Source organism: Denticeps clupeoides, chromosome 14 (assembly GCF_900700375.1).
Source record: "Denticeps clupeoides chromosome 14, fDenClu1.1, whole genome shotgun sequence".
Classification (NCBI taxonomy): domain Eukaryota; kingdom Metazoa; phylum Chordata; class Actinopteri; order Clupeiformes; family Denticipitidae; genus Denticeps; species Denticeps clupeoides.
In genome coordinates, this window is record NC_041720.1 from 15,020,907 (window position 1) to 15,165,085 (window position 144,179).

The following is a 144,179-nucleotide window of genomic DNA, read 5'->3' on the forward strand; positions in this document are numbered from 1 at the left end:
AACCCGCAATTGGAAGGCTGCCGGTTCGAATCCCGAACTGCAAAGGTGCCACTGAGCAAGGTGCCGTCCCCACCCGCTGTCATGGCTGCCCGCTGCTCACCAAGGGCGATGGGTTGAAAGCAGAGGACACGTTTCCTGGTGTCACCGTGTGCTGTGCTGCAGTCAGACAGGAGCGTCATCAATAAATGATACCAAATCTGCAGCTTTCCAGGACGGCTCAAAATCCGGCCAAACATTTACCAACGGCTTCCACCGTTTCACAAGCCGCTGGCAGCGCAACGCCGCTTCCTCCTCGCTGGCCGCCGGCCCGAGCCCCGAGCGGAATGGCCGGGGTCCATCTGCACGGCGGGCCGCTGGTGAAACCTCACGCTGTGCAGACAGTCCCAACTGTATTTACTGTATTGTAACACTTTTAAGTCGAATCTGTCCTGCGTGAAACAGACAGTAAACAAACAGTAAATTCCACCATATTGCGGAAATGACTTGTTACGTAAGCAGATAAAATGGCCACATGGCCTTGTACGGTTCACCTTTTATTAGTAACCGGCATGCCGGACAGTGCTGCAGTATGGTCGGACCATACAGGCCTTCAAAAAGCATGGGGACAAGTAGAGGGGAAGACAGAGGACAATGATTCAAGAGGGCCACACTGGGCATGCTCCCCATGCAGACCTGGACAGGTGCATCATGGGAGACTGCAGCAGCACTGCAGCAGCGACTGCAGCAGCCCCACCTTCCAACGCTGCCTCTCTCTCCGGCAACCCTGGTCTCCCACCGTCCACACCAGCGGAGGGAAAGGACAGAACATGGAGCACAGTGGTGGCGAGAGGGAGAGGAAGAGACGGGTTCTTTCAGCTAAATCATTCACCACTCGGGACTCCCACGAACCCGCGGCTCCGTCGAATATCCTTCAGCATGTCGAAAAGCCACGTGTGTTCCAGCGGATTACAGATTTATTACGAAAAAAGAGGCTGTGTGTGCGAGTGTGTGAGAGAGAATTACGTAACCAGGCGAAGCCGTAGTGACGGGGATGGGGGAGGGGGACCTCGACAGGGGAAAACAGCAGAAGATGCATAAACAGAGGAATGCACTGGAATATCACAATATCGTGAAATTTGCCTGCAAAATTTTCCCCAATTTTATCTCTGGAAAAAAAAAACATGAATTATGGTCTGTCGTTGGTTTTCACAACATGGAAATGTTCAGGGTCTGAAAAGCATCTTCATTTATGCTATGAACATAAATGGTCTCTTTTTTTTTGCATTAAATGTCTGAGATGCACGGGTAGCTAAATCGGAAAAGGGCGGGGCCAGGCTGGCGTCGTGCTGTGCGCGAGCGTGGAAGGAATCTGAGATAAGAGAACACGGAGAGGAAGGATGGCCCACCGGCGTCGCCATCGTTAATTCAGTAGCCGTTCGGCGCTTCCAACAGGCGTGTAGATGGAGAACATTGGTCTATGTGCTTCGCGTCCTTCGCCACTGGAGCTTTTGAAATTCAGGAGGGTTCCGGGGCGGGGGTAATAACGCAGCCGGTTGCTAGGTCACGGCCAGTGACATGAACAACCTTGTCCAGCGCTTTGGTTCTGCGACTGAGGGAATACAGGGGAGTGGGTTGAGCGCAGCGGGCAGATCAGGGGGCCACAACAGATGATCGTGACATGCTGGAGACCCTCCCCCAAAGCAATCTTCAGTCTACGCAGCCTCTAAATTCACATGCAGAGTACAAGAAAAGGCAGAGTAGGCGTGTAGTATAAGTGAAGATGGCTCTTCAAGATGGAGTATTCAGCAGTCCCTCCAAGATTTCGTGATGTCATGGCTGTAATTATTAAGGCAAATTCAACCTGGAACTGTGAATTCTTGGTTGTTGTCTTGCCAACTTTTGCAACTTTTTAAGAAATGTGAGCAATAATGTCAGTGCATTACATCACATTGGATCAAACCATGGTGTGATATTTCACATCTTAAGTAATACTGTATATAGGACACTGTTTTAAATCTGCTATGCGTGTTGCTAATGTCAAAGATGGAAATAAAAACTTGAAATAAGATCAAAACTGTCACAATGGCACCATTGCCACCTATCTCCAGTCCAAGCCACGGCCCCTCATGATTCCCACGGTATTTAAGGACCTCCTGTATTTCCTTGCCTGGTTGTCACTCTGTGCGTGAGTGTGTATGCGCTTGTTTTTCCTGACTTCATGGCAGCGTATTGGTCCAAGTCTGGGTTCTTCCTAGACAGTGTTCAGTATCTGAGTGGCTGTGACGCCAGTATCCGTGTTTAAAACTGTCTGTCGTTCCTTGCAGGTTGGTGTTTCCATTGACCTCCTGGTGCCGAGGTCTGTTCTTGGTGTCTGGTAACCCAGTCTTTGCCATTTCTTACCTTCTTACTTCCTTTGGGACCGTGTGCTTTGTGTCCACCTTTCCCATTCCCCATCACCCATTTCCCTTATCCCGAAGTACTTCCCCTCAGTTTCCCTGTTCCTTGGTCATCCTTGCATATGTTGTCCGTAAACCCTGTAACCCCCATCTGAACCTAGATTCTGACCTTGTACCCCATGTTGTGACAAACACAATCTGTAATGATGTTTGCGCATGTGACGTATTGATGGGGTTTAAATCATCCAGGACGCTGCCATGAGATCAGGCATTTGAGGCCACAACAATCCCCCAGAGATGCCTTCAAAACCCTGGTGGGACCCATTAAGAGCCAATAGATGAGTTGTGAGTTGTGCAGTGTAGATATTTCTGATTGGTCAGATGCAGGAAATGCATGGATAGAACCTGACTCAGTCATGTATCGTAATGAACTAATCTTGCTAAAATGGCTCATCCTCACCTGTGTAGCTCACAGAGAAATAGGGCAGATGCGGTTGTCAGCTGAAGGGTAATAGCATGTCTGTCTCTGACATCATTGATCCATAAGAATCTAATAAAATTAGTTATTGGTTGGTTTACAAAAGAAAATATAACATGTGCATGTCTTAATTTTTTTCCAAATTATGTCTAATAGAGAAAAAAAGTCCAAACAAACAAGCCAATATCAATTGGCAGTCAAATACAATAATTTTAACAAGTGTTTTAATTAGTCTTGACAAAAGGGTTGTCTTATTTTAATCCAATATAGAGCTTTCTCCTTCATCTGTATCTAGAGGTTATATTGACCAGTGTTAAAAGCCAAAAGACATTTTTAGACATTTAGAAACACAGCTACTGGATACTGTGGCATTAGATGTCCATTAGATATTTGCTGGTTCCCTCCGTCCACTCTAGGAAGCTCCATGTTCCCTAAAAATATTTCAATGGAATTATTTTATTAGATCAGACAGGATGATCTGATTATCAATGGTGAGAGTTTGGAAAACAACGTGGACACTTTCAGTTTGTTGCCAATTTTGACCCCATGTCCTTGTCTTGTCCTCGGAGTCCCAGTACTGGTGAAGGTCCAATGAGGTCACATCCGGCTGCTCAGACGCACCTTATAACCGCCCTGCTGTCATGCAGATTGGTGCCAGATTCTGCTGAGTCTTCAGTTGCACCTGATCGTGACCATGACCAGCAGTGCGGATCACAGAGACCTACTATGGCAGTGAGAAAAAGCACAAAAATTAAATGTAAACATTTTTTTGTAATTTTCTAAAGTACAGTACCAGTCAAAAGCTTCAATACACCTAATCTGTGGAGGTTATGGAGACGGTGATGGAGTCTACTTTGAAATAACTCTCACTGAAAAAAAAAACCTGAAGTAGTATGAAAGTTATTTGGAGTCTACAGTCTTGAGCTACTAAAAATTGTTTTGTAACCTGAACATGGGTATATGGGGGAAATCAAAGAAGATGACAGAGGATGGGGTGGAGGATGGCCCAGGATCTTGGTGCAGTAGGGTGTTTTATTTGAAGGGAAGGGGGGGGGTATGTCCCCACTGACAAAAATGAATTCTGGATATTACAAACCCTGAGAAAGTGGGATTGGCATGGACTTTTTAAAAATATGTTCTTCATCTGACTTGGAGGTGAGTACCAGGAGTGGGACTCGAACCCACGAGAACCCACGTCCATTGGCTCTTAAGTCCGACGCCTTAACCACTTTAATGCACCAATAATCTATTAAAAAAATTTTTAATTCAACCTGGCTTTAAGTATATTGTATCTTATAATACAAGAAGAAAGTCCAGCTAATGTGTTAAACAATTGCGGAGAACAGTTTGAACCCACAAGAGCTCACATCTACTGGACCTTAAGTCCCATGTCTTAACTGTTCAGCCATCCTGGTCTTATCTTCCTTTTACACCAGCACATGTATTATTTAAAATGTCTGTTAAAGGAATGTAAGTTTTTTTTTTTTATTATTTGTTTATTAGAATTAGAGCATAGGCAATAACAATATTCTCAAAAGGTTACAAAAGAAAACAGCTCAAACTCTCAAACATAGACCCCAATAAAAAAAACAACCAAACAGAAGAAAAAACAAACGAACAAATAAATAAATAAATAAAACACAAGATAAAATTATATATATATATTGATACATACATACATACACATTCAGATATTACAAAGGAATGTAAGTTGAATCATTATTTACCTTAGAAAGCTCCAGGTAATGGAATAAATTGCTAAACTAATGACGCTTTGTCTTTAATAAATGCCTTCAGATCTCTCCAAAGGGTCCTTGGTTACAACTTCAATCAGAGAAGAATAAATAGGCTTAGGGGGAACTTGCAATGATGTGACAGAGAAAGTGACAGCAAATTAATGGATGTAGGCTCAGAAGCATCCTGCTTAACCTCGCACTGCTGTAGAGGAACAAATGCAAGCTAAACCTACAGTACTATATGTCATGCACTTCTGTTTCCGCATTATATTACTTATCATTACTAGGGCTGCCACACGTCCCTTAAAATTGTCTGACATTTGACAATTAGATTGTGCATTCAGGCTTTTAATCCATATCAATACTTTGCATGAAAATGCAGATGGGTGGAGTCTAAAGCGATAGTGACTGGAGACCTGCAGGAGCTGAGCTGATCTCCTGGAGGAGGGTGGTGCTAGTGATACTTTGACCAGCGCGAGAGGGCAGGAAGCCGATTCACTAGCACCCATGGAAAACACTACAAATTGAAATACTTAAGGCCATGGTGTAAATGATGGCTCTCCAACACTTGAAAAGCATCAGCATAGCCTCCGAGTGTAGGACCCTCAAAAATCAGATGCCCTTATCCAGACGCCCTTATCCAGAGCGACTTACAATCAGTAGATACAGGGACAGTCCCCCCCTGGAGCAACTTAGGGTTAAGTGTCTTGCTCATAGGCACAATGGTAGTAAGTGGGATTTGAACCCGGGTCTTCTGGTTCATAGGCGAGTGTCTTACCCACTAGGCTACTACTATCACCCTTTCTAATGCTTTTCAGTTTTTGGTGTGCTGAGGAGTGTGTGAGACGTGTGCAAGTTTTCATGGGAGGGGGTCACGGGGACACATTCATTCAGGACAGGGCATTACGCCATAGCACACATTTTTTTGTTCCCACATAACAATGGAGCCCATTTGTTGTTCATACAGTGGCCTGCCGTTCAAATGCAAATGAGTTCTCATGAATGAAGTTCAGCGTGCTGGAGGAGAAACGCGAACCGTTTTCAGTTCTGTGATCTCTGTGAGAGTGGACTGCAGGCCACATGGCTGTGGTGGCCTAGTGCTTACGGAAGCGGCCCCATCATCAGAAGGTTGAGGTGCCACCGAAGCACCGTCCCCACACACTGCTCCCCAGGCGCTGGGTGATGGTTAAAAGCAGAGGATACATTTCGTTGTGTCACCATGTGCTGTGCTGCAGTGTATCACAATGACAATCTGACTTCACTTTCACATGCAAGTTACAGTCCATCTCCACTTAGAATTAGAGAGCAGAAACCAATTAGAGAGGCAGTGACGGGACATAAAAATCCCACGCACAGGGCGAAAAATAGCACCATCGCTGCAGAGGGCCGCAAGGCTCGAGGAACTGGGTGGCAGATGTATGAGGGTGACTTTGGGATGCAATAAAAGACAGCGAGAGAGAGAGACGAACTAAGAGTACGGCCCCTTCAGAGTCACAGCTTCTTTAGTTTGAATCGAAGGTCCACGTTTTAATGGATGCGGTTCAGTTAATCGTAGCAATTACAGGAAAATCAGAAAAAAAAATGTCATTGCCGAAAAAAATCAATACGCTGCACCACTGGAGCCATGGGTGAAACCAACATAATAATGATCTGTATTTATTTAAATACAGATACTGGTTTTCAGCAGTGGGTTCTTAGCACATAGAAAATTAGTAACATAAATTATAATAACTGACATGACCTTCCCAACCCGTGTTCGGTTAGACCTGCACAACAAATATAACACACGCAAAATCTGGGCTCATTTCTATATATGTGTACAGATATCACTCATTCTAACATAAATTAGGAGGTATTTTTTTTAACTTTCTCATTGATCTGGTTGGTAAATACATTTTAAAGCACCATTTAAAACACTGTGAAATGGGTTAGAGCAGGTTTGTTTCAGGCCAGGTGATTTTTTCACAGACCCCACTGTGAGAACCACGGGTGAACTGAATAGTAGGGGTGCCTTTAGGCTGTTTTTTTTCCAAAAGGGACATCACGCTGTTTCAGAATCAGACAATTTGATTAATCTCGAAGGAAATTGCTTATGCTACAACTGCACAGCAAGAAAGACTTATAATGTACATTTTAATGTATGTACAAAACATACAAGTGCACATAGAGACAGACATACATTTATGAGTATAAATAAAAAATAAAAATAAGCACTAAAAATAAGTGACTGGCTCAAGCAGTATTGCACATTATGTAAGCGTTAAAAGTTAAGAGTCAATAAGTGAGTTATGGCATTATTGTTTGAGTATACAGGGAGTGCAGAATTATTAGGCAAATGAGTATTTTGTCCACATCATCCTCTTCATGCATGTTGTCTTTCTCCAAGCTGTATAGGCTCGAAAGCCTACTACCAATTAAGCATATTAGGTGATGTGCATCTCTGTAATGAGAAGGGGTGTGGTCTAATGACATCAACACCCTATAGCAGGTGTGCATAATTATTAGGCAACTTCCTTTCCTTTGGCAAAATGGGTCAAAAGAAGGACTCAGGCTCAGAAAAGTCAAAAATAGTGAGATATCTTGCAGAGGAATGCAGCACTCTTAAAATTGCAAAGCTTCTGAAGCGTGATCATCGAACAATCAAGCGTTTCATTCAAAATAGTCAACAGGGTCGCAAGAAGCATGTGGAAAAACCAAGGCGCAAAATAACTGCCCATGAACTGAGAAAAGTCAAGCGTGCAGCTGCCAAGATGCCACTTGCCACCAGTTTGGCCATATTTCAGAGCTGCAACATCACTGGAGTGCCCAAAAGCACAAGGTGTGCAATACTCAGAGACATGGCCAAGGTAAGAAAGGCTGAAAGACGACCACCACTGAACAAGACACACAAGCTGAAACGTCAAGACTGGGCCAAGAAATATCTCAAGACTGATTTTTCTAAGGTTTTATGGACTGATGAAATGAGAGTGAGTCTTGATGGGCCAGATGGATGGGCCCGTGGCTGGATTGGTAAAGGGCAGAGAGCTCCAGTTCGACTCAGACGCCAGCAAGGTGGAGGTGGAGTACTGGTTTGGGCTGGTATCATCAAAGATGAGCTTGTGGGGCCTTTTTTCGGGTTGAGGATGGAGTCAAGCTCAACTCCCAGTCCTACTGCCAGTTTCTGGAAGACACCTTCTTCAAGCAGTGGTACAGGAAGTCTGCATCCTTCAAGAAAAACATGATTTTCATGCAGGACAATGCTCCATCACACGTGTCCAAGTACTCCACAGTGTGGCTGGCAAGAAAGGGTATAAAAGAAGAAAAACGAATGACAGGGAAAACAGTACACCTCTCTGAACAGTGTCTGGGAGGCTGTGGTTGCTGCTGCACGCAATGTTGATGGTGAACAGATGAAAACACTGACAGAATCCATGGATGGCAGGCTTTTGAGTGTCCTTGCAAAGAAAGGTGGCTATATTGGTCGCTGATTTGTTGTTGTTTTGTTTTTGAATGTGAGAAATGTATATTTGTGAATGTGGAGATGTTATATTGGTTTCACTGGTAAAAATAAATAATTGAAATGGGTATATATATATTTGTTTTTTGTTAAGTTGCCTAATAATTATGCACAGTAATAGTCACCTGCACACACAGACATCCCCCTAAAATAGTCCAAAATAAAAACAAACTAAAAACTACTTCCAAAAACATTCAGCTTTGATATTAATGAGTTTTTTGGGTTCATTGAGAACATGGTTGTTGTTCAATAATAAAATTATTCCTCAAAAATACAACTTGCCTAATAATTCTGCACTCCCTGTAGCTGTCCAATGAACTGCTGGTATGTTGATGCTTAGTCATGTATTTTTATTGATATAGAAAGTGGCTTGATATAATACTGTTTATTTCATATATTTTCAAATCTGAATGTTCTTTTTGAAGGGAAAAATTTCAGAAAACGCTGGGGATATTTTTCCCTTCCTCCTAATGGTCTAATTTTACAAATCTGTAAAAATTGTTCTGAGATCAGCAAGAGGCTGGGATTTTTTTTGTAATCACACAGCATCACAGAGTGAACCAGCTATGCCCTGGTGAAGCACCATCTGCTGCAACCGCTCACCCCCAACACACCACTGAGCTTCCGCAGCGCCGCGTCTCCAGACCCCTGAGGCAGGCGCAAATTACATAACACAATTACATTTTACATTGCTGTCATTTTATGTGACGATAATGATATGATTGCTGCATTGTTTTGGTCATCATTACGAATGCTTTAAGTGCTTCGGCATGCAATTCTACTAACGAGGCAGATCCTCGAGGCGGCTGAGCCACAGCACGTCCATGTCCCGCACTCTGTGAGCCCCTCAGTCAGGGAGAAGCATGGAGGAGGTGGTAAAAGCTCCCTCCCTGCACTTGCACGCCATTGGCCACAGCACTTACAGGGGATGACCTGCAGGTCAGATGCCAAGTTCCCGGGGACCAATCGAAATGCAACGCCACATTCAGACTTCCCCCCACTCAACCCTGTGGCGCAGCGTGGCGTTTAAAGCTGTGTGAATGTGTGTAAGAGAGAGTCGCCGTTACGTAATAGCATAAGTGTGTGTGTGTGTCCCCTGAGCTGAACACTCAGTACTAAGCTTATGAATGCAAGTCTGGACTTTGTATGTGTGTATGTATGCTATTTTATTGCCGTTTAAACACATGTTGTATTATAAACATTATAGGTTGTAATGGCAAAATGATTAGACCTCATCCATCTTGGTGTTCATTCCTGCCTTACACCCATAGATCCTAGCAAACTGGGATATTCTGACACGTAGAAAATGACAGATTAACTAGTCAATCAAAATTCTTGAATTAATGTTCTGATAATGTATCTGCATGTCTGAATAGGTCCCAGGCTGCCTATCAATGAGACCAAATATGTTACATACAACATTTATTGTGCATCACGAGCAATAAAATGGAGGTGGAAAGAGGAAGATGGGAGCAGTTGTGCTAAACTTGCATTCCCAGAATGAGCAAGTTGGGTAAAGTCATCTTCTGCGTGTCCAAAATAATCACACAAACAACAAAAATGGCTGGGTGGGATGTTGTTTTCTCCTCTCCAAGATACAGACCCTTCCAAGCCCCTAGCATGACATCTATTACAGCACCATAAAAATTGGGCCCAATTTGTGCATCCAGAATACAAATGGATTTCTAGTTGCCATCATCCAACTAGAGGTGCAGTAAAAGTAAAAGTGACATCAACCTCCCGTTCTTCCTTAAGAAATGTCTCCATAACGTCACCTGCTAATCACCCTGCGGCAAAGTAGAGGGGGGGTTAGGTGGAGTGGAGTGGGCTTAGTAATCACGGCTCTGATGAAGGGCCCTTCCTCACCAACTTGGCAATACACAGACCCACCTCCAGTTCAGTACTCAGAAATTCACACGCAGTGACTGAACATGATTACCTTCTCTTTCACGCTCAAACACACACACACACACACACACACACACGCACACACACACACACATTCCAACTTTGAGAAGTATTTATCACTCCCTCACCCTGTCTTCCTGCTGTCCTACTGTCACTTCTTCAGCTGTCAGGAGGTGGGCGGACTGGAGAGTTATTTTTCAGGATAATTGAATTCTCCTAAAAAAAAGCTTCATTCCACCTCACAATCATGCATAATGCAATGCCAACTATTAAATTAATAGCCCAAATTATTGAGAAAATGTAAGATGAAACCAGCTACCATGTGTTTTTAGGCAATGTACCTCCATTTCAATACAAAAAACATGGCTTATTTCATTAAATCTTTGCATGATAACTTCAGAATTCTGCTTGTGTATTAACATCAGTAATGATGGATAAACGTCGGCATTGGACAATGAGGTAATGTTCAAATCCTAAAATTTGATAGGGTCCTAAACAATGTAAAAAATACTGAAAAGAGCTACACTGCCATCCTAGTGGTCCTTTTTGGTGACAGATGATGCTCCACAGGCCCCTCTAGGCCACCTTTCTTATCCAAATGTTAGCACATAAGATCATTTTCTCCCACACCAACTACAGGATAAGCAGACTTCCCTGTCTGTAATGCAAATAATACTACAAATAGAGCATGGCTGGCGTCAAAAACCAATCGTAACCATGCCCATTAATGAGACAAGTAGGATTGTTCCATGAGAGGGATGGAATTATAAAACAGTGCTCCTCAGGGAAATCTCCTGCAGGGCTCAGCTGCCTGACAAGCAGACCTCGTATCCAGTTCACCTCTTAAAAACCCAAAAGCGGTGTCCTGAAATAGCTCTGTCACTCTACGTTACTTCCTGGGAATAACGTTCGTATGAACAGGACTGTTGTCGGGTGACCCGTTTAATTAAACTCACTGTTGGGTGGGTTTATCCTGGTGTTGGCGCCAGGAGAGGGTAGACATGCCAAATATGGATGCTGGTTCTTACTCATTGCTCAACGCTGACTTTGTTTCAGAAGGGTGTGAGACATAATATCTTACACGGTGTGTCTGGAAAGTATTCACAGCGCACCACTTTTTCAAATTGAGTTCAGTTGCATCCTGTTTTCCCCGATGATGTTTCTGCAGCTTAGTTGGAGTTCACAGTTGATTGGACCTGATTTGGAAAGACATACTTCTGTCTATATAAGGTCCCACAGTTGATGTCAGAGTTCATGTCAGAGCACAAACCAAGTATCAAGTCAAAGGAATTGCCTGTGGACCTCAGAGATAGGCCCAAATCTGGGGAAGAAAATTTTCTGCTGAGTTGAAGGTCTCAATGAGCACAGTGATCTCCATCATCCATAAGTGGAAGAAGTTTAAAACCACAAGGACTCTTCCTGGAGCTGGCTGGCCACCTAAACTGAGTGATCAGGGGTGACCAAGAACCTGAAATTTACTGTCAGTGCTCCGGAGGTCCTCTGTGGACAGAGGAGAACCTTCAAGAAGGACAACCATCTCTGCAGAAATCCACCAATCAGGTCTGTATGGTAGAGTGGCCAGACGGAAAACACTCCTTAGTAAAAGGCTCATGGCAGCTCACCTGGAGTTTGCCAAAAGGCACCTGAAGGACTCTCAAAACTCAGAGAAATTCAATTCTCTGGTCTGATGAGATAAAGGTTGAATCCTTTGTGTGAATGGCAGGCGTCACGTTTGGAGGAAACCAGGCACCGCTCATCACCAGGGGCCAGTACAATCCCTACAGTGAAGCATGGTTGTGGCAGCATCATGCTGTTGGGGATGTTTCTCAGCTGCAGGAACTGGGAGACAAGTCAGGATAGGGGGAAAGACAACTGCAGCAATGTACAGAGACGTTGTGGATGAAAACCGGCTCCAGAGCGCTCTTGACTGGGCCAATGGTTTATCTCTCAGCAGGACAACGACCCTAATCACACATCCAAGATATCAAAGGAGTGTCTTCAGAACAACTCTGTGAATGTCCCTAAGTGGCGCAGCCAGAACCCAGACTTGAATCCGATTAAAAAAAAAAAAAACGCTTCCCATTTAACCTGATGGGTATACACACACACATATATATATATATGCGTGTGTGTGTGTGTGTGTGTGTGTGTGTGTGTGTGTGTGTATATATATATATATATATATATATGTGTGTGTGTATGTATATATATATATATACATACACACACACACACACATATATATATATATATATATATATATGTGTGTGTGTGTGTGTGTGTGTGTGTGTGTGTGTGTGTATGTGTATATATATATATATATATAATTTGCACCTTAGTTTTTTTTCTCAATTGGCATCTGGCAAGATTCTTATCAATCTCAATCCTGTTTACCTTTTTAAAACAGACAATTAGCTTACGTTTGATTCACTGTATGACTGAGGCGATGGTGTGTGTAAGTTGTAATGATTTTTGTAGAAAATGTAGCTAACGTTCTTCATTTCTTTCTTTTGTGGGGAGTCTGTCTATGGGGTGTCTGCATTTCAAGACTCTGCATGCACTGTTGTACTGACAATAAACCTCTCTTGAATCTTAATTTTAACAGAACAGCCTCTGATCTCTGAATCCTCTGAATGGATTTTTATGTTATATGCATTTTATGCAAAAATGTAATGGCTGATAACAGATTGCTGTTTTTTTTTTTAATCAAAGCATTGGTCCAGATAGATGGATCCTTACACACATACTCTTTTGCTCTTTAGCACACCATAAGAGCATTGACAAGAGTAATAAGGAAAATTTTAATAGCAGCTCTTTCTTCTTCACTTCTATTCATATACAGTAATTGAGAAGATGTTCTAGGTTTGGCATACAACATACAGCAGGATTTATTAGCTGCATGAACAGTGCAGGTAATATACACCCCTTGGTGTTATTTCTGTTTCTTCCATTTACTGGTAAGACCACTCAAGGGTCCAAAGGTTCAGCTGAGTCTTTTAAAAAATGGACAAAGGCCAGTTCAGAGGGTTTTTCTCGGACTCATTAAAATTACAGTACAGTCAGGTCCAGCTCCGTCATCTGCATTCTTGCCCGACCGCTTGAGTGCCGTCCTCTGAGATTAGAGGAAACTCTCGATTTCAGACATGACACCAAGCTCTGCCAGCATGGCCTCAGCTCCAGCTCGTATTTGTGCTTCTATCCTCCGTCACATTGAAAATGGACGCCAGCATTGCACGACTCACCAAGGTCTCTTGCTCGTTTTATCGACATGATGAAGAACATTGCTGTCTAGCTATCCTTTGTTGGGGTAACACGTACATGCTCTACAGGGCAGATAAGTCACAATTTCTGATGAGAATTGGCACCAATCCTTCACAAAGGGGTGACGATTGCATCCATTTAGCACAAACCGAACATTCCGGATCTGTGTGTCAGAAACAAGGGAGTGCCTGGTGACCCTGTTCCTTGGTTTCATTACCGGATCCATAGGTGGAGGCATGGCTAGTAGAAGGCTGCACGAAGGGCATCACGCCTTTATTCAACCACGCTCTGTCCTCCTCTGTTCAATATAACTCCAAAAAGGGTGAGGGTCCATCATATGCAAAAGATGATGACTGTTTTTATAACCACCAGTACGCCGTGAAATCATTCAGAGGGAAACATGGTACATGTCTAAGGGTTATAATAGGAATTGATGTCCATATCATAAAATACATTTCCGTCTAAGATTAAAATGTTACATAACAAGGGAATGGCAGTGTTGCCTTCAATCCCATTGGTGTTGGAATTTCAACCGACATAAAATGTTGTTCTACATCCAAAATTGGACCAGTGGGAAACTCTAAAAGCCAAGAAAAGGAGGCCGAGGCCCACACTGAACAAGCTTGACTCAAGTGTTGCGAATACTGCCTTCACACAGGGACTGGACAACACACATCCGTGCCCCAGGCAACCTGTATTCCCGCGGCGAAGATGGGACACCTTGACAGGAGCCTAAAGCTCCGGACACCTCAGCTCTGAGGATCAGGGAGGCACCAACCGCACAGCCACAATAATGTGATCAGTGGGGTGTAGCCCATGGGGCTTCCTGTGTTGCATTTTCTGATACGACACCTTTATACATTTTTATACATTTATTTTCAGTTGTTTGACTTAGCCTACATGGTACGTTTGGTAGAACATAGTTTGTAAATCTGAATGAAATAATTTGCTTCCAGTTATTTTATTCATGATATTTGTGAGCATTATAGACTGAGCACACTGAAGTACCCAGGAAGCAACGTCCACATCCACCGTACAGCGTGCTGCGGAAATCTGATTCGCTTTGAAAGTCTTTTTTTCTGCATCAGGGCGAACGTCAGCACCGGTGTGACCCCCGATAAAAAGGCCGTTGATTCATTATAGTGGCATCACTGGCTCTGACCTCTTGAGTAAAAGGTCAGTCCTGATCCACACCTAATCCTTACAAAGTTGAGAACATGCTGAACTGCAGACATAACCCTCTAACTGGGGGGACAACCTGCTGTTTCATCCCTAAATTGAAACATTAGCGAATTGGAACGTTCCAATGTTCCTGTAAATTGAGTTAATGGAAGAGGGGAAAAAAGGGTTTGGTGTCAAGAGACGTCTCTTGTACCCGGTTCAGAGACTTTTATAGCACTGAGATCTGCATCAAATGAATTGAAATAGGCGGCCTGGGGGGCAAATGATCATGGCGATTTGGAAATGACCGTGAAAACCTCTCAAAGAGCTCACTAATTTGATCGTGTACACGTCAGGCATGCTAGGCAACTGAGTAAGTGCCACTACATTACTCAGCACAAATTTGTAGTGGCTTTCTGATGCCGTACTATAACGTAAAGTCATTTCACCACACTTTGCAGACATTATATTAGGACTGGACTGTGGGTCCTTTTTCTTACAGTTATCAGACATCATCTCCACTTTTTGAAAACCCATTCTGGAACTCAGAAACGATGCAATAATCACTTCACCCTGAAAATGGGTGGGGTGATTATTACCACATGGGTGGTAGTAGCCAAGTAGGTAACACGCTCGCCTAAGAACCAGAACACCCAGGTTCAAACCCCACTTACTACCATTGTGTCCCTGAGCAGGACACTTAACCCCTGAGGGGGACTGTCCCTGTAAATACTGATTGTACGTTGCTATGGATAAGGGCGTCTGATAAATGCTGTAAATGTAAATGTAAAAAGCAATAGATAAAAAATCATGTGACCGTGATCACTCCTCAAGACCACTGCACTGGGACCAACTGTTACCAAAAACAGGATATTAAAATATATAAAATTCATTCACAATATTCCAGTTGGGCAGTGGTGGCCTGGCAGGTAAGGAAATGGACCCGTGATTAGAAAGGCTGCCGGTTCGAATCCCGAGCCGCCAAGGTGATCACTGCTTGGGTAAAATGCAGAGGACGCTTGTAATGTCACGGTGTGCTGTGCTTGCTGTGTTTCACAATGACAATCACTCCACCTTCACTTCAAGAGGTCTTGAGAGGAGAACGATATCCATCAAGAGAACCATCACACCCCCCGGAACCCTAAAGGAATGGACATCATGTCTGTCATGTCTGATGTCGCGCTAATTTAATTTAATAATATTTTAATAATAATTTACAGATCACCCGCGTAATAATATCCGGGTCCAGATCTCCACCCAGATCTGATTTTTTTTTTTGTCGCTCATCTGTCAGGTGAAAATGAAGGAGGCGAACAAAACAGACTAAAACAAAAAAAAAAAATGAATCATGTGACCGTGGCGTCGCGATGCGCGATTGCGTTCGATTCCCTCGCCAATAGAATGAATGGACTCAAATAGCAGCCAATCAGCGGCGAGCTCGCCGCGCGTATAAAAGCGCAGGAAAGCCGCTTAATTCCGGACACCATTATCACGGTCTGTGTGTTCGTCTGTGGTCTTAATAAAGGAAAAAAAAAAAGATATATATTTATATTTTTTGGTGGGACTTTCTTTCCTTCCCCCTCCCAAAGAAAAGCGTCGCAAGGTAGGACACGTTCGTAAAAAAAAATAAAATGCCGTGATGACAAGATTTTATTTTTCATTTTTTTTTAACCCCCGATTATTAACGTTTCGTTGCCACCGGTCCTGACGACCGGACCGTTGGAACAAAGACGCGGAATTTTAAAGAGAATCGCCGGCGACGTCGACGATTTTATTATTTTATGATTCATCATTATTTTTTCCCGTAGCGTGTTATTTTACAAAAAAAACCCCCCAAAAAACCTGCGTTTGACGGAGCTGTAAAAATAACGAGCGGCGGGAGGTGATGCGCGTCGCCGCCGCCGACGACCTTGCGGTGCGTCCCGGGCGCCGGGGCGGTGCGCAGATTCCGGCTTCTCTGGTCAACGCTGACGGCGAATTTATCGCGTGCCTTTTATTTAACAAATGCAATTTTAATTTCGTAAATGTGTTTTTTAATTTTAATTTTTTTTTTCTTTTTAGGAGAACGCAGCCATGCCTTTCGGTAACACCCACAACCAGCTGAAGATGAACTACAGCGCGGAGCAGGAGTTCCCGGACCTCAGCAAGCACAACAACCACATGGCCAAGGTGCTGACCCCCGACATGTACGCCGGCCTGCGGGACAAGCAGACCCCCAGCGGCTTCACCCTGGATGACGTCATCCAGACCGGGGTCGACAACCCAGGTGAGGAGCAGCGCCCCCTCCCGTCCACTCGGTCGTGGTGAAACGCCCTTCCCGGATTCGAACCGGCGACCTTGCGATTGCGGCTCCGCTTCCTGGCCCTCAGTGGCGTAGCAGGGCTGGTCAAGGTCACCTCGCGTCCCCGGGCAGCAATATGGGCACAGAACGCATGATTCGTGTGATAATATATATGAAGATCTTGTGAGATGAAATGGTCTTCGGTGGCGCCCCTGACCCCTGACCCCACCTCTCCTTGCAGGTCACCCCTTCATCATGACTGTAGGCTGCGTTGCCGGAGACGAGGAGACCTACGACGTCTTCAAGGACCTGCTGGACCCGGTCATCGAGGATCGCCACGGGGGGTACAAGCCCACAGACAAACACAAGACAGACCTGAACTCCGACAACCTCCAGGTATGGCTCCGGACCGCCCCTGTGCCGGCGATCGGCCCGCCCCGCCCCGCCCCGGTAACTACATGTATACCTTTCAAAATCTGTGAAGGGCGGGGACGACCTGGATCCCAACTACGTCCTGAGCTCCAGGGTGCGAACCGGCAGGAGCATCCGTGGGTTCTGCCTGCCCCCCCACTGCAGCCGCGGGGAGAGACGCGGCATCGAGAACCTGTCCATCGAGGGTAAGTGGAGCTACGAGACCCGGGTTTGAATAATGTAATTCATAACAATTAATAATAGTAATAAATGAGCCTTCCTCCGCTCAGCCTTGAGCAGCCTTGACGGAGACCTGAAAGGAAAATATTACGCCTTGAGGAACATGACGGACGAGGAGCAGCAGCAGCTCATCGACGACCACTTCCTGTTCGACAAGCCCGTGTCCCCGCTGCTGCTGGCTTCTGGGATGGCCCGCGACTGGCCGGACGCCCGGGGGATCTGGTGAGTCTCTTCCCTCGTCGTGGAGGTCGCCTGGAGGTCTTTTTTTTTTTTTTTTTTTTTTTTTAAAAATGCGCGTTTGTTGCGCGCTTGCAGGCACAACGACAACAAGACCTTCCTGGTCTGGGTGAACGAGGAGGACCATTTGCGCGTCATCTCCATGCAGAAGGGCGGAAACATGCGGGAGGTCTTCACCCGCTTCTGCGAGGGCCTTACGAAGGTGCGACCGCGTCTTGCGTCTCAAGGCCTCGGGGTTTTTTTAATGGTTACAATAAACCTCACGTCTCTGCTTCTCCCCGTCCTGTCCCCAGATTGAGGGTCTTTTTAAAGAGAAGGGCCACGAGTTTATGTGGAACGAGCACCTTGGCTACGTTCTCACCTGCCCCTCCAACCTGGGCACTGGCCTGCGTGCAGGCGTCCACGTCAAACTGCCCAACCTCAGCAAGCACGAGAGCTTTGGGGAGGTTCTCAAGAGGTTGAGGCTGCAGAAACGCGGCACAGGTAGCTAACCGCACTGGTCCCCGAGGGTTCTGCTCCCCCTTTCCGGGCTTTCCAGGCTAAACCATCTTTTTGCTTGCGCAGGCGGCGTGGACACTGCCGCAGTGGGTGGGGTCTTTGACATCTCCAACGCCGACCGCCTGGGCTTCTCCGAGGTGGAGCTGGTGCAGATGGTGGTCGACGGCGTCCAGCTGCTCGTGGACATGGAGAAACGCCTGGAGGGAGGCCAGTCGATCAGTGACCTCATGCCCGAACAGAAGTGAACACTGTAACAGCGCCCCCAACCCCCCCCCCCCCCCCCCATCTCCCCCCCACTTGCCCTTCACCCAACTTGACCCGACCCCCCCATTCCCCCACCTCCAGTATCTGCTCCAAATCCAGTAATCTTTAACTACGTCAAGGAGTACACTCTGCCCAAGCATTAGTGGCACTTAAGTTAGGTGAGTCTTCCATCAGTGTGATGAAGGATTTTGTATATCGAACATCTCGCAGTGTTGAGGATGGATCTTAACACCTGAAATAAAATCTGTTTGGCCCATGGACTTTGTCTCCGGTATTATTTTCGTGGTCTAGAGTACAGCTGCGTTCAACCTTACAAAATTGGAGAATTTTTTTTTTTTTTTTTTTGGGGGGGAGAAAGTCCACCATTTTGATTCAGTTTTTCCCATCATCCACAAGAAGCGCATTACGAACGTTCTCTCGTATCCTGTAACTGCTGAAATGCAAACATAATTGCAGCCTTTTTAATTGCAAATTTAACTTGTGGAGCTGCAATAGTTGAGTTAAGCACTTAATTTTATTTAATCTTTTTTTTTTTTATTTTATTTTTTTTTATAAATGGTGCAGTCCCCATATTTTTGATGGTTGATCTCGTTTTTGTAATTTAATTTTTTATTTTTTTTTGCTTAGTCTTCCTCTTTTCATTTTGATAGGTCTTTGTAACATTCACTGGACTTGATTAATAGGCCATTATTAACTTTTAAATTTCTGTGCATGTCGTGAGTAACATATATGCAAAATGTAGTTTTTAATTAAGTTACAAAAATGTTTTCAATTTTTTTTCCTTGTGATTTTCTGCAACATTTCACATGCAACTGTTTAATCGTTTATCAAGAACTGCAAAATGAAACAGGCATGAGAAATGCTCCGGTTTCAACAGGAGAAAAAAAAACACATATGCATTGGACTGTAAAGAATAGGTTGAGGACTCTGGAAACGTCCGCTCTAGACTGTCATCTTGTGGCTCCGATTGGTATGAGACAGTTGGGCCACCAGGCTCACTTTGGGGGAAATTCACCTGTTCCATACGCTTAACTACACGCCGTGACAAGATTATTCTCAGATCCACCACCAGTTTCCAACCATGGCCTCCGTTTCATGAAATACAAATTATTGTGAAAGAGTCTGGTCCTTATATATTCGAGTCACTTCTTCCCTTAGTCTCCTATTAACATACTAATGGCAAAAAAAGGTAAAAATAAATGGAAAATAAAAAAGTAAATATATAAACTGCAGTATATAAAGGTTACAAGCACTTCAATAAGACAGACCAGGCGCTTTTAGGGTATTTTAATGAAGACACTGATTAACCTTATCTGTGATGAGTTACATTAATTCCATCGTTTCTGACTCATAGCCAGACTTAGAAAAAAAATAAAATAAACAGGAAGTATATCAATATGTTGCTGTTTCAAAACTAAGGTACATTATTTACATTCCAAAAAGGAAAAAAAAAGTAGTAAAAAAAAAAATACTAAAAATGAGACAAAACCTGGAGTGAATACTGAATCCTGACGAATGGCAAGGTGTGAACACTGTTCCAAAACTGACCCATGATGGGGACAAAAAAGAAAAACTAAAATTTCAAACGACGAGGAAGTAAAATTTCCTCATCAATACAAGTTCTCTTATAACAACAAATTATTTAGCAAAATCATTAGTCTCAAGTCCCACAAGACATTGCAACAACCCCCTTCTGAGTGTGTGTGTGTGTGTGTGTGTATGTGCAAGTATGTGCATTCGCCAGCCTGATGCTCGTGGTGGCTTTCACCCCATGCCGCTCCCAGAAGCCAGGTCCGCTACGACACTACACGCAGGCCGCAGCCTGACCGCTGCCTTCATGACTCAATAAGGAAGAGCTACTGAGTTGCGGTGACTGGCTTGTTTGTGTGTGCAGGTCCCATAGGAACAGGAACCTTAAGAAATGATGCCGGGATGGGTGGGGAAAATAAAGATGGAAAAAAAAAATAAAATAAAACCAACGTTGACGTGTGCAAACGGCTTCAATTGGCCAGTCTGCAGCCGGTAGCCATTCCGTGCTGGTACTTCCTGCACGTGGGGGTCCGTCGCCGACTGGTCGGCAGGAGCACTCGGTTCCGGGCGGGCGCGGTGGAACAGGATCTGTGAGATGGCAGGGTGGAGTGATGGCTATATAGGCAAGGGGTGGGGGTGAGTTACTAATGCAGTAGTGCACGGTTCAAAGGGGGGGGGGCAGTATTCCTCTCAACACAGCATTAGTGACCAACTGCTGCATCAATAATAATAATAATGATAATCATAATAATAATAATGCTCCAAAGACGCAGGAAATTATTGCCTAAGGCATAAGTCTATACATTATTTTCAGTACATACTTTGTAAGTGTTTGAGGAGAGCTAGTCTGTATCTGCTACTTTTTGAAAGAAACAAAATGTACAGCTTCAATATGCTATTTTTGTGTGACTTTTTTTCTTTTTTTAAATTCACATTTTGTTTAATTTTTATTGAGGCCGTTTGGAATTTCCCCGTTTTACAGCTTTAACTCGTTGGCGATTTTGGAGGCGATGTTCTTGAACGCGATGGACGTCCCCGATATCCGCTTGAAGCGCACGCCATTGAGCGAGAGGCGGGGCAGCTTGCACACCTCCATCTCCCACTGGACCAGGCTCTCGGCGTGGCCGTCGCCGTGGACGCAGAGCAGCAGGAAGCGTTCGCGCTGCTCGTAGTCGCAGTTGTTGGCGTCCAGCACCTTGCGGATTTCGCGCATCATGTCTGCCGGCTCCATGGATGACGTGGTCTTCATGCTCCAGGTGAAGCGCAGGGAGCGTGGCTTGGTGTCCTTGTTGTCCTCCTTCTGCTCCCCGGATACGTTACGACTGTCAAGAGAGGTAAAAAGGAGACGTCAGGGAGGCTTTGCGAAACATGTGACGAGTCAGTCTGTCTCTGTGTGTCAATGGTTGACCACCCCCCAGTCCTCAGGAACCCCAAATTCTAATTAGGCTGACAATTGTGTAATTGACCAAGTTAACAAACAAACAGTGCAGTTCTTGTTGATCCACTGACGTAGTTATGGTCTCATATTTTGTTCATTTTATCTTCTGTCATCGTTCTACATTAATGTTCATCCCCGTTGGTGCACTGCATACGCGCAAAGCAACGTCATTTCATGAAAACTCGATTAATCGACAATGGTGCATGACGGTGCATAAATATGCATTCATAGAATGATAATGTAACAGGATGAAGGTGAACACCGCTAAAGCATCACGTCTCTCTGTGTCTCTCTACCTTGCTATGGACCATGCTGAAGGTTGAAGATGCCAAGGTGCTTCATGCACCCAGTGAACGTCAGTTCTGCATGCAGGAGGAATATTAGGGAGTCTACAGATATTACCACCATAATGCAATGGCCCCTGGCTTTATTAGGGCATTGGATTCGGGCAACAATGACAAGATATAAATGTATTCAATGTCACCACAAGGGGTCACTACACTACATGAAAATTGAACGTATTTACCAGTCTCTAAGGTATAACAATATACAACAATACATTCATATGATGGATCAGCACTATGGCTCATTAAAATTTAATCTACAGTGACTGGCTTGTGTGTTCCTGCATGATACAGGGCTTGAGTGAAAATGAAACTGGGGGGTTTACTCGTCTCACCTTAAACCCTCACATCTCCCATTTCTCTCAAACTCTGCCGGTGCTCTTAGAGACGAAGTAAGCAGGAAAGAGGGGAATCAAGACAGAAACAAGTGCTTAAACCTCAGAGGAAAACATGAGGAAGGGGAGATGGGTTTCAAGTAGCTTCAAGGCTCTTGGTGAAAAAAGAAAGAAAGAAGAGAATTAGCAGTTAATGACGTAGGTAGAAAATGAACATGTCTGGACTGCTGCCTTGAAATGAAGTGAAAGCAAGAGCAGTAGTGTTGGGACAGAAGTCACTCTCTCTAGATGCAAATGGTCCTGTCCAAACATCTCGTGCTGAATCAGCCGGTCCCGTTTCTTTTACATGGCGAGGAACACAGCAAAGGGAAAGAAAAGAGGACTTCATGTGGATTGAGCTCAACTGATTACAGATGCAAAAGGTGGCAACTGAAATGGAACAAAAGTTCAAAAGAAATATGAAAAAGACACAAATTACATCCCTTGTTTAAAGGGAACAGTGGACTTCAAAGGACTGAAGACAGACTGAAATCAAGACACAAACTGCCAGTGGAAAGTTTGGATGCACCTACTCATTTATGAGTCTTGCATTGAGTTCTGTAATAAACAAAACGTTCAAGATTTGTCTCTCTCCAAATCAGGGAGCTTTAACACACACACACACACACACACACACACACACACACACACACACACACACACACACACACACACACACACACACACACACACACAAACTGACCGTGCACCAGTCACTCTGGGCAGCATTAGTCTGCCAACTACCTCACTTTGCCACTTTGTCACTTTTACACTAACTAGCTCTGTTGCACTACATGGTTTGCACTCTCCACCATGTGCCCTTATTTGTATATTGTGTTAAAATTGTATTTATACCTTTGTATTTAATGTTACTGTTTGTATTTAATGTTACTGTTTGTATTTAATGTTACTTGTATGCACCATGGGTCTGAGAGTAACGAAATTTCAATGCTCTGCATGTCCTGTACATGTGGCAGAATTGACAATAAAGCTGACTTTGACTTTTGACTTTGACGATGGGGATGGTTTCCAACAGTCCTGGAGGTTTATGCTGAACACTTTCGTAACCCAGTAGAAAGAGTCCCTCGTTTCATTTAGGGATTGTGCAAGTGTCTTTTTTTTAGTTCTTATCAGTTCATGGTAAACTATGATTTTTTAAAGTTATTTGATGGAGACTATAGACTATAACACACTGACTGAGAAGAGAAATCTGAACTGGACCCAGCACTGTTGCATCTCGTTTGACCAGGAGAAAACAACTCAACGTGAGAAGAAGGAAAAAGAGAGAGAGTTTATCATCATTGGAAATTGTTACGAGTGAAATATTAAGTTATGGTTTAAATTTTTTTGTGGGTTTTTTTTTTTATAGTGAATTCCGGCTGTTAGTTTGTACATTTATTTTCTTATTCGGCATTTAAATATAATAGTAAGTTCAACTATAGAATCCCTGTATGGAGACGACCATCAGTCAAATTCAAGCGATCCATCAAATCTGTCAAGCGACATCTCTTGATTTCAGTCACATGAGTAACATCTGAAAATCCCATTAGGGTTAGATTAAGTAACACATTTCTAAGGACACATGGACAAACCCAAAAACTGAACAAGACACATAGCTCTTGCATGCGGGACAGCCCTGTTGAAGACACAGTTGTAGCTGGAGGTGTAAGAGTAGGGGGACATGGACAGTGGACGGCTCAACGGCCTGTTTTTTTTTTTTTTTTTTTGTCCGTGTTCTTCAGGATACAGGGTGTTGGCGGTTCAGATGTAGAACGTTTAAAAAGAAAAAGAATGGACCTCAGCAAGGTGAGGCATCTTCTGTCCAGGCCTGACACTGACAGAGATAAGGTTTCAGCAGGACCTCGCTCAGGACAGGGAACCAGGAGAAAAGCGACTAGCGGGACTGGACAAAGGGGAAGAGCAAACAGGGAGTAGAATCTCTGGATCCTCCAGAGCTACTAAACAGTAGGTGCTGGCAGCCAAACGGTAAGGTATTTGCCAAAAAGAAAGGTGTCTCGGTACCTGGTGTCTCCCATCTTGTTATGAGCCACCCCTCAATCACCACAGCGGTCGGTGGCCAAATTTAGCGCCCAGTACGGTGGCCTGAGTGGCACAACCAGAAGTTTGTTACCTCAAGCACAGTCAGACATAAGACACCTACAAGACCCTGGAACTGCACGTTACTGAAGACTCTTGCGAGGGACAAAACTCCTGCAGTCCAGTATTCAACAATTCTGTGCCTCTAATATCATTATTCCCCAATTTATTAAACCGATAAAATAGGCAGCGGCCAGGACGGCACTGGATAGGGACGGCCGGATCATAGTCGGCCATCTGACTGATTCTGATTCATAGAAGGCTCCTCAAATACCCCTCTCTGGATAAGAAAGTAATCTCAATTCACCTCGGTCCAGACTGACTCCTCACGATGATGTCACTCTGATAGGATCTCCAAATACCAGTAGGTCACATGACCAGTTGGATCAGAGATGAACAAATTAACAGTCAAAACCAGTGCAGTTCTCTCACTCCCTCTGGAGTGTAACCGTAGACAGAACACAAGGCTCTTGGGTTAGAACACCACCACCGATTGGAAAAGGGTGAAAAATGTCATGTGACTGCGTCCTACAGGATCTTGTCTTCAAGCTGTGAAGAAAGCCGAACTTGTAGGTCCAATTCTGATCAAGGCGCGGGATAAATGAAAGGTTAAAAGTCAGGAACCTGATTGACAACATCCTCAGGCCGCGTTCTATGAGCAACATGTTTCCAAAAAGAAAAAAAAGAATGTGAATCAGAAATTCTAACATAATGTAAAATATATTTCTCACTGTTACCAGTCAGAATGACAAGTCTCAAAATATCTACCCTAATAAAAATCTTGAGAAATGTCTAAACTTCCATCAGCCCCTCACTCTCTCGGTACTTGACTTCCCCTACTGACCCCTTCAGAAAATAATCTTACTATAACGTGCTGCAAATAAAACAGTGGCCCATCAATGACATTAAAGAGATCACAACAGATACCTCTGATATACTACTGATATCACTACTGATACCTCTGATATACTACTGATATACTACTGATACCTCTGTATCTTGCATCGGCAAAGACCGATGAAAGATATATTATGGCGGTACTGGAGATCCTATAAAAATGATTACTTCATGTGATAAAATTAAACCATATTTAGCCACACTATAAGGGAGAAGGTAATATCTGATCACTGTGAAAACTCGGACTTGTTGGAAATGTGCCGACCATGTCGGCCAACCAACTGGCATCAGACGCATCCACTGTAAACGATGAGTCCAATTTTCCTAATATCTGTAGGTGACACTGGAAGAAGGCGGAGACAGGGCATGCCAGTCAGGATGTTAAATGAGGGATGAAATTAAATGTTGACCACATTTGCTGCTTGAACAAAGAATCAACACATATTCTATTGACAAAGAGACTGATCAGTAAGCGTGGCTACAGACTTTACTGACCAACCACTATCTGGCCTGTTAATAAAGTGATACAAGTGAAAGTGAAGTAATTGTCACTTGTGATACACAGCAGCACAGCACACAGTGAAATTTGTCCTCTGCATTGGGCAGCCATGACAGGCGCCCGGGGAGCAGTGTGTGGGGATTGGGATTCGAACCGGCAACCTTCTGATTACGGGTCCGCTTCCTTAACCGCTAGGCCACCACTGCCCCATAATACTGGGTACTGAGGATCAGGATGTAGAATCCCTGCAGCAGCTGAATGGGGAATTAAAGGGCATAATTTTTGCCATAAATAAGACTCGTCGGGAAGAGTCTTGGCAGACGTACCTGCGCGTGAGTTTGGACGTGAGCTTGGTGAAGAGGTTGGTGGAGCCGCGGCTGCGGGACTGCGAGAGCGGGGTGGCGTCGTGCGACAGGGTGGGCGAGGCTGGCGGCCCGTTGTAGGTGGCGGTGCGGCGCTCGCGAAGCTGCCCGCCGTGGAAGGTGCTGCGGCTGGCCGTGTTCCGCGGGAAGCGCAGCCGGTCGGGTGGCGTGGCGCTGCTGATGCTGTGGGTGGAGGTGCCGGGGTTCCTCTGTCCCGCAGCTACCGCTGCCGTACTAGAGGGGAAGCGACGGAACGCAGAGAGATGGTTTTTTAGACTTTCACTTTGACGATTTCTTGTCGTTGGACAGTGTGGCCATCAGTGCTGTAAGGCCCTTTTCAGGGGGTCTTCTCCTACAGATTCCCCCACTGCAGCCTGTCTTACCTCAAACCGGAGGCAACTCTTTAGAGGGGGAAAGAAACATTAGCTCGCACACAGGGGTTAAAACGCTTTTATCATTTTTAATTTTTGTTAATCCCGAAGAATGGCTTTGGCATTAGCAGGTAAAGACACTACGGGCAGGTTAGCGCTCATGTCCAGAGGGGAAGTGCAGGATTTGGTTTTTTTCTATAAAATGGCGTCTCGGTTTAGTTGGCTCGACTGGCCAGTCGGGATGATTCAACAAAAAAAAAAAAAAACTGGGAAGTGGGACATGGATGAGAATCAGATGAGGCCGCAGGCAGCTACTGGCAGGTATGATGGAGAAGTGATGATTGTATTAAAGACTATGGAGGTGTAAAGATGGATGGCGCACTGAAGTTAGAAAAGGAAAAGAGCGTAAGGGGAGCGAGAGGAGGAAAAGAGAGGAAAAAAAAAAAAGCAGACAGACGCCGGGGCTCCTTGCTTTGCAGCCCCTTACTTGGCCCTGAAGATGTCGGTGGTGGCGGCGGAGGCGGCGCCGATGGCCTGTGGCTGAGCGGAGCGGCAGGAGTGGCCGGAGGCCGACAGGGACAGGGCCTTCTGGTGGCGGAGGCGGACTGAAGCGGACGAGGCGGCCAGCATGGTGCCAGCGTATGCAGAGGGGCTTGTGGCACAAGCAGACATTTCGCTCAGACTGGCGCGACACCCGCCACAGGACAGGAAGAGCGAGCAGAAGATAGTGTCAATTACACAATCAGGCAAAGCAAAGTGAAACACTGACAGATAAACAGTAGGTGGCAGTGTTTGTTTCGTTAACGAGACACCAATGAGAAAGAAGAATCAAGTTTGTGTCTGTCAAAATGTTTAAGTAGTGCATCCATCATTCTTTGGACTGGTTGAGGGAAGTGCGGATAGAATTTCCTAAATCTACCTTTCTTGGACCGACACACGTTAACGCCGCCATGCATTACAAACAGCGCGTAAATACGCTACAAAGATGTAGTCACAAGGTAGCGGCTTTACAATATTTCTGGGGGCTGTTGCATCATATCTCGGCTGAGGTTTTCACTTGTATTCACACAACGTTACTAAAACAAATTAACATTCTAATCAAAAGACGACAACCTAATCTGGCTCAGAGTATGGACTCCCCCACCGTTCTCGTGTGGTGCAGTTAATGTCTGGGTGGGACACTGCAGTGGTGGTGTGGAGGTGACTGGGTCTGTACTAAATTGTTATTATTTATGTATTGTTTTTATTTTCTTCCTTATTGGGGTTTGGATGGGGTGGGGGGGATCGTTTGAGATGTTTTTTGCAACTCTTTGAAAATATTTCAAAGTACAGTCATACACGGTATGATATGCGGTGAAATGCTTGTGCGACTGCTGTTGACCTCAATGTTACAACATAAATTATATGTAACGAGTAGAGTTATTAGCACAAGTTATTTCTCATGCTCCAGTAATCTCAATAAACTGTTTGAAAAAAAAAAAAAAAAAGACAGACATCATTAACACTGGTAGGCACCGCCTACGTTTGTGTGTATGTAATGGCGGGTCTTTAAGTCTTAAGAGCCTTTAAGCCAGCATGCGGTGAAGGGAGTAGGCCGTAACCCCACCCGGTCTTGAATCCAGGTCACCAGGGTACCAGGGCATCAAGGGTGGTGCTTCAAAGAGTTCATTTGCACCCAGGGTGACTTTGATGTTTCCCCACAACAACTGGACTTTCGTGTTCCCTTTAAACAAACGCACTTCCCCAAACTCACCAGTAGGTGGAGTACAGCGTGGCTTTAAAACAAATATTGCCGTTCTAAGGATTGACAGGAAAATTGACGTGACCGGTGCTACTTTTGGAGTCGGGTTAAAAGTGGGACAAGCAGATGCCTAATAAAGCGAGATACTGGGGAAACTGGGTGCTCCTATTCCTAATATCACACAGCACACAACGTGCCGACCTACAACTTCATCACAGACCTCCGATGGGGAGTCAATGGTCAGTTGAGAAAGATTGGGGCAGAAAGGATGATCGCATGTCCCCGGGCGCGAGAACACCATGTCTTGAGACCTGAGTTAAGGACAAGCCGTAGGAGTCCTCTTTTTATTTATTTTTTTTTACACCAAGCCTGTGAGGGAACGTTTAACTATAACACCATCTTTAAAGACAAGATGAATTTTACATGGCAGCATACTGTGCACCCAAAGGCAGTTCAACCAAATGCTGGCATGAATTTGAACAGCATGAGAGACAGAGGGGGTGAGAGAGAAAGGAAAAGGAAACAGAGAGAGAGTGTTCCTGTTGACATATTGCATCTTGTGAGGAACACATGGGAGTTTTATGTGGACTGTTTGTTTTAAACAGTCACCCAGGGGCGGGCATATTAACCGTGGGTAACCAGAGAATGATTCTGGTGGATTATTGTGTGTGTGTGTGTGTGTGAGTGTGTGTGAGTGTGTGTGTGTTTTTGGTGAACTGCAACAGACCTGTTCTCTTTTCCATTCTGGATGACAGAGTGGCGGTCATTGGCATTCCGTTCACTGCACACGTACGTGTTCCTCCTGGTCATGCCCCCAGGAACGTTACTCTGCACGAAAAAAATGCTTCTTTTTACAATATAATTTCTATAATATGGTGTTTTCATGCCATAAAAGACAACACTAGAATGCAGTACTCACATTCTTCACTCAAGTACAGGTACGTGTGTTAAAAAAATACTGTGTTGAGACAAATTAAAACGAAAAAGTATTTTCCAGAGCCTGTACTTTACTTACTAAAGTAAAAAAGTACCCATTTAAAAGCCAAAACAGCCATTTTTAGATTAAATCTAACTTAATGTAATGAAAGATTATTACATTCGTCAAGGAATATAAACTTGTCATGTGCAAAGATGGCTTCTCCAATGTGGGTTTTAAAGATTATTTCAATTATGTAAAATAAGCTAAAAAAAATACTATAATGATGGCCAAAACTATAAAAATTCATTTAAATAGTGTTACTCACTCCAGGGGTGGTGGAGCCCTTTTTGCGGTCCGGAATGTCGGCCTTGTTGGGGTTGTTGGCGTTACCCAGCATGGGGCTGGGGGGGGCCATGCCGCGACTGCCAGACGAGCTGGACTTTCGTGGCTGCATGGCCCCCTCCTCTTTGAGGTCATTATCGGCTGCAGTGGTCTGGCTCCTCTTGGGGTAGCCCACGGAGGGAATGGACGGGCCAGCTGAGCAAGTGGCAGAGAGAAGCAGACATGAATGACGGGATGGTGTGAGGACTCTTAGCTTAATATTGTTGCTGTGGTTGTTTGGGGCCGATCAGATGAGGGGAGGAGCCAAGGCCACCTCGTCACCTCTGGCTAGTATAAGAAAGCTGTGGAGTGCCCTGGAGGAGCTTGGAGAATTGCTGTTGAGCAAGTGTTTTTTTTTTTTTTTTTGGAAGGCTGTATAGCAGGAGTTGTTGCTGAGTTTGTGACTGGGTTTGAAGTGAAAGTGAAGTGATTGTCATTGTGAAACACTGCACTGAACACAGTGACACAGTGAAATGTGTCCTCTGCATTTTACCTGTGAAAGTCGCTCGGGGAGCAGTGTCCGTTTCCTTAGCCGCTAGGCCACCATTGCCCCTGGTTTGTGTTATTGTAAGACTCTGCCTAGTAGATTTACTCCTCTGTTGTAAATATGCTCCCACTTGCATGTGTAGTGTCCTCCTGTTAGTGATTGGTTATTGCCTGTGTTATATTGGGCATTGGAGACAGCAGGCTGTGTTTTGTCACTCGTTCACTGTAAATAATAAACTGCACCCTTGATTGTTGTTGTATGCGTGCTGAGTTCCCAGGTTCCCTAAACCCTCTCATTTCAGTCACATGTCCCTTAACCCCTAGACAGGAACGTGACAACTCTTTGGTGTCAAATCTGCAAAAAAGATAAATAAATAATAGGCAAGCACCATGCGAGTCTGAACTCACCTTGGTCGCTGTATCGACGCTGTTTCTGATTGGAGGAGATGCTACGCTGGACTTTGAGGTGAGATGGTGACTGGCCATTGTTGTGCTCACTATTGGGCCTTGCTTTGGCCAGAGAGAGGTTACTGCTAGAACTAGAGTCACTGGCCTCCAGCTGAGAAAATATAATGCACACAAACATTAATAATTTTAGGGACTATTGTTACAATTGCTGAATTTAAATGAAAGGAGAGCAAATATTATTTTTAAAAGTGAACAAGCATGTTTAAATGTGGAATGTGGAAAATTTACATTCCCTCACACCATATTAAATCATTTTCATTTCACTATTCTTCTGTTCATTTTGATTAATTAAATAATAATTCAAAAAAAGATTTACATGAACTCTCCATCACAATACATGGTGCGAGCCTGCAAACTGGTTAGTGTGACTTATTTTTTATTAAAAGCCTGTCTCTAATACTACTAATAATAAAAAAAAAAACAAATCAACGATTATGGTATATAACTTTGTGAATGTTCAATTAGAACTGACTGGGTATTGTTCAATTTTGTTTCCTCTTCAATCCAAGCAAAACATACATTTTATTAATTTAAGTCAAAGGAACTAGTTATACTCACACTTGCAAACACTTGGTCGTCTAGGTGAAAGTAGTGAGCTGCATAAGGACTGTAGGTGTGTGTGTGTGTGTGTGTGTGTGTGTAAAATGGCTCTCACCTCAGTAGACTTCCTGCCTAACAGCAGATATGTAGCCGTTATCTCATCGTACTTCATGCGTGTGAGTGATTCGTTGATCTCTTCACGAGAATAGCCCATGCCCACCATGATGTCTGTAAGAAGGAGAGAAATAGCTTTCTCCATGTTGCAATCATGAGTGATCATCAGGGATGTATTATGTCTCATTATGCCACTCTCTTTCCTGTTCAGGATTCCGTAAATAATAATTTGCAGATGTCAGTTCGTGAGAGATGCTTTATCGTTTCTCAGCCTCTTACCTGTCCTGTTCAGCCAAAGCTAACGATGAACAAATCATTTAAATATAAATTTCTCTTAAATAGCAAACACAATGAAGTTGTGAATCTCCTTGCTCAAAACTATTTGAAAGATAATATTATTTTATTAAAAGTCAGGGCTTAAATTATGTTCTGCCAAATTAGAGCTACAGGTGAGTGTGTAAAGCATATGAATAAGTGGTCATTGTCAGTGTCACTGCAGTTTTAAGAATGATGCCACTCCTAAAAAGTGGTGCTTTAATCAGAAATGAATCGCTGACTAAATGGGTCTAAGTTTATCGAAGTCAAGTGTATAGTTAAATAAGGTATAAGTGAGAAATCTTGTATTTAGAAGTGAATAATCTTATTTATTAATATATTGATTTTTTTTTAAAAAAACGTGCAAACAAGGTACCTATCCTCTTCTGGTCCGAGATGTCCAGCTCCGGCTCCACAAAGGGTTTGAGCTCATCCTCCTCACAGCCGGCATTGATCCACCGGTCCTTCATGATTTGCTGATTGAGCAAGATGGAGAGATGGAGAGAGGAGAATCAGCACCTCCGCACAATAGTCATTTTATTGCCCTGTGGCTGTGTCTGGTTAGCAGTGGAAGTGGGTACGAAAGGACGGGAAGAGACCAAGAACAACAAATAAAAGTAAATAATACAGAGAGGCTCATGGGAAGTGGTCCTGATAAACAGGAAGAAGAAAAAAAAAATTAGTGACAGAGCACAGCGAGAAAGACAGACAACTGGATTGAAGATGTGTGTGTATTTGCTGTAGGACAGTGGCAGTGCTGCCCCACGTATGATGATTGAGTGAGTCACTCCTTTTGTGTGTGTGTGTGGGTGGGTGAGGGGTATTGTGTCCCTCAACTCAAACCAGATCACACACACACAAAAAAAAAAAAAAAAGTGTCCAAATGGCTGGAAAAGAACACTCACCTCTAGCGTGCCCCTTTTGGTGGGGTTTAGGACCAGGAAGCGCTTGAGAAGGTTCTCGCAGTCGGTGGACATGTAGAAGGGTATGCGGTACTTCCCCCTCAGCACCCTCTCGCGCAGCTCCTGCAACGCCAGACACAAGGTGTCAGCTGATCCCACGAGCACAGGCAGCGCCACTGAGAACTTTCAGTAAAACATACTCCATACTCCACACTTCAGGATATGACATCATTTAAATGGTTTAAATATGAACAATTTCATATTTATCCTTGGATATTAATATGTACGCTATTGTTGGCTAAAAGCACACACATTGTCAGTGAAATTCTGTACCAAGGCTGTCCACAGGGCAACTGGAATTCTGTACCAAGGCAGAATTTCAAAAAGAGACTTCAGATACCGTATTAGGGGACCACACTAAGACCTATATAAAAAATAATAATAATAATAATTAAAAAAAATAATAATAATAATAATTATAACATTGTTTTTGAGTGTGATTAGCAATGCTGACATCAGTAGAAATGCACATTACTTCCTGGCAGCAGGTTATTACATCATACAGTACATCATACAGTACAATATGTAAAGCTAGGCCCATTCCATTATAAGCACATAACAGACCTTAAGGTTCTGTCCATCAAAGGGCAGCGAGCCGCTGACCAGCGTGTACAGGATGACCCCGAGACTCCACACGTCCACCTCAGGTCCATCGTACTTCTTCCCCTGGAAGAGCTCCGGCGCGGCGTAGGGCGGGCTGCCGCAAAACGTGTCCAGTTTGTTGCCCAGCGTGAACTCGTTGCTGAAACCAAAGTCGGCTATTTTGATGTTCATATCTGCATCCAGGAGCAGATTCTCGGCCTGGAGAGGCACAGAGATGGACAGAAGTGACACAGTCAACTTCAACAGTGACAATGTCGGGATTTTGGATCAATTTCATGTTATTTAAATGGTAAAATCGATTGATTCTGCAGGTTTAAAGAAGCCATATTTAAAGACGTTTTTAAAGGAAACCTCCATTAAATAAAAGACCCTGCCTCGGGGTCATCTTGGCAGACACTGTTAGGGTCAGATGCTCTTTTAAAATACAATATTACTATAATATATTATTATTTGATATATTCATTTTTGTTCCAAATTTCTGTTCTTTTTTGTGAAAGCACCTGTACTGCTGCAAGCCACTATCGACTGCGATAATTTCGGTTTCCACCAAGGTGCCACTGAGCAAAGCACAGTCCCCACACACTGCTTCCCGGGCACCTATCATGCCCACTGCTCACCAACTGTGATGGTTAAAAGCAGAGGACACATTTCGTTGCGTCACCGTGTGCTGTGCTGCCGTATCACAATGACAATAACTTCACTTACACCTTCAACCTTAGTGAGCAGTGGGCAGCCATGAAAGGCGGCCAAGGAGCAGTACCTTGCTCAATAGCACCTTGGCGTTCAGGATTCAAACGGGCAACCTTTGGATTACGGGTCCCCTTCCTTACCTGCTAGGTCACCACCAGCATATATCGGTGACATGGGCACATTTTTCGTGTGCACTTAGTGAGCCCAGATGTGCGGAGTGCGCAAAGATTGGCAGATACAAACAGGTTGAGGGCTTGTTTCATTTGATTTATTGGGTCTGCAGTGTTTTTAGGACCTTTAAACTCTGGATTATTAATTTTTAATGATACTTAAATTAAAATTTCCAAGGATCCATGGAAACCCTGATATAGAAAACAACTTTGTGACTTTTGAATGGTAGCTGACATAAGTTTTTTCTTAATCCTGTGTGCTAAAGAATTATGGGAAAGAAGAAGCATGAATTAGATTGTCTTACATTAAATTAAATTACAAAAACCCCGCACAAACATCTACAGACCAGATCCAGGTGGCCAGAACTACCCATGGTATACAACTTTAACAAACCCCCCTTCCACATATCAGCACAGATCCCAGAGGACAACAAATCAAAGAGCATGTCTTCGTATCACGCAAGCGCCGCCGGTCCCCCCCCCCCAACACGTTTAGCGTTTCTTTTTCCTGCAAATTAATTTTGCAGAAACTGCTGTCGATACGCCTCAGTAGAACTCCCCGGGGAGGAGGCGCTTTACAGTTCAGCGGCCGTTCACTATGGAGGAGCAAATAAACAGCGACTAATGGCAAACAGCCACTTCAACTACAAAAAGGGGGATAAAGCAACAAAGGAAAAGGGAGGAGGGAGGGTGCAAGGTGAACATTTGAGGAGAAGGCAGACTAATCCAATGATTCATAATCTAAAGAGCATGTGTGTCTGCACGTGTGTGCAAGAGAGAGACAACGAGAGTGATAAATAAACCAAGAAGGTTTATGGCTGAGGAACTCAGCCAACCAACTAGACAACCAACTCTCCTTCTCGACTCACATCAACAATCTTTCCCGCTCGTGTAGATTCCTTCTCTTTCAGACAATATCAGACCAATCAGTCCTTATCTGTTAACACAGGCCACCCAGATACTGGTTCAGTCTGGATTACTGTAACTCCCTTCTAGCTGGTCTACCTCTATGTACCATCCGACCTCTACAACTCATACAAAATGCAGCAGCTCGACTGATCAGAAAACCTTCCCAAATTCTCCCACACCGCACCTCTGCTACGCTCCCTACACTGGCTCCCAGTAGCTGCACGCTTCAGGTTCAAAATACTGATGCTGGCCTACAAAGCCAAACATGGAGCAGCACCATCCTACCTCACAGCCCTTATTACACCTCGCACTGCACCTCGTATACTCCGAGCCTCCAGTACTGCTCACCTGGTCCCTCCATCTCTGGAGGTAAAAGGAAGACGCTCATCTAGACTCTTCTCTGTCTTGGCCCCTTGGTGGTGGAATGAATTTCCCCTCGAGGTCAAAACAGCTCAGTCACTGAGCACCTTCAAACAGCAGCTCAAGACCTTCCTCTTTATAGAGAATATTTAGATTAACTTGTAACCTTCTTATTGTCTGACTTATGTATAGAAACTACAATATGGTGAATAAAAAGATTGTATTCAGAGTTGGGGGTCCTAGTGAACTAGAATTGATCACTTCATTGATAGTAATATGGATGCACATTATAAGTCACTCTGGATAATGCCACAAATGTAAATGTAACATAAATGAGGAACTGGGTGTGGCTGGAAGTGTGTAGGAGTGGGCTTTCCCTGCTGTACCAACCTACACACAGAAACACAGTGAGTGTTTCAGAGGGAGGGATGGTCTGTATTTGAGTGTGTGCAAGAGACGTATTTAGAGTGATGGAGAGCGACAGCATGTGTGAGTGCGTGAGTAACAAGGCATACAGGCTGCTGCGCCCCGTACTTGTGCATCATTCAGGTAACATCGTCTTGGAAACGGACCATGTAATGGCACTGGGGGTGCCACTCAGAACAGAGTCACCTTCCTCACTCAAACAACTGATCTCAGACCAGAGCTTCAGCTGTTACACTTTACACAGAACAATTTTGCAGTAAAAATGTGATTATTACAAGTCAAGGTTCCCACTCTAAGTCAGACTTATAAACCTAAAATGTGACTTCCCTGACAAAAAAGCTGAATTTCCATGACCTCCTGTATAAAGAAACGTCCAATATAACACTGAGGGGGGCTGAGCAGAAAAGGGCATTATATAAGCATTTAATATAATTCAAGACTGCATTTACGTCACTGTTGGAACATACCAAAACCTCCATCTCTGACATCCATTCTTCCTTTTCAAGCGAAATATCTTGGAATGTTCACTTGCCTGGCATATTTGATAAATTAGCAATTGTAAGGACATATGTAAACACAGACTTTGCAAAGATTTTATGTTGTAGAATGTTGCACATTTTTAGAGTGGGAGAAGTTTGGAGCAAAATAAAAACCCTCAATGGGAACAAAGATGTCAAAATACAAATCAGCTTTTGGCTACTGCACTAACAAAATTAACAAAATTCCCTGATAATTCCCTGACTTTGCACCCAAATTATCAACATACTTTCCCTGTCTGGGAAAGCCTTTACTAAAATTCCCTGACCCGAGGGAACCTGAAAAATGATATACTATTACTATAAGTATTCATGGTTTTGTGTAATAACATTTTCAAATATTAAAAGTTCTGGAGAGTGAGATGCTAAATGACCATGTGGTTTGAATCATGGTAGCTACTCTCACTTCTCCAACGTACCTTCAGGTCTCGATGGACGATGTGTTTCTGATGGCAATACTGTACAGCCGACACAATCTGCAACACAACCACACAAACACAAACCGTTAGTGAACAGGAATCAAACATCAAACAGGGTCTGCAGGGCGGGGGCAGAGAAGAGTGCTAAAGCCAATTAGCCCCATTGATCAACCAGTGGCTCTATTTCCCAGAATGCCATCGATTTGCAAAGAGAAGGGCGTGTCAGAGGGCAGCAGGGATGGGATCTATGAGGACGGATGGGTGGGCACTAAGCGCTATCCTGCTCTGTGCACAGATAGATTCTTTTTATTTATAGAGTGAGTTCTATTCTAAGCCTGAATATGCTCTTTATTTTAAAACCATAGGGTTTACTGCAGATTTAAAGAACTGTGAAGATTTAATCTTGTCCATAGAGGCAAAAAAAAAAGGGTCTCAGAAACTTTCAAGACATGACTAGACAATACTTGAGAAAAATATGTGTGACTGTGACCATGTGTGACATCACATAAAAGAGGTGAAACATTAGCACACTGGCTGCAAAACTGACCGAGCCCCAGAAGCTTATGCAAATGTACAACATTTTAGGAGAGACCCTGTATATGCCGTGCAAAGAGCAGTGTTGATGATTAAAAATGTGTAATCAACTATTATGAAGTCGAATTACTTCAATCACTGTAATGGAGCTAATGTCACAATGATGGGCACAATGATGATCACACTGGTATGTGCTAAAGCGCCTTCGGATTATTCTGTATGAGAATATGGTAACTATGGTAACGGTTGCATTAGGGTGACGACAATCTGGGGCAATTCTCTGGATAGAGCTGTGCCAGGAACAGTCAACATGACAAATACACACAAACACACACAAATAAATAAATAAATGAGTTAAGGTTCCTCGTCAGATCGACAAGGCACCGTCTCATCTCCATGCACTCTGCAATCGACCCAGATTCAACATCTCCATGGCAACGGTGCAGGCCAAAGAAACACAACCTCAGGATTAGGGGGGGTGGTTTAAGGAGGAGCGAGGGAGGAATAGAAGACACCCCCACAACACACACAAACAACCCAGTTCCAAACTCTCCAGATGTTCCTGTCCAGCTGCTCTCCAGAGGTTAGTGGGGGGGAATTGTTCAGATACAAACAAAAAAGTCATACAACCATCTTGTATCTTGTCTAGTGACTATCTAAAATGCTAATTTACCATTATATTTACAGCATTTGGCAGACTAACATAAGTGCTTAAAATTAGCCATCATTACAATCCCTTGTTTGCTTCACTAGGACTTGATATGCAGATTCCATTCACAACTCCGAACTGAACCCAACCCAACCCAAGGGGTAAGATGCAGTGAAATCATAAATAGATTATATACTAATTGAGGTGGGGGGGTTGAAATAACACAAAAACAATACAAATGATTGAATCTTTTAATATTTAAAGATTATGCTATGATAATAACATTTTGTAAATTTGCGTAAGCTTCTGGGGCTCGTTCAGTTTTGCAGCCAGTGTGCTAATATTTCACTTCTTTTATGTGTTTGATCTTTAATGAGGCAATTAAAAGGCCACATTGTTTAAAATTAGGTACAATTTATAAAATAACTAAAAAAGAATGACAAAAAAAAAATTGAAATGTTCTTCTGCATTATATTTTCTTATATTTCTAGGCTGAGACCCTGAAATGACTGGGTGTGGCCAGATTCTACATCATTCAAGATGCTCTCACCCAATGGCTTTGTTGGCTTGTGGTTTCCAGGGCAACCTGGAGTTCTGTGAATGAGAGTCTGGGGCAGGGGCAGAATTGAGCACACTGCGGTACTGTACCTGTCTAAACTTAGCCCTGGCCTCCTTCTCCTTCATCCTCCCATGTGCTACGAGGTAGTCGAAGACCTCCCCTGCAAAGACATACCATGCTCACAGATTAGCTCACTATTGCTGCTGCTACACACCACTCAGTAGTCCTGGAAGATACGTTGAGGACATATGATGACCAAGACCGTTTTACCAACAATGGTCTTGTATTTATGTCTAAAAATGAAAAATTAATATTGCAAGAAAAATAAAACAAGGACAAGATTGAAATGGATCATATATGAAATAAGAATTAGTCTAATAAGATTTAAAAATGCATGTTCTCCAGTCCCACATGGTAATTCATAATTGTTCTGAAAACCACACTACTTTATAATAAATTGAGGTGTAGACTACGTCACTAACGGAAGCACCACTAGATGGAGTTATCAGTTAAGATAACAATACAGGATTTATATTGCACCGTGGTGGTTTACAGAAAACTACTTCTCCAGTACACAAAGTATGAATGAATTAGAGAGTTCAGATATTTGGCAAAACATAGCATAAATCATATAAAATACTGTGACTGAATAACTAAAGTGATGTTGAAATATTTCAGGACAACAAAATTCCTTAAAATACCTTACCTCCACTGGCATACTCCATAACCAGGTACAGAGTTTTTTCAGTCTCGATGACTTCAAACAATTTTACTGTGTGAAAAGATAAGAGAAAGTTCATTAAATGAACTTGAAATTGAAATAAATTTAAATGAACTTCAAATGAACTACACTACAGTGCATCCAAAAAGTATTCTCAGCGCATCACTTTTTCCTCATTTATTTAGTTATGTTACAGCAACTTTGGCAGCAGTTAAAGGCTCAAGTCTATTTGAATATGATTCCACAAGTCTGGCACACCTAGCCAGTTCGGCCCATTCCTCTCAGGCTTCATCAGGATGGATGGGAAGCGTCGGTGCACAGACATTGACCAGAGATGGTCAATCGGATTCAAATCTGGGCTTCGACAGGGCCACTCAAGGACATTCACAGAATTGTCCTGAAGCCACTACTTTGATATCTTGACTGTGTGCTTAGGGTCATTGTCTGCTGAAAGATCGTTCCAATCTGAGTTCAAGAGCACTCTATGGCAGGTTTTCATCCAGGATGTCTTTATTGCAGTCATTTTGCCCTCTGTCCTGACTAGTCTCCCAGTTCCCGCAGTTGGGTCAGTGGTGGCCTAGCAGGTAAGGAAGCGGCCCTGTAATCAGTAGGTTTCCGGTTTGAATCCCGATCCGCCAAGGTGCCACTGAGCAAAGCACTGTCCCCACACACAGCTCCCCGGGCGCCTGTCATGGCTGCCCACTGCTCACCAAGGGTGATTGTTAAAAGCAGAGGACACATTTCGTTGTGTCACCATGTGCTGTGCTGTGTATCACAATGACAATCTCTTCACTTTTGAAAAACATCCCGACAGCATGATGCTACTGCCACCACCACGCTTCACTGCAGGGATGGTGTTGGCCTGGTGATGAGCGGTGCCTGGTTTCCTCCAAACGTGAAGGTTGGCAATCACACCAAAGACCAGACACTTTTGTTTCTCATAGTCTTCGAGTCCTTCAGATGCTTTTACTAAGGAGTGGCTTTCGTCTGGACACTCTACCACACAGGCCTGATTGGTAGATTGCTGCAGAGATGGTTGTCCTTCTAGGAAGTTTCTCCTCTGGTTTGTGATTTTGAACTACTCCCACTTACAGATGACGAAGGCCACTGTGCTCATTGGGACCTTCAGCAGAAAAGTTTCTGTAACCTTCCCTAGATTTGTGCCTTGAGAAAATACCTGTCTTGAAGGTCTACAGACAATTCCTATGACTAAATGTTTGGCTTGTGCTCTGACATGAACTGTCAGCTGTGAGACCTTATATAGACACGTGTACCTTTCCAAATCATGTCCACTGAAATGCCCCCCCCCATCCATAAATACTGGTTTACTCAAAGTTTGATGTTTCATCGTTTTTAGACCTTTTTGTCACCTGTTTCTTTGGCTTATTAAAGTAGAATTCCAAGCATTTTATATGTTTCAAAGGCTTTTATTGACAATTACATCAATATTTGCAGCATTGGCCTTTTTCCCCCAAGACCTCTGCAATGCTCTGGCATACTCTCACACAACTTCTGGGCCAAATCCCGACTGATGGCGACCCATTCATTCATTCATTATCATTGATTGGACCTTGTCTGAATTTGGGGGTTTTTGTTGAAGATTGACCACAAGTTCTCAATTGGATTAAAGACTGAAGAGAATCCTAGCCATGGACCCAAAATTTAATCTGTTCCCAGAGCCACTTAGTTATCACTTTGGCACTTCAAATAAAGTGTTTCACGTTATCATGGGCAGCAGTTAATCCATTTTGGAATAAGGCTGCAACAAAATGAATACTTTGTATATGAACTGTATCTGACAACAGAAAAATGATCCTTTATCTATTGATGTGCATATGTTAAGATGCTGATACAGAAGCATGGAAATGTAACAGGGACATTTACATTTACAGCATTTATGTTTACAGCATTTATCAGACGCCCTTATCCAGTGCGACTTACAATAAGTAGTTACAGAGACAGTCGGGGTTGGACACACTCGGGGTTATGTGTCTTGCTCAGGGACACAATGGTACTAAGTGGAATTTGAACCTGGGTCTTCTGGTTCACTAGGCTACTACCACTCTACAACAGTGACATGTTATAGAGGACATTTTTCCTAACACAAACCAAGGTGTGTATGAGTTGAAGTTTGTGTGTGTAAAATGCATACAGAGGTCCAATGAAATACTCACCAATATTTGGATGGTTTAGGATCTTCATTATTCTCACTTCCCTGAAGAGCTGGGGAAAAAAAAGAAAAAAGAAGCTATTAGAACCAAAATACACAAACTATCATGGGTACTAAAGATAATCACACACACACACACATAAAATGTACTTATTTACTTCCCTTACATGATGTTATAAATGTATTTTTATATCTTGATTTGTGGATTGAAAGGGAAAGTGAAGTGATTGTCATTGTGAAACGGTGCTTTACGCTGTGGTGGTTTGCAACCTTCTGATTACGAGTCCGCTTCCTTACCAACTAGGCCACCACTGCCTTAAACGATTATGTTGTTTTGTTGTTACTGTAGTGCTATTAACAGTCTGTGAGAATACATATAGGCATAAAGTGCTAATTTATAAATAATAATAATAATAAGAATTATAAAACCTACAATAATACATAGAAGACTAGGGAAATATTTAAATTGCAAAATAAAAGCACAATTACAAAAAAAGTTGTAAGTCTGACAGCAAAAACACCCACTCCCGTCACCAGCATAGTTTTACTGTACATGATCTCAGCATGGGTGCTGGTCATATGACTCCTTTTCTCTAGCATGTGTGTCTGCTGCAACATGATCTATGAAGCCGAACATCAAAGCTGAGCTCCTCCCCAGCCCCCAGGAGCAGAACGTGCTGATCACGTGTGAGAGAGAAGAGCCACTGATGTTGCCAGTGTAAACTTTGCGGCAAAAACAAAACAGACATTTCGATGGAGCCTTACGCTATGCCAGGCTTTCTTTCTTTCTTTCTTTCTCTTGATTTATTTTTTTTTTAGTATTATTATTATTATTCAGCGGTCTCCTCCTCTGTGCCACCCAATCTATATCTAAATTCAAGCTTTCAAAGGTCAAGGTTCAAGTAGGTGATTACTAGTGGGTTTTTTTTCTCCCCAGAAAGCAGTATTGGTGACCAGTGAGATGGGAAGTAATCTATCAGGAGAGTCCTTGACTTCTTAGCCAGACATCTATTATATACTTGTGAGCTTCATGTGTACAAGGGGCACTGCCGAAGGGGCAGGTAAGGAGATGGACCCGTAATTGCAAGGTTGTCGGTTCAAGTCCTCAAACAGCCAAGGTGCCACTGAGCAAAGTACCGTCCCCACACACTTCTCCCCGAGCGCCTGTCATGGCTGCCCAGTGTTCACTAAAGGTGATGGTTAAAAGCAGAGGACACATTTCATTGCGAGCTTTGTGTGCTGTGCTGCAGTATTTCCTAATGGCAATCACTTCACATTCATAAATGTCAAGAGGGAACATTTGATTGGTGACAATGTGGAAGCCACTGTTGGTTTTCCTCCATGCATTTTACAATATGCATAGGGCTGTCCTGATCACGAAACTAAGCTACAGATAAACTGTACATTCTTAAACCTAACCTTATTTTAAAAACAGCCTATACATACACTTTATGAAGGTGAATAATTTCTTTGCATGAAACCTGGAGCTCATAAAGAAAAACTGCATTTAAAAAAATAAAATAATTACAATGAATAGTTCTTGTGCCTGGTGACGTCAAGTCACGTTGCTCCTGCAGTGGTGTATTCTATGTCATTTGTTTGAATCAAGGTCCTGCCATCAATGTGCAAGAGCAACGTGTCTAGAAAGCGGCCAGTTGCCATGACGGGAATGCATCTGTGCTTCAGGAGTTATGGATTCTTGTTATATTAGTGCTTTTTCATTGATGCTGCCCATATTAGTTATTAGATTCTCTTTAATCATTTAGCAGATATCACGTAGTCCCGTGATATCTGCCGATGCACGTTAAAAATAGAAGACATCATTAACCAAACGGCTGCTGTACAGTTGCCGTAAAAAAAAAATATATACACATTTCTATATAAAGATGAAGAGGAACAATTCTAACAAATATGCAAAAGTAAAAACCACTGTCAGCAAACATAACAGTGATCAGGCGATTATGTAATAATTGGAACAGGCCTAAAATATGCATAGACCCCACTCCCCATTTAAACTGAAGTGGGCTAGGGTCACATGAGCATCCACCCACCATGCACAACAAGCCCAACTTCCAGCGTGCATCGATAGCCACATGGGCTTTATTATCTGCTGTGTGCAGCACCCAAACTGGATCAAGAGCTGCGGGGAGGTGGCAGTTTCAGATTTCCAGACAAGTTCAGGGATGTGGGGCTAAACTTGGCCCCCAAGACGCAGTCTAGACTTTGAACATCGGCGACAGCCGCCGCCCTCTCATCGAAAGCAGACAGCGCCGGGTGTCAGGCCGGCATACTTGCCCCAGGAGAAATGAGCGGAACATCTTTCAGAGGATAGGGTCGACACCCAGCTGAGAAGCAAGGCAGCGCTCCTCAAAACACCAACATACTGACACCAAGACGACGGCAGGACCTCGCCACACTGTGTCGTTAATAGGGGCGTAAACACACTTCGAGGTTCTCAACATGGTTCCGACCTTGAAATCTGAGTTAGGGCTTGGTTTGTACCTCTCGTGTCAGCACCCGATCCGCGCTGTTCACACAATTCACCCATATGCACGCGCCAGAGCACTCAGAAACGATCTGGAACAGATCAGCTATCGAGGCAGAATGAGAACGTATTACTCCACATGTGCAGAACAGTTTTATGATTAAACAAGTGTACAGACATATGAGAACAACTATGACCTACATCACCTCATTTGACCAAATATGAGCTGCTTCCCTTTTCAAACTGCGATCTTATGTCGCCATAAAAAATGTGAATTTGTTCGTAAGTGTCATTGTGATGAAAGAAAGTGGAGTGATTGTCATTGTGAAACACTGCAGCACAGCACACGATGACACAACAAAATGTGTCCTCTGTTTTTGACAATCACCCCTGGTGAGCAGTGTGTGGAGATGGTGCTTTGCTCAGTGGCCTTGTGATAGCGGGCCCCCCCCCTATACACTGCAGCAAAGCACATTGTGCACACAACAAAATGTGTCCCCCCAGTGTGTGTGGGGACCTCGTGACACCTTGGCGGTCCAGGATTTGAACCCGCAACCCTTCGCTTACAAGTCTACTTTCTTACCTTAATTTCTCTACATATGGGGAATACATGATGTGTAGTTACAGGGGACTGTCCCTATAACTACTGATTGTAAGTCGCTCTGGATAAGGGCATCTGATAAATACTGTAAATGTAAATGTTTAGTTTCTTTTTTCATTTTATTGACCAGCCGTATGGAACAGCAGTGTTTCCCTCACTTTCTGTCTCAAGAGCAACAACTGCAGTTGCAGAATGTTCTTTTCAATTCTGCTGATTATTAAAAAGGAACTGATCTTAAGTGATGTCTGCGACTGAGAAAACTTGTCTGCATGAGCCACGGCGAGCCATCTGAGAGCGATTACACATGCCTGCGCTGTCGGAGAGATACTGGCACAGGGTTCCGAGCTGAGAGCAGATGCACAAGATGAACTCCACCACACTACTCACTGCACACTAATTAAAAGGAACGCCCCCATGCAAAAGTGTGGCGAGGCCAGGCAGGACAGACGTAGAAAGCCGGGCCTGTCTGAAGCAGCACAGTTAGAGTTGGCTCCACCCGGTTGCCAGTTCAGCAAATAAATAAATAATTACTTAAATAGTTCATTAATAAAAGAGAAAGGAGGGGTGGCTCCTTTAATCCACTGCAACAAATCAAACAAATCAATATCCCTCCCACCTCTCAGTGTCATAAATAGGGCTGTCAATAAGTGTTAATTGTTGCAATAAATAAAAAAATATGCTATATGCTATATGTTCACTGTTTAGATCTCTTCGTGTCGTCTGACCGATGACATGCATGTGAAATTCATGTTAACTAGAGACAATACCTGCATAAAGATGGAGAGGGAATTTTTACGGCCCATTCAGACGAAGCATCCATTGAGTTACATTATTTTATTATTTTTCTCATCGGAAATCAGACAGGAGCAGGTCTGAAATCGGTCCTTAAGTATAAAAAAAAAAAAAGTTGCACTCTGTGTTATTTACTGTTGGCAGGGTGTTTTATTTTTAAAACATTACCAGATCATATCCCCATCACCCCAGTCTGAGCCTCGTTCCCGCAATCATGGATTACAGCAAGCTTTCGTCTCTTATTCATTGCCAAATGTGAGCTAAATTCTTCTCATTTTTCTCATCGGTTTTAATCGGACAGCCCTAGAATCAAAGCCTCATAATGCACCCAGTCAGAGAAGTGGGACGTGAAAAGCTGGGAATGATTACGGCTCATTACTGACCCAGTGACTTGAAGGGCAGCCCAGCAGAACCTCCTTTAAAGGGGGAGCAGGAACCTGCGCCAGACCAGTCTCTGCCACCTGTGACCGATAATCGGACATTTCAACTACGGCCATTTAAAGGCAACAGCGTGAAGAGCTTAAGTTTAAGCCCTGTGAAGGGAGTCACTGGAACGTATACGAGTCTGGGTGGATTTAGATCTCTTCCTGGTTCTCACCGCTCTGCTAGGGTGAGGGGGGGGGGGGGGGGGGGGACAGCTGTGTGAACAAACAGCAAGAATGTATGAGGATGTTCTTGTCGATGTTCTTGCTGTACTTAAAGCCTGGGGACCCATCATCTAGACATGATATCAGAAGCACAGAACAACTCTTCCCTCCCAGAGAAACAAAAGCATTACTGCTGCAGTAAAGGGTAGTATTAGTGCATGCTGAGAAGGTCCTGATAAAAAATATGGTCATTGAAAATGTAGTTTGTGTGATTATGAAAAATTATCAAAGGTGTCCTGATAATGCAGATTCAGCTATACACTAAATATTGTTGTCTACAATATAATCATGACATCAGAGTAACTTTGAAAAAGCTAAATTTGGACATTAATACGAAATAACATACATTTCTTTTGTGTTTTAGGTGAGAAGTCTTACATTTTACTTTTTGGTCCAAACTCATAAGGGTTGGATATTTTATTTTGTGCAGTGTGTGTGCATGTGCGTGTGTTCGTGTTAGTGTTTCCTCTGCGCGCACACACATATTGTGTTTTATAAAGAGAGAAATCACTTCGTCAGCGTGCAGGGACTGTGTGTAACTACGCAATCATGGCAACAAGGGGACAGAAAAGCCAATTACTCTAAATAAGATTTTATTGGAACGTCTCAGCAGAGCTTGCCTGTGCAAAGTGAAAGATCCTCCCAGTACGTTTGTGTGCCTATACAATTATTTCAAGTAGGGCTGGAACAATCAGAAAAAATGAACTAATCACAGACAAATGTGAGTCAATAACGGTTACCCAAAGTATTTTGTAGAATATTGTGTGTCGATGGGGTATAAAGAAAGGCAATTTTATTAAAAGAAATGTTTATTAGTTGAAAAGGAAGGTTCGAGAGCCAAACAACTAAGGTGCCACTAAGCAAGGTTCCTTTCATGGCTGCCCACTGCTCACCAAGGGTGATGGTTAAAAGCACAGTTCACTGCTGTGCCGAAGAGTTTCACAATGACATTCACTTCACTTTCACTAATATGTAAAATTTGCTGTGCTCTGGGAGTAATTTGAGTCAGTCAACCACTCTTGGGAAGGTTCACACCACTGTTCCGTGTTTTCACCATTTGTGGATATTGGCTCTCGCTGTGGTGCGCTGGAGTCCCAAAGCTTTAGAAATGGCTTTAGAATTTTTAGCAGGTTTGACTTTCTATTTTCTCCCTTAATAATAAAATCCTTCACATAAAAAAAACACATGTGTTTAATTGTGTTGCCTTTAATATTTTGCCTTTAGCCTTTAACTAGTTTTTTTGATGAGCTAAAACATTTAACTTTGACTAACATGGAAACAAGTTAGAAATCAGAAAAACACTGTTTCAGACAAAAGTCTGAGCAAAATGTTTATTTCTGATTATTCTTAAATGAAAAAAAAAGAAAATCAATCCCAAGTCTTAGAATTAGGGCTGCACAATTTGGGGAAAAAGACATATTGCAATTATTGAGATCAATATTGCGATATGATAAAGGACACTTGCTTGTATCAATGAAAAGTCGCATACAAATTACTAATAGTGAAATGTTTAATTTCAAAGTGAAACATACAAACTACTTATAACAACTTGAAATGCCCAGTGCTTTCAAAATACAATATTCTACTAAATTAAATAATCTCAAAAAAGTCTTTACTTTAAAAAACATTACTGTCGAACGACAAACCCTGGTAAGACTAAACAACTGTTTTGATTATATTTGGCCATTATAAAATCCCGTATTATAGTTCTTACGTTTGACCAAAACGTTGTTTGGAGGCTGACTTGAACACAGGGATAGATAGCTTTGCTAGCTTAGCTAAGGTTAAGATTTGTAAAACGGGATTTTATAATTCTCTCCATAGACATGTATATGCTTCATGCCACAGCAGAACCTATCGCAATATGGCGGTGACGTTGACGTACGTGTACCCATATGTCTATGTGAGTCACGAATCTGAAAGTCATGTGACCAAACACGTCACATTTAAATCGCAGCTTTTTGCGTTCATGTAATCGCACAGACTGACATTGCGATTACGATTAGATTAACGGTGCAGCACTACTTAGAATAGTTGATTAATTACAACAGCAACTTAAATGCAATATTTGCCTGAATATAAGACAAAATAAGAGTACTTATCAAGACTTACCTAAACATTTGCTACAAAATATCATAACCATCGACAATCAATGCATTTTTCCAAGGCCATGAAAGCAAAACGCTGTATTATTGGATTTAAATTCAAAAAACATTTTGGCATTTTACACTATTTCACTCTTATGCATCTGTTCAGATATCATAATTACAATTACATTGTTAATGGTCGCAAATGGACTCATGAACATGTGCACTCCTCCCTGCAGCGTGGAGCTGTGTTTTATGCGCGTGTAGACATCTGCAGACATGCGTGTGGGTGCGTGAAAGCATGTGTTCAGTTTATGTGCCCTGAGGTAGTGCGAGCATCCTGTGTTTCACCGTGACTAAACGGTCAAGTTTTGTGTGGGAGAGCAAGGAAAAGTCCTGTGGAGAATTCCAGCCCTGCCTCATGAGCAGACAACCCTCATCACTGGGCCCAGTGCTCTCAATTATATGGACTAACACTGGGTCTGTTCCCCAAAGCATGATGTAACGCATATCACAACATTAAAGAAAAATTATGGAGATTTTGTATTTTGCTGCTCAAGATAATTTTTTTTCCATCCACAAAATAAAAAGAAAAAGTGGGGTTTTAAAACTGAAGTCAAGACAAAACGGCAGTATGGGTAGATGGCATCAAATTCTGACTGGAAAAACAGACACCATTTATGTTCTGTAAATTTTAGATTTCATTGCATTATTGCAGTTACAGCAATACTGTGTTTTTTTGCGGAATTTAAAATGTGTCTAGCTCCATAATTTCCCTCTATTTGAAAATCACATTTAACTATTTAAGTACAATGTGTGTACTGCGATATATAAAAATAGTTCAATTGAATAAGATGCTGCATACAGCAAATGACAACAATGGTGTGTATAACGACTGACATACAAACTATGCTTTAGCACTGTTTGTGGCACGTACATGATCTGCAATTTCAGTTTGCAGGGAGGTTGCTCTGTTCAACATCGTCAGTGATTGTGCTCCCGTGTTGTGGCAAGTCAGATGACGTGCACAACTCGGGACTAAACAGCTTCATTCTGCACCCTGCCGTGTGACTGCAGCTCTGAGGGGGACGTTTCAGACATCCAGACGTCTGGTGTGCGCTCTGCCAGCAGGGGTGTTCCAACAGACACACACACAGAGCATGTTGGGGCTAAAGAAGTAGGGTGGTGCAATAACATGCTTACGCACGCACCATTCACACAGTACACAAAATAAAATAAAAAAATCATATGCAAAACACAGGTAACTGCATATACTTCTCTCACTATGCAATGTGGCCATGTTAGCTTCTAAACACATGCTGCCAACATGGCACCCATCTACATTTCTGCTGGTTGCTAGCTTAAAAAAAAAAACATTCTGTACTGGGACTATTCCTCCCTCGGGATTTACATAAATACATAAAACAAGAACCCAATGCAATGTTTAATAAATGTGGGACCAAATTAGATCTTGCCACCCCACTACAGGTCAGGGGCAAGGGTTTAGGATGCAGGAACAGCGCAGGTGCTGTGAAGGTGAAGGATGGAGGTGAGTGAGAAGCATAGCGGTGTCTGCCATCTGTGGATATTCCACAGTGAGTTCAGGTCCAACCGGGCACGCAATATTCCATATTAACGTGCTATTCGGTGCGTCCGATAGGCTGGTATGAAACTAACAGTGCACGCTATTTGTGAATTGAACAATGAGTTTTGTTGCATTAGTAATGTAATGAGTACAGGTCGTACCTGAGATGTAACCGTGGGTTCAAGACACAAAACAACTGAATAGTCATGTGAAGTGTGACACAGCAGAGCAGAGCACAGCACCTGGTGCACACAGAAACTCTGCATTTAACCAGTCACCCTTGGTGAGAAGTGGGCAGCCATGACAGGATGCCAGGGAGCAGTGAGTGGGGAACGATACTCAGTGGCACCATGGCGATTCGGGATTCGAATGATTCGGCAATCTTCCGATTACGGGTCCGCTTCCTTAACCACCACCAGCCACAAAAATTGTTGTGGCCCTATTAAAACACAAAAAAGTGCCAGCAGGACATGCGAAGCCAGGCTATGACAAACTAATTGGCGAGATGAAAGATGCCCCTAGTGTGCCATGGTGTGCTCGTTTTGGTCCCAAGTCTGCCTCTAAAAAGACCGAATGACAAGGGACTTTTGTGACCTGCTCAGTCACCATTCATGAACACAATTTAAAGCCTGCTGTTACTACAGTACCAAAATCCATGGCAACTGATTCTTGTGCTGGCTTTCCTCAAACCATTTGGCCATTGTGAACATGAGCATGCAAGCCTGTAATATTTCTATACATTAAATGAGATAGATTGGGTGTGGGTGTGAGGTTTGTTCATCTTCAGGACTTACATGAACAGATAACGTGGCAAAGAAATACACTGTTTAATAAGGTTAATGACGTGCTGACAGTTGAGCGTGTGTGACAGCTGTCAATCATTGCTTTAAAGATGAATAAATATATGGGTAGTTGTGAAAACCTGAACTTACACTAGCAATCACTAGTGTTTAGCACCAGCTTAAAAAAAAAAAAAAAAGTACCCTTGCAATCTGAATAAAGAAGTCAAGCGTGAACACATCTAATTAGCTTGCCGGTTCGAATCCCCATCCGCCAAGGTGCCACTGAGCAAAGCACCGTCCCCACACACTGGCGCCTGTCATGGCTGCCCACTGCTCACCAAGGGTGATGGTTAAATGCAGAGGACACATTTCACTGTGTGCACTGTGTGCTGTGCTGCTGCTGTGTATCACAATGACAATCACTACACTTTATCTATCTTTAAATGTCAGACAGAAGATGATGCTCCGTAAGATACCGAAAAGAATATCCAGGCAATGCCACTTCAACCAAAACCACACCATAATCTCCCATGGGTGTAGGGTTGATTTTGCCCATTTTCAAACTAATCAGCCAATCAGTGATGCTTGATAATGGCTCCTGCACAGGACTCAATCAAGAAGACACCATTTCACAGCAGGATAGAGTGGCAACAGAAATGCCCAGGAAGTCACACACACAAACAGAACACAGAGCAAAAACACACCCAGCAGTAGCAGCAGCTGACGCTGCTCACACAGAGAGGGCTCTTCTCTGCTGCCCTAATTGGCCAGTGTCCCACTTTCCTCTCTCCAGCCCGTTAATGTTGTTTTCTTCTCCCGCTTCCTCTTCTCCGCGCTTCCCCTTTTTTTACTGGGTGCATACGCTAGCGATTGTGCGTCTCGTTCCCACGTAGCTCATGCAGGCGGCCGTCTCGTCTCCTGCTGCCCTCCTTCTATGGCAGCAGGCTGAGGGGGCATGCCCGCCCCGTTGCCATGACACTGCTGTCGAGGGCAACCCCTCTGGATCGCAGGCGCTTAGCAATGCATTTCATCTCAGCATCGGCAATGAGGACGAGGAGAATTTGGATCTAGAAACACGCGTAGTTTACACAATAAGGACATACAATAGACCTCTATAGTACGTGGACAACATGCGCCAGTACCTGTTCACTACAAATACAAGGGTATCTATAAAACACAGGCAATAGCCTATAAATCAACCCTACCATGCCATCTTAAATAAACAGAGAACAACCCGCAAATCTCAATTTCACACTTTTTTTTTGTGGGCTATTAGTGTACAGACAGCGTACAGTCTGTAGAGCCAATAGTCTGCATTCCATAAATTTGTTGCTTAAAATTGCTCAAATTGTGCGGTCGCTGTGCATCTGTGGAATTACACTGGCTTTCCCCACTCTCACTGACACCACATGCCCACCACATTCCCCTCCCATCTCCTTCCGAAAACCAGAGGGTCAAAACCACGGCAGCTGACCACCTAAGATCTTCCCGTTTCAAATAAACTCTGCAAAAAAAAAAAAAAAAAAAAATGAATAAGCCACACAGACTAAACAAAGCGGACAGCACCGAGTCAAAACATCTAAACCACAGCCAACCAGGGAAAGACCCTACCGAACATTTCAGAAGAAACCCGCGCAGAGTAGAACATTTCAACCATGAGAAATGTGACCTGTGACCCCTGAAATTCAACACTACTTATGCATTTCCACGCAGGGGTCAGAGCCTGGAAGACAATAGAAACGTGATGTGTTTGTGTACCACGTGCTGCAGTACGAGCGCCACAGTGGATAAAGGCCATCCAGGGTCAGGCCGCGTGGTGACAGTCACCATGAAAACACTGCCAGGGAGGAAGGAACTGGGCTGGCCCTTTGTCAGCCTGTGTGTTATAGAGTGCATAGAGTATATAGGACAATGATAGGGAATTCTTGTTTTGTATAAAAAGAAACCGGAATGCAGTGCTGATGCAAGAAAAGAAAAATCTAAGTCCCAAAAAAAGAAAACAAAACAAAAGGTCCTGTAATATCTGGTGGCAATCTGCCTGAAGACTCATAGAGCCCGCCCCCTCCGCCTGGGGGTGTGTCCATGGACAGTCACCAAAACTGCAGAGGACCAGCTTGCTCAACTTTCAAAACACAGTGGTTTCAAACTTCAACACGTGTCCAGACGCACTTTTTTGATGCAAAAGTCCTGAGTGGGACGCTATCTGATCCAGTTATGTTCAATCCCATACGTACTGGTGCTAGTACAGGGTTTCAATGTATTCTAAAAGGTGCCATGAAATGGCAATGTGTCAGTGTTCACAAAAACACCCACAATCCCTTGCACATGAAACTCAAACGAACCATACCTGTGCACTTGCTGGACTGTTCTACTGTTAGGAAGCTAGAGAGCTACACAAGTGTCCGTTGACTCAGAAACATTGGCTTGTGATTAATTATATAAAAAAAAGAAAGCAACAGAGTGCATTGTGTTGAGCAATCCCAGCAGACTGTTGGGAGGCACATTTGCCTGATAACGGAACTTGCTCATCAGCCGCGAACAACGAATCCAGGCATAATAACGATACAAACCAACGAACAAGACTAGCATCATAGCCGCAACAGTCTGTGGGTGGTGCGAGTACGAATGAGATCACAGCCAAAACCGCAGGACGGATCCATCTTTCATGGTATCAAACTCTACATGTTCAAGCACACTTAATGAGGGATGGAAAAGGTGAAGTGCAAAAAGGACAAAAATTCCAATAAATAAACCTTGAATCATCCTTAAAACATCCTTGATCGTGGCTTTAAAAGAATTAGATCATTGCTAGCATGTGTGGATTTTGCCATAAAAAACAAAAGGACACAACCAAACAAAACTCACACGAGGATTCAATAAGTCTTTAAGAATAAGTAAAATGCAAATAAAAACACATAACTGTAAAGTAAAGCCAGTCAGAAGAGAAGACCTTAACTAGTGATTCATCTCCAGCTTCATCAGCAAAGCTGATGCTTAATAAACGGCCTTGAAGAGCCTAGGATCCGGAATTAAGGGTTCTATAACTTTTGAGCGAATCCCATTCTGACTAACTCACGACTCACGGGGAGCTGACGCATTCGGGCCCCTGGCGGCCCTCTGAGTGGCAGAGGAGGGAACGTTTCCAACCCTTCTCTGGAGCCGCTCGAACAAAGGCTCCCAATGCCTGACCCTGATCTAACAAAAAGGACGTGAAGAGAGAAAAAAAAAAAACCAACAACACTCCACTCCATTCTAAATGGGGAAGAGGGAACTGGCAGTGCGCTCACCTCCCACTCCCACCAATTATATAAGAGTAGGTCACACAGACGCAAATATAAATAGCCTCTGTGAAGAAGACACTGAACGAATGCAGTCAGTGGGGTCTGGAGGGTGTTTCAGAGAGGGAAAGCAGTTTCGCACGGAACAGTTCTTTCTCGGCAAAGGGTTTCATCGGGATCAACCCAGTCAATTCCAAAACCCTCTGAGCAGCCTTGACTTTGTGTAATATGTGCTTCTGACACATAAAGAATTGCTGCTGATTGTATATATTTTTTATGTAGTTATAATTCTAATTTAAAAAATTATAGAATACATTATACATTACAAGCATTTTTTTTTTTGCCAATACCAGCCTTGTTAACTGCCATCGGTACCGTATTAGGGGAGTGGTGGCCTAGCGGGTAAGGAATTTGACTTGTAATCGTTAAGTTGCCAGTTTCAATCCTGAGTTGCCAAGGTGCCACTGAGCAAGGTACTGTACACCCACACACTGCTCCCCGGGTGCCTGTCATGGCTGCCCACTGCTCACCAAGGTTTATGGGTTAGATGCAGTGGACACATTTCACTGTGTGCAACATGTGCTGTGCTTCAGAATGACAATCACTTCAATTTCATACTGCACCTATTTAATTGGATCATTTATGAAGTAACTTGATCAGTAAGATATTTTCAATAGGATATTATTAATGTGCATTCTCTCAATGAGCTTCAAGAGGTGGTCACCTGAAATGCTTTTCACTACACAGGTGTGCCTAATCAGGGTTAATTAGTGGAATTTCTTGCTTTATTAATGGGGTCGGGACCATCAGTTGTGTTGTGCAGAGGTCGACACTACAGAGCTGACCGCCCTATTGGACAACTCTTAAAATTCATATTATGGCAAGAACCAGTCAGCTAAACAAGTGGCCATCATAAAGAAATGATGGTCAGTCAGTCTGGAAAATTGCAAAACTTTGTGTCCCCAAGTGGAGTCACAAAAACCGACAAGTGGTACAACAAAACTGGCACATGAGGACCGACCCAGGATCTTTATCTTGTACTGTATGTTAATAGGATATTAATTGTAGCCATTCAAATTACACAATTACACATTCTGCCAGCACAAACAAAAAATGTATGCGACAGCGCAGCCTGTAATAGTGTTACTCTTACTAACGCAGGTATTTAATGCCCTGGAAATGCTTCGTTTTTGTGATAGTCCATATTGCAAGCCCCTGTTCAGCAGTCTCGCTTGATATTCATGTTGCTGACTGGCGAACAAGACGGCATTCGCAGAAGGCAGCGCCCAATCTCAATCGGTTAAGATGCATCAATTTAGATGCTAAATTGTAGTGTGGGTTATTTGTGGTCCGTCATAGACAACAGCATCCAACCCAGCTGTCATTTCAGAGGTGGCACCAGGGAACCAAGAGGTCAGAAAGACAAATTCTTTCACTGGTCCAAGTTCTCACAACCGGCCCGTGATTAGATACAAGACTTTATCACACAGTGTATTTGAAACAACACCTCTGACTTGACAGACCACAGAACTGTTTTTGGTGAGATGTAGCCTCCAGCAAACAAACCAAATATTCTTCCCTGTAAAAAGCGAGCTGGTGCGTGCTATATGAGGACACCCAGAGGAGGGGCTGGAGTGGCGGGATCCCACGACGCCCCACTAACACCCACGGACAGCTCTGTTACGCAACGGCAAAGTGCCGGCAGCATCCCGCATTACTCAACAGACAACGTTCGCTGGCTCGGCGCGAACCCGCCAAGGACCCCGGAACAGCAAAAACTGCCTGAAACGCCTCAACAACACCCACACAACCAGAGCAGACACAATAGGGCTGCAAATCCCACGTAAAAAATAACATCTCTTACTAATCCCGACATAGTACGCTTGGTGCTCCGACAAGGCTTAGGGAGATAAAAATAGCTAGAATTAGCTTTGAAAGTATTGTTCTAATATTGAACACATGTTAATGCAACCACAGAAAGCCCACTGTGATTCCCCATTTTTCCAGGGGTCATCTTTGCCTGGGGGTCCGCACACTATAATGTAAATGTAAATGCTTTCCGTTTCCAAGACCGGATCAAGACGAAACTCTACCGCCTGCCCGCCTTCATGCTGAATTTAGGGCTATTTGAGCTCCATTAGGGCCGGGACGCTTTTCTGAATTTTGATGATCTATAAAGCTCTGACTCTGATAAAAGTGCTGCAAATAAAGGGTGGACGAGGGAACACAAGTCCACCCTCTCCACTGGCATGCCCCCTTTGCCCCGAAACGCATGCTGGGCCACAGGCTGTCGATTGGCCGACGAATGGAAAAAGGAACAAAATCAATGGCCTGGAAAAACAAGTGCTACCTAATTACAGCCATGTGAGGGAGGGACACTGTCTCCCTCACCTCGGCCTCAATGTGACAACGTGATCTATACTGCGCGGACGAGGCGAGGCAGGAGCCGGATAAGGGGTTAGTCAGCACCCTTTCCCCGTTGCGCTCCGGTTCAATCCCTACACTGCTCAGGTCCTCCTCTCCCCGGGCGGTTGTACGTGCTGTTCATTCCGACTTCTGAGCTCCTTATTATTAGCATCGCTAGTGAAATTTAAGGCCGCAGAGGGCTCCTCCTCTTAGACCCTGGCCTCTGGACGCAGTTCATTTTATACTCAAACCCGCAAAGCAAGTGCAACATTTTTTACCTTTTGAAGACTGGTAGGATTTAATTGCGTCTTGTCTATGATTTTTATGGCGACCTGTAGAGAAAACAGGGGGGAGAAAAAAATATTTTATATGAAAAGATAGAATTGAAAGATAAGCAGAATTCATGAAAAAAAAAATAAAAAATCCACTTCCTGGATTACCATGGCTCGGCATCCTTCAACCTGAGCCAGGCGGTAAATCTGTTAGCATTCCTAACATTTTTGTTTATTCGACTGAGCATGTTAAGTCCTGCCTTTGAGCGTGTGGCTTTATTCCATTTTATTCATTTATTCGCTGGCGTGACACAAACAAATGCACCACGTAACTTCCTCTGCAGCACGTCCTGATGCCGTTTTCTTGCCCCAAAAATCGTGCATGGCATGTGATGTGCCAATTTGAGGATGTGAACTAATGACACAACAGTCAATCATGTTGCGCAAACCCCTAAAATGTTATTGCAAGAGCAACGTCATAAAAGAGTCAACTATGCTTTTCAAATGAAACATTCTGCATTAAAACAACCATAACCAACAGGGAACTCATCTGAAGGGGGGGGGGGGGGGGGGGGGAATGGTCCGTAGTCTTTTTTGTACCCGTCCATTAAAAGACACGCTTTAAAGGCTGCGGTGGACCATCTGCTGCTGTCAATCATAAATGGTAATTTTCTGAGCAATGACCAGACAGGACTATTATATGACGGTCTTTGGAACAAAATGCTCAGAGGTGTTATGGACGGGGCTACACAAACTAATTCTGCCCTTTCTGTCTCACCATGGCACAGTGTGTGCCTGGATCTGTGAGCTAGGTGATATTTATTATGCTCGATAGGCATATCATGTACATATTACACAATTTCCTATACAACAATTTCTCTCTAGATTGACCATGTTTTCTGACCGCTTAGATTGACACTCGTTTTCTTATTTTGCAGCTAGCCTGTCACATACTCACCTCTCGTCCTGTGAGAATGTGCCGGGCCAGCTTCACCTTGGCGAAGTTGCCCTTGCCGATGGTCTTGAGCAGCCTGTAGTTCCCGATGTGGGGCTGCTCGTCAGCGCACGAGGCGATGGAGTTCCGACAGCGGGCACCTGTACGGCCAGCCCGGGATGCCACCTCGCTGCGTGCATCACTGTGCGACGTGTGCTGCAAGGGAACAGCAGGACTAGGGGTCAGCGCGAGGGTCAAGCACACCACCCACCTAATATTAAGCTGCTCTTTTAATAGGGCGCAGTGATGCATGCGTCTGGTCCGGACCTCGCCGTTTTCTATAAACCCCAGCATAATGTCAACACTTTCGCTCAATCCACTGTGCGACAGCAACAAGTATTGAGAACTTGCGTACTGCGGAAAACCGCAGCAGACACTTTAACGAAGACATTAGGTTCAATTAAATAAAAAAAATGAAATCAGATCATTTGCTATTGGAAGTTTTGTAAAGTACATGGCACAAGCAATGATTCCATACATACAAATACATAAAAAAAAGGGTAGAATTATAGACATGTATATTTAGTGTAGGCTAAACATTTGTCAGTGACACATGACAGAAAAGAAGTCTGCTTTGTGCTGTAATGTACAGCTGTAGTCACAGCGCTGTTAAATCCAGATTCATCTGGAGCACAGTTGCTTAAATTAGCACACAAAGAGAACTCGAATCGACTAAACACAGCCTCAGCATTACTCATGTAGGTTACGGAAAAATGTTCTGGTAGATCAAGAGCCCACAGCAGACTACAGACAAAATCAGAACGGAGCAACCTAACAATTTAATGCACCCAGTGGTAAACTTGGGTTATTTCCAGGGATGAGGCAGTAAAGTGCAAAATTTCAAAGCAAACGGAGTAATCAGCAAACGGATATTCAGAGTCCCCCTTAAAAAAGAACTACAGGACAATTCTCTACGCGATGCATGGGACATTTTGATAAGACAAGTTACTTTATCTCCATAACTAGAGGTCAGAACTGTGAACAAGTGTGACGTGTATGTAGTACTTGTCGTGCCTTATTACTGGTTAACTCAATATAAAGTTACGATATGCCATATGATGCACGGGACACAGAAAACTAGTCTCACTTGTTAAAACCAACTTCCACAAGAAAATTCTGTAAACTCTACAAGCATTCAGACATATAAACTACATCGAATATATTAATGTACAATCGTGTCAAAACATTTCAATAAAACAATGTTTATGCAAAACCAATATATGTAACTAAAATGACCAAGATCATGTGATGCACAGGACAATGTCACTCATCTAAAAGCTACACGAGTGCTGTTAGGTTTAACATATGATAGCCAGAGTTCAAATGAAGTGAGTTGTATGAATATTTTAATTAGGCCTGATGCACTGTTCAATATAACATAGATAAACTAAACTTTGAATGTCTGGATTATGGTAATAAGTTGTTTTGTTTCAAATGTCTGCAAAACCATTTAAAAATTAAATAATGTACCATCTGAGTATCAATCATAAAAATCTTAAAAATTAAGAAAAAAATTAAGTAAAAAGCCTGGTCTCACAATTATCAATTAATCAACATGCATCAAATTATTATTTTTTTAAATTTTCAAATAGGCCAGTGAGATCACAAGCACATCTGAACATGCCATTTTTGTGAAGTCAGTTGAGGGCGAACTGAACAGCGACCGCTTTTCTGCTCTATGGAGCAAATCAAACCTCCAGATCTGAAATGTGCATGTGGACGAGGCTGGAGCAGAGCTGTACTGAGATCAGGCAGCCACAGCCACTACCGGCACTACTTTTGGACTAAATTGTTTATGCCAAAAATTTTGCTGCCAGGTTAATCACCAAGCAACATCATTGGGATAAAATCAATAATGTTCAGTACTGCGTTGTTGCAAAATTGTCCAAGTCTGCATTGATTATGAGATCAATTTCAATACCCCTGTCCTCAGAATTTACAGTAATAAACAGATGGAAACAAGAAAGGACTGCTTAAATAGAAATTGGGCTCCTCAAAACAGACTCTCGACTAAGGCTGGGTGATTATACGATCTCAGTCGATGATCGCGACAGCCAAGAAGGGAAGCCCTGCCCAAAAGTCAAGGAAGAGAAAGGGAGTTGCGTAATTTCAAAACCAGCAGCGAGAGAGTAAAAGAGCTAGCTGTAATTAAAAAAAACATTCAAATATTTTTTTCTTTCAGTGTTTTAGGTTTGCTTATTATCTCAAAGGTTTTGTTCATTAATCTTGAAATATAATAAATAACTTCAGTGGAGTATCATGGCAGAGTTCCCTAAAAAAACGAAAATATAAAATTTGCATGTTGGGATGTCTGGGCCGCTGAGGCGCTGGAATACAGAAGCAATGGCATGTCATCTAGCGTTTGCCGAAATGCACCAAATTAGAGAACACCATTAGAGAGTGAGGCTGAGTACTGGCACTTATGATACAAAACTATACATATCACGATACGAAGATTAAAATAAAATTTTTAATGCAACAACAACAACAACAACTCGCTCCATCTCCGTCTAGTCCTAATTAGGGTGATGGCACCCTACATAGGGTGGGGTGCCAGTCCACCGCAGGGTGCACATACACACACCCCTATGGACAAATTAGTGTTGCCAACTGACCCTACTGAAAAAGCCTTTGGACTGTGGGAGGAAGCCGGAGAACCTTTAGATGTCTCATCCCAAAACAGGGATAGTTCCGACTGCTGAATGGGAAAACTGCATGATGTCAAGAAGGTGGTGCAAGGTGAAAGTTTAGGAAAGGAGATCTGTGAATACATGAGACTAGAGCGCGAGGGAAAGGAATGAAGAGGCTGTTCCGATGCTGGTCGGAAGCTCAAATCCACCGTCTACGAACCGCGGTCGAGAACAGCCAAACTGGGATCGCCTTGTGTATAAAGTCAGCATTGCCAGACAACATTCCATGGAGGAACACAGTGGTCTGGACAAAGTATTTGTGGCATCAGGCTCTTCTCTCAAGGACTTTTTTTTTTTTTTTTTTACCAAAAGCGATTTCATTATAGAGGAGATCGAGTCAACTAGACACCAGGATTACCATACGAACTTGCACTGACACGTGCATTGACCCTCGACCTCTCCCGACTCGCCACATTGGACCTAGTTGGCCCCAGTGACTGTTATGACACAGAACTAGGTCAAAGCCAATTTATGCAACACAAAATGGAGTCACCTTGAGGTTTAAACAAAATCATTTTAAACAATGAGGTAATCTTGGCTGAATCACATTTTAACCCAATGTAGGATATTCTACTGTTTCTTTTGAGCAATATTTTGTTAGTTTACTCTACATTAAGAAAGGAGGAAAATATGCAATAAATGGATTAATATTCACTCTGTACTTCTTATCTGAATATATCATGTTTACGTTATCTGCTAGTGCATAATGATGACAAAGATAATAATGATAATAATGATTTTCGAAGTACTCTGGCTACATAGACAGTTTTTTATGCAGCATTAGCACATGGGAAGCTTTTAGGACGATCCGGGAAAGGCTACAGCTATGGGTTAAGTCTTCAGGGTGGTACACAGGCAGAAACCGCTGCCCGCATCGATCTCTCGACTGGACCGCGGTGCTGACGCACGTCAACTCCATTCGCCAGGCTAACAGCACCACCACGCACACCGGTCATCCAGGTCACCCGGGTTTCAGGGTCATTCGCCTTGGAATAGAACATCATGCAGTTGTATCATTAATAACGATATCTGCCCATCATTTGCCCGCGTTCTGGTTAAAGAGTCACTCGAAGTGGAGCGATATCGGCGCCTATATTAGCAGCCGAATAGGGTCGTATAAGCTGGTACCAATCTGGAACCTGTACATTCTTCACCACAGCTGCTTTTAAGAAGGACGACTTACAGAACAGGTGGGAAGAGAAGAGCCCTTTTTTTCTGGGTCATGAGCTAAAAACTAATCTCGCTTCTTGCGACTTTCCAGGCCAGCACTGCATCAATAAATCAGGACCTCGTACGAGGCTCACTTCTAAACCCCTGGAAAAACCTGGTGGTTTTATAGCATTAAAAAAAAAAATCAGATATACAGATATACACCCCTGAAAGCTAAAGGTTAACAGCGTGTTTAAATAGAACATTTTCTAGTGGTGCGCCAGATACTGTTGCTTTCCCCCCGAAGACAGTTTGGGGTCACCACATTTGTTCAGACTAGAGGTGCGCATCGATCACGATGACGCGTGTGCAGTTACGGTTCGAGTTGGACCCGTCTGAGTCGAGCAATAAGTACCAAAATAAATAAATACATACATAAATAGATCTACATCAACTTACTATGGTAATGCGGTGCCTCCTGACCGACTGGGACCCCTTCATTCTTGCACTGGCTACTCCAATGGCATTGGAAGAGAGCGCCCGTCCGTTTTTGTGCTGGCCGCAGCTCATTGATCCACCAGCGCTCGGTGATGCTCAGAAGAGCGTGAACCTGTCATTAGACCCAGCCCGGTCGGGCTGCTGGGTGGGTGGGTGTTCGCCACCGGTGAGCTCGGGGCCGGCAGCCCCATGACGATGCACGTGTGCCCGAGTCCGAGCGGCCTAATTAACCGCTCCACTCGAACCCAAAACCTCCTCGTTCAAACCTGGATTCACGGTGTGGTTTGCCTTGCGCTCTTTTACACACTTATACAGCTTTTTGGACCAATGTGACATAAAAAGACTCACTCTGCAACTCCCTTACACACACAACTATATATATCAAAGAAAGCAGAGCTATTGCAAAATGTGTCGCAGTTGCATAGAAAACATGCAGAAATATGAAATACTAATAAGAATACATAGACAGGTTTCACTTAAACCTCTAGTCCTCACTTCAAATGTAATAATCACTGCAATGCCATAATGCAATAAAGTAATCACTTGTGCCACGCTACGACTTCATTGCAATCATAACCCATTCTTTTTAATGTGCCATTGCAAGCGCAGAGATATATACCTGCCGTGGGCCATTTCCACATCTTCGCCCAGAGCGTCCAGCCACGCGTTACTTACGTTCTCGGCGTCCCGCTCGTTGACAGTAGGCAGCGGCGTCCTGGTGGACATTTTTTCACGCCTCTCTTCTGCCCTCCGGATCGGCGTCGGGGTTCCTCGCACCGCTTCAGTCCGATGGCTGGGTTGCAGCGGCCCGGCAGCCGACGAAGACCATGGAGCCCCGTATCCAGCAGACGCGGTCCTGAGCGCAGACCGATCAACTCATCTGGCCGGCAAATGAACTGCACAGCGCGGGCAGCCCACCGGCGACAATGCGCCAAGAGATCATAACTTTGTCCTCAACTGGTTTTACTCTCAATTGTGTAATTTTTTTTATATAAATATTTTTTTCCTCAAAAAGAAACTAAGCGGCAACACTTCACAGGCCCCTGAAAACAGCACAGGGCTTCAGACAAGGAAAAGGGGAGGGGGGCACGTCACCTAAAAAAAAAAAAAAACGGCCTCGGCTTTTGGCGACCGGGCTGAGTCTCTTCGGGTCCCTGCAAAGTTTAAGGAGCCCCGGACCCCCTCGCCGCTCGGTGAAGGTAAATGCGCTCCGCAAACGTCACGCTTTCGCAAGGTTCCTCCTCTCGCCAAAAAAAAGTAAGTGCAGCGCCGCTAACGGGCTGGATCCAAGATGGCGGCCCTGGTGACTGAAGTGCCAGGCCAAGCCCGGGGCTGCCAGCGGACGTGACGTCATAGGCGGCTCTAACGCCGATTGGCTGCTGCTCCGGGGGAACGCCGCTGTTTGTTGTTGCTAGGGTGATTACTGTAGGGAGGGTCCAGACCCTCCTGTAAATATCCATATTCGATAATTCAGCACACCCCTTGTCAATTTACACTACATGCCTCATTTATCAACACACTGTTTACATATATGCATTTTTTTCTTTGCTATTACTCAGTCTTTAGGGTCTAAAATGTCCTACACGTCATTGCGTATAATGTATTATGGATAATGCATCGCAATTACATCACAATAAATTCTCTTGCATTTACAAGTGTTTACATTTTGATTCACCCTTCCATGAGACGCATGTCCACATTATGTCCTTTTATCCAGGCATGTTCAATACTGATTCTTCAGTTGGAGTGCTATTTGAAACAAGAACTCTCTTTCTTTCCCAAGCATGTAAAAGTTCACACTGAGGGCTTAAGAGAACTTGTCTTGTGTTTCTCACATGAGTGGGGACAAACCGAACGTTAAACACAGCATTTCCTGTGTGGCAACCCAGCCGTCAAAGAAGCCATTTGATCTTACAGATAAGCTATTGAGAGAACAAGACAATAAATTCCTATATTCATTATAAAGAGGCCGAATGAGGAAAATGGCCTTAAGGAAACATTTTCGACAACAGAACAAAATCTTTTCTAGTTCAGTCAAGGCTTCATTGTGTGGTCCTCAGCAGGTACACAAGCACTCCTCAAACTCTTGATGACCACAAGAGTCTTAATTTCTTTATAGCGCATCAATGTCAAGCAATCTATAAAGGTCCCATACAGATTTATCAACACCTGTCATCAGTCATAAAGCTTAAATTATGTGATGTCATTATTTTTCCAATGCATACATGTCTCAAAAAGCTGACACATATAGTGCTTCGGTGTATTTAATGTATAAGTGATAGATTTTTTTTATATTTTTTGCTTTGATGGATCTCTTGGTGGTTCTCTGGAAAAAAAGAAGATGACTACCTGAATCGGTCAGATGGCCCCACCATGTGGACTAAAATGTGCAAAGCACCAACTGCATACATGCAAACTGGTGAATGAGAGAGGCAATGTCCAGCTAGAATTCATGCTATATCATGGCAGCATTGTCATAGCAACAGCTTCTGTCTTTTTACAAAAACATTATTAAACCTATTTCATGGAGCTGCTGATCTGGTGACCAGTATGTTTCCAGGAAAATGTTGACTGTTGTTGTTATACGCTGCTCAAAAAATAAAGGGACCACTCACACTTCTGTGAAATCAAACTGTCCACTTAGGAAGCAACACTGACTGTCATTCAATTTCACATGCTGTTGTGCAAATGGAATAGTAATTGGGTGGAAATTATAGGCAATTAGCAAGACGTCCCCAATAAAGTCGTGGTTCTGCAGGTGGGGACTACAGACCACTTCTCAGTTCCTGTGCTTTCTGACTGATGTTTTGGTCACTTTTGAATGCTGGCGGTGCTTTCACTCTGGTGGTAGCAGGAGACGGAGTCTACAACCCACACAAGTGGCTCAGGTAGTGCAGCTCATCCAGGATGCACATCAATGGAGCATGGAGGCGCTACCAGGAGACAGGGCCGTATATCAGGAGACGTGGAGGAGGCCGTAGGAAAGCAACATGTGACAGAGTCTGGAGACGCCGTTCTGCTCCCTGCAATATCCTCCAGCATGACCAGCTTGGCAGTGGGTCAGTAATGGTGTGGGGTGGCATTTCTTTGGGGGGCACACAGCCCTCCATGTGTTCGCCAGAGGTAGCCTGACTGCCATTAGGTAACGAGATGAGATCATCAAACCCCTTGTGAGACCAGGCACGTGGAGTCCCACACATTACTGAGACTAATTTTGACTTGTTTTAAGGACATTACATCGAAGTTGGATCAGCCTCTAGTGTGTTTGTCCACTTTAATTTTTTAGTGTGACTCTAAATCCAGACCTCCATGTGTTGATCAATTTGATTTCCATTGATAAAATGTTGCCAACACATCCAACTATGCAAAGAACAAAGTATTTAATGAGAATATGTCATTCATTCAGATCTAGAATTCTTATATAGTACAGGCCAAAAGTTTGGACACACCTTCTCATTCAATGTGTTTTCTTTATTTTCATGACTATTTACGTTGGTAGTTTCTCGCTGAAGGCATCAAAAATATGAATGAACACATGTGGAGTTATGTACTTAATAAAAAAAGGGGAAATAGCTGAAAACACTTTTTATATTCTAGTTTCTTCAAAATAGCCGCCCTTTGCTCTGATTACTGCTTTGCACACTCTTGGCATTCTCTCGAGAAGCTTCAAGAGGTCGTCACCTGAAATGGTTTTCCAACAGTCTTGAAGGAGTTCCCAGAGGTGTTTAGCACTTTTTGCCTTCACTCTGCGGTCCAGCTCAACCCAAACCATCTGGATTGGGTTCAGGTCTGGTGACTGTGGAGGCCAGGTCCATAACTCCACATGTGTTCATTCATAGTTTTGATGCCTTCTGTGAGAATCTACCAATGTCACAGGTCATGAAAATAAAGAAAACACATTGAATGAGAAGGTGTGTCCAAACTTTTGGCCTGTACTGTACATTGTATCCTAAATATAAAATTTATTGCCTATGATTCTTCACCTACATAATCAACACAAGGGTGTTTGTAATGGTCAACCAGTGCAGGCCTACCAGTTTGTTAAACAGTCATTAAACGCAGCACTAACATGCACCAGCAAATACTGCTGTAAAACTGTGATTTTTGCTCACTGGTGTGCAAATCATAGCTGTGCAGGTAAACATGTCTTTTGATCCCTCGTAAAGATCCCATCAGCAACATTCTCTTCTACTCTGGAATGAGATTGTTCATATTCCGCCATATCTGTAAAACAGAGGTGAAGTATGAACACACAACTGAATATCAGTTTCCCTAATCTGTGTATTATGCAAGACAATGTGCAACATTGTGGTCTCCTTGTTAAAAATGACATAGTAAGGACATGACTGAAATAAAATGTGCCCTGTTATGCCTAGCAACCACTGATAAAATAATGTGGATTTTGCCGTTTACCTAGCTTACCATAATACTTATTTTGCTTCCAAAAGGGGGTGCTGACAGTAAAAGAACTTGAGAACCACTGATCTAGCAACCACAATTTGGTCCTGGTCAAAGCCACTTAGATACCCATGCTTCACATCTGGTTTTGAAATGCATCCTCCAAAGGATTCAGCCTCTGAATCAAGACAAACTTGGCATGTTTGTGCATAATTTTTCCATGAATGCTTTGATCTTAAAAGGAACTGTGATAAGAATAAGCATATGACTTACCTTTGTGGGTTTGCTGTTGAATGTCAACAGAGGTTATGTTTGCTTACACCATTCTAGACTCTGCTTCAAGGTCAAGTCCACTTATATTACATCTATGCAAGGCAAGTGAACATCAATGAATTGAACATTAGACCACCCACTCACAAAAAACACAAAAATGAAAAATATCACTGTGTCATGGCCACCGGCACACCACCAGGCCACCAGGGAACATATGGACATCCCAGAGGAAGGCCGCCTGGTCATGGAAAACGCAAGAGACGCTGAACCGGAAAGGGAAGAGGCCAAGGTCAAACTACAACGACCCACGTCATCCTGGCCTGCTCACTGTTTGGTTTACCTTCAGTGCTGCTAGCCCTCCATTCCTACATGCCTTGTCCTACTCTTTGACCGATCCACATTCTCGACTGCCCTGACCCTCGACTCCTCTTACGGATTACCATCGCCTGCTTGTTTATCTTTGAATTCTACCTGACCAATGCTCCATCCCAGACACTGAGATCGTCATCGCCTCTGACAGACCAGCTGCCGCTGTGAATTACTCACGATGCTACGGTAAACCTGATCGTCCCATTGCCCACAGCGGGCATTCACACTACCCAGCCCAACTCCATATTGATCTACCAGCAACCTCCTACAGTGGGTCAGACCCATGAAATCACCTCCGTCCGACTGGGACAGTCAAGCTATGCCATGTCACACCATGCCCATTTCATGCGGATTTTTCTTTGTCTATCTGAATGACATTATAATATTTTCACCCGATGTACAGACAAGGCCAGTTCGCCCAACCAATGACCTCTCTCCTCAAAGGTAAACCCACATGCCTTGTAAGGAACCCCCACGCTCAATAAGCTTTCGACCGACTCAAGGACATGTTCACCACAGCCCCCATACCAGCTGTGAAATACCCACAATGCCCAGGACTCCTACAGCCAGCGACCTTCACCTACGCCTATGCCACAGTAAACCCAAATGCCCCATTGCCCACCCTGGGCATTCACATTACCCAGCCCAGCATGGAAGTGGAAGTGGACGCTTCCAGCCTAGGCATAGGGGGCATTCAGTTATAGTGGACCTCCACCGATGGCAAACTCCATCCCTGCACCTTCTTCTCCTGCCGTCTGTGTCCCGTCGAGCAGAACAATGACGTCAGCAACCGGGAGCAGACGTAAGAGGAATGGAGTCGCTGGCTCGAGGGAGCGGTCCACCCATTTCTCGTACTGACTGACCACAAGAACCTGGCTTATCTACGGGTGTCCCGTTGGTTGAACTCCCGTCAGGCTCCTGGGCACGTTCTTCAAGTGTTTCCACTTCAATCTTTCCAGACACCAAGAAAGGCAAAGCCGATGCGCTCTCCCACCTCCACAACAAGGAAGACAGGGACTGGTCCCTTAGGGACCGCATCTGGGTCTCTACCCGTGGCCTGCCCATGCCCTCAGACTCCAGAAAACTCAGGCCCTGGTATGTTGGCCCATTCCGCATCATGAGACGTGTCCTGTCATGGCCACCGGTGCACCACCAGGTCACCAGGGGACAGACCAGGGGCACTGGACCCAGGGCACATATGTCCCAGGGGAAGGCCGACTGGACGCGTAACATGCCTGAGCTGCTCAACTGGAAATGGAAGGGGCCATGGTCAACCAGTAAGAAAACCCCATGGGCCACGTCATCCTTGCCTGCTCATTGTTTGGTTTGACTTTAGTGTTTCTAGCTTTCCATTCCTACGTACCTTGCCCTACTCTTTGACCCTCATCAGCTCGTATCTCTTCGAATGCGGCCTGACCCACACGCCGTCCCTGACACCGAGATCGTCATCGCCTCTGACAGACAAGCAGCCGATGTGAATGACCCATGCTGCCCACGTCTTCTACAGCCAGCCACCATCACCTATGCCTATGCCACGTTAAACCTGAACACACCATTGCCTGCCCCAGGCATTCACACTGCCCAGCCCAGCAGGGTCATGCACTCAGTACCACAGCGCGACTGCTCTCCCCGAACCAGAACCAGAACCAGTATGTTATTTGATTGGAAATGTAAATGAACACTGATGTCTTTTGGTGCCATAATAATTGTTTTATTATTTAAAATAAAGTACTTCTGTTCCTGTACTTGGGACACTGTTAATAGACAGACTAACCAGTGTAAAGTATAGTAAAATGCTATATGTGGCGTTTGCCACAAGGTTTGGCATATTAAGTGTGGATGATGGGTGCTGCAGGAGGTGCACCAGTAGCTATAGGTGACTGTGAACAACTGAAAGAGGTTTTGTATCTCAAATAATTATTACAACATTAATTATGATCAATCAATAAAACATTCAGCAATCATCATTTATATTATAATAGTCAACAGGGCAACTTGATTTGTTATTTTTTCTAGCTTTTAAAAATTCTATTAAGAATTTTTACCATGATTTTTCATGGTATTTAACATGAGTTCATGGTACTCCAGTAGTTTCCTCCCCTTCGTTTAAACGTCAAACCCCTGTCCAAAGTCCATTCAGTTGCTATCAGCGCAACCTGCCCACCCTCCTCATCAGAAGGTGCAGCAGAGCCAGTCCAGCACCAGTCCAGCCCCTTCACAGCCCGCAGCAAGACTCAGCTCCCACGCCGCACAATGGAGAGCATTTATGAAAACTCAGTCGAGGACAACGTGTACGAGGAACCAACCGACGTCACTGAAATAAAGTATGAGAACGTGGCTCCCACAAAGGAGACAACAAAGGAAGATGAAGTGAAGACGGAGCCAATTTACAGTCATGTTGAAGTTCATGCTGCTCAAGACAAAAACGACCGATCGTCGCCAGACTACATGGACACAAGAGAATCGGGCCAAAACGAGAAAGGCACCGATGCACATTCATCGAGTGACAGTGAGGTGGAACCAAACGAAAAGCGGAAGAAAAAAATTGAAAGTCCTGCTGAAGGAACCACAACTCATCAATCTACAAATGAGGCTGAAGTCACTTCAGTTTCAAGACACTCCTCCACATCCTCGTCGGAACATGGAGACCCGTGTGACGACCTGGCCCATCCAATGCAGATGTGTGAAGACAACGTGGAGGATGGCATGCTCATGGCTTACACAAGACCCGAGATGTCCCCAGAGCCAGAAGAAATCGTGAACTATGGACTCAAAACTGTTGATAACAGCGTTGAGCAAAATAAAAAGCCCTCTGATCCAAACCAGCCTGAAATCTCGCTCTTTGTCAAGGTAAGTTTTATTATCGCTTATTGCTTTATAATAAATTCATTATCATCTCTCATGCATGAGGGAAATTACCTTGGCAATCATGAATAAGTTCACTGAACAACCTATAACCTCTAAGTCTGAAGGTCAGTCAGGTTTCAAGGTAATGATTACGCTGTCTATAACTTATTGACTATCGGCCTAAGTTAGGCACTCTTGCAATTTATGAACCTGAAATATGCAAGACATCATCAAAATGATGTCAATACAATAGTAAAGTTAGCCATTCGTCCTTCAAGTTTAACCGCAATCTCAAATCTCTCTCACGTCACAGAGGGCGGACATGGCGGGGCATGTCATCAGTGATGCATCATCAGCAATTAATGTCTTAATGTCTGATCGGTTACTTAAAACAAGTTTTCAGTGTCAGTGATGTGCATGTCCTATTCTGCAACTGGTGCAACTAACACCAATTAACTAATAATGCAAAATACTACGTACACTACTCTATAACAATGAATTACACACGGTTTTGCAATTGAATTTATTTTACAGCACATGCATCTGTATTTAGCAGAGTAGAGAGGAGCCTTTTAGCCTTCTAATTCCAAGAATTTTGACATTTGCATTGTAGCCTTTTGTGGCCAAACAGTGTGAAATTTACTTTTACATTTCCAGAATTTGAAATATGCTTTTAGCCATTTGCTTTTAGCTTTTATAAGTGCTTTAAGACATGAAGATTTGGTCCACAAGGACCCAATCTGCAATTACCATTAGTTTAATAACTCAGAGGGCAACTTTTATTCATTTTAAATGTGGCTATAAATCAATTGCACTCTAATCAAACTAAATCATGCCTTTTTCAGTGGATAAAACTATAAAACTATGCATTAACATTATATAGCACAAGAGGTGATAGTAGCCTGGTAGGCAACACACTTGCCCATGAACCAGGTTTAAATCCAACCTACTACCATTGTGTCCCTGAGCAAGACACTTGACCCTGAGTGTCTCCAGTGGGACTGTCACTACTGGATGTAACTCACTCTGGATAAGGGCATCTGATGAATGCCATAAATGGAAATAAATGTAGAAGGACGGCATATTGGGATTTTAAGAGCTAAAAAGATTTCCCCAGGTATCCATAAATCGATGCGTTGTTAGTGATGGTGATGGCTCAGAAAGGTGTGTGATGACTTAAGATAAGAAAAGCAGATCAATCTGGCATATCTGTCATGTATTTGTCTCATTTTTATAGCACACCCCAGTTGCAGTCTGCAGTTCTAAGGCGTGCTGGTGCACAGGACCATCTAAGTCCATCTAATCATTAACTTAGATTTGCAGAATCATGGGGAAAAAAAGTGGATGCTGAAAGCAAAGCGGCACCACAAGAAGGAGGGAACGGAAGTATGCAATCCTGTCTGATTTGAAGTGTTTATTCATTAATGAACTCCGAAACGACATTAAGTTTCAAACAGTGCCCATGTTAAGTGACGTGCAGTGATTGGAGCTCTGCTAAGCATTCATAGAAGTTATAAAAATGATGGTCAGACCAAATTTTTTGATGATTCAGATCTTATTCTGATAGCATCTGTCTGCTGCTGACGACAATAATGATTGACATTATTGCAGTGTTATTAAGATAGTCTCATATCATCAGACTTTTCCATAAGCCTTATCTTTTAACAAAGCGATGATTCATAAAACTCAATGGTCACCAGAAGAAAATTCTGGAACCACATGCATTCAGCTGTAGAGTGAATATAATGTAAACTCTCATCAAATCAATCAGTCCACAACAGGAAGCACTTTTTAACCATGGTGTACTACACACCTACAGTGTGTAATCAATTCTGTGACCAACGGATGACCCACTGGGAGATATCTCAGCTGAGGGATACATTCTAAACCTTGACCTTAAATGTCAAAAAGCAGCATATAAAGAATCAAACTGTACTGAAGTATCCCCACACATTGTTCTATGTTCTATTCAGGAGTAGGTTTTTGCTTTTATGTCATATTACATACAAAAACATAACCAATTGATTAAGAAAAAAAACAATTTTTTCACAAAAAAAATAAATAAATGACATATTCTGGCCAAACCCACATAATGAATAATTTAAAGAGGAATCTTGTGCCCCTCCTGGGTTTCCGCCGTTGATCAAATATAACCTGTGTTCGGCTGCCAGTGACGTGCTGTGTGAGTGAACGTCTGCTGAAAAATGCATGGGGCTCATTCCTCCACACAGGGTTTCTGGGACATGACTGCAGTGAGCCTTGCGTTAGCCTGTTCACGATGCCTGTCTGGTGTGCTATGCTCATATCTTAATGCTTGAGCGTTCATTTTTTTATGTTACATTTTACATGTTTTTTAGATGCAATTTTAATAAGAAAAAGTTTATTCAAAGATTGGCAAGTGGTGTCACTGGACAATCAGAAATGCAGGAATATAGACTAACCCAATTTATAACCCAGTTAGGGACTAAACAACTTTTTTCTGATATGCTTTCTTAATGCATATCTATTAATAATACTCATAAATTAATGGTATACATGCAAATGTTCATTTACATAATTCCAATGTAAATGTTGCCAACCTTGTAAAAAATATTAATTAATTCCATTGGCTTCATGTGAAACTGGTGTGTGTATGGTCAGATTTGTCTCCACTCAGTCATGTGACCACTGGCCTCATATTCCACATGCCATCTCCACCCTCTCTGTGGTGCCAGTGTGACCGTGGAAGGTTCCAGATGCTCTGGAAACTGGACGTTCCTGGTGGCATAGACCAACCAGCTATTTTTTTTATATAGTTCTAGTGATCTGAATAAATGAAGCAGTTTTCTGGAATGACACCGTAATCACCCTTTGTAGCTGTAAAACGAATTGTGTTGTGTGGTAGTGTTTCATGTGACATTGCAGCTGTCCCCTCTGAAACCTATGACAGCTACAGTCTGTGTATAAATAGGGCTCACCTGTTCTTTGGTGATCAACTTGTCATCAACAAAATTAAACTGTGCACTTTTTTATTCAAATAAGTACGACCATTCATGAATAAATTATCATTATAATCTGCAGCACAAAAACTCCAGTGAATGCGAAAGCTTCAAAGCCACGCTTGAAGAGCCGAATCCAGTGCCCTGTTGCAGTCGTCCATCATTTCCACAGCAGTGGCTGTGGTGATTATTGCATGTGTGGATGGATGGGCAGTCAAGCTCCTCCCCTTGGCAAAGCCTGACACCCAGTCCCTCTCCCTGTCAGTGGGAACTAGATCCGGCTCTCGTTTGGGCTTGCTTTAACATCGCACGGGCCAGCTCCCCCTGCATAATACAGATAGTTGGTGGGAGGGGGGGGGGGGGAGAGGTGTGAAGAATATTTATGGGCAAGAACTTTGAGCATATAGGCCTGAATCAGAGAGGGTCGTATCCTCAGCTGACCCTTACGGAGATGTAGACTCTGGACATCACACCGATGGACTCGTCTTAGTTGTTCGCGCGGAAGGTTGAGTTAGAGAGACAATGGCTGACCCAACCTCCACAAGCGTGGGGAGGGATCCAGACATTGAGCTGTTTGTCAAGGTAAGAGGCTCTTCGCATCTTGTGGTAGATGTCATGGAATGCTCACAACTCAAATATAAAAACCGAGCACAAGAATTTACAGTGCGCATCGCGTCGCAGTGGCTTGGACCTTTTTTATTGTGTCTGTAAAGCCCGCGTAACACAATAGTTGAGATAGAGTTACCGCTGCACCTTGTACTTGGATTGAAAGAGGATTTTGTGAGCGTGATACCTGTAGTTTATGTGTCCATCACGTTTTTTGAATATGATTTGATGTAAAAGTTGATGTCAGGTGTTTGGTGTTGAGGGCCCTTTACGCTGATCTGAGACCAGTCTCCCTTATTTTAGCCGAATTTCTCTCTTGGTTATGGAAAGCAGTGCTTATGGGCAGATATGGAAATGAACATGGATGCAGGGTGTGGGTCTGTGGGTTCCCCTGAGGTTTCTGCAGGTGATTTCGGGATGTGCTGAGGCTGTTGAAAGCAAGCCTCATTGTCACCTATGAACGATGTGCTGCCGTCCACATAATTTCACCCTCCCTGCACTCATTAATTAAACTCATTACACTCCCTATAGGAGCATGGCAATTCATTATTTTTAGAGGCCTTGTTTTCCCTATGTAACGATCCTCCGCGGTGGCCAGCATGAGCTGCACCCAGTGCCCCGCCCCTCCTGTTATCCCTCCTTTAAACGTGAAACTGCACCAGGGTTCCCGGGTCCGGTCTGGCATTCTGTCCGCCACTGTGTAGCCACGCATGCACATCTTATAAGAGAGTCGTGTGTTTGGTCAGTGGGGCGGACTCTGGAGTCGGTATGTGTACTGTAAGTTGGAGTTTTCACATACTGTGAGTGTGTGTGTTCCCCGTGTGAATGAGATTTTCCTTTGCCTGTTTCCTCATTCCTTTTTCCAAAGCAGATTCCTATATGTTTGTTTGTCCTGTATTTCAATAAAACGTTTTTTGTTAAAGAACCTGCACCTGGGTCCTCCCCTTCCTTGGTATTGTGACACCCAATTATGTTAGGGCTTGATCCTTACCATGTAATTTTGAAGTAAAGCCTCATAAATGTGTTAGAATTATACAGTACAGGCCAAAAGTTTGGACACACCTTCTCATTCAATGTGTTTTCTTTATTTTCGGAACCATTTACATTGGTAGATTCTCGCTGAAGGCATCAAAACTATGAATGAACACATGTAGAGTTGTGTACTTAACAAAAAGTGGAGACCTGGCCTCCACAGTCACCGGACCTGAACCCAATCCAGATGGTTTGGGGTGAGCTGGACTGCAGAGTGAAGGCACTCTGGTATTGAACTCCTTCAAGACTGTTGGAAAAGCATTTCAGGTGACGACCTCTTGAAGCTCATCGAGAGAATGCCAAGAGTGTGCAAAGCAGTAATCAGAGCAAAGAAACTAGAATATAAAACATGTTTTCAGTTATTTCACCTTTTTTTTGTTAAGTACATAACTCCACATGTGTTCATTCATAGTTTTGATGCCTTCAATGAGAATCTACCAACGTAAATGGTCATGAAAATAAAGCAAACACATTGAATGAGAAGGTGTGTCCAAACTTTTGGCCTGTACTTTTGTATTTTAGGCATCAACAACATTTTGCTTATAACTATTGAGATGAGAGTGGTATTAGCCTAGTGGGTAACACACTCGCCTATGAAGCAGAAGACCCAGGTTCAAACCCCACTTACTACCATTGAGTCCCTGAGCAAGACATTTAACCTTGAGTGTCACAGGGGGGACTGTCCCTGTCACTACTGATCATAGGTTGCTTTGGATAAGGACGTCTGTACTAAGTGCTGTGCTACATATTGAGCATATGGCTTGGTCACTAGTGTAAAGTCGAAGGCATCCATTTACATCATTTACATTTACGGCATTTATCAGACGCCCTTATCCAGAGCGACTTACAATCAGTAGTTTCAGGGGACAGTCCCCCCCTGGAGCAACTTAGGGTTAAGTGTCATGCTCAGGGACACAATGGTAGTAAGCGGGATTTGAACTACCACCCCCCATCCTCGGGATATGCATAAAGTTAGATAAAACAAGATAGAACTGCTTTATAGTTTTCTATAACAATAGACAATTACCACCTTTTTTGTTTGTGTGTAATTATTTCTGAAATGGGACAAGCCATGCTGATTGCCACAAGCTACATTGTCGTTCTGGACACCCTAAACCAGCACATGTACCTCACTTGAGGACATATAACCTATTTAAAGATAGTGATTCTTTCATTATATAGACACATGAGACTGAACATAGGTTTACTGTGTCATTTAAATGTACGCTACGGAGTATATGTATTTAGGGTCCTGTTGTTCTCTGAATTTTTTTTTTGTTCTGGCCATGGGGATTGGCAGTGTTGTGAAATTGTAACCTTCATTAATACGTGATTCAATTTCATCGCAGTTTGGATTGCAACGTATATCCATTTATATGATTAACTAAGCCTGTCTAGAGGGTGTTTCAGCTTTTTTCAAATAAAGATATAGCCTGTGATGACAAGTCGTACCAACCACTTAAGGGGCTGACCAAAATCTATAGGGCCAAAGGCCAATGAACCCTCTAATAGAAGCATCATGCATAATTGAAAGGCAGCAGTGGCTCCTGGGGTAAGTTTTCCATAGCTGGTGTACTGCTTCTATTTTCAGAAACCTGATCCGGTACCATAGCACTAGTGTGATTGTAAATGCGTTTAACGTGTTACCTAGTTCTTGTTTTTCACACGACCAACATTACAGCAGCTCCAGCAGGAACGTGACATATTGAAGAGATGAGTTAATGATTACATGTACTGTAAAACTCTAAACTGTAAAAGAATTACTAATTATTTATGTGATAAATATGGCCATAAACATGACCTAGATTATTTGTTAGTGTACTGTGCATGTCAGTTATTTGCCTAGGTTGAAGTGATTTGGTGTAAATTTGATTTGTTATCTTCTTTAAATGTCACCAGTTATGGCACATTTTAATGCTAATTCAGCTTGATTATGTTCTGCACACATGTATAAACAGTTGTAGGTCAACTAACAGGTCAACTGGTTTAGCCACCTAATCTGTTGGCAATGCTGGTACCTGTTTTACACTGGACTTTTCTGCCACAGCCAGCAAAACCAGTGCGTTTATTTGCAATTCCAGATAGTTTTTACCAAGGATCAATTTATGATGGTCAATGTGCTAACCTGACAAGCTTAACTGGTCAAACCACCTAAGAAGAGATAAAATAGTTAATTACCTTAGTTCTCAAAATGGGGTACTGGCCAGGAGATTCTCAGATTATTGTGTAAATCTCATGGCTGCTGTGTATTTAAATGCAGTGTTTTTAATATCCTCACACTGTGTCAAACACTATGGCTGTCACTGGCTCCGTCACCTCTCCTGGCGGCAGGGTATGAAGAGCGGGAGGCAGGACTCTCAAGCATTCACTTGGCACTGACCGCTTCTTTACACCTGCCACTGGCAGGTGGCGCCGTGGTGCTGGTATGGGAGGTAGGGGGCTGGGTGCGTTTCTGCAGGTGGTTGGGGGTGTGTGTTGGAGGGTGGCAGCAGCGGGCAGCTCCATCAGCATGCTTGTAGATGGTGCGTGGAGCTGGTACCGGTGGCTGCCTGGGAGAACGGGTGCTCCTTGCAGCTGATGGGGGCGCTGCTGCTGCGCTACTGACCTGCTGTGGAACGCCTGGGCAGAGGGGTGTGGAGTCGAGGACCGGAACTGGAGGGATGAGTTCCCAGTGAGGCAGGCTCAACAGTGCATTTGCTGGTTGGCGACTCCCCATCGCCAAGTTCCACCAGCTTCCCCTAGCGTTGCTTTCTTCCTCCTCCTCACTGCTCACCTCTTCACACACCCGGAAGTGGTGGGAAATGACGCAGGAAGTGCGCCGTTCACCCACCAGTCAGCCTTGTCTTCACTGACGCCTTCTGGGTCTGCATTCTCCCAGTACACTTGGGCGTTGGCGAGGACATGCAGAGGTCCACGCTGGTCAGCGTGTACACAGTGGGGTGCGCGAACCTCATGGCGTCATCCCATGCATCTCCATTGCTGCTGATCTCGTCCTCCTGGCTGTCCCTCCAACCACTCACCCACAGAAAACCCCACTAGGATCACCGCGTAACCTTGTCGCAGAATGCCCCGACCCAACAGCCAGTCCTCCAGCAAACCTTGCTGCCACCCACACTCAATGCTCTTGTCCATTGTCTTCTCCATTGGAAATAACAAAGGAAAACGGCAATAGGGCCAAAACAAACAAAAACGAGCAACATGGCTCAGGCGTGTGGCGATTGCCAGGAAACTGAAAAAGCACAAAAGGCGAACTGCCAGTGCACATCAGAGTCCACGTTAATGCAGCAGCGTCAGTCTTTATAACCGGGCTCTATCCATGGACACCTAATCAGAGGCACCCGTCCATGATTAGAGCCCTGCTGTCAGGCTGAGTGGTGCATGCTGTGGCCCCGGCTGCACCCAACACTTTACTATGACAGGCAGGAGAAAATATTACCTGCCTCCTAGTCAAATAGAATTATCCTACTCTTTTTAATGTTGTCAAAATGGTGATACATGGAGAGCTAAATGTTTTTGGTGGAGGTAGGTATTGTGAAAAGTTCGAAAGCCACTGATCTAGCAGCAGATGCTCTCTTTCCCATTTAAATATTATATTAACATATATTTCTAAATTACGCATATATGTTCATGGCACAGAAGCATGAAGCAACGCAAATATGTGGTATTATAGTTATTGGTAGCTTGCCGTAGATCAGAGAAGAAATGATGGCAGTCAAGGAGAACATGTGGACAACTTGATTGACATAAGAGTGGGAAAATATACATTTTCCTTCTGGGTACTTTCCGATGTTTTTGTTCCTCCTTTTGTGTTATTCCATTGCAATTGTGACCAGTAATGTGTTTTCCTCTTAGGGTTTTACAATTGACATAACATAAGGACTGTGCCTTGGGAGGGAGCATCTGCAGGGTCCGATATAAAAAAAAAGAAACAGTTATCTGGTCTGTTTGATGTGTTCGTGTTTAAGTTCTAGTTCAGTGGGGATTTAGAGACACATTTGTATGTTGTGCATGTTGTTATTTAGGCCGGGAGCGATGGAGAAAGCATTGGCAACTGCCCCTTTTCCCAGCGAATCTTCATGATTCTTTGGCTCAAGGGTGTGGTCTTCAACGTCACCACTGTTGACCTGAAGAGGTGAGTGTGAGCATGCTCTGCTCTAACTGAGGTTAGGGTGCCCATTTAAAGTGTAATGACCACATTAGTTCAGAGAAGAACAACATTAAACATGTACAGATATGAGTGTGCTTTACATTTACATTGACATATTCAAAAAGTTAACTATTCTAAAAAACACTATTTTGCTTGTATAAATACATATAGTATATGGGACCATGCAGAGAAGATTATGAGAAAAACCTGAAATAAAAAAAAAACTCTTTCTACATATGCTTTTAATTTCGACCTCAAATGTGTGCTCAGTCACATAAAATATACAGTACTGTATATTGCATCAGTTTCTGTAACAGTAATATTAATAATAATAGTACTATTTTGCTTTGGACAGGAAGCCAGCAGATCTTCATAACTTGGCTCCAGGCACTCATCCTCCCTTCCTCACCTTCAATGGAGAGGTCCGGACCGACATCAACAAGATCGAGGAGTTCCTGGAGGAAGCACTGGCACCCCCAAAGTGCGTCATCTGCATCTTTAATAGAGTTTCAGTGACATTGTATATGTATTGTAAATGTTATATCAGGCCATTGCATATATTACGCCAGCTTTCATATTTTTATAAATATTAGACAACAGCTGAACCTTAACACCCCAGAACACCCCAGGTTGGGGCCACAGTAAATGTCAGGGGCATTTTTTCCCAGGTATCCAAAATTGGCTGCAAAGCACAGGGAATCCAACATGGCAGGGAATGACATTTTTGCAAAGTTCTCCGCTTACATCAAGAACACAAGGACAGAGGGCAACCCAGGTAGGTTTGTCACACTCGACCATTATCCCTCATGCATTGTTTTATTAATCAAATCTTAAAGTTCAACAAGCAGGGTGAGACTGATCAGCTATTGATAATCAGGATTGCCTATGATGATGAACAACTAATGAAAAAATAAAAATGCATGCCCTAACGTTACTTATTGGTCTTTGTGGTCATATAAAGATAATAACATCCTTTAGATCAAATAAATCTAAAATTAAATTAAAACATTATATTTGGCGCCATCTATCAGTGTTGTTTGTCTAGACGTGAATGAAGATGAAATTTTATTTGAAAATTTCTGTATTGTATTATTTATAATTTTGTAATGCGTATAAGAGCATATATTGCATCACAGTCTTCTGCACCCACAGTATTTCATTTCATTCGTATGTTCACACTTATGCACTTATTGCCAGTATAGACATTTTCAGCATATAAATAACTTAAGGAATGTCAATAAGAATGCATGGAAAAAGGATGATGGGAAAGCTTTATCGGCATAACGTGTTATTTATGGATGTTATGATCTTGAAAAGGCATTTATTTGATGATGCTCTCTGCTGTCTATTGCAGGTCTAGAAAAAGTCTTGACCAAGGCTCTGAAGAAGCTAGATGAGTACCTCAACAGCCCTCTTCCAGACGAGATTGATGCAGACAGCATGGAGGAGGAAAAGAGCTCCACCCGAAGGTTCCTGGATGGGAGTGAGCTGACCCTAGCAGACTGCAACCTGCTGCCCAAACTCCATATAGTAAAGGTAGAGCAGTGCCCAGGTCCTTCACATCAGATCTGACCTCTCAAAATTAATTGTTTGTCATGTGGGTTATTTCAAGTCTGGACAAGTTTTTCCATCCCATTCAATGCACCCGTTATTACTAAATGCCAATCACAAAAATCACAAAAACTCCTTTTTAGAGTGGCAGTGTGCAATGTCCTACTGAAAGAAGCTGTGACCAGTCATCTTTAGTTAGGTGGAACGTGTCAAGATAACATCCAAATTAATACTGGACAAACATAATATTACCTAGAGCATCGCTGTAGGATCCCTGTGGGATAATGTCACACTGGGTAGCCTTAATGTGATGGCCTAACTTCCCAAAGAACTTTATTAAGTACAATAACAATTAATGTTATTTACTTTTTTAATATTGCTGTTTCATAAAACCTTGTTTACCCCTAATATATTTTTAAATAAACATTTTTATGGCAGGTATAATTTTGGCTTGAATAAAACCTTTATTGTTTATAGCTCTGGCTAGTTTCACTCGAACAGACACACACCCCCATGCGCAGATAAAGGTTATCGTGGCAATAATTCATGTGCCATAAAACCCACACAAAAACAGTGGCATCAGTCATCCAGCTGTCACTGCTGATGTAGCAAAGCCTCTTATAAACCTAAGTGTTGGTGGCCATGACAGGTCATGCATGCATTGTTAATCCTGCTCAGTGAAATGTTTAAACGAGACAGCCCTTTGCCTCCATCTAGTGGATACAAGCTTATCATGCTTGTCAGTTGAAGCATAGGTCCCAGTAGACAACCCACAATGACATTGACTTACCTAGGATCTAGGATTAACTTGATATCAGGAAATTATATATGTTATATTAAATATATTACATTTATTAAATATATTACATTTAAATATATTAAATTATATATGTAATGATATGTTATTATGATATGAGATCAAACCCAAACACAACATAACATACATTATATTATATTATATTACAATATATTATATTATATAATTTTAAGTATCTGCAGATACATCCTTATATGGACACATTCCATCTTCATCTAATACCTGACTGATTCACTTGTCTGCCAAAACAATTAACCAAAAAATAAAAAAGAGGAAAGGTAATACATTTTTTATCTATCCCATTCACAGCTTCTCTTTATTCAGTAAATGCATTTTATTCATTCCCATCGAGGCTGTGGATTAAATACATAATGCTGCATCCTGCCACTAGATAGCCCAGCCCGCCTAGTCCTGTTCGTATTCATATATACAACCCCTCACTAGCTCACTGTCCACCGCTGCCTGCAGTCATATACAGTGTTCATGGGCTCCTGATCTCCACTCCTTTTTATTACCGTCTTCAGGTCGTGGCAAAGAAATACCGAAACTACAACATCCCCCAGGAGATGACTGGCGTGTGGCGCTACCTGAACAGTGCCTACAGCCGTGATGAGTTCATCAACACCTGCCCTGCCGACACGGAGATTGAGATAGCCTACCAGGACGTGGCCAAGCGGCTGGCCAAGTAAATGCGCTTCCTCTGGGCTGGAGCCTGGAGTGGGAGCTGTCAATGATCCACACCTCTGTCCTACACTGGTTAATGATTGAGAAGTTTTCTGTGTGCAAGATTGAACTTTGCAAGTCACTTTTGTTCCTCTTATAAAATGTGACCCTTCGAACCTCCACCTTGTCTTCCCTTTCACAGATTTCTCCACGGTGAACGGTTTAACTAGTGGGATGAAAAAAAGCCTTTAATTCAAATCATCAGTGTTTCATCAAATTGCGAGTTTGAAGGGCTGAGCCCAGTTTCTTTCTTTTCACTTTAAAAGAAAACACAGCCAAATGTTATTTTCTGCAAAAGGGGCATGATGACCACTTTCCACTATTTATTTCTATTTCCAGGTCCGCTTTCGCTGTTGCCGGGCAGTTAAAGAGTATAGTGTGTGTAGTGTGGCCATTTCAACCTTTATTGAATGGCACTAGATTTATTACTGATTTAAAATTGATAATACTTTCGCTCTATATAACATGAGGGCTTTTAGTTGGCATCGACAGTACATATATTTATGTTTTCATTTATGATGGTTTCCTTTAGAAAATGAAAGTGGTGACTAAACTAACAGATCTTTTTCAATGACGTGTAATTTCATACCGAAGCCCAGAACAAGTCTTTTGCCTGGAAGTTTGTTAAACTATATCTAGAGAAATGTGCAGGCTGAACAAGTTTTGCCTTGGAATTGGCCAATGTTAATAAGTAAACTTACAGTTGCATAGATATGAATGTCTTTAAATATATGTTTTTGAACTGTTCCTTTTCCGGAGTAGAATCATGAAAAAAACGCATCTACAATAATTTTTTCTAAATTCTCACCATCTCAAAAAAATTACATATATTCTTAAAAATATACATGCACCAAAACAAATGTCTGGTTTAATGTTCCTTACCATGACATCTATGTCCATGACGAGCTGAAAGTGACATAAGCTTCGTATTGTAAATTAAAAATATTCACCTCCTCTGCTCAACATGTAAAAGAAGAGAAACAATGGCGTGTATGATCATTCCCCGTTGCCCACCACATGTTTTTCATTTGGAAATTCACATGCAATTGATTGATAAGTGATTATTGTATATTAGATTGAGCTCTAACTGCTTGTTCTCTATTGTAAGATCAAAGGCATCCTCGGAATTTACATTTCTGAACTGTTAAAGGTAGACATCTGTGTCATCTCCGTCTGTATCAGGAAGAAGAAAAACTGCCATTTTTGTATACAGTTTTACAATATCATGCAGAATGAGGAAGTAGCATTCATGCTACTTCCTCATTCTGCATGATTTAAACATCATTAACGCTCATGTGGACGCCTTTGACCGTACTCTTCTGAACAAGCCTCACGCTTGGCCCTGCGCTTAGTGTTAGTTTGAAAATAGTGACCAATGCTTCTATGATGTGAAGGTCTTGTTGCCCTCAGGAGGATGCTCTGGTGAACAAATACCAAACAGGTGCATTACCATAAGCACTTTGCATGACATTCTTTTAATCCTGTCGATTCATTGCTTAAATGAGAGTATTTCTGTCTATTGAAATTATTTATTTTTTAAAATGATGCATCCTTTTTGTTGCAAAACTGTGCAAAGAAAAGTGGGCTCTGTAGTGTCTTCTCCTTACTGCTCCGTAGCCTCCTTGTTGGGAAGGTGCACTGTACTAGATCCATGATTGGTCAACATGAACCAAAATGCTCTTGTGGTTTGATCTGTGGTGACAGCGTGGCGCCAGGCAGGCACCATCCTGCGCGAACCACTGCGAATAAAATAATATTTTCACAAGGTGATGTGCATTATTTTCCCCCTTTAGCAGTTTTTCAAGCTTTAACAAGAAGACATATGTCGGTGCATTATCCTATCGTGGAAGTAGATAAACACAGACATGACCCTGAGAGCGTCTTGAGTTAGTGCTACCTCTTCGCCATCCATCACGCGCAGTGTAACAGGCTTGCGCCGCTGTCCACATCCCCATGAGAGGGGTAGCTGCTAAAAGATTTAAACACAGCTTTGGAAGCCAAGGATCAAAAGCGAACCCTCTTCCCTGGTCTCTCATTAGGGCGGAAAAACCTAAAGCAGCCATCCAATCCGCCTCTCCTTTTTTTTTTTTCCTGAAAAGAGACACACTTAAAAGATCTGGGCCTGTCAGATTTACAATAGGGGACGATGGGTATTTACCCAAAAAAGGCGCCTTCCAGAAATAACAGTTGAACAAAATAAATGGAGTCTGCCATATTTTTCCACACACGTAAGAAAATACGAGGCGAGACCTGCGCCGCGCTGTTTCACAATCAAACTGGTTCCCAAACATCGGCGTCCTTGGATCCGGTCGGCCACAGCCAACCTTCTTAAAACAGGATAATATACAGCGGGGCATTAACGTCAAACACGTCTCACGCGGGCCAGTGCTGGTAACTTTAATCTGTTTTTACAGACTCTGCTGGTTCGAGAGCCTTTCACTCCCATTTGCAGTGTTGAAAAAAGCCATTAAAGGAGCACATAACTTTGACTAATGGGGGCCACCGGCCTGCAGTAGGCAGCACCCTACTGTAAAGGCTCTGCCTGCCACAGCATGGGCCATTTCTCCGGTCATCATGTCAGTTCGCGTCAGTGTTGGCGCACGCTTGACTCGCACGGTAGTGCATGTGTGTGTTTTTTTAGGGAGTGCGTGTGTGTCTTTTGCTGTTTGTTCTTCGATCCGTATGATCCCTTTTTATAATGCAAAAACAGATAAATGCCATGTACTACACTAGAACTGAACACTGGCCTCAAAGAGGATTTTTTTTTTACTTCCAGCAGACTGAACATGACAATTAAGATAAAACCGCAACAGCAGACAAAATGACACACACTTTTGTCAAATTACAATTTTTGCTCTGAATGTGCTTTAACCTGAATGGAAGAAACACAGCTTTTTGAAATTCCATTTCTACTGAGCTTCAAACCTTACCTTGAAAAAAAAAGAGTAAATGGCTCCTTTTTAATGTGTACAGGGTAAAAAAAAAACCCACAACTTTCTACCCGTGCAGCTGAATTCAGGGTAAACTGTCACTGAGAAAGGATGATAAATTGGCCGCAGACTTCGAGTATTAAGAATGGGGTCAGTGGTGACGGGCAAGAGAGACTTTTGCTCTTTTCAAGACAGAAGGTGGTGCTGTTCTCTGCAACAAATCTGACGATCAGTGCAGTTTCGCCATATTTCATTTCAAAAGACAAGAGGAAAAGACTGACAGAGACACTATCCTGCTTTGTGACTTGAAAACAGGATATGCTTTTATTAAGACAAAGTACATGGCAGAAGGTTCCAGGTTCTCCACACAGGAAGAAAATATCGGATTCTCCCTGCACCACCGTATGGAAACTGGCCTGGGCCGCGCTGTCTGTTATTTGAGTGATCTGCGGTGGGGTTTGATGGGGATTATCAATCCGACGGGCGCACGCCTGCGGCTTGAGCACAAAGCTGACGACATTAACAGACGGAGGTCTGGCGGGAGCGCTGAGCTTTTTGCCAGTTAATGCAGTGTCTGGATGTCAAAAAAATTGGCTGGCTCTGAAAAGCATAAAATGGCCTCCTTCACCTGTTGCCTTCACCCGTGTATCAGTCACACTTTCAGATTTCTACTTCAGGTCATGTCATCCAGTGGGACCTCATCTTCATAGTCAAGAAAGATCAAAATAAATGTGTAACATTTTACAGAACATTTGAACTATTTACATCATAACAGCTCAACAAACTGATCGCATTTCATATTTCCCCATATATTTGTAGATAGCATAGATTCATACAATCATATAAGACACAAAAGAGAATTCGTGTCTTGAACTCATAACAGGTCTGAAATCTTGGGGAACCTTTCATTATCAGTTCATTTTGAGAATGTTGCGGTATGGAACCCGGGAGCACACATTCAGACCTTAACTCTCTCAATCCACCGAGTACTCCACCTGGTTCCAACATCGGCAGATGTCCAGGAGACTGGGTAGGTGAGGCGAGGAGGCAGAGGCCAAGGAGGGGTAAGAACCAGGGCAACATGTGCGCCTTGCGCAAGATGTGGAACACTGGACAGACCGTCAGAGACCAGGCCATGAGGTTAATGCGTCTCGTGACTCAGAACGGGTCAAGGTTCAAGTTTCTTGGACTCCGAGTGCCTGGGTAAGCCACATGTGGAAACTCATACATGGTTCCCGGGATGGAACACGAAGCGCATGGTCCTGATGGACCAGTGTCCCATTGGCCCAGAGTTGTCGCAGATGAAGATTTACTGCTGGAATGTGGCCTTCAGCAGTGTCTTTGGGGTTCCACACAGGTTGGTGTCCCATCGCTGCATCGAATGGTGAGAGCTCCGTGGCCGTGGAGCAGTGCAGGATTCTGTGTGAAGGATGGTACGGACATGGTTTTATGTGGGTTTGTAGACCTGATGAGAAGTCACTCATGTCACTGAGGTACAAAAAAAAGCTGCAGGACAGTAGGAGAGGCCAAACAGCTCGATCAGGTATTAAGGTGGTGAAGCTGGTCTGCAGACAAGGTGGTAAGCATTGCGCAGATCCAGTTTGGTGAAAATTGTAGGCCTCAGGCCCCTGTCTTTCTTCTTCACAAAAAAAGATGTGGCCGGGCAAATTATTCCACTGGCAAGGGATAAAGTTATGAACAGAACAGCATGGCTTGCTGTTCTGGCAGTGAGAGGGCGTAGAGGGGTCCAGGGAGCCAGGGAGGAGGTCTATCGCCAGGTTGTACAACCTGTGAGGTGGTAGCTCTGTGGCCCTGTCCTTATCAAAGACTGCCATGAGGTCACTGTAACAATCTGAATCCCCTTGGGGGACCATGGGCATGGCTTTGGTTGGTCATAGGTGTTTCTTGGTGGGTCATGGAGGCGATTTTGTGGTTGTTACCGGGCATCATGGTGGGCGGAGCACTGGTTTCCCCAATAGAGGGAGGTGCTGGTGGACAACTGTATCTGGGGCTGATGGAGGGTCAGCCAAGGGTACCCCAGTACAAGAGGATGATAGGGGTCATGGTGAGATACAGCACCACAGTCTCCTCATTGTTGTTGCCGATGTGTAATCAGAGTGGCTGGGACTGGAAATGGACATGTCCCGAACCAAGGGGTTGTCCATCCAATCCCATAACCAATCTAGGTGAATCACAGCACGTGGTTGGGAGCTGGAGGTGGGTGGCCAGATCAAATCTAAATGATTCATGGCCTACCCAGAATCCACCAGAACCCATCCCTGGTCACATTCTGTGCATGTGCTGTGTTGAACAGTCAATGTTAAATAATGTTCAAATTAGGTATAAAATTGTTTCCAGTTCAAACTAGTTAAAATGTCTACATAAGTGTATTTAAATGCCAGTCATAATGGTAAGAGGGACAAATATTTTTGGCAGTGGTAATCCCTTTCCCCTGTCTTGGGAATCTCAGACTGTCATATCAATGTCACCATCGAATGTAGCAAATAGGCTAATAAACACCACCAATAATATAAAATAGGCCAATCAAATAACCTAAAAACCTAAAAGACTTTTGCTCAAATGAAGCATAAAATCAATGGTTTTAGATCACACAGACACTAAAACAAGTGTCAAGGGTCAGTTTGATGAAAAAAAACTAAACTGAAATGCACTGCTAACATGGTTAGCTATAGCCATGGCTGAATTTGTGAATGGACTGCATGACTGGAGGTGTTAAACATCATATTCTGGAAATAAGGCTTTATAAAAATTAGGTCTTAATAGTTGCAATTAATGTAGAAACATTTGATGAATTACTATACATGGATGATTTTATGCAGCTACATTTTGTTTACATTTACATTTACAGCATTTATCAGACGCCCTTATCCAGAGCGACTTACAATCAGTAGTTACAGGGACAGTCCCCCCCCTGGAGCAACTTAGGGTTAAGTGTTTTGCTCAGGGACACAATGGTAGTAAGCGGGATTTGAACCTGGGTCTTCTGCTTCATAGGCGAGTGTGTTACCCACTCGGCTACTACCACCCTGTACGAATATGAAATTCATCCTAGCCAGAGACAATCCCTACATAAAGATGGAGATGGACAGTGAACGAGTTTCAGGCCCAATTCAGATGACGCATAGTTTGTGCCTGCACCACCCTAGGTGAGTCCTGGGATGGGCTCTGGCAGCCACCACCCTGATTAGGAATAAGCGGTGATGGAAAGTGACATGGCTACACGGCTGCCACAGTAAAGCCCCGGGAGCAACACGCCTTTTTTTTTTTTACAGATGAGTCTGAGTGGAAATCAGGCGTAATCAGATGAAAATATTTTGATGCATACAGTACCATGTGACACCTGGTTCACTGTGTTTTGGGGTTTAGAATTGTACTCCAATTTAATGAATTGCAAAATGTGTGATTAATTCAATATTTTTATCGACTAACAGAGCTACTTTTAAATGCGGCGTGAATCTAACATAAGGTTAAATGTGTGTTTTACAAAATGTAAAAGAAAAAAAGTGTATATTCTTTTTGAGGGTGCAGTGTGAACACAGGGAACGGTGTACGAGGAAGACAGCTACAACTGTTTTCCGACACAACACGTTGCTTTAGGATAGAATTAGGGTGATTTAGTTCCACTTTCTGTCTCCTGTATTTGCTTTCTGTACCCTCATTTACACCCAGCCTGCCATGTCTGGACTTAAGCGTCATCAGCAAAATAAAAGGGCCCCCTCATGTCTAAGTCCATCAACAAAATAAAGTTTTTTTTTTTTTTTAATTCAGATTGTAAATCACTTCTCGTCTCTCCTGGGAATCAAGAAGGTTTAACTTTCCAGTCGTAATGCATGAAATCTGTCATTGATATAGCAACATATGTAGAGATGTTTTGCAGGAGGAGTTGTTTAAACCAGGAGCAGACCCGGGGCAGCGGTGAAAACAAGCTGGCAAGGAAACTGGCACCCCGGCGAAACAGACATTCCTGCCCACTGATTGTACGCCATTCATCAAAAATGGAAGAAACCAAGTACTTGAAGGATTAACAGTTAACTAGACCCCAATTAGCACTTGAAGCTAAATTGCAGCTATCTATTTGACGAGTTGGTAGATGGTCTATATGGTCAGGTATTTTTGAAGGTACAACCATCCCCTTCACCCCACTGTCCAAATATTTGACATTTTATTGCCTGGCTCGAGCCTATGGAAAAAAGACTGGTTTGCATGAATATTTGGCAGAGAAGCAGACCCCTCTCTCCTCATGTGTTCTGAATTTCAGACGCTCATTGAATTAAGTAGGCTTTTAACAATTTTGGAGGATAACCCGAAACCTTTGGCATCACGCACAGACACAGCAAAAGAGGCCATTGTTTGCTTGGTAACTGTCCACGGTACTGACATTATCTAATCTGTCATCATTCCCCGATAGCGAAACCATGTTGACCCATTCATTTGTAAATGTATGCAAAATCACATATTTTTTTGTTAACACAGTTGAAACTCCATAACATCTCCAAGATGTGTTTGCGTTGTATATCAAAGCTCCATTTAGTTTCTGTACTGATAAAATATTTATTATTCCATAACAAATAGAAGCTGAGTTAAACTTATCAGTCTCTTCATTTTGTGGACTTTAGTGGATGGTAGCAGTATGCATGTGTGTTTTATTTGCCACAAGTGATATTTGCCACAATAGTTTAATTTTGAAGGTGGCATTTAGCCACATTAAATTACGGATCATATTGCAGAGTGTGACAAGAGACCTATTGCTTCATTAAACATCGCAAAAAAATCACTTTCTGTGCTGTTCCCTGTAGCAGGAAAAAGGTGAAAACATAAAGCATACAATGTTTAACATTATTACTATCGGGAAACTCGGGAAAGATGTTGCTTCTCTGTGAGATGCGTGGAAAGGCTGTGGTGGCTGGATAAAAGGTTTAGCACAATTGATGAATTCTCATTAATTGACGTGGCTGTGACAGTTTAAATTTCCACCCCAAATGCCATTCAAGATGAACTTATAAGGCGGCATTAGAGGATCTTATCTGTTCAGCAGTGAATACAGAGTTTGTTGCACTCTGATTCCCTCTGGTTCCTTGCAGGCGCCCCCATCAATTCCAGAAGTTACTGTGGCGGAGATGAAAAATGTAGTTGAACCGCTTCCTACCTCCTAGGGTTGATCTCATTCCACTTTCTCTGCACACTCTCACTGCCCATGCACTGCTCCATTCGTTCACGCTCTACGTTCTGCAATAAGAAATCCATCCCACATCAGTTACCCTCAGATGCGGCCTGTTCTTTAGTCCACTCCAGCTCCACACCAACCACCCGGAGATAAGACTTCAGCTGGGAGAACGCCCCACATGAACGTGTCTAGCACGAGTGTGCAGGGAGTGGACTGAAGGTCACAGTTCACTGCAGTGGCTCACCAGGGGGCGCACATTTAAATGTGACATCAGGAAATATCCTTCCTATAAATATGGACGGGGAAGTAAATGATTGTCATTGTCATTTTTTTGATAGCAAACAATTGTTTTGTCTAATAAAATAACATCCAAGCTCTGTCCATGCACACTTTATATTGTAATTGATTATAAAATATAATACATTATATATTTTTGTCTCCACAGTGGACCAACTAGTCAGGCTGGCCACACAAGGATTTGACAAAAGTTTTACACCTGATGCCCTTCCTGACCCAACCCTCTCCATTGGGACCGACCACATGAACCGTCCCCAGTGTCTGGGTTAATTGATTATGGCAGCTGTATTAGCCATAAATGTAGCAGCAGACACAGTTGGTGCTGAGTTCCAATGAAATGCTGTGAGGACTTATGCAAGTCTGTCACTTGAAAAGCTTCATTGATTATTAGAACTACCTCATCAAAATGAAATTGAATGCCCAAGTTCCGCCAAACTTTGAATCACAGCAATGTGAAAGAAACCATCAGTTCTTCCTTTGTCAATGACTATTTCTAATTAATTTAGAATAGTTTTTCATGACATGTCTAAATGAGCTAAGTGACGAACTAAACAGGAAAACCATGCGTCAGTGAAACATGGCTTGAATAAGGACAACAGGCCTCACTGTACCTCCTATCAAGACAGCTTTGTGCCAAATGGCACCAGAGATTGGCAAATTACGACATTTTTGCTTTCCTGGGCAGAGGCAGGGTCCCTAATGGAGGCCGGACGGCACTTCTGTCAAGCGTCTCATTTGATGGGGTTCGGGTTGCCAGAATCAAGTTTGTCTTGGTCCGTGTTTTGCAGAGGTGATGACTGGTATGTGCGTGGTGTGTGTGCGTGTTTATATATTCGCACCATGTGTGTCAGTGCTCCCGCCTTTTTATCCTGAACAAAAACACACATGGTCATCGCAAACACCGACCAATTTTTGACAGTATTTACATTTCTGTGTGATAATAGAGCTCCCATTTCAGCGGATTGTTTTTGAATTCGGCGCGTCTGTTCCCGCTGTTTTTGTTTCATTCCTTTCCCCCCGTTCATTATTCTAATTGCTAGATATGTTATGTGGCGGAATGCTAAGAACGCAAATTTGAGACCTGTTCCACTTTTCTTTTTTTTTTTTTTTTTTTAACCCCCCCCCCCAAATCCATATTCAGGGAAATCCCAGGAACTTTCCCGGTGCGGCTCAAAAAAGAAAAAGAACCCTTGATTATGTGTGTTATGTCTTGAAATAATGTAAAACAGGCTGCATGCTCCGAGGACCTGGTCTACACTACTGAGACAAAGACGTGGCTGTGGCCAGCAAAATATCGGCCAGCGATGGCCCCCGTTTGAAAGCGAACATTGATGCAGGCCGCGCCCGCTATTGGCCATTTCGCAGCATCTGTAGTTAACAGGCTGTGAATCCGACCATTAGCCATTACAGCTTATGGGTCAAAGGACAACAATTATACAACTGGCCACTGGGACACATCGCACAAGTGATTATTATTTAAATAAATTATTGTATTAGATTTGTTGCATTATGACACACAGGAACAGACATGGTAGCAAAATTATTCTTTAATTATTCTATTCTTAAAAAAAAAAAAAAATGTTCAAAATGCCAATTTCTCTCACTGTTGTCAAGACACTAATCCCTTTAAAAAACAATTTTCATATCCACGAGTCTTGGGAAAACAAGATGAAAAAAGATAAGAAGACAAATGAGAAACATGTCACCTTTTGTGCAGTGTGTGCAAGAGACGCGAAGCTGGAGCGAGAGTATGCTACAAAATGCTGTTTGCAAAAAACTTGAGAAAAAAAAAAAACTCCCAGCCTTGTCTGCCCCGACTGATAAGCATAATTTCACAAAAAAAAAAAAAAAAAAAAAATATATATATATATATATAAAACAAGACAACAACATATACATGCGAGATGGTGTTTCCTCATCATTGTAAACCTTTTGTAAACATTTTTTTTTAATATATAATCCAGCTTTGCTCTGGTTGCTGAATGAGCAAAGCCTCAGCTTGACCCCCATTAAAAATAATAATAATAAAAGGAGAAGCTGACACAAGTACCTCACACAACGTAATAAAACATTTCAAATATTATAAAAATAAATAAATGCAAAAGAGCTGGTTGGGGTACAGATCTTGATAAGACTGAATTGATAAATAGCTGACGGAATGAGAATAAGGGAAGGGCTTTATTTGAACCAGGTCCCTCACAACCGAATCTGATTACCATGGCACGCAGCCACGCTTAAAAACATGCAGATTTATTCGGTACGACATACGGCGACGGTGTTGCATTTCGCAAACTGCATTAAATTTGTGAATGCGTACACGTTGCAGCAGGTCTGGAACAAATGCGCCCTCCAGTAATCGCACACAATAAACCCAGGAGGAGTTTGCTTCACAAGAGTTTCATTAAAACACACAACAGAGAAAACATCACCGTGTGGCATAGTTCATAAATAGCATAAATATTCAGAATAAATAGATAGCAAGGGATTTTTCCCCCCAATCCCACTATCTGTATTTTAAGAAATGCATCTTTTTTTTTTTTACTTTTAGATGCTTCTTAAATAGTTACACCACAGCGGTGTTGCTGCTTTTTACCCTTTACTCATCATTAAGTGCTGCAGAACTGCATTTTTTTCTGAAAATGCAGAGCTAAACCCATAACATAGGGCAGTTTTTTGCAGTTATTTATTTTTTTGGTCATATTCAAATAATAAAAAAAAAATGGATTTTATTATCTAATTTTGAAGTAAGACGTGCTACTGTAGTTTAATCTTAGGATTCTTCCCAGTATTCCTTGTTGACTGTGCGTATTCCAACAGAACAAATATTGTTAGGGGAGTGAAAAAAACGTTCATGGGATTCGTTTCAACATAAAATCCAAAATTGCCTCCAAGAAAATACTGAAACATTAAGTTGCTGGAAACTAGACAACTCGACAGATTATTACAGTTTGTAAAGGCACTGAAACGCTAACAAAAAAGCTTATAGAGAGCAGAGATATTATAAAAAAATACTCAAGAATACATTTCTATCACTCAAGTTCCTGATACGCCACTTACATTAGAGCATAATAAGTTAGAACTTCATCTGAAACACAAGGATCCACTTCCCACATACACTTAATTTAAATAATTAATTTATGGTCAAAGCGTATTGTTCCATAAAAAAAGGCGAACTACTTGGCCATACCGCTAAACTTGTATAGACTATATTTCTACTCAGTGCCTCAACTTGAGCTTTGGTTATCAACTGTAAAAAAACTGTAAAAAATCTAAATTGTATATATAACCATACAAACCAGTAAATAGCCCTTTTCAGACGTACAATAAACGTACATTCTTTTGTTCTAGAAGGTTCTTGAATCATTCATGTCGTTTTGTGTTTACAAAGTCTCAGCCATGGGGCTTATTCATTTATTCAAACGTTCTCTTGTTTTAGGTCCTGTTCCCTGTGGTCCATAAATATTCCGCCAAAAAAACCCCAAAAGTATTGTATGTTGGAAGTTCAGTAACATAATGACAAAGGGACGGCTGAGAAAAACCTCAGCAACGTTTGTGCTATGAAAACCATGACATCATATTTGGAGTCTATCTGTCCATTTCCAGACGGTCAACTGGTCCTTTCTCCCCATTGGTCCCGTTGTCAATACGGCCTCCACACTCCTTCGTCCATCCTCCCTCCCGGATTGAGCACAGTTGGGGAGTTGCTATGGCTACCGTCTCCCTCCACGCCCCCTCCGCCGTCCCCCGCCTGCCCGGTCAGGCTGGGGTTGACCAGCGACCCAGTGCCCGTTGACGCGCTGGTACACGGGGGCAACATTCGACTGGGCGAGCGGTCCCCTCCGCCGGGCACCATGGAGAACTGGTACGAGCCCGAGGACGTGCCGTAGTACAGGTAGGGGGTGCTGCTGCTCTGGAAGTGGCCACCCTGACTCTGGGTGGAGCCTGGGTAAGGGGGAGGCAGGTAGGTGTGATAGTGGGCCCCGCCCAGAGACATGCCGGAGGTGACGGGCGTGGGCGTGTAGGTGAAAGTTGCCGGGTAGTGCATTCTGGGACTGGAGAAGCGGCTCTCTGTGAGGGAGGAGAACCCGGGGAACTGACGCTCAAACTGCCCGGGGAAAGGGCTCAGATCTGAAGCGCCTACACAGGGGAAAAGCTCAGCATTAATACATGCAGTCAACTGTCCACACATTTTACATTCTACATACATTCCATGAACATTTCAATCAAATAAATGTACCGATTACTAGGTTTATGCTTTATGAAATGTGTCACGTGATGCAAAGATGGAAATTCTGCAGTTCAATATCAGTAAAATAAAAAGCTTGTGAGAATCTGGGCATCTTTCAGAATAAGTGACCAGTGAGCTTTGATCTGGGAGGATGAGCAATACAAAATCGAATCAGTTCATCGTTAAATCCACTGCATTCGAATACATTCTGAGCTCGTGAGAATATTGTGTTCATGAGCGGCGTGAAAATGTTGGATGGAGATCAGCAAAGATATGGGGAATTAACGGCATATTAGTGAAACTCTGACCATCTACTTCTGGTTATTGAGTTCTTTAGGTTCTAAAACTTCTCATAAGTGGAACGGAAGGTGTTGTAATGCTTAAGAGGGTTCCTCGTGGCCTGCTGTAAGTTTAGCTGAAAATGCTTCTCTGCGGGCCGCAGCTGATGTAAAAGAGCTTCCATCAGGGCTCGCTGTAGAATGGGAAGGGACGCACGTGTGTGCATGAGTATTCATGCGCCTGCAACTGCATCTGATCTGGTTATGGCCCTCATCTGTGAAGATATTTAGGCGCCCGTGCAAGTGTGCCTGCGCATGTTTATGCCTCGTATACATTTAAGGGGCCGAGTGTTTGAAGATGTGTGTTTGTGTGCGGCGGGAGTGTGTGTGTGTGTGTGTGTGTACGCGTGGGTGTATTTATTCAGTGCGACGTGGTGCTTGCAGCGCGGGCACAATGTGCAATTTGGATACATTAAAGGCCATTTGGAAACATTTAGAGGTTGAAGATTTATCTAGATGGGGAAAGCCCAGGTCCACCTCTGATGTGGCAGCTGGTATCTCTGTTAGAAAAAAAAAAAGGGGGGGGGTCCCTCTGCCCGCCATTTCCCTTTATTCCACATCCACCCGAGAAACCACAAAAGACTGCTACTAGCGGGGGACTGAGCCAGAAAAAGTGAGAGCGCAGGGAAAAGTGATGCGCCCCACCTCATCATTTTAAAAGCGCTCCACTCTTTATCATCAATCACTAGGCGTCCCTCGTGTCACCCGGTCTGCATCCAAACACATGCGGAGAGGGAGGTGCGAGGGACTGTGGGAATTACAGGCATGTGTTTCGTGTCCCACTGAAATGTGGCCTTTCCTCTTTTCGTCTCTTTAAAGACGAGGGAGAATTTTTACCGCCGAGTGTGATTTGTAGTTACAACACTACGCGCTGTGCCAACACACCTACAACCCATTCGTGTGACATCTGCATGTAACAATTTGATTGTGCTAAAGAGGAAATCTGTTAGTTCTGGTGGCCCCACTTTGAACCCCTTATGCCACAAGACTCACTTCTTAAATCTATGAACATACGAGTGCAGGAAACAGGGTTGAGTGCCGTGCAAGCAGTGTTGCCAGATACCGAAATTACATAAAATATCACACAAAATTAGAGCTGGGCAATATGACCTAAAACTAATATTGTAATATTTAATGCTATATCATGATACACAATACATATCAATACCTTGAAATTTCTTCTCAATTTATAAATGATACATTGCATAAAAAGACACAAATATAATGAATTAATAAAAGTCAAGGCGTTCGCCTCCATCTCCAATGAATGTCTCTGATATCCCATGGATCACTTTCACTTCTCTCTGCTGTTAAAAAGCTTTTCAGTAATGAGGAGGGGTAGGAATCATGGCCAATGGAACCTAGTGCAATTACATATCCGTAATAACTCATTATATAATATTCAGTATCATTTAATAATAACAGCAATCTGTGACACAATTTCTATCACAATAGTCACATTTTTAAAAAATCCCTTAAAGTACAATTTTGGCCAACTTGAATACAATGATGCTGTAAAGCAACATATTGATAATGTGTGATTATATACACATATAATCAGTTTGTTGTCCCGCCCCAATTTATAATAATACAGTTCTAATAGAATAGAGTTCTGTACATTAATGAAATTATTTATAAGCGGACCTGACTTTTCTTCTGTTTCATGGTAGTAGGATAATTTTAAAGAATTGTAGTATGGCACCACCAAAAGAGCAAACTAGACTTTTGGCACCCCATGAAAGTGTTTTTCTTTCTTTTTTAACCCTGGTGTAAAAAAATAAGATTTTTTCCCCCTGGCAAGCCTTCGAGAGAAAAACCAGCGTTTAATATGTTAAATAACAAGGCCGCAGGATCTATAATAACATAGTCTGGGAAAATAGCAGACCTTTGTCGAACAAATAAAGCCTCTTCATGCTAAAATAGTTCTGAAATGGCATGCTGGGAAATCTAAAATCCAGTTAAGTGTTAGCATGGCACAATTTGCCAGCTAATTTGTATTTGCGTGCTTTAAAAAAAGAAAACTTCCGTACACCTGTTTGTCTGAGTGCCAGATGGAATCTTCTCGCCTTCGTTCCCTTTCCTGCTCACTCTTTACTTTCTTTTTCTTCACACCCCTGCTTTCCTGCACAGTCACAATGGCTGCAAGTGATTAAAGGCGCTGCTCTTCTGCCAAAACGTTGGCAGTTCGTGGAAAGCCAGGCCAGGAGGAGCATCAGACTTAATTACTTTCTCGCTCAGAACACAACAGAAGATGGTGGAACTCACCAATAAGTCATGGTAAAGAATCACAGAGCTCATAGCAGTCCTCATAGCAGTACAGTACACTCAAAGTTACCAAACGTCCCTGTTTAATATTCAATTACATAGGGACAAATAAAGGCTCATTGAATAAGTCATTGAAAAATTACAAATTGCAAACAGACCCTTTTTGGAGCAGAGATGTCATATGTATGTATGGTTATGGAGGATTTTACGACCAATTTGAACATTCTAACAACCAGGTAGTAGAACAAGGACTTGGCATGGTTTAAATAACTTAATTAAATAACTTAATGTTGAACAAAAGCAATGTAAAGGGCAGCGTATTCATAATGTTTACTAGTTTGCCTGGTGATGTGGTTGAATTCGAGCAATTTTAATATGAATGTCGGGCTTGGTTTTGCCCATGCTGCTCTGTCATGTCTGCTAACACACTCGAGAGGTCGGACGTACTGAAGGATGCTGTGTGACGGTAACGACAGGAGCAGATTTTAATAATCCACAATTATGAAGAAGAGGTGTCAAAATGCAGAATTCCATTGCCAGTTTGGTATTTTTGTGTTCCTATGATATTTTCAGAATAGATTCAGCAGGCAGACTCAGAATATACTTCAGAGAAGGTAATAAGGAACGCATGTCTCAATTAAGAGTGCTTGAGTTAAGGTGCAGTAGTTTCAGCTATTTTGTGTAGGGGTGGGGGATATGTAGTAAATGACTATTTTGTCACCACTGAGGATAAATCCTCGCATTTTTGTTAATGAAGACGCTCCGCTCCCCCGCTCAACCAGAAAACTCTCCTGGTGTATGCACGTTTTTCCTCATGGTAAGACGATAAGGTGGAATTAAATAAGCCCAATCGACTTGTAATCGCTGCTACAATCCATCTCTCCGCCATCTTGGTTTGAGAGCCTTGATCCGCAGAGGTCAAAGTTCAAACAAATTCAACTCTGACAGCAGCTACCACAGCGGGATCATCACATCCCAGCACAGTCACGTCCCATACATCCCATCACCCCGGTCTGCAACTGGCTTAACTATCTATACGGTTAACTGTTTAGAACTGAACTACATAAAATATTAGAACACAAACATAAATGTAGAAAATGCTAATAGAAAATTGATCACAATACAGATTTATGACTTCCTATAATCAACTGCAAAACATTAGTGATCTGCTGGACTGGAATATCTGGGACAGACTCAAACTTCCCCCTTTGTGTGTCTTTGATTGTACTGAAAAAGGAAGTAAATGAAATCCTGCAGGGTGACAGCAGTGATATCTGAGTACACTTCCGCATTTCAGCGCACATGGTGCCAGTACCGGATTCAACCAATTAAAGGGTGGGAGTCTATAATCTGGTGAGTGCTGGAGGGGTGTGTATTATGTGGCTGTTGGTACGTGCGCATCTTCGTGTAGGCGTACTGGAATGTTTGTGTGGGTGGAAAATCATGTGCAAAGTGATGGGAAGTGATTGGAAGCTGGGGCAATTTTTAAAATGTCCAGTGCAGACGGCACCTTTATTACATGTTATCTACGCTGAAGAGAGAGATTACCCCTTTGGCATTAAAACGAAATGTAATGGGCACTGTGTTTGTGTTAAAGACGTGTGTAGGTACCTGGCAGGCGACGGGGCACATCGCTGATGGCAGGCAGGCCTGTACCTCGGCTTGAAGAGAGGGGGGTGGTGGAGTGGACAGACGGGGAGGCCATGGGACTCAGGTAGGAGGGGTACGTCTGATCATACGACCACGGAGGTGAGGACTGGGACTGGCGTGGATCTGAGAGGAAAGATGTACGCATTAAAACCCCCTAAATCTATGGGGTATATTTTCAAGTCGTCAGCCCCTTGGATGTGCTCAAGAATAATCTGATTATATTAGGTAATAATAATATGTAAATTAGGTTTGAACAGTTTTTAGAACAAGGACATAAACTGGAAATAAGCAGTGTTGCCAGATGTGTTTTGTGTTGCCAGATTGGGAGGATTTCTGTTTGATATTTTGAAAGAAACTGCCTGCTGAAAATAGGTGAAAAAGAATGTATGTTAGGTATGTTAAGCAGTTGAGGCAGATAAATGTTAAAATCAATTTATGCATGTATGTATCTATCTATCTATCTTACATGTCCACACGAAATGGCCGAAGTAAGTGAGTAATAGTGTTCAGTAAGTAATAGTGACCCAGACACCAGAGATACGGTTACAGCGCAACCGTATCCTCTCACCCCGGCCCTACAGCTCCGTGTTACACTGGATCATTCGAGCCACGAACACGACTTGTCATGATAAGACAGACGGTTTGAATTTGTCCGGGTTCTTACCCGATATCTGCGTCTGACCCTGGGGTGAGAAGGAGTTTGGGCCAGAGGTGAGGGCGGGCCGCGGCCCCTGCGTTGGCACGGCCACTCTCATGGTGGTCTGCCGAATTCGTTCCAGGTCCCCCAGGCGGTCAGAGAACAGGCCGGACTTTGGGGAGTCGTCAAGCTTCTGCCGGTGCCCTACCACGGGAAAAAAAAAAAAAAACTTGAAAAACCGCAAGCTGTCACCACAACAATTCCGTCACTTCACTGTCGCCAATTACAGGCCCTCCGCCCGTAAACAATGGCCTCCTCTGTCCTCGCGACCGGGACTCCATCATAACGTTCCTCCCTCTGGCTCAACCAAAATTACAGCTGGCTTTCTGGGATTCGCTCGCTCCCACCGTCTGTACAGCACACCGCTCTCTGGGCAACATTCTGCATGCACGCCTCGGTTTAGCGCAGAGGGCCGCCTTTTATGTGTCCCACTCTGCAAGAACAAAAGCAGCCATACCCCCCACCCCCCCCCCACCGTAAACACTACTTCTCACGCCAAGATGCACGCACATACACACACAGTAAACACCCGGGTCGACAGGGCCGAATGGCTATAAAAAGCCCTTTTAAAAGGCCCACAGGTGCGCGCTGCCTGCTGGATATGAGGGACGGGAGAGAGGGACATGAAGTGGGGCGTGCCGGCCCCTTTCTTTAAAATGTCTCTGTCTGGCCTCCACAAAGGTTCCTAAAAGAAAAAATGCTATGAAGTAAATATCAAACAGCAAAAGAAAGAAAGAAAGAAAGAAAGAAAGACAGAAAGAGTGGGGGGAATAGACGGAAACAAGAAAAAAATATTGCTGAAGTTGGCCTGCATCCAGTTGGCACAGATAATGGGCAGCTACCTCAGAATCTGGCCTAACCTGACTGCGCTTCAGAACAAAGAGAGAACCCAAGTGACACATGAGGAGAAGTGAGAAGGCCCTCGTCTGTGGGAAAAGACGGTTAGTCAAATGTCTTTAAAAAAAAAAAAAAGTGAGAATGCGTGAGAGAAGGAGAATGGAACGGTACAATCCATTATATTTAAGAAAGATCTACACTTTATTACTGTACACAGATCTACATCGGACAATGTTTTGTTTGTTCTCAGTAAGAATAAAGTGGGGAACATTTACAGAAAACGATGAAAAAGCTCACATATTGGCATGAACTTTTCTCAGCAGTGACTTCCGCGGTACTGCAAGAGGGATCATTTATAACGTGGTAGCTTTAAATGTAATTACAGATGGAATTTTTTTCCCCCCAATTTTTATTCATGGGGTTTTTAAAGGAAATCTATTTTATTCATCAGGGTAGTTTCATTGCTTGTTTTTTTAACTGATAAACATGTACACCTAATCTGGAATATGTTAGAAATAAAAACTTTTTCCAAATGTCCATTTTCCACAATGTATATTTTGGTAGAGCTATTGTTACATGAATACGCATATTGATATGCTATAAATAAATATACTTGAATTCAAATTAATGTGTATTGCACACGTTCATCCTTAAATAATCACTCTGATTCAGAAAGTGACAAATCAAAGATGTTACCCATGGATAGTACAAAATAAAAATTTGTCTTAATATATTTTCCCACATTTTTAGCATTTAATAATATAATAATACAGTGTACAGTTGGACTGTGCATACTCTCTCACAGTGAATTCTATTCCGTATGTTATTACATTATTATTATTTTATTTTATTTATTAGCTTTTTTTTTTTATACTGTGCATCTGCTGGCTTTCTCCAAATGTCATCTTGTCTCATGTTTCAGCGTGAACCAATAGTTACAAACAGTATATTCTTTGCTACTCTGTGGCTTGCACAATTATTCTGTATGTATAACTCTGTACAGTTACATATTGCATATGATGGATTTACCTTATAAATGGCTCACAACCGGCACTGCCTGTGAATTACACATTAATGCTAACCAGAACAGAATCAAATACTCACGCAGACAGAACAAACTAATGGAAGGACTAAAGGAAATGCATTCTGAAATGTGTCCAAATGTCCAAACCCAGCCTCCTACACCTACAACTCCCCTCCAAAAGCAAACTGAGTCAGCAGTTTTATCACAAACAACTCTACCCACGGACTCAGGGAATGATATCAGTTCCCAAGGGAGGGCCTGAAAAATTCCCATCATCCCTGAGACAACGGGGTGAGGTGTCTCAGTTCTTTCCCAGTAGAGGCCTGCATATGATGCCAGATGTTGGACAGACCATGCAGGAAGCAACCCAGATATTGCCAGTTGGAGATACCATCTCTTACCACCACAGATCCAATCTCTCCCTCGACACTCCAACCAAGTAACATTACCACTGTAACCAGAAGCCAGAGATCTTCATCTTCAGCATAAGGCCTAACCCACAGCTAATAATGAGCAGATCTCTTGTGCCGAGATCAGACTACACAGGTTCAGATGAATTCCCAACATTCCGAATATGAACGCTGTTCTACAAACTGTACTTGAACAGTGATGCATCATGAATCAGTTTAAAAATATATATATACATCTGTATGATGATTCAAACCAGTTGGATTCATCCCATGCAATAAGCTGAGCACTTGTTTTTTTTCTTACTGATTGGTAGTTTCTTGTCTTCATAAAAACAGGGATGGGTTCATTTCTTCTGGTTAATTTCGTTTGTACCATATAAAGAAATGAATCGAGAAATATATGTGCTGGTCATTCTGTCAGAAGAAATAGAAGAGAAAATTCCCCAGTGTGACATCCCAAGGTCTTACACCGCCTTCACAACATTACTGACAATTATTGACAATCGTGAGAGACATACTTCAATCAAAAAATTAACAACACCAGGTTTTTGCATTGTGAATGTTTTTTTTTCCTTTTTACATAGATGCAAACCATACCAGACGGCCATTTTTTACTGACATGAGTAGTCAAAGTCTTAAAAAAAGCAAAAGAATGGAACCATCCAGTCAAATTTAGAAAGACACCTACCAAATCCCACGAGAGAAGCGTACAGTTTTGGGCTTTATTTAATTTGGAAACATTTACTGCAACAAATGTAACCAGGAACCAATGCATTTATAGGCAAATAAAGTCAATTACGGATGCAGTATAACTCACAGCATTTGCTTTTAATGAGCGATCTTAATTTCATTCGATATGTGGAAGGGTATATGGGTAATGTTGAGTGACAGGCCGCAAAAAAAAGAGCAGGCACCGAAAAGAACATGGGTGACAGCCAGGCGCCCTTCCTCATCAGGAGTCGAAATAAGTGCAGGGAAGAAGTCAGAAAACTGGGGAAAGGGAGGGGGGGGGGAAGCGTCGGATCCAAAAAACTGCGGTGGAGGCCTGCCAGGCATCTGTGTGGTCTTTGCATTTCAGCCTGGCTAGGAAGCGAGCCAGGCAGGGAAAGGGTAGACACACACACACACACACACACACACACACACACAACATAAGAATTTCAGCCACTCCGAAACCACAGACGCACTCCATCGTCACCTCTGTCCTCATGTTAAAGCAGTCTAACTGGTAGCAGAGCAGCATTTCCTGCGCTGTCTTCATAAAGAACTCATGTTCTGAATGTGGGGGCTCTTTTAAGCAGACGCAGGCCCGTCTCAAGGCGCCCACTCTCTTTAACTCATCGCTGGCACCACCCGGCGCCTCTTCGCGCAACCTCGTAGACGGTCCTCAGACTGACTTGCGATTTCACCGGAGCGGTTTTCTAATTCGTTTTTTTTTTTTAAGTTCCGTTTCTTTCTGTTTTCTGTTTTCCTCTGGAAATGCAGCCATAATGGAGGACATGTGAACATAGACGCGTCCGCATTTTCCCTGGCCCTTAATTTGATGATCTGTAACTCATTTATGTCACAAATCAGCTGTAATTCGAGGAACGTCCAGCAAAACCCCTTTGCTGTTTTCTGTAGCAAAATTACCCGTTGTGGCCACGGCAGTGCAAACAAAATGCAGCATCATGTTTAATGCTCTTGTATATCTTGGGTTTTATATAAAAGTGGGTTTTCATGCAGGAGCAATCAGTTTTGGCAGCAACATAGTAAGGCACAAATTAAGAAACATATCGAAATACAGAGGAAACAATACGGCACAACAAAACTATAATTCCTTTCAAAATGGCTTGTAGATATTGTGCTACGCCAGGAAATATTACAAAAAACAATACACCTAATTCTTTTGGTTTAGAACTGTTTTTTTATATATATAAGAGCCTAGTTAAGTTATTTAAGTTATAATACACATTATAACAACGTTCCCTACACTCACTCTTAAAAACTAGTTCATGGGTGCTTTACTGGGTCCATACTGGGTCTTCAGACACAGGGCAGGGTCTCTCACCCTCAAACCTGGGACCAAGAATCGTAGCTTCACATTACATTTACATGCATTGCCCTTATACAGAACAACAATCAGAAGTTACAGGGACAGTCCCCCTCAATGTCAAGTGTCTTGCTCAGGGAAACAATGATAGCAAGTGGGGTTTGAACCTGGGCCTTCTGGTTCATAGGCGGGTACCACAGGATACCACACATCACACAATCTTTCATGCTGATCTGATCCATTGAGTCCCAAAAACATTAGATCATGAGAAGATATGCCAGAAGTGACAACACATTTTTAAAAAAGAATGAAAGACAAAAACCAAGTGCTAAGAGTTTTTAAAATGATCGATTCTGAAAAAAACACAGTAAAGTAATAAGGGTCGAAAATGGATAGGCACAATCAGGCAGGACCCGCCTCTTTCTCCCATCATCCCATGTTTCCTTACACACGAAGCCAACCATCTGATGAGTACTTTTGACCATGTTCACATTTAAAGATGGTTGATTTGCCCTTGATGAAGAACGCTTCTTTAGCTAACGCCAATGACCTCAAAGTCGGACATAAAGACAAAATTAAGTACTCATGCATGCTGTTTTGAAAATTGGATGTCATTTTAATTTTCCATTTTAATTTTGTGTGTGTGTGTGTGTGTGTGTGTGTGTGTGTGTGTGTGTGTATATATATATATATATATATATATAAACAACTGTGGACAGTAGTGCATCTAAATTAGCCTATAGAATAATTTGGGCTAAATCTGGGATTAAGCAGCTTTAACTGGTATTGAAAAGGGCCGTTGTCCATGTGATCACACTGTGCAATTGAACAGATCAGTGGCGACCTTTAGCTCTTCCGTGGGTCACCGTTAAAGCGATTCATCCATTCGGGAGGAGCAAGAGAAATACCCGAGGGTTTTTGGAGCATGACAGTCTCGCATTGAGCGAGTAATCACACAACGCTCGCAACGGCACGCTGCTTTAACCGACTCCACCCAGTCTTTTAGTGGAAATGACTTATAATGAGAGCTATTAGGTGCTGCTAAAAAAAAAAAACCTGGAGTAGTGGTGCACACACACACACACACACACACACACACACACACAGTGGCAGACCACAGGCTGAAGCGAAGCCGTCATCTTATTAAACACAATGGGAACCACAGGATTCGACCTCATCGCTAATCACACAGTGTCAAGGCCTGAAAAAAAAAATGCTGTCCTACAGTGTTATGTGCGTCTAGCCAATAAGCATTTATCGTGCTAAAACCTGACGCATTTATCAGCTACTCTGCCCGGTGAGAGAAAGCAGTGTGTGGCCCAAATGAAGTATGAGGACTGTCGGCACACTCAGGACACTTGCGCACAGATGTTTCGGCAAAACACCAGCCGGGTGGTGTTTCAACACCTTCTTTGTCCTCTTTTTTTTTTTTTTTTTTAATTAAAAAAACTTGTGGCGGTGAGCTAAAATGCAAGCATGCATCCTTCAGTATTCATCTGGCAGCCATCAGGCTCTATTAAATACATAAACACATTAATAACAGACTTCCTGTTCTGGACTTGTCAGTGTCTGCATTGCAGGCTGCAGCAAAAACGAAAAATTGGTCTAAAAAGGACAATAAACAAGCCAATAGATGTGGATGGAAGCTGACTCTGCAACTTTGGTGGCTTAAAATGGGCATATAACTATGAGCGCATAAAATAAGATCATTTGCAAAAAAGGAATAATTAGTGTTAGGGGGAAAATGTGTCCAGTGTTACCAAGCCACAGTGTTCACATTGTCAGTCGTCTATCCTCGGCCTTCAATTCACGCAGAACGGGGGCCTCCTCTTAATTAAGCTGTTCATTAAGAGCAAATGGTGCTATAATGAGTCGATTCATTAGAAATGCAGAGTTTCCAGATAATATTACCCCGTCGGCCCTGGCGGGCAACCCTGGACCGGACGACTCGGCGTCTTAAAGGCAGGGAGGGTGCGAAAACAAGCACAGGGCGGAGCAGGTGTGTCAGAAAACCTACTAGCAGGCTCATTTTTAATCTGACTTTCACTTTCACCACTGTTACCACAACACAGATAATGGCTCAGGTTCAGCAGCGCTGATCCACCATTGTTAAAACCACTAGGGGTGTGACAAAAATGTCGGCAATACAGGGTTATACTTATTTCTTTGGTCATCAGGGACTTTTTAAACTGTACCATGACACTTCGTGATCGTATCACAGAAGGCCGTCCTCCAACATATCAAATGTTGAGATCGTGTGATGTCACCATCATCGCGATGATATTGAGAAACGTAATGCATCGGTAAATGTTGCTGCACTTCTTTTTATTAGCATCTCTGATTCCAACTGCAGTGTAATGAATACAGTAATCATAAGTCATGTGAGTTTGTCAGTGCTCACGTTAGTGAAAAAGAAAACAGCAGCTTTCAGGAAGCTGCTGTTTGCCATTAACGCTGCGAGCAGGTATCAGCCTGTAAGTCATTCTGACCCCCGATTAACAACCGAGTAGATGCTCAGGAAGCCCGTTTACATCAAAGACACGGCCCATCATTGCTACGGGGCGATTGAATACAATAAAAAAAATAAAAAGACCCATTGTGTCAAAGTGTCTCCATATATCTCTGCCATATGTGTTCATTCAGAACAGAGGAAAAGATGAAGAAAGAAAAAAAAACGACTTGTTAGAGATGTGATAGGGTTGATTTTTATGCCAAAGAAGGGAATATATTTTATGAATAGAGCGCAACAGCTGCGTGCCAGACCAGTTGGCACTGACGTATATGGTAGGTTCTTTTCTTTTTCATACAGTTTTATATGGCCTATTAAAAGGAGCTGATGTTAGCACAACCCTACCCTGTGGAGCCTTGAAGTGAAAAAGTTCCGGCGTAAGACCACTGCTTATGTTAAAGTACAATAATGAAGCCATGTCTGCTGTCAAAACTGTCGAGATGGGCAAACTATTTGCTTGCCCCTTACTGTAAAACAATTCACAAACCTCATAAGAAAGTCAACATTCAATGGTAAAATACAAGTGCATTTTTTGTTTTAGTGCACAATTAGGTGTAACTTTATGATTCATTCTTATTGGTCGAGTAGTGGACAACAGTTACAATGTAAAATGTTTATCGACATGACCATGGCCATATAATCATTAAAATCAAATAAAAATCTAATAAAAAACACTTGTCATTATGGGGAACAATAAAATGTACCCAGACTTTGTCATTGCTTTTCTTGTATTTTAAGGGATATGCTGATTGATCCTAAATATCGATACTATCAATACCAAGTTGGTATCAGTAATGGATTATTTCTAGCACAATGGTCTATTTTTCTGTACCACGTTCCAACTGAAAGTAAAGTGCTGGTAGAAATACTAGCACTGTAATAGTCGGATCCGGCTCCATCAGAGTCACTCAGTAAACTGATCTGCGTGCATGAGTCACTTGAGTCAGTATTTCCGGCCAGAGGAACCGCCGGATCCACTGACTTGGGTTAGTAAAGCTAACCCGAATCTCTGAGCGATTCCATCCAGTGGAACCGCCGGATCCACCGAGTCGGGTTAGTAACGCTAACCTGAATCTTTGAGCGATTCCTTCCAGAGGAACCGCAGGATCCACTGAGTCGGATTAGTAACGCTAACCTGAATCTTTGAGCGATTCCTTCCAGAGGAACCGCCGGATCCACTGAGTCGGATTAGTAACGCTAACCTGAATCTTTGAGCGATTCCTTCCAGAGGAACCGCAGGATCCACTGAGTCGGATTAGTAACGCTAACCTGAATCTTTGAGCGATTCCTTCCAGAGGAACCGCCGGATCCACTGAGTCGGATTAGTAACGCTAACCTGAATCTTTGAGCGATTCCTTCCAGAGGAACTGCCGGATCCACTGACTCGGGTTAGTAACGCCAACCCGAATCTCTGAGTGATTCCATCCAGAGGAACCGGGGAGGACTAACCCATCTGTGAACGATTCAGATGGTGCAAAGAAACTGTAAGTTATGTAACTTTTATGGTTTTTTTATGTGCGATTGTAAGATGTATTGATGGGAATTACAATTTAGACATGGTGTAGTTAGGACTCAAAGGATTTGGTTCAATTGAGACTTCAGGTTTGTGACTCATGAGTTATTTCATGGGTCCGGTTCATTAACCCGGGTGAATTATGAATCACACAGCACTAAGAAGTACTGCTCCTCACACATAAAAGTGACTCAGTGACGTCACAGAAAGGGGCGAAACCCAGCCTGTTTGGCACCCTGGGCGAGCACCAACCCCCCCCCCCCCCCCCAGCAGCTCTCATGGCGCAGAAGGACAACACATTTTTTAGTTCTACTTTCCAATTACATCTAGATTTTGTAAAAACTATCAGTATCTGATCAGTATCGGCGATAACAACCTGAATTTTACTAGATATTATCTATGTTAGCCTCTTTTAGCTACGGTTGACAACGTTATACACACATTTTTTTTTTTAGAAGTTACTCACTCCTTGGCTCGCGTGGTCCGTCCACGGTGACTTTGATGGCTCTGTGGTAAGTGGCTACTTGAGGTGGGTTGGTGAACACAGTGATCGTCAGGGTGAAACTTTTCCCTGCAGAGACACACAGAAGCAAAATTAGACGTTGGGCCCAGGCCCAGGACAGCCCTGTGCAAATTCACTGAGGGAACGGGCACTGGAATTATGGTTAGCCGACAATTCCTTCTGCACATGCCCACAGGTTTGGTGGGGGATGAAAAAAGTACTCCGGGTTTATGCGCCTGCCTCAGAGAAGGAGGTTCAAACGTGTGACCTTGGTCCATTCTTTAGTTCTAGACAGAAGCCTTCGGGAGGGAAAGTAGGATTAGCACGGAGGTTTAACCGTTCTCACGTCACGTCTGCAAACGGACCCTCGTGGAGACAGGAAGAAGTGGGTGGGGCACCATGGCAACTGTGTGAACAGCTGGTGGTCTACATGCACTGTTGCCCTCGATGCCACACACTGTAAGGGCAAGACTTGGCTGCGGCTCCTTAAGGACGCCGGGCCTGCTGGGCCTGCATGGATAGCAACCGACAGGGTGATGTTTTAGGCCTAAAGGGATACTCCAGCCTAATTTGTTCCATAATGATGTTTACCATAGACAATCGTTTCAATATGTCTGCCTGAGCGTTGGATAGAGCAGAAAACCTCTTTCGATACGCATTTAAAAAGTCTACTGGCTAGTGCAATTCGAAGAGGATTACCATAAAAAACAACTCAGCCTTCTCAGTATATATATTTTGTGTTTGAAGACAATACATTATAGATCCAGTATATAGAACACGCATGGCTCATTATTTTAAGTTGTATGGGCGATATTTTGTGCAAATGTGCAATATTCATTTTCTGGAACGACACCAAAGACACACTTGTGTCTTTAAAGTAGACACACATTTAGAAACTCAAATGTCGTACTTCAAGTTCATATTCCAACTCGTCACTAGTAACAGAGGGCTGGGTATCAGCCAGGCCTATCTCTAATGTCACTCCCGTGTGAACAAAATCGCTCTGACATACCGCCTGTCTGAAACTGGATACCGTGCACATTACGCTGCCGTACAAGCTGAGCGTACATCGTGCTGGATTCTGTGGTGAACAGCCTATGGTTCTACGGTGGATTCGCCACGGATCTGTGTACGGCCGGCTGTGCAAGCTGGAGAAATAACCGGCGAAATCGACGGGTGAAACACCAAGCATGGGAGCAGCTTGGCTTTTTCTATTCTTAAAATAAAGAGTTAACAAACAACAGAATGCAAAATTATTAAAATTATTACAAGTATTAAGCATACTGATGTAGAATACCTTTTAGAACAGGTTTAGGCAGAAACAATATATGTGCATTTAGCAACCATGATCCTGCGTCCATGATTTTGTCTTTTGAGAATGTATGGTTTAGAGGTCACTACTTTTTCTTTATTAATTAGAAATTTAGTTGTACAAATTAACCCCTGCAAATTAATTGTGTAAGTTTTTGCATAGCGTGGTAAATACTGCGACGGCGGGGTGTGATCTAAAACTGTAGGGCATGGCCCTAGCCAGAGGGGACAATGAGTATGAATTAATTGTTTAAGATTTTGCATACTGTGGTAAATACTGTGACAGTGGGGTGTGATATAAAACTTTAGGGCATGGCCCTAGCCAGAGGGGACAATGAGTATGATGAATCATGCAAAACCAGCTGAGACTGTACGGACACACTGTGCTGAGACAACAAAGCAAGAAAAAAATAAAAGTGCTGTCGATCACAATCATCGGCGCTTTACGCTCCATTGCATGTGATGACAGTTGATCTAGCGCACACACACTCCGCAGCAACCGCTTAACAGACTGTGGTGAATCCTATCTATTGACTTTTCTCCTTCCACGTAAACTGACCGTGCACACACACACACAGAGAGAGAGAGAGAGAGAGAGAGAGAGACACCTCATCAGACAAAGTAAATGAGCGTGCGGCTTAACGTGCAGCATGCTTGTCGGGGTGCTCTGATGTGGTTACTCTAGTATGGCAGCTTGTAACTGATCCAAGTCAGTCAGCAAACAGACGCTGCTTGTTCTGGGACTGTCCTGCATTCTCATTAGCAGCACCCCCCCACAAAAAAAATACGTCTAGGGATGAATTGGAGTAAATAACCACTCAACAAGCAGCAAAACCAAAACGGTGGAACAGGGCTGTAAAAGCACGTGGCCACGCCAACAATGCTAACAAGAGTCCCCTTCCATGGGCCACTTCTGGATCTGACCAATAGTGGGGTACTGTGCAGTGGTTCAGGGCCAGAAGGGCACAATTTGATCTGTGTTTAATTAGTACAAAGGCACTGGCTCGGCCACGCCCACAGTGCCTAACTTCAAAATAAAGGCGTGGTCATTACAGAAACTGAAGCAACAAAAATAATGCCAGAATGTCAGTGACTGTGGCGGTTACCAAAACATGGACCTATACTATAAAAAAAGTAATAAATATGAACAAATACAAAACAATGTTCACTTCACTTAGATATTTTATTTGCTAATTAACATTGAAAAATTACTTTAGGTCCTATGTACGCTCATCTTAACAAACACTTTTTTTATTGCATGTTATTATTGCATAAACGTAAACTAGGGATATGATTTAAAGACTGTATGAAATACTACAACTACTACTGCTAATATTAATAATAAGGAGAAATAGATGAAGAATGGAATACTTTTTTAATGAAAAGATTAGTCTGATTTAGGACATAGAATATATTGCCATTACAGTGCATCCTGGTGTTTGATAGGACTGAGTAGCACAAAATGCGTATTGGTACCAGAACTGTCCACAATCTGGCCACAGGTAGGAAACATGTAGCCAAAAAAAAAGGTTATCTAGTTTTGATGCTGGTTTAAAAAGGTTTAATACTCATGTAATATTGTAAAAGCATTGTAAAAAAAAAAAAAAAAAAACAGCGTAAAGACTATCACTGTGCCATCAGACCCCGGACTGACCTCGTCCACTCCTTCCCACAAAGCGCAGGTCATTAAATCGGGCGACCTGGTTCTTCATGACACCGGAGGCATTCCTCAATTCTGCCGAGTAGTTCTCATCGTTCCCAGCCATCACCGTGACAACCGTCCCGTCAGGAACCTCCCCCAGGGCCACGACCTGGAGAGGAAAGCAGCCTGTAACTGTTGGGCCTGAAACAGGTCTACTTGACCTTAGTGGGAACACGTTCACGTTCCGGTATTTAAAGAAAATATAGCCATGAATTTTGAAAAGAAGAAATTATTTTCTTAAGAAATCAAATCACACGTCATATGCGCTGCCATTTCATTCTTTCCATGTGTGACGAACTGAGTTACAGTCTGATACATGTAATACAATAATGTTACAGCATTGGCACATAATAATACATTATTACAACGTTGAACAAATCTAAAAGTGAATCATTTCAAATACTGCAAACAGTTCAACGATCAGCCTCATTTCCACAGAAAAGAACCATTTTTATTGCGTTCTCGGATTAAATGGTGGCTACACGTTCTTAAAATGCTCGGCCTACACCAGACTTACACCAAGCGCTCATCATTACCAAGCAAAGTGTGACAAAATATGCCAAATTATTGACGAACGTGCCTGCATGTTGCTACTGTATGTTCGATTAGTGTCATAAATTGTCATTGACGAAGACCCAAAGCCACCTGTTCACCTGCAAACAAGTCCGGTTCCTGTTCTTACTCCGAAAGTAAAGTTCGTACCTTGAACGCCACGGGCAGGGTTTTGTTGCACCTCCAGTGCGAGGGCAGCACGGAGCAGAGGAAGTTGGGGCTGTCGGTGCGGACCAGCTCGGCCGGGTGGTCGGCGATGATCTCGGCCATGGAGCGGTTCTCCTGCGAGCGCAGCCGCGGCACCGCGGCGTCCTGCTGCGCGCCGGCGCCGCCCGCGTCGCCCATCTTGACCGGGACCGACTGCAGGCTGCTGGACGGGGGGCTGAACCTCCGGCCGGCGCTGGGATCTACGGGAATACGCATCGCAACGGCGTGAATTACACCCGGGGGAAAAAAGAGAGTTTGTCTCAGCCGCGCTGTCCCGGGAAGTCGGCGTCAAAGGCGCTGGACATACTGAGAAGAAGGGGGAAAAATCCACAAAAGTCGTAAAAGTCCTTTTCTTTTTGTCCCGCAAGGAACACTCGACTCTCCTTTGTCTTAAATGTCCCTAGAAGAGACGGCGAGCTTTGCGCGAAACGTGCGTAAAAAGCGTCTCCAAACGCGCAGCACGAGAACCGCTCGCCGCGAACGGCCGCGCGCTGCTGAGGTCGTAAAAGTTGATAAAAAAAAAAGAAAAGAAAAGAAAAGAAAAGAAAAGCGGGACTGGAACACGTCGGGTCGGCCAAGCGTCTCGTCGCCCCTCCGAGTGCGGTTTGCGCTTTGAAGGCAGGATTCCTCGCGTCGGGGCTTTTTGTGGTTTATATAGCTGCAGCATCGGGAGATCATTATGCTGATGCCACTTAATCACGTGACGTCTGCAGCGGCGCAACGCGGCGCAACGCGGTGCGGTGGTGATTATCTGTAATATTAAATAATAATAATAATTATTATTATTAAAAAAAGTTTTGCATATTTCTTTAATTACTTTTTCGTGATTTTTGAAGTAGTCCCACCCAACACACACACACACACACACACACACATCAACAACCAGTAATTGCCCTTAAGCCACGTGGTACAATTTCCCCACCTAGAGTAATTTGCCAACAACATTATTCACTTCGACAGCTCCAGACCGTCGTAAATCAGAAATGATGGACACACCCAGCACTACACGCGAGAACCAGGCTCGTAAATTTTAAGATGTCTTTCGGATTCTTTCTATGACACACACACACTACAAGTCACACTTTAAATATTATATGCCCACAATAGGTTTACAGTCCTTGTGGCAAAATGTGATCCTTTCCAGAACCTCCAAAAGGCTCAAATATACCTCAAGTTTACATTTAAAGCATTTATCAGACGCCCTTATCCAGAGCGACTTACAATCAGTAGTTACAGGGACAGTCCCCCCCTGGAGACACTCAGGGTTAACTGTCTTGCTCAGGGACACAATGGTAGTAAGTGGGATTTGAACCTGGGTCTTCTGGTTCACAGGCGAGTGTGTTACCCACTAGGCTACTACCACCATTTACCGACAGCCGCACCGACAGCCCCAACTTCCTCTACACCGTTTAAAGTTTACTTTAAGATTAGTTGGATTTGCCTCGTTTCTGCGTGACTCACAGAGTGACACGTGTTGGGCCGGGCCCGACGATTCCCTCGCATGTCAGCGTGACCTCGCTCCGCTTTTCTGCTGCACAACGCGAACAGCCTGAACGTTCGGAAACTTCCCCGCTGGAAGCCCGTTCCAGGCAAGAACTTCCACCTTTCTGGAGGGCCAGGCGAGGAAACGTCCACATCGCTGTCTGAGAAAGGTTTGAGTCACCGAGAGGCACGCTGAGATAATTCCTGGGGGTGAGACATAATGAAAAGACATCTGGAGGAGGCCTTTTTTTTCAGCGCATGTTCTCTCATCAACCGTTTGTTTTTTAATGCGCCCACTTTTAGTTGAACGATGAATGACTTTCCCTGCATGAAAGCACCCACATTTCCATGACTTGCGGAACAGGACTCGCACTTCCCTTTACGTTTGTCCTGCTCGTTGTGAAGATGGCATTTCCACCATCCAGATGCTGTAGATGGCAACCTCTCCCTTCTGATGGGAGAATCTCACTCCCAAACTCCCAAATAGCTGGAGCCAATCAGGCACACTGCCGCCGAGCCTCAGCGGCACGCGGCGGCAGCGCCGGCATCACCCCGCCGCAAAATCATATAATTACATCCTGGCCCTGTCATAATATTTCATAAACACTAAAGCACGCGCGCTGTTGATCCCGTTGAACCGCGCAGAGCAAAGTACGGTTACTTCTGCACGCGCTCCACAGAGCCGCCTTTGTTCTGGTAAGAATGGGGCCTGACCGGCATCTGCCGTCATGGCGGCCAACAGTGACCTGCACTTTACAAGGTCACGACCTCCATTTTTTTTTAAGCCTGATTTTATGTATTGAAAGTGGAAGTGACGTGATTGTCTATGTGAAACACTGCAGCACTTCTGCTTTTAACCATCAGGGGCAGTGGTGGCCTAGTGGTTAAGGAAGCGCCCCCCCCGCAATCAGAAGGTTGCCGGTTCGAATCCCGATCCGCCAAGGTGCCACTGAAGGAAGGGTACTTTGCTCAGTGGCACCTCAGTGGCACCTTGGCGGGGCCGCTTCCTTAACCGCTAGGCCACCACTGCCCCAAAAATACTGCCGGGATTCACACATCCAAAACCTAGTTTGAGACATGGGTTTACTTTCAAGGTCAAAAAAGTGCTTTAATAGAACACATTGTAACCAAATGATGGGTGTATGGATTAGAAATCGGTCCCTTGGGCCTTTGGTGGTCTGTTGTGGCCCTACATAACCAATAAAAAAAAAGCATGCATGCTTTGGTGTTTTCAGGGATCTTTTTGCAGGTGAAAATAACATGCTTTTTGCTTTCCTTTTAAAAGCCAAACGGAACAGGCTGCAGTGAGAATGAAACAGATCTGTCCTCAGCAAAAATTAGTCGGTAGCGCGACATTCATGCCACACATATGGCGATCCACCTGATCTGTGTGCTGAAGTCAGGTGGGCTGCACCACATGCACTTACAATACATTTTACTGCATTGGAAGATATATTAAATCATACGCACATGATCAAATTTTTTTTTTTGCTTTATTAGGGCAGTGGTGGCCTAGTGGTTAAGGAAGTGACCCCGTAATCAGAAGTTTGCCGGTTCGAATCCCGATCCGCCAAGGTGCCAGTGAGGTCCCCTTTAGCAAGGCACCATCCCCACACACTGCTCCTCGGGCGCCTGTCATGGCTGCCCACTGCTCACCAGGGGTGATGGTTAAAAGCAGAGGACACATTTCAATGTGCCACCACATGCTGTGCTGCGGTGTTTCACAAAGACAATCACTTTACTTTCACTAGCAATTAGGCTAGCATTTTGTTAACTGGAATAAAAAAAAAAAGGAACTTATTGATATATGGATATGGATATTGCAATATATTGCATGCATATATTGGAGGGGGCGTCGGTCGGCCTGCTGTGGTTGGCAGAGAGAGGTGAGAATTATTCAGAGAGAAGTGAGAATTATTTGTAAAATTTGCACATAAGTTAGTGCTGATTGTGCGGTATTCATAACAATTTCCTGAGTTGAAGGTCATTGCTATTATCACAAAATGGCAAAATCCTCTTTTGATGATTTCTTTTTTGCAACATTGCACTTTTGTCCTGTGGCTTTTCTCTGAGGTGGACAATCATACATTTTCAGCTCTTGGAAAATGACACAATCACAATTTTCTGTGTGGACAACCCTGGTACCTGTGTTTTTGTGTGGTTCTGGGTGATGACAGCACAGGCTGGGTGTGACGCAATGTGGATTTTCAGCAAAATATTCAGAACAAGCGAAGACGGGCGCTCCGGCCATCAGCCGGCGTTTGCTCAGCGTCACTCAGCAAAGGGCAGATTCAGGACAAGGGGACAGAGCCAGAACACACACGCTACACACACACACACACACACACACACTCGGGGCGTAGACGGGAGGGCCGTCGGAAGGACAGCAGACACGCCCCCAACGCGAGGCCGTGGGTGGATGTGTGGGCATGGCAGTGTGTGGGTGGTGTCCTGAGGGGGCCTACAGCCATAAGCAAAGAAAGCCCCGTGCAGACGTGCATCTGGCAATTGGTTGCGAAGGGGTTGGTTGCGCTTTTCTTTCCCTTCCTTCCTTTCCGTCTCTTACAAGTGAGCGATTGAGTTACGTTCTTCGTCCGCCCAGATCAACTGAGGGGAAAAAAAAATGGCTTCCATCCTCCAGTTTTATGAAAGGTCAGCTCTAATTTTATGATGTGGTAATTAAACTCATAATGGTATTAAATTTGCCCATGCTGAAAACGCATGTTCTCCACAGAATCCGGAAATGATGCCCCAGTGGCTTAACAACTGTGCTTGACTCACTTTACGGCTTTTATTTAATATTAATATTATTATTATTATTATTATTGGTATCAGAAAATGTTTTTTTTTCATTGTTTCACGAGTGGTCCAGTTTATGTGTTTACCGCGTTTGTCACATCTGCATCTACTTTTCTTGGTGCTACAGTATGGCCACCATCTGCTCGCGAAATGTGCGCGGGGGCACGTGAGCACGCCCCTTCATTTCGGTCCCCGCCTGTGCCCCGAGTTTGTGCCACGGCGTTTGATCTCGGTACGATTAAAGGAAGGCCCGTTAATACGGCCCATCGGGGGAAGCTACAGGAATCGTCGGCAGCGAGCTGGAACGCTGACTTCCTGTTTGCTACTGACCACATTTCGCCACCTAATCTGGCCAGGCTTCCACGTCGGGCCTGATATGCGGCCATGTGGATTTGATAATGAACCGTGGCTGAAGTCATGTCCAACGGATGCTGCGACGCGGCCAATCGGCGGGTTCGCGTCGAGTGGCCTTCTACGGAATGAAAAAATGGCGCCAAAATGGGCGCGTCTGCAGGGCCAGACAAGTAGTCCGGGCCGCGTTCGGCTCACAAACCTCACCTCATTAAGCAGGATGACATGAGACAAAGCAGCCCATTGTCGACGGGTGAGGAAAACAAAAGCAGACGTTGCTCACGGGCTGTAACGATATCCAAACGACTCCTTTTGACATTCATAATGTCGGGGATTACGTAACACGTCGCACTCGTGCTGATTTTCTCCTCTCTCTCTCTCTCTCTCTCTCTCCCTGCCTGTCTGCCTCCTTCGTTGCTCAGAAAGGAAAAGTACCGGTGCTTATAAAACTGGACCCGGGTTGTATCACACAGGGTTTTGTTTCTTGATACACTTAAGCCCTTGGAACCTCCATGCTTATACAAATGCATCATTGGTCAGCAAAGAAAAACATTACTCTCTTTCTCTCTCTCTCTCTCTCTCTCTCTCTCTCTCTCTCTCTCTATATATATATATATATATATATATATATATATTAACTTTTTTGACCAATATATATGTATATATTGGTCATCATTGGTCAGCAAAGAAAAAAATTACTCTCTTTCTCTCTCTCTCTCTCTCTCTCTCTCTCTCTCTCTATATATATATATATATATATATATTACTTTTTTGACCAATATATATGTATATATGACCTGCAGGAACTAATATTTTTTACCTCACCCGAAAGACATCCACGACTCATCTCTACCCCTCGATTTGACCTAAGCCCATAATTACTGTTTGTCATTACTGCGTGTGACCTCATTACTGTTTAGGGGGATGATGCTGCAGAACGTGGACTTGCCAGACACCAGTAGCTGAGGTCAGCACGCTGCACACACACGGCAGTCAAAAGCCGTCCTGAACAAATTACTACAACTAAATCTAGATTTGGCATTTGTCTGCATAACCATTTTACACACAATCTGAATGTGTATGTTCACACACACACACACACACACACACACACACACACACACACACACACACACACACACACAGTATATAAAGGAATATATGTGTTTATGTCTCACTTGGGTTGAATGAGATTTTTTTTAATTGTGGAAAAACTAAATGTCCAGGATAAGAAGTCGGAAAAAGGAAATCATTTTGCTGGTGTGTGATGTGGAGTGTTACCCGCAGCATGGCAGTTTTTTCCCTAAAAAAAAAAACAAAAAAATGAGGGCTGGGACAGAGAAGAGGAGGAGGCGGAGGAAGAAAGGGGGTGGGGAACAAAGACAATTTCCTTTTACCTCTTATTGCCATTACTGTCTGCCGCCTTCAGCCTTCGTGGAGGTCCATAATTGAGATCACTTGTATTTAAAAATAGGAGCAGAAAAGGAACTTCTGTGGTTTGGGAGAAGAAGGGGGAGCCAGCGGAGGTGGGTGGGGTGAGGGCGGTGGTTAAAAAAAAAAAAAAAAGGGGGTGGTAGGAGGGTGGGCGGCGGAGGAAAAGCAGGGTGGTAATATGTGATGAAGGCTGCCATTAAATGCCATGCCGCTCGGTCCCCAGCCAGCCACCTCTCAGGTGCTGAAATGACCGCCTACATGTAGGCCGCCTACTGTCACCGCTCTGTGTGTGGCTGGGCGGATGAGTGAGAAGGAAAGTTTTAAGTTTTAAGTTTTAAAACTGGACGTCCTGGACATTTAGTTTTTCCACAATTAAAAAAAATCTCATTCAACCCAAGTTTTTCTGTTCTCAGCCAACCAATTACCTTTGATCTCCAGCGTAATATGTGTGAAACTTATTACGAAATGTTTTTTTTTTCCAAAAAAACCTGCATTCTGTCCATGTTACATTTTACAAGACAGAATTACAGTCTTTTACAGCTGTGATACAAGAAATGTCATTTTTGTCCACAGTGAAAAATAATGTCCATGGTGACATTTCATTCATGTTAATGCTGTTAGAGAGATTCAAGATTTTCAAGATTTATTCGTCACGTGTTATACCAGTACAACATGCAGTGAAAGGCATTGCCAGTTGACATGTCAATTGTCAACGGTAGCACCCGTCATGCATTTTTGGGTTAATCCAGTTAGTCATGCACAAGACTTCCCTTTTTCGCGTATTTTGACCACTGCCGAAAGTCATAAAACCCATCTGTGTACATGACATACAACTATTCTAAACACATGACTTTTTAATATTACTTTTTGTCCAATGAAACTTACATGAAAAAGCAGAATTAAATGCATGTTTGTTACAATGACGACAAAGCATTGGTGACACCTAGCACACCTTGCTCGGGTCTAAAACTAGGACGTCATGTTCTCATCGCAGCCAGTTGCACCATATTGCACTTCAATGTTTCCCAACCCTGGTCCAGGAGGAACGTCTGCCAAAAAGTCTTTACTCCATCCCTACCTCAAGTAGGCTCAGGTGTTTCTTTATGGCCCAATAATGAGTTGGAGAGATGAGTAGGAAAGAAGACTTACTGGAAGCAGGGTTGCGAAAACCCCATCCTTGTGGGAAAGCATGGTAATAAATCCACGATAGACAGTATCCGATTCATGTTTAATAATTCCATAATTATACGAACAACTCAGTGATGGTTGTGTCTTGTATCCTCATCCTGGAAGACACCTCTCCCATTTTAAGGTAAAAGTGATCACTGACCATCAGTAACCATCATTAACCATTAATAACCATGACTGGGAAAAAAGTTTACCCAATCTATAAAACAATCATTCATTCAAGGTCTTCTTTGTCATCTGTGGCCAGAAATGTCTGACAAATAGACAAATAATACAAATATTGTTCAGAACAGCGCAGAATAATTAAGTAGCCTTTTGGGTAACACACTCGCCTATGTACCAGAAGACCCAGGTTCAAACCCCACTTAATACCATTGTGTCCCTGAGCAAGACACTTAACCCTGAGTGTCTCCAGGAGAAGACTGTCCCTGTAACTACTGATTGTAAGTCGCTCTGGAGAAGGGCGTCTGATAAATGCTGTAAATGTAAATTTGTACATTTGTAGAGGAATTGCGTTTAGGTACAACACCAGGAATACTTTCCTTTGACGGATGAATTGGGATCGGAGAGTCTAGAGACTGAGTATTATTGGCTTGGATTCTACACCTCTGTGACTTTCCTTTGGATTAAGAAGGACCCAAAAAAATCACTGAGATGGCCAGATTTCCCTTTCACACTTTTCTCTGTGTATCTCTGAGGTCTACTTTGCCTCTGACATGGTAAGACTTCCATGCTAGTAGAAAAATATTTATAATACATCTGCAAGACATGCAGTTCGTGTGCAGCATCGGCCATTTAGCGCTATTCGGAGTGCCGGGTGAAAAAATGAATGTCGGATTTATGTAGGGGAGGGGACTTCACCTCGTCCCGCAGTCAATTGAGAATGATTAATTGGCCATATAATGGCCAGCCGTGATGGCTAGAGTAACTGGAGGACAACGTGAAGCAGGCAGGCGTCCAGAGCTGGGCTCATGAGGGAGCTATCGCCTATCACTCCGGCTCCTCGCGCGCTTGGCCCGGGCCGCACGGCTTCAGCCGCGGAACCAATGGCAGCCCCCAGGTGTTTGAAGAGGCAGGGGATAAAACAGGGGGGCAGTAAATCAGGCCAGCAGAGCCCCCCATAGAAAAAACGTGGTTGGTGAAGCAGACCCGCTCGACGTCCGCTCAGGCAGGGAAAAGGGAGGCCCGGCATGGCGACGCGCGCACAGCAGTCGACTAAATGAATTACTCCAGGACGTCAAAATGCTCGCAGGACCGGGTGACTTGGCTAGTTGGAGCTTCAATATTTTCAATGCAAATATAGAGTCCACCATTGTCTGGACGAAACCAAATCCACCCTTGAGGAAAACGGGCTTGACCACCCTTTCATTCTTTGAAGGAACGAAGCTGGCGACGGTTATTAGCAAAGTCCAGGAAAAGCGGTAACGGAATACCTAAACAGCTTAACGTCCTTGGTACAACTTGGAGGACGGTTAACACAACAAGACGAATCGGATAGGGGGGAGGAAATGACTGAGCAAAATTGCTTCTGAAAGTAAAGAGTGGAGATATGGTTGCAGAGGAGGGTTTGTCTGGGAGCGCTGGGTAGATCTGGGAGTGTTTCCCTTCGGACTGAGGTCCAGGCTCCAGTCAGCCATAACAGGCAGCTGCCAAATGACTGAACTCCATGACCTAGAAAAAAAAAAAAAAATCCATCCTCTGACTTCATAGAAGTTCTTGTAGCTTCAGGTGAGCAGAAAATACCAGGATCCATATGCCTGATCTGGAAATATCTGGAGCGAGTCAGCCATCGAAGCAGAATACGAGTAAAGTTTTACTGGACGTGGCAGCGGGTACAGATCATGGGCCGACAACCAGCATGGATGGACATAGCGCTACAGATTGTTTCACCAATTGCATCAGTTTTAGGAACAAACAGGCATTTTAACAAAAAAGAGTTGTAAACTAAAATTTTCATTACAACTTACACTGACTGAAGATTCAGTGCCAGTGCAGCGAAGGGCAAGAATTCCTTCAGAAGCCAAGACTGCTCCTGAGATTTGTGATCTTTCATTTACTTTACATTCAGAACGTTAAGTATTTTTCAAGATTCCCCTTTGCAATTATTGGATTGTTCTCCCTCATGACACAGAATTTCATCTGAAATCCACAGAAGACAGTTTACCTAACTTCCCAAATCCCAGTGGGACAATATTTCAATGGAAATCATGCTGTATATGTATATTAGAGTTGCTAGAGAGCTGTTTTTTGTGGGTTTTTTTAACAGCCCACGTCGGCTGATTTTGCTCTTTTCTGCTTGCAAGTGCACTTAAAAATATCCAGTGAATACTTTCAATGATATAAAATTATGTATCCCTTCTGTACATAGAGCAGGCCTATGTACTATACGTTTTTCTCCAAAACATTTATTTAGCCTTTTCAATCAATTGCTCAATAATTTTTTTTTTTTGTGTTTATGAAGTAGGATCTTTCTGTTTCATTAATTCATAACATATAAATCATTGTTATTGGATGCAATTCATATGAGCAATCAATATGCCACAAAACAGGAATCCATCAATCCAATTATGCATTTACAGTAATAAACAATATACTCAAGAGTTCTTAATCTGTTTCATTAAAGTGATTGGAACACGCTGAGAAGCTGGTAAACCGATCTCATTATGTGTAATTACATGTGGTATTACAAAGCAGTACCCTCCGGCTGCTTGGTCTACATCAGGCTCCATTATAATGCATCAGACCGGCTTGTTTTTAACCTCAGAAGGGCCTCGTGCCTGTGCTGGCACACCTTAAACAGCTACCGTTCACAGGCTCGGCTGGCAAAGAGACAGGACCCAATCACTTACGCCGAGGTACCCATTAAAGGGGCTGAGGGGGACGTGGTGCCAGTACACACACACACAAAGTCCTACCGCCCATGAAAATGATTTTGCTGGGTCACATTACAGCAGTAAAACAGCCACTGAAGGACACTTGGGCTATAATTGGGAAGCCCGGTGGAGTGTTTATTTAGTGGTGAACTTAACCGTACTGCCCTTCCCACTCCCAGCAGTCCCAGCAGTGAAACGGGAGAAAGGACCCCCAACACACCCAGACCCGAAAGCAGCACGGCCCAACAAGCCTGCCGGGATCAGACTCATGGCTTCCAGTATTCTGGCAAATTCGAAGGAGGAGGGCATCCCAGGGGACAATCACTTCGTAGTCATGTGAGTTTTGAAGAAGATTTGGAATCAAATTTGTGACAGCTGCAAAATGAAACAAAACGTTGCTAATATCGAACAAAAATGTAAAAAAAGAGCTTGGAATTTTGACAACCTACGTTTTTGCTTACATCTCGCGTCTTGCTCGTGAGACTTTCAATTTCGCTGCTTGATTTTTTTCAGTTTCACTGCTGGCCTTTCAGTCACTCCACCCCGTTTTACGTATATACGCATTGCGAGGAACGAAGCTGTCACTCAAATATCTGCTGCCAATGAGTCGAAGGCCCGCCCACTTGGGAGAACTGTTCCATAAGTCCGTCGGAATCCTCAGGCAACATAAACATAAAATGGGGTAGAGTGACTAAAAAGCCAGCAGTGAAACTGAAAGTCTCACAAGCGAACATGAAAAAGAGCGAGATGTAAGCAAACGTCTTGTTTTCATGGGTTTTTCTGTTTATTAATTAAATCGTGAGGGAGCTTTTATCCTTACACTAGTAAACAATATTGCTTTCATCGAGTTTATATATAACATTTTATCACAATAAAACCCAATTTGTCATGGCCGGGGCGTGGGGACACAGGAGGAGGAGAGCCCAGGGAATTGGCCACTGGGCTGTCCATGGGTGAGACAAAAGAGACAACGAGTCGCGGGCAAAGGGGTGGGTTGGCAACATTCGGTCCAGAAACACTACAGGGAGGGAGTTGGATTGTGATTCCATACTACCAACCCTTGAAATGCTTTATTTCACATTTAGAACACAAATTCGTGTGAGCCTCGCTCTTCGTCTCTCTCTTTTTCTCTCGCTTTTCAAAGGGAAAGTCTGTTTTGAGTTCAAGACTACAGTTATTAGAAGACAATGGATGCCCAGAAAAAGCACGGAAATTTATTTCCTCGCTCTTAAGTTTAAAATTACACTGAGACAGGATTACTGAAATGTCATTTATGGCGTGCATTAAACGTTTGATTGTCCTGTATGGACCTCCTTGTTGTTTTTAGTTTTTATCTGATTTCCCACAGTTGAAATAGTTTTGTGTGTGTGTGTGTGTGTGTGTGTGTGAAGTGCATCTGTTCGCTGGCTTTTGTCATATTTAATGAGATTTAAGCATGCGCTTAAATTGCCTGAGGAAAATGTCTGCTATGTTGTTTGGGCTGAAAATGAGATCAAAATATGCCGCTTGCCCTCCGCATGCACGCATGCACACACATTCATAAAGGAACACATGGCCACAGACGGACGTGTTTGTCGTGACTCAAATTTGCCACTTTGAAGTGTCTTCCTCAGAAAGGACGTGCCCGGCCTCTTAAAATGCCCACTGCAACATGCAAAGAATGTTAATGCCACTCAGACCTCGTCCTCTTCACTGGTTTCTTAGTGGTCATTAGTTCCAGAATGATACAGAAATATAAGCACAGAAATATAAGCACCATCTGAAACAAGTATACTTGTATAATTGTACAAGTACACACACACACACACACACACACACACGCACACTGCTAAAAAAAATAAAGGGAACACAAAAATAAGACACCCTAGATCTGAATGAACGAAATATTCTTATTAAGTATACTTGTTTCAGCCTCATCTATCTTATTAATTTTTTTCAATAATATGAACTTGATAATGAGAACTTGGTATGAAAACTCAATCATTCCTTCGTTCAGTGAGTATCCAGAACTGAATTCTAATTACAGGAAGTCCATCCCAGGACGGTGGCCACGGGGACGGGGACTCAGCCCGTCCACTGCAGTTGCGTCTTATCCTGATTGAATGTTGCATTTTATGACAAATTGTTGATCCAAATGAATCGGTGAAGCAGTCAGAGGCCTGAAAATGCACTACATGCTGCTTCACAAGTAGGCAGTCTAATCATGTAACACTTTATACAGTTTTTGGTCAGTTGTAATGCCATCTATGCCATCTATTGTTTAGAAACAGATATTACCATTTTCTGTTCAGGTCTCTATGGTAACCCTTAATTGGTACTATTTAATTCTGCCATATCATTTATGTAAAATCAATTCTCATCAGTGTTGTTTGTTGGTGCACTTTTGTTGCTCTTTTCCACAGTTGTACATGTTGCTGTTTTTAGATGGACAGTGTATTAAGATTTTTGCCATGAAAAAGGTAAAAAACGTACATTTAGGGGATAATGATAACCATGTCATCTGATAACTGTCAGTGGAGTTTAAAATCCCTGCGGGGACACTAGCATTTGATGTTCTCGATGGCTGTCGAGATCCCCTTTCTGCCATTGTTTTGGACAGCCTTAGTCAAAATCCCTTGGCAACGGCAAAATACAATCTTTCAGCACTCACCCAGAGTCCACTGCTTCAAACTATTCTGCTTCTACTTCAAAGGCAATTAGCAGCTGCACACCGGCGTGTGCTCTGGTGCACATGCGCGCACACACACACACACACACAGACACACACACACACACACACTGCTCAAAAAAATAAAGGGAACACAGAAATAAGACATCCTAGATCTGAATGAATGAAATTTCCTCAATAAATACTTTGTTCTTTACATAGTTGAATGTGCTGACAACAAAATCACACAAAAATTCTGGATGAAATTTACATGTATCGACCCTGGATTTGGGGTCGCACTCAAAGTTAAAGTGGAAAAAAACACTACAGGCTGATCCAACTTTGATGTCCCTAAAAAACAAGTCACAATGAGGCTCAGTAGTGTGTGTGGCCTCCACATGACTGTATGACCTCCCTACAACGCCTGGGCTCCTGATGAGGTGGTGGATGGTCCTGAGGGATCTACTCCCAGACTTGGACTAAAACATCCGCCAACTCCTGGTGTGCTGTGTCATGTGAAACTGATTGTCAATTGACAGTTTGATTGATTGACAGTTTGATTTCACCGAAGTGTGATTGACTTGTGTTGTTTAAGTTTATTCCCTTTATTTTTTGAGCAGTGTACATACAATATATAGGGTTGTCAAATCAGGTGCATCCAGATAAGAACATTTAAACCCACACATATTAACTGAATCAGACTATATTTAAAGTTGCTTGACTGAAATATGAAGTATACCGTAGAAATTTGCACTAAAATGATTATCCAGTTATTTAGTTGAAAGACTGAGATGGATTGTCGGCTGTGTCACGGGTGGGCGAGATGCTGACTCAGGGCCCTCCCGGATCCACTGTAGATTGAAGACAATGAGGATGTCACACATGAAAGTGCAGGGCGGAAGGAGAAGAAGCGCTGGGGACAATGACGCGGACGGCTATAATGTAACAGACGGACTGTGTTTGATGAGCCACACTCTCTTGTGTCACACACGAGGTGATGCCCATTAATTTCCCGACCCACGCTCGCCGCGATTGTCCGCAGCGCTCGACGCGATTGGGTTACCTCGAGAGCCTACAGCGTGGGTGTCGGTGTCCGATACAGTTGTCCCTGTCCTCGGGTGGGCATTTGATCTGTCCCATTTGAAAACTTTTGCCCCTTGTAACAGGGAGTGTGGGCGGGTAATCCGAGTGATTTTTTTCTTTCACTGTTCTTTCATTTCAATTTCCTCCTGTCTTCAATGAGTGTGGAGGGTGATCCGAGGGTTTTGGTTTCTGTATGAGTAAGAGCATTAATCTAATTGGCACCGTGCGACTTTGTCATTCAAACAGGACCAACCCTCAGCATATTGAGGTCACATGTTAACAATAAATAATAATGGTCCTTTTTGCCTTAAAACCAAGTCCACAGAAGTCAGGCCATGGTTGGACATGCTCAAAACCAGGACATGCTTTGCCAGAGACCCAGTGGAAGAAGGTTCTTTGGTCTGATGAGCCCAAAGCTCAGGGTTCCAATGTAGAAAAAGCAAAGCACCACTCCTCTCATTACAAAGTGTGAAACCTGCTGCAGTCGGCAGCGAACCTGGTGGCCCGGAAAACGATTCTGGAGGCCACAGATCCAAAAGCCAGTTTCTGAACAGTTTCTGTGACTCGCTAATGACAACAAGAACGGTCCGACATGAAGAATTATACAAATGTTGCGTTTCATAACTCACACGTTAATCAACATGTTTGGGTTCCTGGCATTAAACTTTGAATAAATAAATTCAATTTATAAAATTAACATAGATTAAAAAAAATACTTTTTTTTTTTTATAGGATAATGTAAATGTCTACATACGGTCTGCTTCCTGTCAAAATATCACTTTATGTTAACTTAATTGGTGCAGCATGATGCAATATAATTGCATAAATGGCTTATAAGGCCTCAGAGTGGATAATAGCTCTGCATTGTCTTAAAAGCTTTTCACTCTAAAGCTCCGGCTTTAAACGTCCAAAATTACTGTAGCAGATCTCATCTCTTCTGTATGCATTTCTACAAGACTAATCTGGCATATTCTAAACTTTCCTCTAAGCTCGAATGTAATGGACCTTAAGTCTTCTTACGCAGCAGTATTTAACTAATTACAGATCTGTGCTTATTTTCAAGTGAGATTTAATACCGCTACGCTGATTTTCATTCGGCATGTGGAATAAAAAAAATTTTAAAAAAAGGAGAGCGAGAAGAGCAGTGTAATATGCGCTGAAGGAGCTATTATCATAATGATGAAACTGAACCTCAGGAATTTGGAAAAAGGGGCCTGTAGCCAGCAGCGTTCCTAAGAAATGTTTACGGCTTGCTTCAGCCTCTCTTGTTTGCATCCAAACGCGGGTCTCGAAGCAGGTCAGCCTCGGTCCTCAAGTCAGACTGTCAAGGCAGGCGCCGTGGCCCAGCAAATGTTACCAAAAATTGCACATTTTACAATATTATAGATCATTCTATATATATATATATATATAAATGAATAGATAGATGAATAGATTGAAAGAGATTAGTGATAAATGGAAATGTACTCATGGACAGATTTAGATTTTGCTGACTCTCTTTACCGGTCTTAATGTGACAAGCATCTACCTGACCACTGGTTGATTACCGCACCACAGACATAGACAGTTCATCCTGGAAGCTAGAACCATTTAGGTTTTTATTCATGACACAATGCAGAAGAAAATAAGAAGCAATATTTTAACTTCTCTGCCACCATTCATGGAATCTGAATAATATGTACGTGTGTTATAAATAGCATAAAAACCACGACAAATCTCACAAAACGTTGCGATGAAATTGAATTGTCACGCACGTCCCTCTTCGAACGTGATGTTTTTAGAGGCTTTTCTTTGCTTCTTCGCCCCGTCTTGGCTCGGTTGTGTATCGATGAAATGGGTGGAGTCTCTCCACAAAACCACAGAGCCACGGTGGGCTCACAAGCCGCCTTATGCAACAGAAGCTGCCCCTTTAGAAACACACTCGGCCTTCTCTCCACACGATCCGGGATTATTTGAAAAGGTTTTGGCACGGAGTCGCCAACATTTACCACTCGGCCCGGTTCCCTTTGATCAGGTTTCTACCCCCCCAACGCTGTCTCTCCCAGTTTTACTAAATGATAATTGCAACCCTGGTTTAATTGCCAATACTGTAGTTATATTTTTGATGATAGAGCTGAAAAAAAGAGTTTACAGAATAAGACCATATGCCACACATGTTGAGAATTAGTCCACTCCCTATTGCCTAAAAAAAAAAAAAACGTCTTTTTTGTAATTAAACCCAAATTGCCTCATTTCAAATCTGAAATCCTCTCTCCCTCTGAGTTGTGCACGTACGAAGATTCCAGTTGTAATTCGCTGATGTGCGTGGTATGCTGACATAGATTCGTTTTAAAGCTCCGCTCTGGTGTCCGTCAGACGCCTGCGCCGAGGAAGCCGAGGTGTTGGAGCGGGGGGTCAAAGAGCGACGCCGAGGCAGATTTGCAGCCGGCAGGGCGCTCTGCCTTGGCCCCAGCCACGCTCCGCCGCCGCTCGAGCACCAGATGCAGACGGAGAGGCCAGAGGTTAACGTGGTAATAGGGGGGTGCTGATTGCTGGAAGTGCTTCGCCTGTTCCTCACTCCCGGGGAGCGCTAACCTTTCACTGCCGGGGGAGCGAAGCTAGTACAGCTGTGTTTGGACACGGAACATGCCAAACCTATTTAAAACGCCCTCTTCCACTTGGACGGGCCCACGGACAGCCGTAAAGCTCTGGATCAGGTAGAACCTTGTTAGGGGGTCCAGCGGAGAGTTGGTTTGGCATAAAATTAAAGGTTGTCAAGATCTGTGTAAAGTTCGCTCGGCAATTACCAAGTTATTAATGCACACAGAATAAACCCACAAACCTGTGCGAATGCATCTCACCACATTTCAGACACAACAATGAAAAACAATAGCGACACCGATCAATACGAAATCATAAAACGTCAGTCAGCGGAAAAATTCCCATTTTTGAATAATCATTCCCACCCCAAAATATCATAGTTCTGTCTCCATGTCTCGTGCTCCACAGGACGGGTTTTTTTTCAACTTGCCGTTTGGACGCACGGAGCTGTCCAAACACGGGGACGTCCGCCCGAACGTTTGTAAACATTAACATGAAGTAAATGATTTTTTTTGGGGGGGGGGGTTTCGGTGGTCTCAGCCCCACCGCCTACAGAATCAGGTCACCTACCCCAGAAGAAGTTCTGCTGACACGGTGTCACCGAGCTGAACAGGCTGTTGGATGCCATCGTCACCGCGTTGGGTAGCTTGCCCGATGCCTTCTGGTTCCTCTGTGGTTTCGATGACCCCTGATGCGCTCTAGCCTAGGCGCACTCACCATGCCAATGGAAACGAAAAGTGGGGGGGGGGGGGGACATCCATAAGAAAATGTTCTTTCTTTTTCGCATCAACAATTTGAAGAACCGCATAAACGAGCAAAAGAGGGAAAAAAGAAATGAAATCAAAGTTCGAAAGTCGACCATCGGCTACAGACACACGCCGCCTTCGTGGATGGTGGGTAAGCCGCAGAGTGCGGTTGAGGCACGCGCTACTTACTAGTTAAACCCACGGGCGACCTGCGACGATTAACTATTTAGGCCCCGGAACAGCGACGGCGTCAACGGGGAGAAGAAAAAAAAAAAAGGGAAAAATCCGGAGCCGGCGCACGTGTGGTTCTGTGGTTGCTCGGGAGTCGAAGCCCGGCGCTCCGCACTCAGACACCCAGCGGCAACCAGCCTTAAAACGCTCTTTTTCTGCTCACCTCCGACACACTGTCACCCAAGGAGGCAGGATCATGAGTCCGTGATGTCACCAAAAGTTGGAGTGGGCCGCCTTGCCCTCTGTGGCTTCTCCTGTCTCTCTCTCTCTCTCTCTCTCCCTCTCTCTGTTTTCCTCCTTGTGGAGAGACGCGTGGTTCGCCTGCTCTTCCTGGCACTCGGAGGAGGGGCGGAGATGATGGTGCAGCTGAGGTCCCATGAGTCATGAGAAGGGGGGGGGGGGGGGGTGTGTATGTGGATGGAGCGTTAACCAGTCTCAGCCACGTTCGCTCGCCCGTCTCCTCCCCGCAGCATATGGAGAGCAGCGGCGGCTGCTTTTTCCTCCTCCCACGTTCCCCTCCTTCTCTCTCCACTCTTCCCTCAACTTTTCTTCTCGTTTGCAGACAGTCGCCCACCGGAGAGCCTGAAGCCCGCGGTGCCTACTGTACGGCTTGCGGTATTAAATGACAGGCCCCGTGAGCACGGTACCTGTTGCGTGTTCTTGCAGGACTATTCGCACTGAGGCCGGTGTGTGTGTGTGTGTGCGTGTGTGTGTGTGTGCGTGGGTTGAGTCGGTCCTTCCACGGATGAGTCGGCCACTCTGTTCTCTAATCGGCTCTCACCACGGCGACAGGCGGGGGCGATTCCTGCAACTGGCTGTAAATCAGGCCGGCCTACCTGTCGCTCTCTCCCCGCATCTCGCCCGCCCCACTCATCACTCTCTCACACCAGAAGGAGACCTCTACCCGGCCGAGGCTCGGGAGCAGCCCTGGGATCAGTGTTCACGGGCGTTCGTCTTAACAGATAAAATATGCATACGGTGGTATCTGCCGGGCACGCGTGGAATGTCAGTTTTATAATGACACCCCCCCCTTCTCATGCTTATTCGTTTAATTAAAACAACCTCTGCCCTAATGGTTTTAAAGCATGCACGTGGGCCACCACTTTCATGCGAGACACAAAGCGAAACGATACACGAACACGGCCAATTGTCACTTTAATGAAATCTGTCAACAAATGCGTTAATCACCGTGGTGTTTTGCCCCGAAGAGCCGAAATAATCACAGCGTACGGAAACCGCATGCTCACACCCTTAATGATTATGCTCCATTTATTTGTTCAACTGGCAACGTGTGGGTGTCTTTTGATGCTCTATGCTGTCTGTATTGAATCGGAATCGGAACATAAAATAAAAAAAAGAAAATGCTGCTGAGTGGCAAATGGTAGAATATGCTATTGCACTTTAAAGTAGCATTAAGTAAAAGTATTATTAAGTAATATTAGTATTGTTATAATGAATTTAACTGAGCTATATTAAACATAAAACTCCGAGACAAGGTATGTATCAATAGTACCTCATCTTTTCCTTGTTGTTTTTTTTTCCCCCCATCGTGCCATTTTTGTCAAATATAACATTTGCTTTGGCCCTGGACACGGTAAATATTTGCCCGAAATGAGAGCATGACTCCCTGGCACAAGGAAGCATGAGCCTCCGTAACACCATTCATGTGGTGCTGAAGCTGTTCTATAAATAATGCAGGTTTCAAAGGTTCCGGGGATCAGAGTTATTGGCAAAATAAATAAATTAATTCATGTTGCAATTTACACTGGAATATTAATTAGCTCTAGTATCAGTCTAGTATACAAAAATTTCTGTACGTATATGCTGCTTTTTAGCTTAATAAACAGTACGGAGTCCAGGATTTCGCAATAAAGCCAAACGGGATTCCTCCATGTATTCTGATGTCCATCAACAGGAATTGAAATTTAAAATAATAAAAAATGATTGAGTGTTGCATTTGGTGTATTCGCCTTGTAATGCCTTGTCAAGGGTTCCTCATGCTTTGGACACCAGGGACATTGCTCTCAAACTGGTAGTAAATGCCTGTTGGTTGGTGTGTAATTTTTTTTGGTTTGATGATTGACAGCTCTAATGCACTCTCTGTCATCATTCTAGATTATTTAAACCTGCCTAACATGAGCAATAAAAGATTGATGACAGTTTCAAAACCTGCACTTTTGAAAATAGGGCCTTTGTGATGTTTCTGGATGTTCCTGTATATCAGGATATTCAAATTAATGGACTAATTATTACCTGGTACCAAGTCTAACAAATAGAATGGAATCCATTGTAATTTTCTGTTTTTTGCCTGCTGCAGTCCACTGCTATGGTGAAGAGGCCTGCTGGAACATCGATGTCTGCAAAAACATTTTGGAATATGACTGAGAGCTGATGATGATTTTGAAGATTTTGTTGCTCTATGTCAGACATTTCTTTGTCATTATTTTTATTTCAATTGTGAAGCACTTTTATTTTACAAATGGAAGAACGTGCATAATTGTGAAATTGTTGCATGAAAAATTGTTTTTGTTGTAATGGGTGATTAAATGTGATTTGTCATATTGCATTTATTTTTACCCATCCACTCCATAATTCCACTATTTTTAGGTGAATAAATACGTTTAAAACAGAAAACACAGAATTCAGAAGAATAAAAGTGGAAAAAATGAACTGGATAGGGCCATATTAGCCATGGTAAGACGAAAAAAGGTGAGTTGCTTTAGTCATTGTGATACACAGCAAATACAGCATATTGTGCACATAATGAAATGTGTCCTCTGCATTTAACCCATCACCCTTAGTGAGCAGTGGTCAGATATGAAGGCACACGCAGTGTGTGGGGACGGTACCTTGCTCAAGGGGACCTCAGTGGGGACCTTAGTGGTTTGGGACATGAGCCTGCAACTTTGGCTTTAACCACTTGGCCAGAACTGCCTCAGAAGAAGTTGAAAGACGTCCATACATCTCTCAGAAATTTTGCTGCCACAGCAGTTGCTATAACAGATCAGAGATGATTGCATGTCACACTAAGCATACATTTGACCAATCAAATCTTTTCTTTACATATATACACTACTGTAGCTAGTTTTTTTTAGGTTTTGCCTGTGCTGGGGAATATAAATCATGCATGAAGGAAATAAATAGCAGGTTTACGTTGTTAAAATGGTTGGAGGGTTGATTCATTAACAGTCTCAGTCCTCCACTCATTGTGAAATCCAGAGTTTTAGAATGTAGAAATCGTTCTTTAATTTACCTTGGAACCATTTCAACCAACTGAGGCCGATAGATTCATGTGCTCTGTCATCACATCTTCAGTTCAGACTACATCTCAATGCAACACAACGACTGGCCTTTAAGTAACACTAGTCTACCATTAAGGAAAGATCAGATGTTAAGCTCGGTACAACCAAAACACAGTCTAGGCATGGATTCAGTCAGAGGCTTTGGCAGGAACGGAGTGTCTGATTGGCAGATTGACATCACTGATGAGTCACATGATCTTTGTAAATCAGTTTGTAATCTTGGCCGATCTGCCCAAACTGCAAGTCACTAAGAACACCAGAAGAGCATAGCCGCGAGGCATCAGTCAAGGGCATCACTGGGTTCAGCTCCATCAGCTAGAAGGCACACGGAGGGCAGGAAACTCAATATATGAGGCAGTGTGGCCAAAAGGATGTTTATATCCACCATAAATTGTTTGGTATGGTCTGAAAAGGTATCATTTGAATGAAAGAAGATATTTTCCTTTGGCTGTCCAACAGTGAGCCTACATCTTCCAGTGACCTCGTGGGCCTTTTTTTGTGGTTTCTGCTCAACTGTTTTTGGAGTTGCAGCTTTTATGGAAAATAGAATCACTCTTTGAGCAGTCTGAAGAGGGAAATGTTTAATATCGAATGGCACTCGCCTAAGTTCAACACACGTCAAAAATAACTTTGCAAGCAAGATTAAATCCGATGACTTAAAAAAAAAGAATGAGTATGAATAATCAAAATGAAATGACAATTGTTTTGATAGGGAAAGATATTTTGCTTTGGTGGCTGACCGCTGCACACTCACGTCATACCGTGTTGCCCCTCCATTTTTAATGAAGGACCTGGGCCAGAGCAAACGGCTCGACCGATTACACACAAGCCTAGGGGTGCCGCTGCGAAGATTCCAATTCTTTCTCTCTCAAACGAGTTTAATTATGTCACAGATTAATGCAATTTAGGGGTGTAGTTTATCATAAGCTTAACACAATGTGCCAGCATAGTGCCTTATGTGAAAGTGAAAGTGAAGTGATTGTCATTGTGAAACACTGCAGCACAGCACACTGTGACACAGCAAAATGTGTCCTCTGCTTTTAGCCATCACCCTTGGTGAGCAGTGGGTGGCCACGACAGGCGCCCAGGAGCAGTGTGTGGGGACGGTGCTTTCGAGTTGTAAGAGAGACCTACAGGTTCCCCCCTTAGAAATTCTTCATACATCTTTACAATGGGATTCAAGCCAGCAAATTAAGGCAAAGTAAGGAAACTTAGAGCAGAGTGGAAACTTAAGGAAAATTAAGGAAACTTTCGAGCAAAGTGGCTCAGCGGAAGCGGGCTGGGCCCATAACCCAGAGGTCGATGGATCAAAACCATCCTCTGCTAACGTTTTAGGGGCAGTGGTGGCCTAGCGGTTCAGGCCCCGTAATCACAAGGTTGCAGGTTCAAGGTGCCACTGATGTGCCACTGAGCAAAGCACCATCCCCACACACTGCTCCCCGGGCGCCTGTCATGCCTGCCCACTGCTCACCAAGGGTGATGGATAAAAGCAGAGGACACATTTCGTTGTGTCACTGTGTGCTGTGCTGTGTATCACAATGACAATCACTTCACTTGAACAGCAAGCAAACAAAATCAATATCGAAATGTGAAATGAGCACAGTACAGTTAGATCGAGTTGTTGCCTTCAGATGGAAACGAGACGGAAATGTAATATTGTTGACAAATAATTACAGGAAAGGAATTGGAGCGTTCTTGAGTCTATAAGGTAATAATAATAAAATTATAAGGTAATAATAATAAAATAAAATGGTTTGACAAAAGAAAATGTTGTTTTTGTCTGTTAAACGAAGTACTTGTTTTATACTGACTAGGTTACATAGAATTGCATTTCAAAAAAGAGACTAAAATACAATTTTCATTTACTAAAAATACACAAAAAAAGTCTTGGATAATTTTAGGTTAAATGAGTATAAAACAAGAACTTTCTCTCGGCTGATTGGTCAGTATCGCTGTGGGAACAACAAAAGTAAATACAGGAAGCAGACGACACTGAAATGAATCCGTAATCCACTGTTCTCAAATCATGTGATGGCATTTGTTCATGTTTCGGTTCCATATGTGATCCACAAGGCGGATCGCATCAGAGTTTGCAATATGATCGCGTCAAGACTCTTTTTGTGGGTCTGTGTTGTTGTTTTGATGCGCACCTCAGTGCAATACTGTGTTCTCACTTGACGAAATGAACTGCACCACTGAACTGCACGAAATGAACTGTCCGATTCAAGCACAGTAAAGCCTGTAGGCGTGTAGGCACCCTAAGACTAATATAAACTAAAAAGACAGCTTGAAGCAAAGAGTACACTAAACAACTATAGTCATTGATTCTCACCGTGCAGTTGACAGATTTTTCAAAATTTATATGCAGTTATTAAAATAATTTTAATAACTTACTTTCCATAAGCGCTAAGTCCTACTCATGGTGAGTAGGCTGGGTCCAAGGCGGGGTGGGGCGCCAGCCAACAAAGGGCACATATGCACACTCCATTCCCTCACGCACTCACATGTGCGAACACCAGTTCACCCAGTGTGTACGCCTTTTTAGAACAGCACCACAATCAATTTTATATCATCTGGTTTCTGCTACCCAGCAAGACACTAAATATGTACCAAGACCCATGTTCACCGGCCCTTCAAAAAACCATCACGCAAGTGGCCTCCTAAAAAGTCTGACTATTATCCATTATCGTATAGTGTATACGGCATTAGTTCAAAGGCACAATGGGAAAAAAAGCAAATGCTAATATGAACAAATGACATGGGTACGAAAGCGGCTATAGCACTACGGCCCTAACAATGGGACGAACAAAAGGATCTCTGTATCCCAGGGAGTGCGGGGCACTTTTCTTCTCTGGGATTGGATGACAGTTAACTGGCGCTGTCACATGATTTTACAAGGCAAACGTGGGTGACTCCCCTTTAAGGCTCGATACGATGATACCATCATTATTTTTTCTTTCTTTTTTTTTTTTGGACAATGTGTAAAAGAGGAGTTCTTTTCTTATGGGCTGCGCGTAATTCTAGAATGATGGATGAGGGTATGGATTTTGTATATTCTGGGCAGATCCTCTTTTGCTGACGTCTGTCAGAGTGCTGCTTCTTTTGAATTGTTTGACAGTGTCGACAAGCGGCATTAACTTAATCAGCCACTTCACGCTGCGCTGTTATGACAATTTTGGTGTGCGGGAGTGAATGTGTTTGAGGTGGCTTCACCGCGTTGCTGATGAAAAGCGGTCTTGATGAGCTCGGTAGATGACACATCCAATTAAAAAGCGGTAGGGCGCGAATCCGAGGAGACAGCTCAGGTCGTATCCGAGTAGTGAACTTTTCCAGCGGATTTGCCCAGGCGAGTGCTCAGATGGGCCCGAATGAACCACGACTTCTAGATGGGTCTGAGCAGGAAGCACGATACTGACACAGAGCTCTACTTGGTAGGTAGGTGCTATGGTAGTTAGTGCGGTGGCCTCACTACTCACACAAGATTGTGGGTTCGAATCCAGGCTTTTCCTTTTGTGTTCAGTTTGCGTGCTCTCTCTGTGTTAGTCTCCTCCAGGTTCTTGCAGGTTTCCTGCATCGTCCAAAGCCATAGTAGGTGGAACTGGTGGCACTAATTGGCCATAGGTGTCAGTGTGCGTGCCCTATGGTGGCTTGCACAAGACCCTGACCTTTGGCACCTGTGATCCACAACCTTAAAAAAAGCAAAACCCCCAAAACAGTCATTTAGCTTTGACACTAAATTACAGAGGATTTATAACAGAATAAAAGATTTACACAGCTTTGCTCTTTGCATAGGGGAGGGGTGGCATTGCCATCACTGTGGTTTGTGGGACCCAGCGCCGAGCAGGTGACTCTTTACTTCATACTAACAGAACCCTGTATACCTCTATGTGGAATTTTCCTCAGAAAACTGGAATAAATTGCCAAAACAAACTTTTAAATGTTCTCAGTACATTTAACAAGTACACTGGAGCATGTGCAGCACATAAAATATAACATTAAAATATAACATTGTTCATTGTCAGGCTTTAAAAAAAATGGAATGTGTGAATTGTGTGAAAATCAATTGTTAACTGATTGAAGGGAATTGACTAAAATGACCTTTTACGGCAATTTGCTGTTTCATCAGGGAGGATTCAGATTTAAAGAAGGACGCATACACACTGCTGATAATACTCTGATAATCTGTGCATTCAGGGTATGTACAGATCCATTTTAAATTCTACATTGAGTCATGTTTATTTACACTCCTCAGGCCCTAGAGTTGAACCCACAATCCACGGACTAGCTTGGCACTTAGTGCGTGTATCCGTCTGTGTGAAGGAGTGAACGCTAAGCGAGAGAGAGAGGCTATTTCCAGAATGACCAGATATCCCACACAAGATATCCCACATGACCTCTCAGCATCCTGGCAGTGCTGGAAGCTACTCGGCCTTTCCCTGGAACTTTTTAGAGGCATGGTCCTGCCCTCCACCAGAAAAGTGCCTCCCGGGAGTCAAAGCCAACAGTGTCTTTATGATTTATGGCAAACCATTGTGCAAGTGATAGCAAAAATCTGCCAAACGTCTGCGCAGCCAGTGGGACAAATGATTTGTTTTATGTTCTTGTATGTTTTTGTGACGTCTACTGTTTCAGCTATTATTCAGCTACTCACACTTGCATCTGATGAATTCGCCATTATGGACTGGAAGCCGGCAGAAGTCAAATATGAGGGAGTTTTTACTGAACTGTTACAGTGATCCTGGCCAGAAATCAGCTCTGTAGCTTCAGCATGAAGTAGTCAAATATTTACTCTTCTCAGAAATGTGCTGCAATAGTAAGATGGGAGCAGGGCAAAGTCACTTAACGGGCGATCGTGTGCCAGCAGCCCTCCATTCTGGTGGTCCTCTCCATCCAGCTCACGCCAGACGTGGTCGTTTGATCATGCTGAGAGGTCACGATTCGGTGGTCAGTACAACCCCATATATTCAACAGCAAGCCGACAGCATTGGAAATGAGGCATGGCATGGATCAGAAGTTTAAATTTAACTTTTACACATTTGAACGCTTTCCTTTGGATTTTTTGCAGTAACATTTCCACGAGGACAGGATAGTTGAGAAAAGTAAATATTTAGTTTTTTCTATGCTAAAAAGCATAGGTAGTTTTTATAATTTTACCTGGATTTCCCTGGATTTGTCCTGAAATTAACATTTTCATTTACTATATTTTCTATTTTACTATGTTTACTATTTCATATACTAAATAGCGAATACGCCACAAAGGTTTACCTGACCCCTTTGTATGTAAAGTGACAAAAAGAAAAAAGAATTCCAGTGACAAAAAGAAAAAGGTAAAAAAAGAAAACATAAAATATTTTTAGATTCAACATACGCATGTGTGTTTCAATATGTTCATAATTCACCCAAATGAGTTCTAGCTTGAGTTCTAATAAGGGTAGCTTTAAATAATACAAATATTAAGGTTACTTTGAATGTATTTAACAAAATTAGCACTTGACCTGATTGATACGTATGATATATTTAAAAAAAAAGATTCTGTCATTTCTAAAAATTCTAAAATAGTATATAAAATAGAGTATATAAAACTATTGTTTTGTCTATTAAAAATACATTAAATTGATGTTTTACTCTGTATCAGCAACAATTAGTCATTAACCCAAGTCTGCACTCTAAAAGCTTCATTCATTATTACAAAAGCCTTCTAAAGTATTTTATTCGTAGCTGACAACATATGTATTGATTAAAGAAGCAATAAATCTGACCAAGTTCACACCAGCACACTATCTCACGCATCAGAAGTGTATATTTATTAACTGTATATTTCTATTCAAACTCATATCATGTGTTTCCATGAAAAATTATATTTCAGAAAGACCCTGAACCTCTGAACAGTAACATATATGTTTGCTCGTCCTAGCCACTCTACGAATTCGTGATCATTTTGGAATGCATTTTGTAGAATTGTAAATATAGGCTTCATCAAGAAAGCTATCGCCACTCCAGACCGTCATTCAGCTGACACTGGCCATTAAAACAAGTTCCAAAGGGTTTGACATGTCGTCATAACAGTGTCATAAAACAACAAATCACTTAATAAGCTCTTACAGTGCGCTGTCAGCGGTTGCTGGCGAAAAGGTTCCTCTCAGAAAGGAAACCATTCTCGTCACACGGCAACCTCCCGGTGCACCGCTCGCGTATTTCGCCTCAGCCTCCACCCACGGGGCCCCGCCGTGAGAGCGGGCCGCACGGTTCTCCCTCGGCCCCGGCGCTCATCAGAGACGCCTGATAACGTTCTGACAATCGGAGGAACGCGTTTCTCACACCGTAGCATGAGGGCACGTCATTGTTTGCACTGCGATCCTTTTTTTAGCCGCTGGAAGGGGAACTGATACTCTCTCGGATTGCTTGCTTTGGAAGTCCATGAGCAAACCTTGGAGGGCGACGGAGTCCGGATACAGTGTGCATTTCAAACGGACCACTATTATTACTAACCTCTCATGAAAATGTGTTATTTTATTCCATTCAATATTTTCTTTCGTCCTCTCAGTCCCTCGCTCTCTTTTTTTTTATGACTTGGCTTGTGTGTGGCCAAGAGGTAGAGCTCTTCTAGGGTTGTGATAGTCTTCAGAGAAACCATTCAACGGGTGGCTGAGGGACCAGCAGAGCATGGGTGGTCATTATGAATGGTATTTGACATTTAAAACAGCTCTGGTTCATGCTTCATATTCACTCGTGACATCCTCTTGTGGCAGATTCCTAATTTGAATGGATAGGATTATGCGAACGGTCTTGAAGCTTTTATTAAATTGGTCTCATTCGAACACACTGCCGGATTATTGGGTTTAAAATGTGAAATTAAACCGATGTTCAGTGTTTAGGGTTTCAAAGAAAATAGGATCCATGGACTGTGTTTTTTTTTTTTTTATGATGGTACAGAAATAAAATGTCTAGGTCAATCAATAAATGATGTGCTTTTGGACAAAAGAGTAATGAAATGTTCCATGCCAGGCGGTCTGACTTTATTTTCAGAAGCTGGTCTTTTGGCATTGGGGATGATGAAGGTCTATTAAAAATACTGAAGGGTTTGCACTTATTCTTTTTTTCTATCCACTGGGGTTAAAACAGTAGGACAGAGTAGAAGTAAAGTCAAACGTTAGAAAAGTTATTCTCTATGAGCACCCCGATACTTACCTGTCCAAACTGTCGGACCCAAGCCTGCATCCCATAAAGCTGTGGTGGAAGAAACAGAAAAAAGAGGCTTATTTACCATTGACTGCCACTGCCCCCATGCTACCATTTTTCAGCTCACATATGGTTTTTGGTGCAGGAGTCGGGCCCTCCGCTGATGAGAGGAGTTATATCTCAGTAAGCCACAAAGCCATTGGATAATCGGCGTAATCGGGTCCAGACCGGTCCTCACGGCCCATTGGCCACATGTTCGCGGGGTCCGCATCAGGGCTATAGGCGAGAGCTGGGCGCAGGCAGCACCAAGGGGATCCGGTTACCAATGATCTACTGTCCGCACTTGCCTTGTATTTATGGAGGTGTGCTTGACGGCCCCTGACTCGCCATATATTTCACTTTAGTACAAGGGGTGTCATTAATTCTGGCACAAACATTATGAAGCATTGCCCTTTTGGAACATTTATAATCATCAAAAGCAGCTTAGTTTCGTGCCCTTTGGCCAGAGGCTTTCATGTAAACCCTGGGCAGAGCAATTTGGGAGAAACAGCTATTTAGAAAGTGTTTTACTGTGTGTTGAAATTTTTTATTTTAGGTGCGCGTTCAGTGAGGCCATCATGAATTTATTAGGGGACTATTTGCGCTTTACGTCTCGCTCGATTTAAAAAAAGGCCTCAGTAACAATACATGTTTCATTATGGACTTCAAAGGCTTTCCATTTCCTTTCTCATGATGTATGCTCCTGTTGGTCCTCTTGACGTCTCATCGGTTTCATCCTGGTGGCTTATTCTTGAATGGGTGTAGGCTGTGCATGATTGAATGCCTAATCCACCCAACAGAGGGCCAACATCGGCAGCAGATCACTTTGTCGTTGGCCGGTCAGTGGTCCACAATGTGGGAGACGTAGCAATGAACTCATCTGAACGGTGAAAGGGGTACCCTTTGTTTCTGGAAGTCATTTCTGTCTTATTGCTTAAGCCCTTCCCTATTACTTTCTATAGGCTGGAAATTGCTAGAAGCCTTGCTCATATACTGTGGACATGCTAACATGGTGCTCCTGGAACATCTTTGATTACAACCATGTTTTAACTTGCATTTCTTGTCATTGTATATTCCACGCTGCTCAGGAATTCCACACATTTTGGGATTGCCAGGAATAATCACTTTATGAATCAAATAGGAACAACACAGATTTATCTTCCCACTGACATAGCTTGACCACTTGAGTATATTTAAAACACAAAAGACTGAAGCTGGATGATGTGCAAGTCTTGGTATTTGTGAGAAGTCCAAGAGATAAAACCAAAACCACAATAAAACCAAACCAGTAGCTTCAAAATGTCGATATAACACATTTGGAAAATGCATGCATTTCTATTCAGTGCTACGGTTTCAGTCATACTTTTTCTCAGATAGATTGCAATCTTCAAACTGAGATTTTACTTAAGAACACACTCTTGCTCAATTCTCACTCCAAATATTACACTTATAACTAACCATGTTGTGCCATGTTTGAACAGTGGTTAATGTAATGTTTACCCTCATTGTCAGATGACCTGGTGTGTTAATTTGTGGGATTTGATACCAGAAACACTTAAATGTGCCAACCACTAATCATAACGAAACACTACTTTAATAGTCATTCTGTGTCATTTGAGGAGGACATTAGCATGTGGCCTGAGGGTCATCAGATCCTGCTTTGGTTTTGTACACTACTTACAATCTCACCAAATCTATATGGATCACAATTCCCTCTAACATGAGTCGTTATCAATGCTGGGATGTAAATTACTGAGGCCTGACAGTTTATTTATTTATGATAATATGTAAAAATCTCTTCAGTAAAAAGGTCAGGACCTTAATCTGGCCCCATTCCTTCTCTCACTGGACCTTGCAAAAAAAAATCAGGGTTTAGTAAAGAAAAACTCCCAGGAAAGTGGGTGGCATACCATAAACCATACTCAACAAACAGGAATGGGCTCTTTATTTTTGAAAAGTGCTGCAGCGGCACAGTTTCAGCATTGCAAACAGTGACCATATCCTGTTATGGAAGGGCCGGGCATCTTTATTGCACTGTGAATGGCAAAAAATGAAAATGCATAGTTGTCCTGAACTCACTCTTTGGCCTGTGAGCGACTGGGCAACATGTTTAGTCATAGGCCGGGGCGAAGGACACTTAAGTGCTACCTGATGTTAGTGGTTGTGTGTGCGGACACGGCGGGTTTTCTTAGGCGTGCCTTGCAGAGGATGAACAATAATTTTGTCATTTACTGTGGTCTGGTGATAGTGAACTGCCGCTGTTATATTGGTTTGGAATGTACCATTCTATTTTTATGAGGGCCCACTTGCTTTGGGGGTTACAGGCGACTTACTGTATCTTTTTTGCCGTATAGCTGCAGCTGTTCTTACTGTGTTTAGTTTGACTTTTTTTGGTATGCTAAAGTATATAAAACGTTCGACTAAATAAGCAACAAATTAGTCATAGTACAATAAACTAGGTCAAATTTAAGATTTTAAGTAAAAAAAAAAAATCAACAGAATTTGAAGAAAGTTTTTGCCATTGACGTCCATGTATTGGGTTGAAGAGATGTATACCAAAGGGGTTCAGCTAGTTGTCTGCCCTGTGATACCATGGTTAGGGGTGGGGCCAAAATCTGAGTTTGATTTTCAGAAAAACAGATATAATATATTTGTTAAAAAGTGTATGAACTTTTTTTTTATAATTTTCTTTCTCACAGTAACTGCTAATATATGCTATTTGTTAAAACGGTGTACATTAAGTGTATTTTCATCCATTTTGTGTGTTTCAAAATAATAATGAATTCTTATAGGAATGTAATTTTCAAAAGGTCATCTTTCAACTCGAAGTTGCCGTGTTATGCAGGCATCAGTACTTAATGTTAACTGACAGACGTTTGATATTTTGATACGTACCAAAATAAGCAATATTCCTACAACTGAAGTCTGCCAGTGGTACAGAATAACAAGTCCACGTCCAGTTCTGCCCGGCCAAGCGACCAGTGTTTATTTTTCTGTACAGAGCACATCTATGGAATTTCAGAATTAACTGACAGACTTCAAAATATTTATGAAAATGGCACAAAAACAGAGCCGACATCAAAAAGCCTCCATCACCATCACTTCATGCTAGTTGGGCCGTTCTTCAGCTCTGGGCTTCTGTCCATCTTATAGACTCCATATTAAAAAAATAAGCCACTCCTTGTTCTTGCTCTCGTCGCAGCCGGAATATATTCTCAGCCCTACACAATTAGAGATTTTAAAGAAAGTAATTGTCATGATCCGGTCCGGCAGGGGTGACTCCGGGTCCGGAGTTCAGACCGGAGTTTCATGTTCGTCTCGTGTAATGTTCCCTGATCGTGTTCACCGGTTGTATAATTATATGATTGTATAAAACTGTTTGTGTCTGTTCGCCATCAGGTCATTATGTGGTGATGTTCCCTTGTCACGTGCATTACGTATTAAACCCCTGTCCTGTGACGTCGTGCGTATGCGTCCTCCTTCCTTGCCATGTCCAGCCCATCGTGGCAGTAATAAATAGGTCTGTCCCACAGATCACACAACTTCTGACCAAACTGCTGGAAGATAGTTTAGTTTATCGGCAACAAGGTATGACAAGGTATTACTTTTCTACTTAAAGATTAAAGATTAAACGTCACTGAAAATTTATATCATTTTTATTTCGTAATCTCTCTCTCTCTACGTTGTGTATACGTTGCTTCAGCTCTAAATTGACCTGGGACCAACCTACTTCTGCATTCCCATGTTGGCCACCTGACCCGGGCATGTAAAAGAACCCCCCCTGCCAGAGCTTGCCCCATGTGGCCCACCAACGATAGTCAGCAGTAAGGACGGGTCCTGTCCCAACCATGTTGGCATGACAAGGCAGGTGCACGGAGAAGAGGACGAAGAGGTGACGGAATGAAGGACGACATCACAAAACCGGGGTTTGATTTGTCAAGCACAGGACAGGGGAGACATCCGAGATGTTGACACTGGTGAACATGGAACATAACGTCAAAGACCTGACAGCGAAGAGAAACAAACAGGGCAGCTTTATACAATTGACACAGGTGAAAACAAATAGGGAACATTACACAGGACAACAGTGAAACAGTGAAACACTGAAACAGAGTAACCCCTTTCGGACCGGATCATGACAGGTCCAGGATGAAGTGCCCGGAACCCAGAACCTGTCCTTCAGGCCGTAGCCCTCCCAGTATAGGTTCTGGGTACTGCAGAAGATGTTGGTCTATTCAAAAGATATGGCAGTGAGAGACAGAGACAGTAGTAGTCGGAGAGCACGGTAGGGGGTGAGAGATGGAGGTGACCAGCCACACCGGGTGCCTGACATGAAACAGATGGCCTGGGGATTTGTCCCACATCTGGTGACACTGATGTAGCAGCTGTTGGAGTGATGAGATGTCCACGCTGAGCTCCTGATGTTGGAAGATGGGTGGCTGGTAACCGTGATACACCTTAAAAAGGCTGAGAGCTTTGGTAGCAGATGCATGAAGGTTATTACACAATTTCTCCCAGATGAAGTTGCGAGGCCAGGCATGCTGGTTACTGGCCACAAAGCACCGCAGGAAATGCACCAGCTGCTGATTTGCCTGCACCGCCTGGTTGTTGGACTGTGGGTAACTGGAGGTGAGGCTGCAGAAGGCATGCCAGAAGGTGGCTGGGAACTGGGTGCCACAGTCAGAGACTACGTCCTGGGGGGAACCCATGCAGACCAACCATGTGGTTGAGGAGAAGCTGGCTCTAAAGACAGGAGGAAAACTGGAGATGATTACAAAATGGCCGTCCTTGGAGATGAGGTTGAATATGGTCAGGATGGTATTCTTGCCCTTGGAGATGGGAAGTCCTATTCCAAACCCAAGTGTGATGTGTGACAAGGGCAAAGGGTGCAGGGGACCTGAGAAGGGCACATGGTTGTCTTTGCACTGCACAAACATTTATGGAGGCTCTGGTTAATGGAGGACCACCAGAAGGCGTGCTGAATGTACAGTACAGGCCAAAAGTTTGGACACACCTTCTCATTCATTGTTTTCTTTATTTTCATGACCATTTACGTTGGTAGATTCTCACTGAAGGCATCAAAACTATGAATGAACACATGTGGAGTTATGTACTTAAC

At 43.3% G+C, this 144,179-nt stretch overlaps 4 protein-coding genes and 1 long non-coding RNA gene across 17 annotated transcripts; 3 read left to right on the forward strand and 2 right to left on the reverse strand.

The window, feature by feature from the left end:
• Positions 1 to 15,899: 15,899 nt before the first annotated feature.
• Positions 15,900 to 18,606, forward strand: ckbb (creatine kinase, brain b). The gene is made up of 8 exons (XM_028953542.1): positions 15,900 to 16,018; positions 16,477 to 16,681; positions 16,938 to 17,092; positions 17,181 to 17,313; positions 17,398 to 17,569; positions 17,663 to 17,786; positions 17,878 to 18,067; positions 18,149 to 18,606. The coding sequence occupies exons 2-8, from the start codon at positions 16,489 to 16,491 to the stop codon at positions 18,325 to 18,327; spliced, it is 1,146 nt and encodes a 381-aa protein (XP_028809375.1). The 5' UTR covers positions 15,900 to 16,018; positions 16,477 to 16,488; the 3' UTR covers positions 18,328 to 18,606.
• Positions 18,607 to 19,618: 1,012 nt separating this feature from the next.
• Positions 19,619 to 62,511, reverse strand: mark3b (MAP/microtubule affinity-regulating kinase 3b). 11 transcript variants are annotated; one of them, XR_003742379.1, is made up of 19 exons: positions 61,158 to 61,268; positions 56,824 to 57,015; positions 55,872 to 55,925; positions 40,935 to 40,983; positions 38,746 to 38,811; positions 38,129 to 38,199; positions 36,298 to 36,354; positions 32,749 to 32,985; positions 32,128 to 32,247; positions 31,599 to 31,698; positions 30,909 to 31,021; positions 30,194 to 30,344; positions 29,244 to 29,455; positions 28,727 to 28,827; positions 26,746 to 26,940; positions 25,852 to 26,121; positions 24,055 to 24,135; positions 21,994 to 22,332; positions 21,096 to 21,198 (listed from the first exon to the last, which is right to left on the reverse strand). XR_003742379.1 is itself a non-coding variant. In XM_028953533.1 (18 exons), exons 1-18 carry the CDS (start codon positions 61,266 to 61,268, stop codon positions 20,853 to 20,855), a joined length of 2,490 nt encoding a protein of 829 aa, XP_028809366.1. In that variant the 5' UTR covers positions 61,269 to 61,451; the 3' UTR covers positions 19,619 to 20,852. The 11 variants fall into 11 exon arrangements, 9 of the variants coding, with proteins under 9 accessions (XP_028809366.1, XP_028809374.1, XP_028809367.1 ...); XR_003742380.1 differs by having other exon boundaries at positions 21,102 to 21,198; positions 21,994 to 22,038; XM_028953533.1 differs by lacking the exon at positions 24,055 to 24,135 and having other exon boundaries at positions 19,619 to 21,198; positions 21,994 to 22,038; positions 61,158 to 61,451.
• LOC114763776 (uncharacterized) lies at positions 37,364 to 38,250 on the forward strand. The gene is made up of 3 exons (XR_003742381.1): positions 37,364 to 37,414; positions 37,585 to 37,641; positions 37,972 to 38,250. It is a non-coding gene; the product is annotated as an uncharacterized LOC114763776 (long non-coding RNA).
• A 5,898-nt stretch (positions 62,512 to 68,409) lies between the features above and the next one.
• On the forward strand, positions 68,410 to 81,059 carry clic5b (chloride intracellular channel 5b). 2 transcript variants are annotated; one of them, XM_028953474.1, is made up of 6 exons: positions 68,410 to 69,086; positions 77,722 to 77,831; positions 78,202 to 78,327; positions 78,515 to 78,621; positions 79,201 to 79,382; positions 80,739 to 81,059. In XM_028953474.1, the coding sequence occupies exons 1-6, from the start codon at positions 68,490 to 68,492 to the stop codon at positions 80,901 to 80,903; spliced, it is 1,287 nt and encodes a 428-aa protein (XP_028809307.1). In that variant the 5' UTR covers positions 68,410 to 68,489; the 3' UTR covers positions 80,904 to 81,059. The 2 variants fall into 2 exon arrangements, with proteins under 2 accessions (XP_028809307.1, XP_028809308.1); XM_028953475.1 differs by lacking the exon at positions 68,410 to 69,086 and adding an exon at positions 72,395 to 72,643.
• Positions 81,060 to 91,066: 10,007 nt separating this feature from the next.
• runx2b (RUNX family transcription factor 2b) lies at positions 91,067 to 128,819 on the reverse strand. Of its 2 annotated transcripts, none has more exons than XM_028953073.1 (8): positions 128,704 to 128,819; positions 128,134 to 128,275; positions 111,070 to 111,326; positions 110,320 to 110,476; positions 107,319 to 107,423; positions 98,495 to 98,671; positions 97,792 to 97,953; positions 91,067 to 93,486 (listed from the first exon to the last, which is right to left on the reverse strand). In XM_028953073.1, exons 2-8 carry the CDS (start codon positions 128,189 to 128,191, stop codon positions 92,990 to 92,992), a joined length of 1,413 nt encoding a protein of 470 aa, XP_028808906.1. In that variant the 5' UTR covers positions 128,192 to 128,275; positions 128,704 to 128,819; the 3' UTR covers positions 91,067 to 92,989. The 2 variants fall into 2 exon arrangements, with proteins under 2 accessions (XP_028808906.1, XP_028808907.1); XM_028953074.1 differs by having other exon boundaries at positions 128,499 to 128,818.
• Positions 128,820 to 144,179: the final 15,360 nt, after the last annotated feature.

Excerpts from the sequence above, each read along its gene's own strand:
- ckbb (XM_028953542.1), top strand. The coding sequence starts at position 16,489 with ATGCCTTTCGGTAACACCCACAACCAGCTGAAGATGAACTACAGCGCG. Across the intron at positions 17,093-17,180 it reads TGAACTCCGACAACCTCCAG|GGCGGGGACGACCTGGATCC; the intron begins GTATGGCTCCGG and ends AAATCTGTGAAG. Across the intron at positions 17,314-17,397 it reads CGAGAACCTGTCCATCGAGG|CCTTGAGCAGCCTTGACGGA; the intron begins GTAAGTGGAGCT and ends TCCTCCGCTCAG.
- mark3b (XM_028953533.1), bottom strand. The coding sequence starts at position 61,268 with ATGAGCTGCGGCCAGCACAAAAACGGACGGGCGCTCTCTTCCAATGCC. Across the intron at positions 38,200-38,745 it reads TATGGAGTATGCCAGTGGAG|GGGAGGTCTTCGACTACCTC; the intron begins GTAAGGTATTTT and ends ATGTCTTTGCAG. Across the intron at positions 30,345-30,908 it reads TAGGCAGGAAGTCTACTGAG|CTGGAGGCCAGTGACTCTAG; the intron begins GTGAGAGCCATT and ends ATATTTTCTCAG.
- clic5b (XM_028953474.1), top strand. The coding sequence starts at position 68,490 with ATGGAGAGCATTTATGAAAACTCAGTCGAGGACAACGTGTACGAGGAA. Across the intron at positions 69,087-77,721 it reads AAATCTCGCTCTTTGTCAAG|GCCGGGAGCGATGGAGAAAG; the intron begins GTAAGTTTTATT and ends GTTGTTATTTAG. Across the intron at positions 78,622-79,200 it reads AAGGACAGAGGGCAACCCAG|GTCTAGAAAAAGTCTTGACC; the intron begins GTAGGTTTGTCA and ends TGTCTATTGCAG.
- runx2b (XM_028953073.1), bottom strand. The coding sequence starts at position 128,191 with ATGGCATCCAACAGCCTGTTCAGCTCGGTGACACCGTGTCAGCAGAAC. Across the intron at positions 97,954-98,494 it reads GGGTCAGACGCAGATATCGG|ATCCACGCCAGTCCCAGTCC; the intron begins GTAAGAACCCGG and ends CTTTCCTCTCAG. Across the intron at positions 93,487-97,791 it reads TGTGCCCCGTCGCCTGCCAG|GCGCTTCAGATCTGAGCCCT; the intron begins GTACCTACACAC and ends TCCCCTGTGTAG.